The 144,179-nt window shown below is 43.4% G+C and overlaps 2 protein-coding genes across 7 annotated transcripts in view; both read left to right on the top strand.

The window, feature by feature from the left end:
- The first annotated feature begins 5,052 nt into the window (after positions 1–5,052).
- LOC147020086 (uncharacterized) lies at positions 5,053–107,181 on the top strand. Its single transcript, XM_085893776.1, has 31 exons — positions 5,053–5,537; positions 16,032–16,117; positions 16,353–16,882; positions 17,916–17,985; positions 26,796–26,910; positions 27,047–27,434; positions 28,486–28,563; positions 37,471–37,571; positions 37,931–38,048; positions 38,496–38,726; positions 38,881–38,934; positions 45,132–45,185; positions 45,521–45,574; positions 47,160–47,213; positions 57,000–57,053; positions 57,853–57,906; positions 65,781–65,834; positions 66,800–66,853; positions 67,933–67,977; positions 74,504–74,557; positions 74,650–74,703; positions 78,644–78,697; positions 84,524–84,595; positions 86,336–86,371; positions 86,517–86,561; positions 87,049–87,081; positions 87,220–87,366; positions 88,796–88,972; positions 89,568–89,658; positions 90,037–90,114; positions 106,588–107,181. The coding sequence occupies exons 2-31, from the start codon at positions 16,045–16,047 to the stop codon at positions 106,779–106,781; spliced, it is 3,216 nt and encodes a 1,071-aa protein (XP_085749902.1). The 5' UTR covers positions 5,053–5,537; positions 16,032–16,044; the 3' UTR covers positions 106,782–107,181.
- A 20,573-nt stretch (positions 107,182–127,754) lies between these two features.
- The window catches only part of LOC147020087 (uncharacterized), a 37,202-nt gene continuing 20,777 nt past the window's right edge, over positions 127,755–144,179 (top strand). The window contains exons 1-5 of one of the 6 annotated variants that reach the window (XM_085895112.1): positions 127,839–127,856; positions 128,152–128,528; positions 142,015–142,099; positions 142,235–142,323; positions 143,296–143,386. In XM_085895112.1, the coding sequence (XP_085751238.1) occupies positions 142,314–142,323; positions 143,296–143,386 (101 nt within the window). In that variant the 5' untranslated portion in view covers positions 127,839–127,856; positions 128,152–128,528; positions 142,015–142,099; positions 142,235–142,313. Of the gene's footprint in view, positions 127,857–128,151; positions 128,529–128,760; positions 128,780–142,014; positions 142,100–142,234; positions 142,324–143,295; positions 143,387–144,179 lie in introns of those variants that run through there. The other 5 variants (XM_085895113.1, XM_085895117.1, XM_085895116.1 and 2 more) reach the window with 5 other exon arrangements.

Raw genomic sequence — 144,179 nt, forward strand, 5'->3', positions numbered from 1 at the left:
TCACTGTTTCTCCAGTGTTATCCCACTACTGACACCAAAAATATAAGCCGATAGGAAAGGGTATCAAATGACACAGAACCCATCAAGTAAGTAAACGGGTTTGGATTTATTTAATATGGAATGAAGAAAAGGTGACTGCCTAGTATGGTGCACTGCAAAGTACACACAAAAAAAAATTCACATTTAGAAATGGCTGTTACAATCTAATCTTATATAATCTGCGGCAGTCTGTCTGTCCATCAGTTTGGGGAGGGGCTTCTACATTCAGGGAGGGGCTTCAAAATCAAATCCTTGTCATTTTGTTTGCTCTGAAGAGCTTCGTAAGGCTTGCACTTTCTTACACCGTCATGGCTTTATCTTAATTCTAATTCGATATCTGATTTAAAAAAATTTTCTAGTCGCGAAGATGGTGTAAGTTTTGAATGCAAAAAATGGGAAGAAAATTAGCGTTTTTAGACAAAAATACATTTTAAGTTAACAGAAGAAGAAGAAGAAGAAGAAGACATTTTAAGTTAAATCAAGGCCTGTAATACAAAGTCCATTCAGACTCCCTCACAGTTTTATCTTCACTCTAATTTACCATCTGATTTCATTTTTTTGTAGCCATTAAGACGGTTCAAGTTTCAGTTTCAGCAAAAGATGAGAAAATTGGACAAATATTGGTGTTTACACAAAAACATGCATTCTTACAGCCGTTTTGAATGTATCTGGTCAGACATGATGTGGGGAGGGGAGGGAGAGGGGGGAAAGGGGAAAAGGGGGGGTGGAGCAAGGAGGGAGGGGTTAGTAGCAGAGCAAGGGTAGGGGGAGTAGTGAGAGGGAGAAAAGGAAGGGGGATTTTGAGGAGTGAGGGTATGGGAAGTAGAGGAGTGAGGGGAAAGGAAGTAAAAGAGTGAGAGTAGGTGGAGTAGTGAGAGGGGGAAAGGGAAGTAGACCTGTAAGACCCTTAATTATCTTGAACACCCTTAAGACCCTTGAAGACCCCTAAGAACCAGAAGACCCTTTAGACCCCAAAGCCCTGAAGACCCCAAAGACCATTAAGTCTCTTAATACCATTTAAGACCTTTGAGACCCCGAAGACCTTTAAGACTCTATGGATGCAAATTTCTTTAAAATTAACATAATGGGTTTAAGGGTGATAAAAACATATAAAATGTTGCCAATTAAACTTGATAATTAACTTTATAAAAAAGTAAATATTTTTTAGCATAGAGCACAATGTATTGCAATAATCCTTTAACGGGAAATGTACTCAAATGCGACATGATTATTACATCTATGTGCTTGAACATGTATCTAATTTTAATAATATATTTGCATTTTAAATGACCTTATATCTTTTGACTGTTATGGAAGGTTACCAGTCTGATAAGTAAAATACCCTTGTTTCCCAAAACAGATTGGACTTCCCACTAATCTTTACTCTACATTCAATAGAATAGAATCAACTATTTAGCTTATAAAGGGATTCATATATATATATATATATATATACATATACATATATCTTAGCCTGGTGTTGGCGTAGTGGTTATGGTAGCGGCTTGGGATCCAAAAGGTCCTGAGTTCAAGCCCCGTTGGCCACTTGAATAAATACACACCAGGAGGTTGACTCAGCCTGTCATCCTTTCGAGGTCGGCGAAGTGAGTACCAGTGTACTGGCCTCGATGTATGCCCCGGTTAGAATAGGTGTACCATATCCCTGTGTAGTAAAAGGCGACCAGGGTTGCGTCAGGAAGGGCATCCGGCGTAAAACCTATGCCGAATCATTATGCGGATCATAAGGGATGATCCGCTGTGGCGACCCCCTAATGGGAGCAGCCGAAAGAAGAAGATATATATATATATATATATATATATATATATATATATATATATATATATATATATATATATATATATATATATATATATATATATATATATATATATATATATATATATATATATATATATATATATATATATATATATATATATACTGGTGCTGAAAGACTGGCTGGAATCAGGTCTCGCTTCAATGGAATGTGTGTGAAGGTAATGTCCAGAACTCTTATCAACCTTCAGGTCATAAATATTCTCCAGCCCTTTGAATTTAAGCTGACCTCTGAATGGCTGCTGTGATAAGGCTATGAGTAATCTTTCCCCTGAACCCCCAAAATGTCAGCCTTGGTGTCATCATGTCTCGAGGATGACCAGACATCGTCTTACTGAATATTATATCAGAATTCAAAGTCTTCATGTACCGCAGAGTCAGAGGAAGAGCGTGTTGCTTGTTTGTGTCACCTCTGGTTCTCCATATGCGCATATGTTTTAGTTTTAAAAATGACTCAAATGTACAGGAGGAATTGAGAATGATTTGACAACTCCAAGGACCCATAAACCCCTTAATACCCTGAGGACTCGTTAGGACCCTTTAATACCCTTAAGACCCTCAAGACCCTTAAGACATTGAAGACCCTTTAAACCCCTTTAAGACCCTTTTGACTCATAAGACCTCAAAGATCCTTAAGACCCCTTACACCCTTCAGACAGATAAGACAGCTTGGACCCTTGACCATTTAGAGCAGTGTTAGGGTGGCGGCTTGGGATCCTTGGGTCCTGAGTTCAAGCCCCATCAGCTGCTGAATTCATACACCAGGGGGTTGACTCAGCCTGTCATCCTTCTGAGGTTGGCGAAATGGGTACCAGTTCCAGTGTGTGTACTGATAGAGGGGCACTGCATCAGTGACACAGTCACACTTCTAGAAATGATAGCTACCCCGGCAGCTTTGCTGCCATACGACTATCAGAGCAGTGTTTCTCAACCTTTTTTGTCCCACGCCCCACTTTGATTTTCAAAAAAATCGTACGCCCCACCATGATTAGAGACACTACAGTATATACTACATAAGGAATTCCCCTTGACGAAAAGCGAGACATAGTGACGTAACAGCGTTGAATTGATCAAGGGCACGCCTTACCGGCGGATTGGCTAACAAGGGAGCGGTGAAGCAGTTTTTATTTATGACGCTATGAGGCATCAGTCACAGCTTCAAACTTTTGAAAATTTAAAAGTGCAAAGCGATGAAAGCGATCATATATTGATTCATTAATTCTGAATCCTCATGCCCCGCCAAAATATTGCCACACCCCACCTTGAGATCACACTGATTTAGAGCTTTATACCACTTGGACCTTTTTAGACCCTTTTACATATTTGAGAATTTGACCCTTTCGACCCCTTTGGCACTAACTACAATTGGAATGTACCCTTTGGAGGTAGACCATCTTGAACCTTTTAAGCGCACACCACACAAACATCTATCGTCTTCTTACAAAACACAGACTATCCATTTTTCGGTAAGTACAGTAGTGCGCAAACTCGACCCACTCGGAGGTGGGTGGGTCGAGTGTTTTTTTATGTATTACTAGCATGGATCAGCTCGCAGAAAGCCTCTCCACATGTCATTACAGAGATTTTTGTCATAAATTTGCTGAGTTGTCATAATTTACACCAATCATAACACAAACATTTATTTTGTACAAATTGTTTTGTAACATTGATTTTTTTTTTTTGTAATTAAAAAAAGGTCCAAGTGGTCTAAAACTCTTTAACATTAAAAAAAATGCCAGGAAATTGCTTTAATTGCCATTGCTTTTGGAATTGCATACTACTACGTCAATGACAGAAAATATTGTATTCTTTGCTGTTAAGTTAAAACATCGATAAATAAAGATTGCATTGTGATGTTTCTTATTGTTGTTTTGTTTATCACCCAATTTTATGGTTTATGTTGCATCGTGCTAGGATGGATGTGGTTGCCACACCCTTGTCAACACAGGGCCACCTGCAGAATGATTTGGATCACCTGAACTGCACAGACAAGACCTCCTTGGCTTATTTTGTGAACAATTGTCTTGCACAAGAGGAATTCGCGATTTCAAAATAGAAAGTTTCTGCAGCCACAAGGAGCTCCAGGTACTTCCACCACCTTTCTTGAGAATGTTGATGCACACCCTCTATAGTTTGGAAGAGAGTAAATAAATGCCTGCACAAAGTTTTCTGGAACCCAACGTAGGTATTTGGAGCAGAATTGAAATTGCTTTCATCTCAGGTCAGATTGAATCAGAATGGTGATGAATGAGGTGCAACCACAGTTATATCGATCAGTGAGTGAAGAATGGTTGTTTTTCAATTCTTCTGGAGGTCGGTGGGATGTATTATGTCTTCGCTGTGCTAAGACGTAAATGTGTGCAGAAATGCCGTGTAGAGATGTCTTTGCAGAGATAGAAAGGAACTTTTTGTGCACTTTACAGTGCAATCTCGCACCAATGTGCCTCTGGTTGGCAAACAGGTTCTGCACCGAGACTCACTGGAGCTCTCTATGCGCACGCGTTAGTGGTGGCCATGTGCCAGCCTCAAGTTTGCTGTGACATTTCACACTTCGTGGAAAATTCACGTGAACCTGACTTGTATAATGAGTTGTGCCTGGAAAGGTTTCTCTTCGACTTGACTCCACGACTTCCCTACCAACCTGCACCCACATTTGCAACCCCGCACTCACCCCCCTCCCCTTCCAACTCCAATCACCCCCCATTTTTTGCTGGATCAGAAACTCATGAACTGGCAAATTCTGTGATTGTATTCATTCGCTGAAGTCACAATCTTTTATTATTGCCTTCTGTCTTCATCTCTACTCCACCGATTCACCTTCATTAGTGGGCAGGTGACGAGCTCAGAGGAGATCACGTGCCTCCCTTTTGATCTGTCCAGTCTGCGTTTGATTCCCAAGCCGACTGCAAAATGTCGCCCTGGTGTGCCACAGGCAGGGTATTTCATCAGGTTTTCTTTTTCCCATAGTGAGCGTGAAGTCGGCTGTCCCTTCTGCCAGCATTTGCTTGTGAAGCCTGCCATAGTATGCTTTTGGAAGAGTAGACCATTATGTGCTAGTACCAATTGGCCAAATTCCAAATTTCTCAGTTGATCTCCGGTAGCACCTACCAACCAGCAGAAGCAATTAGCAATAATTATTGGAATGTACGATTTCAGCCATTGTCAGTCACCTGAACTGACCAACATTCACAATCCTTTAATTACTGAGGATCGAGACAATGTAAATGTTTATACCTCAAATACAATGTTTGTAAACAAAGGGACCAACTGAAGTTACTTGGTTGTGATTACTGTTGTCCCATGCTTTTTAACACGCTTTGGTATTCCCAACAAATGGGTGCAGTGCGATCAAGGAGGGGAAGAGAAAGGACCACAGAGCGGTTGCAACTTGTGCTTGACAAAGTGTTTGGGTGAACAAGAGAAATAGATTTGTCTCTTCACTCTCTTGGTCCTTAACTTCGTTTCAATCTCCACCTCTACCATTATCTTACCTTCACCTACAATCTGTCCTCTTTTGCTCTTCATCCTTTGGCTTGATATTTTTTCTTTTCCCCCCTTTAAACCCCCTCCCCCCCTTACTGTCCCAAACAAGACGCACCCTCCCAGCTTTTCCTCCCACCATCACTTTTCCACCATCGTTGGCTGGACCGCCTGAGTACCTGTGAGTACGTCTTCCACCTCATTTGACCAAATTAGGAGGTTAAACTGGAACTGTAGTTCGCTTGTGTTTAACTCATTTCGATGTTAATATATTAACGTGTTTGTGTTGTTTTGTTGAGAAAATGTGGTGTCTCCATGAAATGTGAGGATTTAACAAGCCTTTTGATTTTACAAAAGCTTCCCTGAATGTGTGAGGATAGAGTACGAGCATTTATTAATTTGCTTATTTATTTATTTATGTATTTATTTATTTATTTTTAAGCAACAAAAAAATGTCTATTATTTCTCCCTGAATTGGTCGAAAGCTTGTTGTGCAATGCTTGACATGAAAGTGTCAATAAGAGCGACTTGCACATTGGACACAGCTCAGATAAGGGACACCTCTATCTCAGGGATTTGCATTTTTCTTTTTATAATTTTATTTCTCTTTTAATTTCAGAAGCAATATGTTATTTCCATCCTTGTCATTTCATTGTCATCAATTTTAATACTGACATTTTAAGCTGACAATATGTTGGTACTAAACAGTTGCATGTAGAATGCAGATTAATGGAATATGTTGGTTGAAGAGGGTAAAGATTGGGGGTTTAAATTTTGTCGGGGTGATTTATCGGGTGAGTTTCTCGAGTTGTATTGTGTTGCCATGTAGGGTGGTGAGTTTAACGGGTTTAGTTACGGTTTAATTTTACGATCGAAGATTAGCGCAAATGTCCCCTATTTGTTGATATGTGAAGCACGTATCAGAATGGTGGTGGTGGTGGATGTTATGTTTTCACCCCTGTCTGTCTGTGAACAGGATATCTCAAAAAGTTGTGCACTGATTCGGATGAAATTTGTTGGAGAGCTTGGATATGTGACCCAAAGGAAATTATTAGATTTTGGTGAATATCCGGGTTCGAGAAGTTTTATTTTATTTTATGATTCTTCACCATTGAGAGATGGGGCCAAAAACGATATATAGCATGACATCTCAAATGGTTGTGGATGAATTTAGACAAAACTTTGTGGCCATGTTGGATGTGTGGCAAGGAAGAATTGATTCAATTTTGGTGAAGATCCGGATCTGGATACTCGAATTTTTAAAGTGATTCTTCACCATTGACGAAGAAAAAGAGACACGTATCATGGTGGAGAAGGAAAACACGTGTATCATTTGTGAAGTCAATACAAAAGGTTGAAATGCATTTTATGCTTTTAAAGGTGGAAGAAGTGTTTATATTTAATGTAGATTCAGTTTGGAGATATTGAGAGAAGAGGAGGGTTGGTGAAAAATGTAAAACCAGAAGTTGAATGAAATTCAAGTCGAAATGAGAATCGTTATGGATTGAAAAAATAGAATAAAATAAAAATTGGCTGCATTTATTTAAGCAAGGAGAGGAAATAGTATAGGATCCTGTTGAGGAGATAGAAGCAAGATTCCAAGCGAAGAGAGATAGAAAACGAGGAACACGGAGCCAAATAATTTTCACACTTTCTATCAGAGGATCTAGAGCATCGACGATGTCAGGCCTTGAAGAATATGAAATGAACAAAATGAACATCACAAACGAAGAACGAATTTACGTGAAATATTGCTCTTCATACAACAGCAACACCTGGACAACACGTACCAACATTAAAAACAAGCAGTCATAGACTGGTACTTGCGAAATCGTCAACTTGACCTCTGACCTTGTCTAATAAAAGCTGTCTCTTGAGAAGGTAGCGACGCAAACCAAAAGTTTCTACGATGATTCTGTACCAAACCATCAAAAATCGAATGTTTTGGATGTTTGACCTCACTGTGACCTTGATCTTTGACCGATTTGGACCAAAATCTAATCAGCACTAGCCATCACCCTCCTGAATCACGTGGTGTAATTTGACATTGGTAGCTCCTTCTGTTCTCGAGTTAGCGTGCCTACAAACAAACAAACAAACAGAAACGGAAGTCATCAATATACTTACGAAATCTTTAGATTTATACTTACGATTTATACTTTAGAATATACTTACGAAATCTTTAGATTTCGTAAGTAAAAAAACACGACGTAGTGAGACCTTTGGTGAAGTGGAAATGGAGAGCTCAGATTTTCATCACCACGTGCAGAAAACCCCGAACTGGAAGCGTTTCTCAATTACAGATGTTTCGCTCGACTTGCTGATTGTGCTTCAGATACCACACCTTGAAAATCACGTGTTGCGAGCTACTTCACTCAATGTTTTCCTTCTTTTTAAAGAAACACAATTATATGGTGATCTTCCACTGAAATTTTGTCCATTTTGTGTAAAGCTAACAGTTAATCCTGATATATCTGCATTCTGCAGGACGAAAAGTGGGCTCTTATCTTTATGGATGTGTAGTGACGAACACCTGATGTTAATAATGAGGAATACCTGTCAATGAGTTATCAACTAGATTTGATTGGTAAATGTGATGGATTTTATCGATTACAACACTTCTATTAGCTACTCGTGTATCGTTTACTTTGAGTTGTGATCACAAGTTTTTGAAGATTCTGATCAATGTGAATTAAATATTACTACATGACGAGCTTGGTTTCTTCTCACCCCAAAATAAGCTTTATTAATAACCGTCAGAGTTATAATCGTAGAAAACACAAGTGGAGGCTTTGACGAAATTGTTGATGCTCTTAACATCCACATACAGGGAGTCTCAGAAGTCTGGACCCAAAAGAAAAATTAAGATTGCACTTTTAAAGTTCAACATGTTGGTTTTTTTATATTGCAGGTCAATAAAATACCCTCATGGCTCATTATATCAAGAAAGAGAAGGTGGAACTTGTGTTGCTACATGTTTCCGAAAAAATCCAAAGGGAGGCATGTGAGTTATTCCATGAAAAACACCCTGAGAAGCCAAAGCCAAGTTATCAATTTGTCATAAATTGTTACAACGATTGAAAGTGACTGGACGCATTGCTGATAAACCTCGTACTGGTCACCCTCGCACCTCTACAGCTTGAACTAATTCTGAAAATGTTCTTGCAGTGGTTGTAAGAAGGCCAAAAAATCGTTGAGAAACATTATTCAAGAAGTGGGAGTTGGCCGTTCTTCTTTTGCAAGATTTATAAAATTAAACAAATACCACCCATGTAAGGTTACCTTGATTCAAACTCTTCATGGAGATGATGCCTACTGATGTATGGGATTTTATGGGTTGGTAATTCAGAGACTTGATGTGGAACCAACGCTATCTAATATCATCTTCAGTGATGAAGCCTCGTTCTATTTGACTGGGAGAGTCAACATCGTAATTGCCCATGTTGGAGTGATGAGAATCCTAATTAGACTGATGAAGCTCGTGTTCGATGTGATCTGAGAACCATGGTGTCGTGTGCTATTCAAGGTGACGTTCTGTTAGGCCCTCAAATTTATGAAGATAATGTTTCCTGGCAACCTTCCAATGTTACAAGAAGTTTCGGTTCTTTATTTGGATGGTATGCCTTTGATGTGATTGAGAAAAGTGTGGTTTCAACAGGACGGGGCACCGCCACATCATGCCACTACAGTCCGAAATGGGACTCCTGCCACGAGACTTTTTCTTATGGGGACACCTGAAATCCGTGGTTTAGAGCAGTGGTTCTCAACCTTTTGGAGCCGCGACCCTGCCAAAATTTTAAGTTGGGTTTCGCGACCCCCCCCTCCCCCCTCCCGACTCACACTTGAATCACACTGCAGTGATGTCACAGAGAGGAAAATCTGAGAGGAAAATGCGAACCTCCTCACGCAGTTCAAACAGTCTGGCTAAAACTTTCCCCCGTGATAGCCATCTGACCTCTGTGTGAATTAGTAGAGATTCGTGTTCCGATCCCATTTCCTGGCAGAGTGTGGCAAACAGCCTGGTATTCACCGGATGGGATTTGATGAAGTTCACCACTTTATTTGCTGTTTGGAGAACATTGTGGAGTTGTGGCTCGAGGTTCTTGCTGGCGAGGGCCTCTCTGTGAATAATGCAATGAGTGAATTTGACATGCGGCGCCACTTCCAAAACTTTAGCTTTCAGTCCCCTTCTTGTCCCCTGCATGGCGCCAGCTCCATCTGTACACACAGAGATGCAATTTTCCCAAATTAGCCCCTCCTCGCGCATTTTACTGTCCAGTTTGTTAAAAATGTCACGCCCAGTGCAAGTTCGTTCAAGTGTCGAGGAAAACAACATATCCTCGTACATTTTCCCCTCGTAGCTGTATCTTGCAAAAACAAGTAACTGTGCATCACTGGAAACATCCGTTGTTTCGTCAATTTGGAGGGAAAATCTTCCACTTTTCTTCACTCGGTCAATGAGCTGCTCTTTAATGTCGTTGGCCATTTCACCAATTTCCTCGCCATTGTGTCATTAGAGTCATTAGACAGTGGAATAGTCTCAAGTGTGCTCGCTATTTTTTCACCATGCATAGCTATGGTCATTGCAATAGCTGCTGGGTGGATCAGGCTCTCTGCAATAGTATGGGGCTTTTTGGATTGAGCAACCAGGTATGCCACTTCATATGAAGCTAACAGGGCTTTGACAGGGATTGTAGAGTGTTTACGTACAGTCGTCTTTTGGCTCTTATCTGAAGTTCCCCCTCCTTACGGCGAAAAGAATCTAATGGTTTGTCAATGTAGGATGGGTGTTTGGTTTGTAAATGTCTCTTCAATTTCACTGGTTTCAAGCTTTCGTGAGCAAGCACTTCTGAACACAGAACACACTGTGGATATTCCACTTCATTTTTGGCGAGGCATGTGAATCTGTACTGCAGAAAGTCAGTCTGATATTTCCGACGCTCGTTGGAGGCCAAATCTGCCACCGGCGCCTTACGTTTTTCAGTTGAACTTGTAAGAGTTGGCCCACCTTCACATGTGTCGTCTTGGTCCGAATCTTGAGCTGGCAGACGTTTTTTGACAAGCCACCGATCCATATTCAGCCACCTTGCAGTCGTTAGCTAGCGCCAACATTGACTTTCAGTCTCTCTCTCTCTCTCTCTCTCTCTCTCTCTCTCTCTCTCTCTCTCTCTCTCTCTCTCTCTCTCTCTCTCTCTCTCTCCACCTCTCTCTCTCTCTCCGCCTCTCTCTCTCCGCCTCTCTCTCTCCGCCTCTCTCTCTCCGCCTCTCTCTCTCCGCCTCTCTCTCTCTCTTTTTCCCCTCTCTCTCTCGGTCTCTCTCGCTCCGTCTCTCTCTCTCCGTCTCTCTCTCTCCGTCTCTCTCTCCCCGTCTCTCTCTCTCCGTCTCTCTCTCTGCGTCTCTCTCTCTCTCTCTCTCTCTCTCTCTCTCTCTCTCTCTCTCTCTCTCGTTCTCTCTCTCTCTCTCTCTCTCTCTCTATATCTCTCTCTCTCATATTTGTTTGTTTATTTGCTTTGACAACCTTTCCACGTCCCCCGAAAAAAAATCTCGCGACCCCCAGGTTGAGAACCATTGGTTTAGAGCACCAGACCAAGCAGTAGAGCAGAGCTACAGGAAAGCATTCAGTAGGAATGTGCTGACATCATCTGTCCTTAAGAAATGTTCATAGAAACGTACATGCAAGAATTGTTATGTGGATGTAACTTAATGGGAATCAATTTGAACATTTCACAAATTAAAAGTAAAATGTGTACTTTTATGCCTCCTCTGACGAAGTTATCGGAGGCATTGCATTTTCAGGTTGTCCGTCCATCCGTCCATCCATCCGTGTGTCTGATAGATTTTCGTAACCACAATAAGTTAAGAATGGCTGACGGGATCTACAGTAAGCCAAACTTTGTACAAGTATGTATAATAATCTAAAGATGAACCGATTCGATTATGAGGTCAAAGGTCAAATGTCAGAGGTCACATGAGGTAAAAACTCTGCTGTGCTAACCGTACTAACTTGTGAACCAGTGATGGGATTTTGACCAAACTTGGTCTAAGTATATATTACTAGCTGAAGTATCTGGTGTTGCCTGGGGAAATTCAATGAAACATGTATTTTAATATTTCCTCCATGACAAATTGGGGAATTTTGGCCTCATGATTACCTTCGCATTCTGCGAAAGGTTATGTTTTGGTGAGCGTGTATTTATTACCTTCGCATTCTGCGAAAGGTTATGTTTTGGTCGGCGTGTATTTATTTATTTATTTATTTATTTATTTGTAATCTTGTGATTCGTATAACTCAAAAAGTATTAAACCGAATTGCATGAAATTTGGTGGAATGATTGGTTATTAGCCAGGAAGCATTCCATTAGATTTTGGGATCGTTCGGGTCAAAGGTCAAGGTCAAGGTCACGAAAAGGTCAAAATCGTCTTTTTATGATAACACGGTCAATTTTTATTCAATTTGCATGCAACTAACGCCAAAATGTTCAGAATTCAACGCCTCATCTTGTGATATGCAATATGACACAATGACGCCCATACTATTGTTACCGGTTAGGGGTCAAAGGTCAGGGGGGTCACGACCTTGAAAAATATGCGGTTTTTGTCATAACGCGGTCAATTCTTGTCCGCTTTACATGAACCTAGCACCAAAATGTTCAGAATTTAATGCCCAATCTTGTGACACAATGATGTCATAACACATGTCACCGGTTGGGGTAAAATGTCGGGGGGGGGGGGGTCACGCCCTTGAAAAATATGCGGTTTTCAGCATAACTCAGTCAATTCTTCTTCGATTTGCATGAAACCAGCATCAAACGAGATTACCTTCTCTTGTTGAAACGTTGTATTCACCGAGCTTGCGAGTGAAGACTCGCCAAAACAACGTGAGTTGATTGTTGTTTAGTCCGTAGCCCCCGAAAGTCGGGGGGGGTCATGACATTATAGATATGTGGTTTGTGTCATAAGACCATTCACATGAAACATGTTGAAATCAGTTCAGTTCCCCACACTCATACCAAGAACAAAAAAAGTAGTGGCGGCGAAGGTATGCGCTCTGAGTGCCCGTTCTAGTTTTGTATGAATTACCAATCTTGGGTATTGCAAAATGCGCTTGGACTGCCTTCCCTTCTTTTGACTTCTTTTTGTTAATTTTATTTTTAAAATACAACAATTCACTGCAACCTCAACACACGATCTTCACAAAACATATTACTTGATCGCTCCTGGGAAAATCCCAGGCAGTGTAAGGAACATATTCACATGAGGCCTGAACATAGAGGTGTTATACAATAAACCTGGGTAAAGCAATCTTTTTAATAACAGGCACATGTGTCAACACTATAATAATTAAATTTGTGTTGTTGACAACAAATCACTACAACCTCAACATACGATCTTCACAACAAAACACATTACTCGATTTATCCTGGGGAAAAAAAAACGTAGGCAGTGTAAAGTTTTTATATAAGCACAATACCCAATCAAGGCTCAAAGGCCAATTATCTGATTTTAATTTTTTCTTAACTTTTACAATTTTTTTTTATCCATACATAGCCCTCGACCTTCCCCAGGATGGAAGAGGAGACCATGCAAAGTTTGGTTGCAATGATTATTGCAGGGTCCGAATGCATAACGAACAAACAAAACAAACACACAAATAAACTTTCTTCTTTATATATTAGAGGATGCAAAGATGAACTGATTCGATTTTGCCATCAAGTGATCAAACCTCTAACATCAGATGTCATGTCAGGTAAAAATGTGAGACTTGAGAGCAGCTGAAGGGATTTCAATCTAACTTCGTACAAGTATGTATCATGATGTAAAGATGAACTGATTCGATTTTTGCATCAAGAGGTCATAGGTCAGATGTCATGTCTGGTAAAAAACAAATGTTATCGAGGGAGGGATTTTAACTAAATGAAGTACATATACCATGATACATTTGTACAGATTAGGTATTGAGGTCAAATGGTCTTAAGGTTTAGGTCAACATTGGAGGAAGCAAAGACTTAATGTGGGCAGAGACGTATCGGTCGACATTGTGATTTCGAATTATGTCTTTTATTTCTTAGGGGTACAGACTTCTGTGACGCCCTGAATGTGTCAAAAACTTGCATAGCAATGTATATCTTGTTGAACAATTCAAATCCTGTTGTAATGTGTGAATAATGTTCCCTTTTTTTGCATTTCCTCTCCAGTTGTTTTTATCGCACTGATCTTAAAAGACCCCATGTGCCTGGGTATTTTTTTTTAAATATAGTTTATCCAGCCTCGATGATGATATTTTCCTTCCAATACCAACAAATGGTCAGCTAAAAGAGTGAAAACGTTTTTGTACCTGTGGTGCCCATTGAATATGTCTCCTTTGCTTCTGAACCCGTTTGTTAATGATATATTGGAGGAGTGGATGCATAGCATGAGACCGTCTGGTGGACGACATCTCAGCACCACTCCGACACACTCTCCCGCAATCTGACCCAGGGATGTTGCCCCGTGGTTTCCCTCCTATCATCAAAGATTGGGGGTCCCGAAGGCTTTGCCCCAATCCCGTCATCCGGTGAGCTGCCCTGCGAAGGGAAGCTGCACAGGAAGTACTCCCATGGAGTGGGTTTTCAGATTTTTTTGCGTTTTTGTGTTTTGCGGAATGAAGGGTTTTACGGTGGCCGGAGTGCAAATCCTGCCACCAACCTCCTAATAAAAAAGTAACCCAACTGCAGGAGGACGTCCGCAGACACAGTTGGGCACTAGATATGGATGGCCGTTGGCTCACAAGGAGCTCCTCCGCCCTTTGACAGGTTTTGTTTTTAATCCTGCTGGGTGTGCATATCCAAACACCCTCCTCACCAGGAAACCTGGTGGGGGAGACGGTTTCGTCGCCGACAACCCGACCATGGAACAGGTTAGTACAGGTTTACATGGTACCTGTAGCAGGTCACAGATCTAACCTGACCTGACAATAATCTGGACATGTTTCATGACCAGTTTCAGCATTACTTCAAGTTGAACAATGTTTGACTTGATTCATAGTCCTTTTTCTTCATCTGCAGAGGCATCAGTGAAGGAGCTTTCAATGAAGGTGTGTGACGAATTTATAGCCTCAGGAGTGACTGCACTCTCAACCTTAAGTTCAGTAAGATGCCTCTGGACCCATTTTGGCTGCAGTTCAACACTAGATGGTATTCATAGAATACATACCCCACGCTGTCTTGAGAAGGACTTGGTCTGAGCCAACTCTTTCGTCACCGAACCAACTCAAATCCACCTAGTTTTGACATAACTCGTCCACAACTTTTTAAGATATCATGATACAGTATGTATATGTATATATATATATATATATATATATATATATATATATATATATATATATATATATATATATATCGCTTTTTACCCTATCTCTCAATTTTATAAATTGGCCTATGTTGACATTTTCACCTCAAAAATAGTTGGTGGTTGAATTCAGTGAGGGGATATGAAAATTCTGTTCAAATTTCTCATCAATCGGATGAAAATTGACAATTTTATAAATTTCAGCTGATGTTGACCTTTTGGCTAATGTTGACCTCAAAAATAGTTAGTCGTTAAATTCAGTGACTTCATATGCAAATCCTCTTCAAATTTCTAGTCAATTGAATGAAAATTGAGGATTTTAGTAAATTGGCCTCTGTTGAACTTTGGCCTATGTTGACCTCAAGCGAGTGACTGCTATATCACATGGTCATGTAACATGTGGTAAAGTCCCAATTTCCTCCGCTGAACGGTTTTCGAGGTACGCTCTTTACAAAATGCAGACACGTACACCATACGTACGTGTGCTACCGATTGCTTAACCCCGCTTTTCGCTTCGCAAGCGCAGGGTAAAAAGAGCATGCAACCGTCTCTGATCGTGCCATTAATGTATTGCTTCAGTTTTTAACAACATAGCTTTTTGAAGTGAGCTTCTCAACATTGACATTTATCAAGAACACCAAGAGGTCATGTCTAAAGAGCCTGGACCAGGAACTTCGTGTTTCTCGTTCCAGCATGGAGCCAAGCATTAAGCATCTCTATTCCTCAAGACAGGTGCAAGTTTATCACTTGTGCCAAATGAAAGTTTGTTCCTTCATTTTCTCACTTGATTGCTTCTGGGAACAGTTCAAAATGAATTATTTGACTGTCCTGTGATCATTAATGACGTATTTGATGGAAGCTTTTTGAAAAGGATGAAGTTTATAACCTCCTTGATGGGCTGAATGGGAATGAGGATTTACTTTCATAATGAAACTTCAAATTAATTTTTATATAATTTATATCATTGTTTGAAATCTTTCGTAAACCACTGGAAATATCGAAATGATATTAAATGCACTACGTTAGTTATAATTTGCTCATCTAGGTGGGAAAAAAGTGATTTTTACTCTAACTTCCAATGATTATAGTGGGTGGTGAAAATATAATACATATTGATATGGAAAAATTTGGTTCGGTATGCTACGAGGATTGAGCAAACTCAAAATGTGCAATGAAATAAAATTTAAAAACACGGTTGATATGAGCACTGAGCGAAAGAGATAATGCGAGGAGACCACAATCAACACTGTTCAGTAGATGTGTTCGGTGTGGGGTTGTACTGGCTGGAAAGAGTGTTTGAGTATATCAGAGTAAATACCATAATATTCATTGTTTCCCTTCGCAGGTTTTGCATCAAAATGAGTGCGATGTTTGCACTCTTCTTCCTCCTCTTGGCTCGCACTTCTGTCTGGGCTCAGCAGGATGAGTCAGGTCTAGTTTCTCTTCCACCATATTGTCTCCATAAGTATGAAGGCCTGACACATGATTAAAGATGAATTATAATCAGCTTGCTTCTGAGTTTGAAATTGTATTGCAAATTGTATTGCACTTGTGATTTACCAATATGATTATCATTTATAAATTTCATAAACTCGGGTTATCTGTCACATTTGTGTCAACCAAGCCGATTGCACTCTGAATCAAAGTAACCCGTGTTCTCCAGCAGAAGAGATGTGCCGAGAGGTGGTGGTGGACATCGTGTTCGTCTTGGATGGATCACGCAGTGTCCTGGTGCACAACTTTGAGAAAGTGAAGGACTTTGTTAATGTACTCATTCGTGGTTTCCATGTGGGACCAAATATGACACATGTCGGAGTGGTGCAGTACAGCAGTAGAGTGCAGAATGAGGTTGTACTTGGAACACTGCACAGCAAGGAGGCTCTGCGTGATGCTGTGCAGTCCATTAAGCATTTGAGTGAGGGGACAGTGACTGGGGCAGCCATTCGATTCATGACGAATGTGGCATTCCGAAACGCTCGACCAGGCGTGCCACGTTTGGCACTGGTCCTCACTGATGGACGCTCAGCCGATGATGTTACTGCGCCAGCCAAAGCAGCACATGGACAGGGCATCACAATGTTCGCCATCGGCGTGACCGACAATGTGGATGAGGACGAATTGAAGATCATTGCGACAGATCCAGATTCCATACATCTTTACCATGTTGATGACTTTGATCTTCTCCAAAAGCTGCAGGTGAGCTGGAATCTTTGGACCATTGTGACTCTAAGGTCCACTTGGAAGTCATATCCATTGTATGACCAGAAAAAAAACTTCCCCATAGCTCCAACAGATTAACAACAAATTGATGATCCTCAATTTGAAAATATATATACTGTATATATTGTTGAGCCCTGCTATTTGCGGATTTGCTATTCGCGGACCCCGCGTATTTATAGCCGGGGTTTAGATGTATATATTTATATATTTATTTGCAATTTATAAAATGTAACCTACTTCGACATTCGCAGCACTGTGCTTCGTGTACTCACATTTTTTGCATTTTCGCAGGTTTTTGCGGGCATACTCGTGGGGTTTTTTTCATGGTTTTTCTGGTTTCGCAGGCATATTCACGTTTTTTTTTTTAACGTTTTTGTGGGCATATTTGCGGTTATTCACGGGATTTTTGATTTTCCATCATGAATCATGAACCGCTGGAAACCTATCCCCCCTTTTTCCATTGAAACAATGCCCGGACATTCGCGGTATTTTCCAGCAACATATCCCCCATCAATAGTGGGTTCTGACGTGTGTGTGTGTGTGTGTGTGTGTGTGTGTGTGTGTGTGTGTGTGTGTGTGTGTGTGTGTGTGTGTGTGTGTGTGTGTGTGTGTGTGTGTGTGTGTGTGTGTGTGTGTATAAATATCGAAGCAGGACTTTGAGCTTTAATGCAGCGGATCCATTGGTACAAAAGCTGAAACCATTTAATATCTAGTGTGACGGACATGGGTGGAGCACACACAATTATTTATTGTAATACTTCTCAAAGCAATAGAAAAATATATAATAGTCCACAGAATGATCACACAAACAATGATAACGTGTTACCAAAAGATCCTTTTTGGGTGTTTCACTTCATTTTACATCCTCATTGATATTTACAGACAGACATGTAATGTGTTTTTGAAATGCGGTGAAGTGATGGGTTGGCCCAGCTAGTTTTACACTAAAATACGTCATTTTAGTCAGTGCAGACGTTGCACATTGCTGAATATGCATATTTCTCCACAGGTGCAGGTGGGTCGTAAAATCTGCCGTGAGACCATTTGCGGACGTCGCATTGGGCAGCAGGATGCTCCAGGTGAGTATAGCTTGAGAGCAGGTTGCTTTCTGGCAAATTAGGCTGACCTGGAGGGATAAACTACTCTCTGACGTAATGGGGCCAAAGATGTGGTACCATTTGATGAGCAGTAGGTGATGTGTCGTGCATTGTCGGGGTAAATCCAATCAGATAAAATACAAAAATTAAACGAGAACAGCACATGGTAGAGCGCATACTTTGGCCAGGCTGAGCAGTTTACATTGTGTATCCCACTGATAGGCCGGATCTCCATCCAACCCTTCACCAAAATGTAATCAGCTTGTTTTTGTTCACCAAGTTTCGTCCGAATCTGTCCATAACTTTCTGAGATATCCTCACAGACAAACAGACAAGCAAACAAACCGTAGTGAATACACAACCTCTGTTCAATTTCGGTGGCGAAGGTAATCAGGAGAAGAAGACTCGCATAAAGGCATTCACACTCGTAAAACCCAGAACTGTAGTTGTGCGTTTCTAACCAGACAAAACATTACAACTTAATATTACAACTAGAACGGGCACTCAGTAGAGCGCATACCTTCGCCAAAGCTACATTTTGCCCCCCCCCCCAGAAACCGTTGATTGTGAGGGTATTTAATCCCATACCACATCTGCCATCTCATATGTGTTATGATGGCTTAAAAACATTAAATTTCCTGCTGTTTGACACTGATTCACGTACATTGTACAATTTCTGTATGAACTCCCCGACCTTTTTGGGTGTCGGTGTCAAGTCAATCTGATGATAACTGGTCACATGATAAGAAATTATTTTCTGGCATTTTAGGGGCATTTAGCACACACGAGTTTCTGTTTTTCTAAATAAGTTATTTATTGTGAACAAACAAACATTCATTGTACAAAAATTACGATTTTGACCTTTTCATGACCTCGACCTTGAACTTTGTACTCTTAATTTTGTAATTGGTATTAGAGTGTGGGGAACAGAACAGTCAACATTTTGGTGTTGGTTTCATGCAAATCGGATAAGAATTGACCGTGTTATGACTAAAACCGCACATTTTGCAATGTCGTGACCCCCCCTGACATTTGACTCCCAACCGCTAATAAGGGTTATTACGTCATTGTGTCATGTCACACATCACAAGATGGGGCATTGAATTCTGAACATTTTGGCATTAGTTGCATGCAAATTGGATACAAATTGACCACGCTATGGTAAAAAGACGATTTTGACCTTTTCATGACCTTGACCTTTGACCTTTGACCCGATCGCTCCCAAAATCTAATCAAATGGTCCTCGCATAATAACCAATCATCCCACCAAATTTGCTACTATTCAGTTCAATACTTTTGGAGTGATGCGAATAACAAACAAACAAACAAACAAACAAACAAACACATATTCACAAATAAATAAATAAATACACAGCGATCAAAAAATAACCTTCGCAACAAAGTTTGCGAAGGTAACTAATAGCCTGGCAAAATAATTGTTTTATTTTCACCCACACACACCCCCTCACACTTCATTTTTCTTTGTTCTGTTTCTCCTTCTTCCCCAGTTTTCCCTTCCATTTCTGTGATTGAGAATTTGTGGTTTTCTCCATCTTGTTCACTCTCTGTGTCATCCTTTCCAGACTCTTATTCTTCCCCATGTCCTTTATTCCTACACGTGTTCCTATATTCCTACACGTGTTCCTATATTCCTACACGTGTTCCTATATTCCTACACGTGTTCCTATATTCCTACACGTGTTCCTACATTCCTGCAAGTGTTCCTATATTTTGCCCCTCTACCTTGCTTTTGGTGTGTCCCCTCCCCTCTTTTGACTGTTCCTTTTGCTCTGTTATGTACTGGTCTGTTTTATGTTCTGGATCCTCTTTCACAAAATAAACCAAAAAATATGTCATAATATTCTAGATCCTTGACTCTATGCAAAATTTTTGTTTTGTTTCGTGTTACTATCAGCGTCGGGCACAGTTTCATTCCATGCTACAGTGGTGAGGAAAAGTTTATGAACCCTGTCGAATTTTCTGTATTTCTGCATAAATTTGACCTAAAATACGATAAGATCTTAATCTAATCCTAATAATAGATAAAGAGAATCTGAATAAACAAATATGCCTGGTGTTGGCTTAATGGTGAGGGTGGTGGGCTTAGGATCCTAGGATCCTGAGTTCAAATTCCACTCGGCTGTTGAATTAATACCAGGTGGGGTTGGCTGCCTGTCATCCTTCCTCGGTCGGCAAAATGAGTGCCAGATTGCTGGTATACTCTTGTTGGAGTGGCGGCCCGTCCAGGATTGTGCCCAATAGCCAAGGAGACTGTTTAAACAGCACCAACACTCTGCATAGAGTATGGTCCCGATGGATGGATGGATTAAACAAATAGCAACCAAAACAAAATCTACTTTTTCATTTATTCATTAAACAAAATAATTCAACATTGAATTTCTTTGTCCGAAAAAGTATGTGAACCTCGAGGTCTAGGTTAATCCGCTTAATTAAAGGGGTAATTGCAGTCAGGTGTTTCAATCAATGGGATGACAATCAGAAGTGACTTTGGGTGGCCCTGCCCTATATTATAAACATAAACTTTGTTTGTTGCCATCAGAGTCTGGTCTTCACCACACTGGTTTGTGAAAGCGTGTCATGCCCCGATCAAAAGAGATTTCTGAGAACCTCAGAAAAAGAGTTGTCGATGCTCATCGGTCTGGAAAGGGTTACAAAACGATTTTTAAAGATGTTGGGTAATTGGGTTCCACCAATCCACTGTCAGCCAGATAGTGTACAAATTGAGAAAATTCAACACCATTGTTACTCTTTCCAGGAGCAGTCATCCAAGGAAAATCACTCCAAGAGCAAGGCATACAATAATCCAGGAGGTCACAAGGCACCCCAGGGGTAATGTCTAAGGATCTGCAGGCCTCTCTTGCATTGTCTCGTGTCAGTGTTCATGAGTCCACCATTAGGAAAACACTGAAACATTTCCACCCATCTCAAGTTTTCCAAAGACCACCTGGATGATCCAGAAGGCTATTGGAAGAATGTTCTGTGGACAGTAGAGTCGAAAGTGGAACTTTTTGGTGTAAATAAAAAACGTTATGTTTGGCGAAAACCAAACACTGCCTTCCAACATAAGACTCTCATCCCAACTGTAAAGTATGGTGGTGGGAGGATCATCATGGTTTGGGGCTGCTTTGCTCCTCAGGACCCAGATGGCTTGCCATCATTGACAGAGCTATGCATTCCAAATTGTTCCAGAAAATTCTACAGGAGAATGTCAGGGTATCTGTCCATTAGCTGAAGCTCAATAGAAAGTGGGTCATGCAGCAAGACAGCGATCCTAAACACACAAGTAAATCTACAACAGAATGGCTGAAGCAGAAGAGATTTTGTATTTTGGAATGGCCAAGTCAAAGTCCACACCTTAACCCAATTGAAATGTTGTGGCAGAACCTGATACGAGCAGTTCATGCAAGACAGCCCACAAATATCGCTGAGTTGAAGCAGTTCTGTAAGTGGGAATGGGACAAAATTCCTCCAAGCTGATGTGCAGGACTGATCAAGAGTTACAGGAAGTGTTTGGTTGAAGTTGTTGCTGCTCAATGGGGTGCCACCAGTTACTGAATGAAAAGGTTCACAAAATTTTGCAGACAAAGAAATCGAATGCAGAATCATTTTGCTCAATAAATAAATGAAAAAGTTTATATTTTTTTTGTGTGTGCTATCTGTTTAATCAGATTCTCTTTGTCTATTATTAGGACTTAGATGATGATCTGATCACATTTTAGGTGAAATTTATGCAGAAATGCAGATAATTCTAAAGGGTTCACAAACTTTATCTCACCATTGTATATCTAGCTCCTGATCATGAACCTGTCCTTGCCTGTTCTCATTCCTTCCTCCTTGTTCTGACATAGCTCCTCACCCCTCACCCTGACGTGGATCATTGCTCTGACTTTGCTCCTTGTCCAATCTTTTTGTTATTTTGCCCCAAGTTTCCTCCTCCTCCTGTTCCTTTCCTACTTTTCGCAACAACCATGTTTCTTCCCATTATCTTCTATCTTCTCTTTCTCATTTTTCAACCCTGAAATATATTTCTCATCTTTACTATCTGTAATTCCTACTTTTTCCTTTTTTCCTATCCTCACAAGCACCCCTTTTGTTTTTTTACACACCATACTCTTCAGGTTAAAAGAACAATTGATGAAACTCACTTTCTCTAATTATAAATGAAGATCCAACTCTCTCCTCCAACTTTGTCATTTTGATTTTTATATCCTCTATGTCCGTCAAGCTAAATGTCAACATCCTTTCCCTACCATCAATGCAAGACAATATCTACAGTAACTGAGAGTTCATAAAACATCTTAACTAGCGTGGGGTCTATGAGTGGCAAACTTAATTGGTTGTGATGACGTAAAATGTCGTAATATTTTGTCCAAGTACTGCGAAACGGAAGGGTTTTGAAAATGCTGAAGAAGTGATTTGCATTCCACAGTGTTGAAGTACGTAATTAAATTGAGATAATATATAGATTTTAAACGTCGTAGAAAAAAAACATTCCCGAAGTTTACCGCTGTTGATGCAGCATCTTTCACGCCATATATTTTTTAAACATTTTACATTACAGTTCTTAATGCTTGTTGTTTGTGTCCTTTATGACTTCCTTAAAAACAGTCAGTTTCCTGTCTCGAATGATTTTCAATTTTGTTTGACTGCAATAATTGGAGCGTATTAAAGGCCAAAGTACTGATAAACTCCAGGTTCGTTTTCCGATCAATGTTCTGATTTGTGTTCAAAATATAACATTCAATTGAAATGAAGTTGCTCCTCCAAAATAAACTGACGTTTGTAGACAGAAGGACAGACAGACACACAGGAGACAGAAGTTAACCAATTGCTTAACCCTGCTTTTTGCTTCGGGTGCACAGGATAACAAGAGTTATGATTCCCTCTATTCCTCGCACCATCGTTGACGTGCAACACCTTACGAACCCCATTCGAGGTTCCTCACTCATTCTTAGCTCCATTCCCTTATTTACTTACACCTCTTCACTCTCAGCAGCTATAATCTTACCACCTGTTAATCATTTTGAATGATCGTTTACCATGCTTATGCCACTTAAATGTACTTGACATTTGAACTGTAATTGCACACGAAATGACCTGCACTCCCCTTTTCTCGATCCTGACTTGTATTAAATACTGCACACTCTGCTTCTCACACATCTATGGCCTATTGTATTTACTCAATGTAAACCCCTTTCCCATCGTTTTACGCACTCGTACCCAACCTAAGGAAGCAGAAACCACACACTATGCTCTTACAACTATTTATAATTTTCACATACCAAACCTGCTTGACTTCAGTTATGATCAACATGGCGTCACTCTGAAGTATCCAAGAATGTCTTACCTCATCCAAACTCACCAAACTATGCAGCTATCTATTGCGATAAGCCTATACAGCCCAAACAGTATCCCATACTCCAAACTTGTCTCTATTTATTTCTCGAAACAACAAATCAAAGAAAACAATTGAATATTGAAACAAGAAAAAGAGCAATCAGAGATTGCAAACCCTTGCCAGGACTTCTTTTGAGTAGTGTATTTTTGTAGGTTTTCAGGTAAATCCAATATGGCTGCCAAACCATGTGACTAATGCCATCATATGTGTGAACCTTTTGTTCCTCATGGACAGGCGGTCATACGTGTGAAGTTTCGCCTCAATCTGTTCAGCCACTTCAGAGAGAATTTTTGAAGGTTTTTTTTTAACAACATGGCTGCAGAATCACGTGACCGATGACATCCTGATTTTTTTTTCTTCTGTGGACCATTTTATCCCTAGATGACCCTCAAAAATTTTCATACTGATCAGACGTGGCGTTCTACATATGAAAATATGACGTCATTACGAGGGTAGCTATGATGTCATAAAATCACATTCATTCCACATGAGGCGTACTTGCTATTTGCCAAGTTTCAATTTTTTCCTTGGTGCGGTTTCAGAGATACAGAGGTCCAAAGTTTTTCCGTTTTTCGAATATGGCTGCCACACCACGTGACCTATGACGTCATAATTATCATTGAAACATTCCACATGAGTAGTCGCACCAATGGTGAAAATTTCGTCTCAATCTGACAAGTGGTTGCAGAGAGAAAATATAAAAGTTCCGTGCAGACAAATAAACGGACAGACACACACACAAACAAACAAGACAAACAAACAGACACACAAAGAAACAAACAGCCTTCTCCCAATCATCAGCAAGGTGATGGAATCCATCATCGCTTCAGACATGAAATCCTTCCTCTTCTCCAATGGCTTGATTTCCAATCATCAATTTGGTTTCAGACCAGGTCACTCTACCCTGGATATGCTGCTTGTGCTCTCCCATCAATGGATGGAGGTCCTCAATGCCAGACAGGAAATCCGAGCCGTATCCCTGGACATATCACGTGCTTTTGACACAGTCTGGCACCCTGCCCTACTCACCAAACTCTCTTCCCATGGTATTCAAGGCCATCTCCACTCATGGCTCGCAGACTTCCTCTCCTGTCGCAGTCAACGTGTGGCCCTAAATGGAGTTCTTTCATCCCCTCTTCCTGTGCAGGCTGGAGTTCCTCAAGGTAGCGTTCTGGGCCCTGTTCTTTTTCTGGTTTTCATCAATGATCTCTCGGACTCTCTGGAAAATCCTCTGTTTCTCTTTGCCGACGACTCCACCCTCTGCCGTACCATCTGCCATCCCTCAGACCGGCAAGCAGCAGCTTCTTCGCTCACTGCAGATCTGGATAAAATCACAAACTGGTCCAACACGTGGAACATGTCTTTCAATCCAGACAAATCTCACACTCTCACTATGTCTCTTCGAAAGGACGGTTTAGAAAACCCCCCCATCCACTTTCTCAACAATCCTCTGGAAGAAGTCTTTTCTTTCAAGCTTCTAGGTCTCACTATCTGCCATGACCTTTCCTGGGAAAGTCACATTTCCAACCTCGCCTCAAAAGCCAGTCGCCGACTGGGAATCCTCCGTCGTGCTAAGTCCTTCCTCGGCCCTCTTGTGCTCCTGACCACTTACAAAGCTTTTGTCCGTAGCCTGATGGAGTACTGCTCTCCCCTCTGGGCTGGTGCTCCTGCCTCCCACCTTTCTCGGCTTCACGCTGTCGAAACCAGGGCATTTAAGATCATCGGCATCTCCCGCAATGAAGCTGAATCTTTGGGCCTCTCACTCAATCACCGCAGGTTGGTCGGTGGTCTTTCTGTCTTCTACCGACTCCTCTCCAGCCTTGCCCCCCCCTGCTCTCTCTGCGATTTGTCTCCACCACATTTTCACAGGGCGCTCAAGGTCCGCCAACAACCCCCTTCTGGTAAAACTACCAAAATCAAAAATCACTGCTCATCTTCACTCTTTCATTCCTCTTTTTTCCCGCCTTTGGAATAAACTTCCTCACTCAATTCTTTCCCATTCTTCCCTCCAGGCTTTCAAAACAGCTGTTCACCACCACCTCTTATCTTCCCCCATCCAAATCCTCGATCTTTTCTACCCCCGATAATCCACCCAAGCCCACTTCCTTCATTTCTCCTACTTTCCTTCCTGAAAGTCCCTGAAATGTCCATCTTCTCTTCGCCATGTTCCCGGTCCCATCCCCATCCCTCTCCCTTCCACAGTTCACCTAATGTGTCTGTTCTCCACTGTTTTGTCCCTTCCACTCCCGCCCCTCTTGTCTCATGCCTCCTTGCTGTGAGTTGTGTGTTAGCTCCCATACGAGCCTCGACCAAGGTATACAAAAAAAAAAAAAAAAAAAAAAAGACGTCGTGCAGAGCACGATACTCACAAAATCCATTAAACAAATTTCACCTCAAAAATAATTGGTGGTTGAATTCAATGACCAAATATGCAACTTCTCTTCAAATATCAAGTGAATCGGATGAAATTTGACAATTTTAGAATTTCGGCTTATGTTGACCTTTTGGTCTCTGTTGACCTCAAAAATAATTGCTGGTTGAATTCATTGACACGAAATATAAATCCGCTTCAAATTTCAAGCCAATCGGATGAAAATTGAGGATTTTAGAAATCTCAACTAAGTTGTTGACCTTTGACATGTTGACATTGTGACCTCAAAAACAATAGGCCTCTTCCTTATGGCAAACTCTACCATGTGGTGAAGTTTCCTGAAGATCGGTTGAAAATTGTGACCTGTAGGTGACAAACTGTCAGACAGACAGACAGACAAACAGACAAACAGATAGACAGACAGACAGAATAACAAAATCGACTATAAACCAATATACTTTAAAAATCTTCAATTTTGCAAATAAACGAACCTAAATGCAATACTCTCTCCGAATCCTTCCGCGAGGGAAACAAGCACTTCTCTGTATTGTACATCTCAGGACCTTGTAAGCACAACTTGCCTAAGCTTGAACCCACAATGAAAGGAGAACCTTTATTTTCCTGAATTGTTCTCGCTGTCAGAGTCTGCTCATGAATGCCGTAGGATTCCTCGAGGCTGAAACTGCCATCCTCCCAAATGCAATGCTTGAGATGATCAGCTGACAGGTGCCATTCCTGATTCATTGTTGCTCATTGTGGAATTGTAAATTGCTTGGTGATGAGCTGGAGATTAAATTTTTTTTTTTTTTAAACTTGTCACTCGAATGTACTTGACATCTGATCTCTTGGAAATCCCAGTTGGTGAGATCAATGTGTGTGGGTGCTTTATGTCACTTCATTGAAAGCCGAGTAGATATACAGAATTACAAAGCGCATGTCCAAACGCACGGGTTTTGAATCGTTTGACATGGTGCCTGATGGGTCACGTGCGTTGTGTTGCAGGGTTTGATGTGCTCGGTTTGGTTACAAATCCAAATGTCCCGCTGGTGCCTGGCAGTTCTCAAGGCATCCAAGCATTCCGTCTTGGTCAAGAAATTCAGATGAGCAGGGAGGCAAGGTAAGTCCAACAGGTAGCAAGTGGACATGGCCATTAAGCACTAGAGGGTGAAAGTGCTGGAGACGTGTGTCTTGCTACATGTATGGCTAACTATGATGATCTCTGTTTCATCCCTACCCCATCCCTCACACAACAGGAAAGTTTTCGCCTATGGATTGCCAACTGAGTATGTGGTTGTTGCAATGTTTCACATGCTTGGTAACACACCAAGTATGACTTGGGATGTGTGGTCCTTTCAGTGGACTGGAAGCGGTCTGGTAGCAGGCTTGAGACTGAACGGTAGCAGTGGTCATCTCGAGGTATCTGTTGGTGGTTTGCAAATGCCTATTATTATAAGGCCTACACGACCACTATTTGATAATGCCTGGCACAAGCTTGTCCTACGAGTTACTGCAACAGAAATCCAAGTGTTTGTGGACTGTGTGGAGGCTGGGCGTACAACGCTGGGTGGTCCACCACTCCCACTGAGGCCGCTAGGACAGGTGTCTGTGGGTGGATCGTCTACACATCCAGGCTCCGTGAGGGTAAGACAGGCCTTGAGGCGGAGAGTTATTCACATCCCAATTTCCTGACTTTTTGTATGATTTTTTGCAAGAAAGTTAACATCCTCAAGTTAGTAGGACATGAAGGAGGAGAGCAAGCTGGTTTATGGTTAAAGCTCCTTGTTAAAGTTATGACATGCCTATTCGACACACCCGTGGTACTCACGCTGACTTCAGACTGGCTGAAGCCGAATGCAAGTCACATGGTGCCTCGAGTTGCGACGTGCCTCCCAGGGGACGTCCTCCAGAAATCGGAGCGTCCCAATGTTTGGCAGGACTTATGGGCACATGTGTGACTATTGCTTTGTCCTGGGGAGAGAAGGGCAGGGGGGATCCATCCCCATTGACACGGGTCCCACTCCCCTCCTTCAGAATTTCTCCACAGTACTTGTGATCCACCGCGCCTGCCATGGCCCTCTCAGGAGAGTCTGTTGCGGTCAGTGACAGGTATTCCGCTGACAACTTCAGACTCCTGACCATGGTTGGCTTCGCTGTGTGTGGATAACTGCTAAGTCATTGCATGCCCCATGCTGTTGGCTCAGCAATTTCAGTGAGTACCGTGCCCCAAACCCACTATGGGCAGATGGTCTTGCCCACCACGCCATTTGCACAGACTTGGTGGACTCGGTCTGGACGTTGAGTCAGCATTCGTTGCAGCAGGCCACATGTGAACCAATGGATGGTTTCGTGGTCCCAAACTGCAACGGACATCCACTCCGGTCATCCAGAGTTTCAGTCTGCTGCCTCTGCGCCGTAGTGGTCAACACCTGAAACGCACTCGGGTGTGGAGGAGGAGGAGAGGGGGAGGTCAACGGACCAGGGTCTTACAACCCTGGGAGAGGAGGTGTCAAGCTGGCGCTGACCTCTGCTCTCTTATGCTCCACATCACCGAATGCTAGGCTTTCCAACTGTTTTCATGAGTTTTCTGGAAAGGAATTTTTAAATTATTACTCCCTGCCACTCTATGAACCTTTTTTTCTGGACAATAGCAAATCTCTTCTAAAATGTTATTTTGTGTGTGTGTGTGGTGCAGGTGGACATGCAGCAAGTGCAGATTTACTGTGACCCCGATCGAGCAAAATCGGAGAATTGCTGTGAGCTTCCTGATAATGTGAGTCCTCCGTTAACCGTTTCAACTTCATCACCTGAATTGTATTTTTTCTTTCTTGTCTCGAGTGAAATCATAGAATTGGCCTCGTCTGCGGTGTACAGTTTATTTATATTTTCCCTTCTTATCTCACTCCAACTTGAATTGTATCGGCTAAATGCGACATGAAAAGAGTTTTTTTTTATCATCTCCTGTTGTTAAACTCTTAAACATTTTCCTATATAATCAACACTGTACCCTGAAAATTAAACTCCATCGGACTCTATTTTCGATGTGTTTTCTAGTTTCTACAGAATTCTACAAACCTTTGCAAGTTAATTAATAAGAATATTTGGTTACAAATCTTAAGTTCTCAACATCATTGGAATCTCCCGTGATGAAGCCGAAGCACAAGGTCTGTTGCTCTCACATCATGGCAGCTGGGTTGGTGGTCTCTCTGTTTTCTACCCTACATTCACCAACATTGCTCCTTCTGCTCTCTCATTATACTCTGATCCTCCCCAGTAATTCCAGGATGTACCCATTCTTCCAGGAACCACCTTCTGGTTAAACTTCCAAAATCCAGGCTAATTGCACACCTCAACTCTTTTATTCCCCACTTCTCCTGCCTATGAAAACATCTTCCAGAGACTGTTCTGTCTCACTCTTCCATCTGGAACTTCAGGCAAATTATGCACTGCCATCTGTATTCATCCCCAATTCTGGCATATGATCTTTATTACCCCATTAACCTTTCCTATTGGGTGGTCACGAGAGTACCCTTATTTTCACTTTTCCCGTCCTTCTGTATGTATGTTTGCATGTTTGTTTGTATGTAATGGACAGCTCTGGATGCCAGAGGAGTCGACCGATTTTGATGAAACTTGACAGGTAGGTTCATACCAGGATCTAGTTCTTTGTTTTTGAGCACCGTTGTTATGGACACCACCATTGCCTTGCAACGGGACTTTGAAATGTTTGAAATATCCAAACAATTAATTTTTTCGAAAATCAAAAATCGTCTTCAAGGCTTTTATGCGCTCTATAATCAACCTCTTTGTAAAAAATTTTCAGCCCGATCCGTCAAAAATTGTATGACTAGTATGCAATTATATCGCGACCACCCATGTCGCCAACCGGCTTGTCTGTATGTTTGTATGTAATGGGCAGCTCTGGAGGCCAGAGGAGTGAACCGATTTTGATGAAACCTGAAAGGTAGGTTCATACCACGATCTAGTTCTATGCTTTTGAGCACCGTTGCTATGGACACCACCGTTGCCTAACAACGGGACTTTAAAATTTTTGAAAAATCCTAAAAAAATTATTTTTTCGAAAATCAAAAATCTGCTTCCAGGCTTTTATGCGCACTATAATCAACCTCTTTGTCAAAAAATTTCAGCCCGCTCCATCAAAAACTGTATGACTAGTATGCAATTATGTAGCAACCACCCATGTCGCCTACCGGCCTGTTGGGTGGTCGCTAGAGTACCCTTATTTTCACTTTTTCCGTCTGTCTGTATGTATGTTTGCATGTTTGTATGTAATGGACAGCTCTGGAGGCCAGAGGACTCAACCGATTTTGATGAAACTTGACAGGTAGGTTCATACCAGGATCGAGTTGTATGCTTTTGAGCACCGTTGCTATGGACACCACCGTTGCCGAGCAACGGGACTTTGAATTTTTGGAAAAATCCTAAAAAAATTATTTTTTCGAAAATGAAAAATCGGCTTCCAGGCTTTTATGCGCACTATAATCAACCTCTTTCTCAAATATTTTCAGCCCAATCAGTCAAGAACTGTATGACTAGTATGAAATTATGTCACGACCACCCATGTCACCTACCGGCTTGTATGTTTGTTTGTATGTTTGTTGGGTGGTCGCTAGAGTACCCTTATTGGGTGGTCGCTAGAGTACCCTTATTTTCACTTTTTCCGTCTGTCTGTATGTATGTTTGTATGTAATGGACAGCTCTGGAGGCCAGAGGCGTCAACTGATTTTGATGAAACTTGACAGGTAGGTTCATACCAGGATCTAGTTGTATGCTTTTGAGCACCGTTGCTATGGGCACCACCGTTGCCTAGCAAATGGACTTTGAATTTTTTTGGAAATCCTAAAAAAAAAATTTTTTCGAGAAAATCAAAAATCGGCTTCCAGGCTTTTATGCGCACTATAATCAACCTCTTTGTCAAAAAATTTCAGCCCAATCTGTCAAAAGCTGTTTGACTAGTATGCAATTATGTAGCGACCACCCATGTCACCTACCGGCTTGTCTCATTCTGTATACTTGCTCGTTTCAATGTTTCCTCCCCTCCTCCCTCTCCTCTTTTCCTGTTTGGTCATTCCCTTATTGGTTGTGCCCAATTGTTGTTGTCAGCTCAACCTTGCTCTTACATGAGCCTTAACCTTGTTGAGAGAAAAAAATTATATCTAATACGTGTCATCGTGTCTTTGTTACGAAACCGAGCTGTGATTTCTCTAATCTTAAGCTGCTGTCACACCTGACGATTAAGCCAGCGTATGCCAATTTATGAAAAATTTGTCTAAAACGCTAGCACACGTCGAATACGTTATGGGTATGTTTTGTATACGTTAAGAGCACGCTGAAAAACACTGCCATACATCGTAGTATGCTGGCTTTAAACGTTGTACTTTTGGGTTGTCCTCAAATTTTTGTATGCTTGAAATTTTACAACGTATGCCGGCGTATGACTCACACATTCCGCTACACTGGCCATAAGTTGTAGGCACGTTATGGGGATCGTTGACACATGTCGACATACGTTACTTGTAAGTTACTCATAAGTCGAAACACGTCGAGGTAATGTTTAGCGTACCCGAAACTTATTTCTAACCTACGAGTAATGTTTTGTTAGCACGCTACACGAACGTTGTTCTCACTTCGCAAAACGTTACTTGAAAGTTCCTCATACGTCGAAACACGTCAAAGTAATGTTTAGGGTACCCGTGACTTATTTATAACCTCTGAGTAACGTGCTTGGAAATTATTTGTAAAGCATGTCCTACGCACAAATACGTATGTAGATGAATTTGACGTCTTCAGGACGACCACAGAACTCACTGAACGCGTTTCTAACTTACAGATACCGTATAATGGCGTATTGGCAGCGATTAAGGGAATTGGTATATGAAAAGGGGCTTCGCAGGAGGAACCCGTCTTTTTTTTAGACTTCGTGGTGAGTGAATGTCCATGTCATTCCAAGAGATGGAGGACACGGCAAGGCTGAGACGACAATACCTACCTGCCCTCCAACATCAACATGACCTCATCGAGTTGACACTGCACCAGTTGCATGCCAATAGAGCCGGGAGAAGAAGACGTGAACGGAGAAGGAACTGGGTCAGACCATGGTTCGGGAGGCGACGCCATTACGGCATATATGACCAGCTCATGGTGGAACTCCGGAACGAGGACCATGCATCCTTCATCAACTTCCTGCGAATGCCCCCAGCGATGTTCGACGAGCTGCTAGCCAGAGTGGGTCCAAGGATAACCAAGCAGTACACCTTCTACAGGGATCCGCTTGAGCCTGGCATGAGGCTGGCACTGAGCCTGCTGCTGTTGGTGCCGTGACTGCAGTGCTGTGGAAGCGATTTAACTCGTTCAATGAAAACGATTTCAATTGCCGAGCACCAGCGTCCAAAAACAATAGGCGAGTGACAGCCATTTATTAAAAGTGAAGTTGCAGCCTATGAATAGAAAACCTCACGTAATCGCCGGCGATAAGTGCAGCACGCTATGTATATGTTAGACTATCGTTGGGCATAGGTTGTGGACGCCTAAAACACGCTAATCAAGCGTTGGTATAACTTATCTATAAGTTATCGAAGCGTTGTGTTCATTACTAGTACATTATGCATTTGTCCAAGTCGTTTTGAATACTTTTAAAACTGAAACAAAAAAAAGTTCATCGTGGGAATGAGAAAAAAAAATTAGCCGAAAAGAACATCGAACAATGGTGCAAAGTAGTCTCCTATTCGTGGACGCAACGAGGATCCATCATCATCCACACCCTCCCCATCACGCACTACTACTACTACTACTACTGACACGCTGACCTAATACTACTACTACTGATACTACTGACATTGACATCTACTCAACATGGAGTCTGCAACACTGACGGGTTCCTTTTGTGAAGCCCATTTGTATATACCAATTCCCCTAAATGCTGCAAAATCGCCATTATACGGTAGATGTAAGTTAGAAACACGTTCATTAAGTTCTGTGGCCATCCGGAAGATGTCAATCAAATTCGTCTACTTCCGACAATGTGCGTTTGAGATACATTACACATAGGTTCAAAGCACGCTACTCATAGGTTCAAAGCACGCTACTCATAGGTTCAAAGCATGCTACTCATAGGTTAAAAATTAAGTTTCGGGTCTGCTAAACATTACCTCGATGTGTTTCGACTTATGAGTAACTTACAAGTAACGTGTGGCCGACGTGTGTAAACGATCGCGGAGCGTGCCGAGAACTTATGCCAGCGTATGGGAACTTGTGAGCCATACGTCGAGTACGTCGTAAAATTTTCAGCATGCTTGAAATTTCACGACGTACTTGACGTACCACGGAATATGACAGTGTACTTCATTGTTTTTCAGCGTGCTCCTAACGTATACACAACTTACCCATACGTATTCGACGTGTCCCAGCGTTTTACACACATTTTTCATAGGTCGGCATACGCTGGCTAAATCGTCAACGTGTCACTGCGATGTTGACACTTCCAATTCTCAGGTGATTATGATTTAAATCTGCGTGTGGCAGGTTTTTAACAGAGAACGCCACGAGTTCGTCGGCGATACGTGCAGCGCGCTATGACTAAGTTAAACTATCGTTGGGCATAGGTTGTGAATGCCGACAACAGGCTAAACATTCGTTGGTATAAGTTATCTATAACAAAACGAAACGTTCTGTGCCCGTTACTAATACGTTATGCATACGACCAACTCGTTATGAATACGACCAAAACTTAAAAAAAAAAACCTCAAAACTTCAGCGTACGCCAACGTTTTACATACATTTTTATACGTTGCCATTGCTGGCTAAAACGTGAAGGTGTGACAGCACCTTTAAGGCCGAAACTAGTATGTCTTTGCCAACCGAGGATGCAAATCCATAAATTCTGTCTTATGAAGCCAACTTGAAAAAAAATCAAAAAATATTTTTCCCTCCTTCCCTGTTAATGTTATATTTTCATTGACGTTGGTATTTATTTCTAGCAAGACGAGCCCTCACCAAAATGTTTTCTCATCATATCTGCTCTGTTCATTCCATCATTACCCCCGCCACCAAAGGTGAAGGAGGTTATGTTTTCACCCCTTTCTCTCTGTCTGTTTGCTGTTTGTCTTTTTGTTTGTGTACAGAATATCTCAAAGTTGTGGATGGATCCGGATGAAACTTGGTGGACAGGTTGGGTGTGTGACAAGGAAGAATTGATTCAATTTTGGTGAAGATCCGCGGATCTGGATACGAGAATTATTTAATTTTAAAATAATTTTAATTTTAATTTAATTAATTCTTCACCATTGAAAGATAGGACCAAAAACGATATCGTACTGTATAGCACGATATTTCAAAAGTGGAACGGGCCCGATATGTTTTCGTGGATCAGGCATAACGTGGCGGGGGTATGCGCTCTACCGAGTGCCCTTCTAGTTCTCTCTGGGGCAGTTTCCATCTGCCTGGAAGTTCGCCAACATCACTGCAACACAAAAACATGGTGAAAAAACGGATCCTCTTAACTCCAGGTCAATTAGCCTCCTGGAATCTATCATCGCAGTTGACATCAAATCCTTCCTTTTCTCCAATAGACTGATCAACGACATATTGTGAATGCAAGTGAAAGGGGAAACTGGATGTTGTGTCTGAATTATGATTCCCAATATAGAAGTTATTTTTTCTGGTTTATTTTGCTTCTTTTAATTGATATCTTAAATAGGCTTTCTCATTTGTCAATGGGATTGTGAGGTGTGGACTTATTTGGGTTTAAGTTCGTGTGGCAGTACAGCTGTCTGTTATAAGGTTGAAGGACTGTTTTAGCACAGGTTCTAATCATCTGCAAAGTGGGACAGAGGGTCTTATAAGGAGGTGGAGAGTTGGAGTCCAACACATTTATGTATTGGAGTGGTCATTGATGTACATTGGAAACAAACTTGACCCTTCTAACTGCTCTGTGGGACTCCATTCTCGAAGGAGAGGGTGGAGGAGGACGGTACGACAGAGAGAAACATTTTCTTTGTGTTAACATTATGAGATGTTTTTTTCATTTACTGAAAATCAGGGACACTGTGGTTTGAGTGTTCACTCTCAGTCTGGGAGGTGAGCAGTTTGATTCCGACCACGGCCAAATCATATCAAACACTGAAAATGGTGCGTGCTGCTTCCTCGCTTGACGCTCAGCATTTAGAGGATAGAGCTCTGACAAACCCCATGGGCTGGCATCTTTTAGTGGGTGGGGGAAAGTGGAGAGGAGAAAAGATATCTTCTTAATTGCCCCACTGACTGTGGAGTGAAAAACAACGTCACAAGTTGGCATCGTCAGCTCCCAGAGTGCATCGGGAAGTTCCTTCACTTCCCCCAAGGTCACCGGCTGTTTGTCCCAAGTCAAGCCTGCTGTTATCTAATGTCTCTGTCTTGTCTGCATCTATCAGCTCCTCCAGGAGCCTTAGAACCTGTAAAAATTAAAAACGGAAATGGAGAAAGGTCCATCTCACATTATGTTGCGTTGGCTGCATTGTTACGTTTAAATAATCTGTTTAATATTTCTGTTTTCTCTCGAATGGAAATGTTCATTTTGTTTATTTCTCTTCCATCCGCAGAAAGACATCGAGGTGAGCGTTTTCCTCATTTTCTCATTACGTTTAATTTTGTTCATTCATCAGGATTTGTCAATGGCAGTGTTGTGCAACCTTTACTGAAATTGTCTGAGCAAAAACAAGACAGAGACTTCAAGTGAAACGACTGTTCCTTCTCGGTAGCAGTGGCGATGCACCGCAGTCAGAGCCAGTTGAAAGATGCCACCACGATAAGTGGATGCTAAAAGAAGAAAACTTGCACCTAATTTTAAGAGTCATTATTATTGCATCAATATTCCTGATCGAGATAGTACAGCATGGATTTTAAAGATGTTTGAGCGGTGTTACTTTTGTAAAGGTTCAAATTGCCTGTTTGATGATTATTTGATGCTTCTGCAATATTTCTGAGTGGAAACGGGACATTTGTTGAATATTTCAATCGATGTGAGCTACAGACATGCTTACAAACTTCGCACAACAGCTTCCTCCCCCATGGAACAATTAACTAGTATTAACCATAACTAAGTAGCCTGGTGTTGGCTTAGTGGTTAAGGTGGCTGGTGTGGGACCTTAGGGTCCTGAGTTTGAGCCTGCCCACCGTTAAATTAACACCAGGTGGGGTTGATTCAGTCTGTCATCCTTCTGAGGTCAGTGAAATGAGTACCAGTGTATTGGGGTAATAAACGTTCGGAGCAACCTGCGTCGGAGCAGCGACCCGTCCAGCGCTGTTCTCCTTGCTATTGAAACTGCTTCGGCAGCCCTGTGCACCTTTACAGTGCGAAAGGAATGAATGGTATTATATTATTAACCATAACGAAGTAGAATAATAATTCTTACACAAAAGATAATATTTCATATCTCCTGCCTATTAATGTTGATTATCTGTCGAGTATAGATTGTTTATGCCTGGTGTTGGCTTCATGGTTAGGGTGGTGGGCTTGTGATCCGAGGATGCTGAGTTCAAATCTCCCTCGGCTGTTGAATCAATACCAGGTGGGGTTGACTCTATCTGTCATCCTTCTGAGATCAGCAAAAATGAGTGCCAGCATGCTGGTATCCTGTGTTGGAGTGGTGACCCGTCCAGGATTGTGCCCAAGAGCCAAGGAGACTGCTTAGGCAGCACCAACACTCTGCACAGAGTATGGTCCCGATGGATGGATGGATGGATGGATAGATTGTTTGTCTCATCAATCGTTTTTTTTAACTATTGATGCAATGGGCTGGCAGCAATGGTGTCGAGGTATGCACACTTGCCTCTGAGCTGTCTAGTCTAGGTTCAAATCTAGCCCAGCTACAAAATGTCATCCTGTTGTTTCGCAGGCAGGGAGATTCATCCACGTGTGTGCCATCTCTGTGATGGACATTAAACTGGGTGTCGCATCTGCCGGAATTAGTTGGTGGACTTAAAGATCCCACGGCGTCCTTCATGAAGAGTATCCCTGACACCATAAACGAAATACAAATACCTGCCCTGACTTCCTGTGTTGGAGTGGAAACCTGTCCAGGATTGTAAACCGAACCAAAGAAACTGATCCGGTAGAACGGAAAATTTGCATAGAGCTTGTGAAAGAATGAATGAATGAATTGAGGCAACCAAGTCATACTTGTAACTAAATACAAGGCCCTGCCAAAAACTATATTAACATCCTTTGATGTGATAAAATTATTTATTTTACCCAATGTGTATTGCAAGGATTTATTAGTTCTGTTTATTTTATGATACCCGTACGTTTAGAACATGCGGTTCACGTTTCTCGGCCCTTTTAACATGTGTCCAGTGTTATTAGATGTTCAGATTTTGGCCAAAATGTAAGACTTGTTGCACGATTTATTTTGCTGCCGTTTGCTTTTATGCACAATATCAATGTGCTTTTTCATTAGCCAGGTGTCCACACGACACGGAAGCGACCTGGAAGGCTGTCAACAATAACCTATAACCTCGGAACCAAACTTCACGCGTGTTCTTAGCTGATGAGACATGCAGGATAAAACAGCTGCAATCGTATGATCTCTCCAACCTCAAGCTGGGTTATCGACTGAAGCATGATGGGCAACTTCATGCCTCATATTGCATCATTTTTATGCATGTTTACATGAATCCACATCAGCATGACAGTGACAGATCGATGCTGGTGCGTTTTTCACCAATGATAGCAGCTCTTGTTATGGAGTTGTACAGTACCGGGATGAGTTCACTGGGTTCGGTTTGGTCTGGCATGTTCACATCACGTGACCATCATGATGCGACCCAGCAAGATGGCCTTTCTGATTTGTCTGCATAATATGACGGTGTTTCCCATCCAAAAGTGACAAAATAATGTAGATCAAGAGGTCACAAGAGCAATTAGACATTTGTTTTTGTTTTTTTTCATTCATATGATAATCAAACGACAAGATATCCATGATCATATAATCTAGGGGTTGTACTGATCGACATGATAAAGGTCCGAGTAATTTGACGCCGATTGTTGCTGCCCATACTGGGTGGGCAGCACCCTACTTCTTTATTTTTTTTAAATCTCCCCTGGCATCAACTTTGAGAAGCCTGTTGGTTGATCCATGCCATAGTCTATCAGAGAACTGGATGCAACTCACTCCCAGCATCCTGCTTCGGAAGACGTATTCCAGTTGTCTGCATCGAGGGCATGGCACAGGAGCAGTGATTCTCGATGTTTGTGGCCTCTTGGTGAGAGTAACAGGATAATTTTTCTACCACTACCGACTGCAATATAAAAATAGTCTACATAATTAAAGCTGGAGAAATTGTTCTTCGATGTATTATAATCCGAGGTATACTCTCGCTCACATCATCAGGTAATCTTCAAATTCATGCAGTATTCCAAATAGGGTATGTAATGGTTCTGCACTGAGGACGACAATTTAAACACATTGAAGAGGTAATAAGGATCTGTAGATAAAGGTGCTGGCACATTTTACTTTGCTGTGGTTGCATTTGGTTCTTCAGGTGGAATAATGAGATATTGGTAGTGAAGCACCTTTAAATTATCAAACTACATATCATAGTCACCGACCGAGTTAGTCTGAGCAGTTGTTCCGCTCCATCCTCGGTCGTGCACATGAATGAACAAATCTCAACATTGTTTTCAATATAAGTTCCATTATCACACCTCAGCTGACCTCGAACCCAAATTTTCCACCACAGTGCCCAGATTCCATGGAAGAGTTCCCCTGGCTTTTTCCAGCTGTGGAGGGTGTGGAGGTTGGGCCTGAGGAAGAGCGCGAGTTTTACTATACGGAGTTCGACAATGAAAACAATGGGGATATTCAGGGTGCTGTTGACGTAGATCCATCTTGTAGTTGTACACCTGGGGATGCTGGTTTTCCTGGACGTCCAGGCCAGGTGGTGAGTTTGGGAAAGTGATTATGAAAAAAATAACTTCCTCCATTTTCAACGTTGCCTTCATATTATTGTTAATTTTCTTTCACCTTGCAAAGCTTTAGTTATTTCGTAATTTTAAACTTGACTGCCTTTGCTTAACATTGTCTTTTTGCTGCAGGGACAAAAGGGTGAGGGAGGAGAAGATGGAGGTGAAGGAAGAGAAGGCCAAATGGTAACGTGAAGCATGTATTATTACAATAAGACCCAAAAGCTTTATCAAAAGCCTTTTGTTTGTTTGTTTTTTATTCATAGTCGAGGTTCTTGGAAGAGCTACAACACTGAACGAATCAGGACATAACAAGATGCAAAAAGATCAATCGAGATGCATACAAAAGGAAGAGTAGAGATAGCAAAGAATATTTTATAAACTGTCATCCTATCTTCCCTATCTATAACAGTAGAGATAGGGAGGAATATTTTATAAACTGTCATCCTATCTACCCTAACTATAACAGTTGAGATAGGGGAGAATATTTGATAAACTATCATCCTATCTACCCTATCTATAACAGTAGAGATAGCGGAGATTATTTTATAAACTATCATCCTATCTACCCTATCTATAACAGTAGAGATAGGGGGAGAATATTTTATAAACAGTCATCCTATCTACCCTATCTATAACAGAAGAGATAGTGGAGAATATTTTATAAACTATCATCCAATCTGCCCTATCTATAAAGGCCCTGTCACACCTTGACAATTTAGCCAGCGTATGCCGACTTATGAAAAATTTGTCTAAAATGCTGGCACACGTCGAATACGTTATGGGGAGGTTTGGTATACGTTAAGAACACACTGAAAAACACTGCCGTATGTCGTAGTACGCTGGCTTTCATTGTTGTACTTTGCGGTTGTCCTCAAATTTTAGCATGCTTGAAATTTTACGACGTATGCCAGCGTATGACTCACACGTTCCGCTACGCTGGCCATAAGTTGTAGGCATGTTATGCGATCGTTGACACATGTCGACACACGTTACTTGTAAGTTACTCATAAGTCGAAACACGTCGAGGTAATGGTTAGCGAACCCGAAACTTATTTATAACCAATGAGTAACGTGTTGTAGGCACGTTACATGATCGTTGCACACATGTCGAGGCACGTTATGCGATCGTTGACACACATCGAGGCACGTGACTTGTAAGTTACTCAGAAGTCGAAACACATCGAGGTAATGCTAAGCGTACCCAAAACTTATTTCTAACCTATGAGTAACGTGCTTTGAACCTATGTGTAACGGACCTCCAACGCATATTGATGTATGTAGACGTATTTTATTGATGTCTTCCGGACGACCACAGAACTTACTGAATGTGTTTCTAATTTACAGCTACCATATAATGGCATATTGGCAGCGTTTAAAAAACAACAACAATAACTTCCGATATTTCGTCACGTGCCGTTACGTCACGTCCGATTGCCTCTTCAGTTTGCTCATGTCTTATTCTTAGTTCCTCCTCTGTGAATATTTTCTGTTTGAGGATATTGTCACGTCGACGTCAAAACTTAAAAGCAAATGTCCGAATATATTTTAAAATTCGTAATAGACGAAAAAAAAAATACAACAAAAAAAAAAAACCAACAACTTCAGATATTTCGTCACATGCCTTCATTGAGCTAAGGAGAAAAAAAGAAAATGTTCCTTGGCGGAGAAAATAAGTTTTGGGTATGCTAAACATTACCTCGATTTGTTTCGACTTATGAGTAACTTACAAGGAACTTGTGTCGACGGGTGTCAACGATCGCATAACGTGCCTACAACTTATTCCCAGCGTAGCGGAACGTGTGAGCCATACGGCGAGTACGTCGTAAAATTTTCAGCATGCTTGAAATTTCACGACGTACGAGACGTACCACGAAATATGACAGCATACTTCATGTTTTTTCAGTGTGCTCTTAACCTATACACAACTTACCCATAACGTATTCGACGTGTGCCAGCTTGGTTCGGCAAATTTTTCATAGGTCGGCATACGCTGGCTAACTCGTCAAGGTGTGACTGCGTGGTTGACACTTCCAATTCTGAGGCAGTTTTGATTTAAATCGGCGTGCGGCAGGTTTTTAACAGGCTACGCCACAAGTTCGTCGGCGATACGTGCTGCGCGCTATGCCTAAGTTAAACTATCATTGGGCATAGGTTGTGAATACCGAAAAAAGGCTAAGCATTCGTTGGTATAAGTTATCTATAAGACAATGAAACGTTCTGTGCCCGTTACTAATATGTTATGCATACGACCAACACGTTATGAATACGACCAAAACTTTTTTAAAAACGTCAAAATTTCAGCGTACGCCAACGTTTTACACACATTTTTATACGTTGCCATTGCTGGCCAAATCGTCAAGGTGTGACAGCGCCTTAACAGTAGAGATAGTGGCGAATATTTTATAAACTGTAATCATATCTAACCTATCGATAACAGTGCAGAGAGGGGAGAATATTTTATAAACTGTCATCCTATCGACCCTATCTATAACTGTAGAGATAGTGGAGAATATTTTATAAACTGTAATCCTATCTAACCTATCTATAACAGTGGAGAGAGGGGAGAATATTTTATAAACTATCATCCTATCGACCCTATCTATAACTGTAGAGATAGTGGAGAATACTTTATAAACTATCATCCTATCTGCCCTATCGACAACAGAAGAGAAAGGGGAGAATATTTCATAAAATGTCATCCTATCTAACCTATCTATAACAGTAGAGATAGGGGAGAATATTTTATAAACTGTCATCCGATCTAACCTATCTATAAAAGTAGAGATAGTGGAGAATATTTTATAAACTGTCATCCTATCTAACCGAACTATATAAGTAGAGATTGTGCAGAATATTTTATAAACTGTCATACTATCGACCCTATCTATAACTGTAGAGATAGTGGAGAATACTTTATAAACTATCATCCTATCTGCCCTATCTATAACAGTAGAGATAGGGGAGAATATTTCATAAAGTGTCATCCTATCTATAACAGTAGAGATAGGGGAGAATATTTTATAAACTGTCATCCGATCTAACCTATCTATAAAAGTAGAGATAGTGGAGAATATTTTATAAACTGTCATCCTATCTACCCTATCTATAACTGTAGAGATAGTGGTGAATATTTAATAAACTATCATCTTTCTGCCCTATCTATAACAGTTGAGATAGGGGAGAATATTTTATAAATTGTCATCCTCTCTACCCTAACTATAACAGTTGAGATAGTGGAGAATATTTTATAAACTGTCATCCTATCTACCCTATCTATAACTGTAGAGATAGTGGTGAATATTTAATAAACTATCATCTTTCTGCCCTATCTATAACAGTTGAGATAGGGGAGAATATTTTATAAACTGTCATCCTCTCTACCCTAACTATAACAGTTGAGATAGGGGAGAATATTTTATAAACTGTCATCCTATCTACCCTATCTATAACAGTTGAGATAGCGGAGAATATTTTATAAACTGTCATCCTATCTACCCTATCTATAACTGTAGAGATAGTGGTGAATATTTAATAAACTATCATCTTTCTGCCCTATCTATAACAGTTGAGATAGGGGAGAATATTTTATAAACTGTCATCCTATCTACCCTATCTATAACAGTTGAGAGAGGGGAGAATATTTTATAAACCGTCATCCTATCTTCCCTATCTATAACAGTAGAGATAGGGGAGAATATTTCATAAAGTGTCATCCTATCTATAACAGTAGAGATAGGGGAGAATATTTTATAAACTGTCATCCTATCTTCCCTGTCTATAACAGTAGAGATAGGGGAGAATATTTTATAAACTGTCATCCTATCTACCCTAACTATAACAGTAGAGAGAGCGGAGAATATTTTATAAACTGTCATCCTCTCTACCCTAACTATAACAGTTGAGAGAGGGGAGAATATTTTATAAACCGTCATCCTATCTTCCCTATCTATAACAGTAGAGATAGGGGAGAATATTTCATAAAGTGTCATCCTATCTATAACAGTAGAGATAGGGGAGAATATTTTATAAACCGTCATCCTATCTTCCCTATCTATAACAGTAGAGATAGGGGAGAATATTTTATAAACTGTCATCCTATCTACCCTAACTATAACAGTAGAGAGAGCGGAGAATATTTTATAAACTGTCATCCTCTCTACCCTAACTATAACAGTAGAGATAGGGGAGAATATTTTATAAACTGTCATCCTATCTACCCTATCTATAACAGTTGAGATAACGGAGAATATTTTATAAACTGTCATCCTATCTACCCTATCTATAAGAGTGGAGAGAGGGGAGAATATTTTGTAAACTGTCATCCTATCTGCGCTATGTATAACAGTAGAGATTGTGGAGAATATTTTATAAACTGTCATCCTATCTGCCCTATCGATAACAGTAGAGATATTGGAGAATATTTTATAAACTGTCATCCTATCTACCCTTTCTATAACAGTCGAGATAATGGAGAATACTTTATAAACTGTCATCCTATCTAACCTATCTATAACAGTTGAGATAGGGGAGAATATTTTATAAACTGTCATCCCATCTACCCTACCTATAACAGCAGAGATCGTCGAGAATATTTTATAAACTGTCATTCTATCTACCCTATCTATAGCAGTCGAGATCGTGGAGAATATTTTATAAACTATCATCCTATCTGCCCTATCTGTAACAGTAGAGATAGGGGAGAATATTTTATAAACTGTCATCCTATCTACCCTATCTATAACAGTAGAGATAGCGGAGAATATTTTATAAACAGTCATCCTATCTGCCCTATCTATAACAGTAGAGATTGTGGAGAATATTTTATAAACAGTCATCCTATCTGCCCCATCTATAACAGCAGAGATTGTGGAGAATATTTGATAAACTGTCATCCTATCTCCCCTATCTATAACAGTAGAGATTGTGGAGAATATTTGATAAACTGTCATTCTATCTGCCCTATCTATAACAGTGGAGACAGTGGAGAATATTTTATGAACAGTCATCCTATCTACCCTATCTATAACAGTAGAGATTGTGGAGAATATTTTATAAACTGTCATCCTTGCTAGCCTTTCTATAACAGTGGAGAGAGGGGAGAATATTTTATAAACTATCATCCTATCTGCCCTATCTATAATAGTAGAGATAGTGGAGAATATTTTATAAACAGTCATCCTATCTGCCCTATCTATAACAGTAGAGACAGTGGAGAATATTTTATAAACAGTCATCCTATCTGCCCTATCTCTAACAGTAGAGATTGTGGAGAATATTTTATAAACTGTCATCCTTGCTCCCCTTTCTATAACAGTGGAGAGAGGGGAGAATATTTTGTAAACTGTCATCCTATCTACCCTATCTATAACAGTCGAGATTGTGGAGAATATTTTATAAACTGTCATTTTATCCACCCTATCTATAATAGTTGAGATAGTGGAGAATATTTTATAAACAGTCATCCTATCTGCACTATCTATAACAGTCGAGATTGTGGAGAATATTTTATAAACTATCATCCTATCTACCCTATCTATAACAGTAGAGATAGTGGAGAATATTTTATAAACTATCATCCTATCTTCCCTATCTATAACAGTAGAGATAGCGGAGAATATTTTATAAACTATCATGCTATCTACCCTATCTATAACAGTGGAGATAGCAGAGAATATTTTATAAACTGTCATCCTATTTACCCTATCTGTAACAGTTGAGATAAGGGAGAATATTTTATATACTGTCATCCTTTCTACCCAATCTATAACAGCAGAGATAGGGGAGATAGGATGACAGTTTATAGTTGTCCTGAGATTTGAACTCAGACTAGATAGTTCGGAGGGGAGTGTGCATCCCTCTCGCTCTCGGGTTTCCTGCCAACCACTCACCAGAACTAGGATCATGTCGCATAACAAGGTCTCAATAAAGAATCAGTATTATTTTACATCCCTTTTCTAATTAAAAGGAAACTCGGGGGTGGGGTTGGGGGAGATTTGAGTAACTATTTCTTTTTTATAAGCATTCCCAAACCATTGCATTCACTACCATTGCTACTGCGGGGGTTTACTTTGACTACCTGTCTGCTCAGGTGAAGCATTTGTCACCTCATGAGCTGAATATGCTGCTATCTGAATGGGTTTCTGGCTGTCGAGGGAAGTCCTAATCCTAATAGTCTCACAATGGTTCATAAGGTTCCAAGTTTGAGGATGCAGGAGAGGTCTCACCGAGTTTATCACTGGCCTTTCATGTTGAGTTCTCTTTTGTTTTCGTCATGGTCAACATCTCTTTTACATGCGAGTTCAGGCTGGAGATTCCATTGGAGGGTATTAAAAACATTCTGTTCATGATTGCTGTGATTATACAATTGTCTTCTTTCCTAGGCAGTTCAAGGACACCCTGGAATGACTGGTAAAACAGGAGAGGTCGGCGCAAAGGCAAGTTTGTTTTTCCAGAAATTCTGCTCCTTCTAAAGACTTCATTAAACATAAAGATCAATGCCAATGTTGTGGAATGGATGGTTTCTATAGTTTCTGAAAATATCTGCTCTTGCTACGAGAAGCAGGTATATATGGCGTGATGTCAACTATAATTATAGGTGATTGCTATTGATACATTTTTCAATGAACATGCCATTTACCAGAATTGTTTAGTTCATCTGATAATATTTCAGCATTTAGACACATGCAGGCTCATGTATATCCACTGCACAGTTGCACTTATATGAGGTGAAGGTCTGTGGGATACTGACACACATTATGTGCTTGTGCAGGGTGAGATTGGCGACCCAGGCGAAAATGGCAATCGTGGCCTCCCAGGTCCCCGGGTAAGGTCAGACAGGTCAGAGTGCGGTTTGAACATCACATTGAGGAAATTTCATTCTGTGGATGCGTATTTGTGTTCTCACTGAAGGATCACTGATGGCTTTTGATCCGTGGGGTTACATTGTGATAAACTGCTGGCCCATTACATTCACATCATCTTTTACACTCAGGTGACATTATAATTACAAGACAAGAATGTACAAGGAAGTTTAACGCATGAGACCATTTGGCCAAGCATATATCTGTGGTACATCAACAAGTACACTTTAATCCATTGTCCGAGTTTATCGAATCAGTATGATGCCTGAAGAGAATACCATTTTACCTTTGCCTTCACTGCCCCTTAAGACTCGTAATGAATAATTTATGGTGATGTAAGATGGTGCTGAGCTCAGTGTGTGTGCACATCACAGTTTTCCAACTAGAGCTGCACTTGGTAAAGTGCATACCTCCGCTCGGCCAAACAGTTTACGTTTTGTATCCCACTGAAAGGCCGGATCTGCATTCCGACCTGAACCAAAATCTAATCGGCTTGTTCTTGTCACCTACCCAACTCATCCACCTAGTTTTGTCATCCGTCCATAACTTTTTGAGATATCATGCTGTATGTCGTTTTTGGTCCTTTCTCTCAATGGTGCAGAATCACTTAAAAAAATTAAAAAAATTCTATGATCTGGATCTAGATTTTCACGAAAATCGAATCAATTCGTTGATGTCACACACCCAACCGGTGCACCAAGTCTTTTTGAGATATCCTGCTCACAGACAAAGAAACAAACAGACAAGCAGACAGAGGTGAAAACATAACCTCCGTCCACCTTCGGTAGTTGAGGTAATAAGTGAATGATGGCATGTGCTGTTGATGTCCCATCAAAAACAATGGATGTTCCAGGATTTCATGGCCATGTCCCAGCGAGACATGAAAATATTAAGGAAGCTTCACCTCTTGCTACCAAGCTGCACACATGTCATGGACAACACCTGTCTTAAGGGCCCATCATCTTGATTTATTTTTGTTATAAACTGTCATCTCTAATATACAAGCAGGTTTTATTGCTATGCTGAAATGAAATTTTTAAGACCATCAACCAAGAAGGAACTTTGAGAATTTTTTTGTTATTAAAAAGGTTGAGGAAAATAGTTATTTTGAGAAATATAAAGACAGTGCTCCTCAAGTGAGTGTTACCTTTAATGTCAGCTTGATACTTGACCAGGCCCTTGGCAGTTCTTTGCATTATTGTCTTGCCCAGTTCACAAACCCCTTGTATTATGGATAAGAATAACTCTCAATTGCAGTTCCTCATGTATGTTTTGATATCGTCTGCTTTCAATCCTTCCCTTAGCTTGTACAAACTTCTTTTTGTTACCAGTTTTATGCTTCTCCAGAATTGTATATTTTACCATTCTTGTCTCTAACTCAAGAAGATAGAACGACTGGTATCTTTGTTTAGAGCTGGTTTTTATGTACAACATAAGAAGATGAGCATGACTTAGAACAACTGCAAGAGAAGTAAAAATATCCAAAGCTGTTCCATGAGAGATGTCTTAGGTTTTTTTTCTCAACTTATATTATCCCCGCTTTTGCAGGGAGAGATTGGAACTCCAGGACCCTCAGGAAAGGAGGGGTTTTCAGGACTTAAGGTAAGGCTTTCCACGATCTCACTCGAATTTAAGAGACTAGTGCATGCCCGTAGGTTCGTGCCAGTATGTGCAGCTTCGTTCCTTCGCTCTCGTAAATGACGACTGGATTGGGGCATTGTTTCAATGAGATCGGACCAGTCGTATCATAAATGGCCATAACTTGGGAAACACCTGGGAAACATACTCAGTAGGGTGGTCCTTACTGGTACAGCGAAACCAAAAAGAGGACTTTCTCAAGGTGCTTTTTCCTAAAATGGTTCGTATTAACAAGAAAAGTATTGGTACCAAATATGGTTCATGTACGGCTTTATTAACCACTGTCACACAGCGTGTGAAAAATAGTGTTCCAGTCTCTGAATCCATGAATAATAGCATTGTGGCTGTTCGACAGTTAAATGCAAAATGAAACAAGAATCCTTCCTGTTGAGTTGCTGCACTCCTAAAAATATTGCTTCTGCAGTGAAGAGGTTTATATACTGAAACGCAAAAGAAACTTACCACCTTTTAAACCTTCAAATATCAACAATAACACTGTGTGTAGTAAATGTGTGAACTTATATGTGGACAATAGTGTCCTCACTGTCAGACAAAACGGTCACAGATGGTCACTTGAACCTTCAATGGTCACTTCATAGCACAGCTGTTGAACAGCTGTTTTGACTGTCAGTGATTAGCCAAGGGGTATGGGATGATTTTAATGAGCTGCACGTGATGTCTTGATATTGGCTTTAAAAAGGCCAGTGCAAAATGGGCATTTCAATCAACATGCCACGATTGTCAAGGGATCAACGGCAGTGTGCCTTGGGCAAACTGCAAGGCGGATTGAGCTACCGTGAGGTGGCACGTCGCCTTGGCTCTTCACACCAGACGATATCGGCCCTGGTGGACAGAGACGCCCTCCACAACTCTGCAGATGACAGACCTCGATCAGGGAGGCCAAGAGTCACCACTGCAAGGCAGGACAGGCAGATGGTCCTAAGTTAGATGGCTTCAGACATTGAGGACTGAGTGGGACAGAATCCAGCAGCAATCCATCCAAAGACTGGTAGGCAGTATGCGCCGACGATGCACTGCCTGTATCCAAAACAATGGTGGCCACACACGGTATTGAAAGGGGACTGACATTGCACCCTGTGTTGTTCTGTACTGTAGAACAAACTTATGAGATGGTGTATGTTGGTCAAAAACTTGACATGTCATCAATAAAATGGAAATATTTGAATTAGCAATTGATGGTATGTTTTATTTTGAACTGTTACAATTTTATTACATTTCAAACAAGTGGTAAGTTTCTTTTGCGTTTCAGAATATTAACCTCAAAAAGATCACCAAGCTGAGATATAAACCCACAATTCTGTACAGTTCAGTCACAGTTTGACGTCATGGCACAAAACAACAGGGGTCGTGTGACAGTGGTAAAATCTGTCGAAATCAAATGAAACTTCACTCAATTTTTTTTCTTCCCAAGTGGAACCAAAAAATAAAAAAGCACATTTGAAAAGTTGAAGTTTGTATTTTAGGACCACCCTAATACTCAGGTCCCCAGCGTCAAGTGTGATGTCATATCAAAAGAAGAATTGACACCCCCTCTCTCTCGCCCCCCCTCTCTCACCCCCTCTCTCTCCCCCTCTCTTGCCCCCCTCTCTCCCCCTAGTCTCACCCCTCTTCTCTCCCCCTCCTCTCTTGCCCCTCTCTCTCGCCCCCACGATCACCACCCTCTCCCACCCCCTCCTCTCTCCACCTATCTTGAATTGTGACGCCTCCTCTCTCTCACCCCTCTCTCACCCCCTCTCTTGCCCCCTCTCTCCCCCTCTCTCCCCTCTCCCCTCCCCCCTCTCTTGCCCCCCTCTCTCCCCCTAGTCTCACCCCTCCTCTCTCCCCCTCTCTCTTCCCTCTCTCTCGCCCCAACCATCACCTCCCCTCTCCCGTCCCCCTCTCTCTCGCCCCCACTATCACCCGCTCTCCCACCCCCTCTCTCGCCCCTCCTCTCTCCCCCTCTTTTGAATTGTGACGCCCCCTCTCTCTCACCCCCTCTCTCCCTCCTCTCTTGAATTGTGACACCCCCTCTCTCACCCCCTCTCACGCCCCCTTTCTTGCCCCCCCTCTCTCCCCCTCCTGTCTCACTTCTCTCTCTGTAAATGTATTCACAAATGTCTACAAGCACAACAATTAATTCAAACCTTGGGAAAAAAACAGCTTTCAAACCCTTGGGAAACACTTGGGAAACACCTGAAACGGATGAAGCACGATATCAAACCTTGAAAAGGCACATACTTAGGTCCCCAGCGTCGATTGTGACATCATACCAAACGAAGAAGAAGAAGAATTGTGACGTCAATCGTGCAAAAAAAACCACACAAACAAAATAATAAATAAACATTAATTGTGACGTCATTTGTGACGTCATAGCACCGTGTCCTGTCATTGGTTGACAGACGTTATTGGTCATTATTGGTTGACAGACAATATATAGGTCGTTATTGGTTGACAGATATTGGTCATTGTATCACGTTATTCTTTTTATTACTGCCAATTATTGTGCTATTATTATTATTATTAATATGCTGTTATCATTATTCTGAGATATATTTTGTAATGTCCGGAGGGCAGTAGGACTCGGATAGTCGTGAGGGTTGTTGAACTCTGTTTATTGCCCGTCCGAATGCACACTACTGCAGACTACAAACACGCCTCAAGCGGCGCAAACACCTATAAGCCTTGCAGACACGTGACCACCAACACCACACCTCCACGCCCCCACAACGCTCCCCGCATTGTGCCCTGCCCACGTACGCCACTACACCACATCTTTGGCAAAAAATGGCATGATGAGGTGGAACGACACTTCAGCTGCGATATATACACCTTTCCAACACTAAAAAAAAAGCAATAAAATAGCGTAACTTGGGAACCGCTCGTCCGATTAATATCAAATCTTGAAAACGCACATCCGCTGGTCCCCGGCAATATTCCTGGCAAGTTTCAATCAGATCGGACCCGCGGTCGTCGAGAAACGGCTGTCGCAGACAGACACACACACAGATTGCTGGAATTATAGATAGATGCTGTTATCATTATTCTGAGATATCTTTGGGAAAAAATGGCATGATATGGTGGAACGACACTTCAGCTGCGATATATATATATATATATATATATATATATATATATATATATATATATATATATATATATATATATATATATATATATATATATATATATATATATATATATATATATATATATATATATATACCTTTCCAACACTGAAAAAAGCAATACGCCCGCTCCTTTCTCTGTAAATGTATTCACAAATGTCTACCAAGCACAACAATGAATTCAAACCTTGGGAAAAAACAGCTTTCACACCCTTGGGAAACAGCTGTTTCCCTTGGGAAAATTCAAACCTTGGGATTAATTAATAATTTGAACAATTAATTCAAACCTTGGAAAAAAACAGCTTTCAAACCTTGGGAAACACTTGGGAAACAGCTGAAACGGATGAAGCACGATATCAAACATTGAAAAGACACATACTTCGGTCCCCAGCGTCGATTGTGACGTCATACCAAACGAAGAAGAAGAAGAATTGTGACGTCACTCCTGCAAGAAAACACACAAACAAAAAAATTAATAAACAATTGTGACGTCATTTGCGACGTCATAGCATGGTGTCCTGTCATTGGTTGACAGATGTTATTGGTCATTATTGGTTGACAGACAATATATAGGTCATTATTGGTTGACAGACATTGGTCATCGTATCACGTTATTCTTTTTATTACTGCCAATTATTGTGCTATTATTATTATTATGCTGTTATCATTATTCTGAGATATCTTTGGCAAAAAATGGCATGATAATGTGGAACGACACTTCAGCTGCGATATATACACCTTTCCAACACTAAAAAAAAAGCAACAAAATGGCCGTAACTTGGGAACCGCTCGTCCGATTAATATCAAACCTTGAAAAGGCACATCCGTGGGTCCCCGGCAATATTCCTGGCAAGTTTCAATCAGATCGGACCGGCTGTCGCAGACACACACACACACACACACTCACAGGGATTGCTGCAATTATAGATAGATGCTGTTATCATTATTCTGAGATATCTTTGGGAAAAAATGGCATGATAACGTGGAACGACACTTCAGCTGCGTTATATATACACCTTTCCAACACTGAAAAAAGCAATACGCCCACCCGTCTCTCACCCCTCTCTCTGTAAATGTTTTCACAAATGTCGACCAAGCACAACAATTAATTCAAACTTGGGAAAAAACAGCTTTCACACCCTTGGGAAACAGCTGTTTCCCTTGGGAAAATTCAAACCTTGGGATTAATTAATAATATGAACAATTAATTCAAACCTTGAGAAAAAACAGTTTTCAAACCTTGAGAAACACTTGGGAAACAGCTGAAATGGATGAGGAACGATATCAAACCTTGAAAAGGCACATACTCAGGTCCCCAGCATCGATTGTGACGTCATACCAAACGAAGAAGAAGAAGAAGAATTGTGACGTCAATCGTGCAAAAAAAAACACACGAACAAAAAAATAAACTAATTGTGATGTCATTTGTGATGTCATAGCACCGTGTCCTGTCATTGGTTGACAGACGTTATTGGTCATTATTGGTTGACAGACAATATATAGGTCGTTATTGGTTGAGAGACATTGGTCATCTTATCACGTTATTCTTTTTATTACTGCCAATTATTGCGCTATTATTATTATTATTATGAATATGCTGTTATCATTATTCTGAGAGATCTTTGGGGAAAAATGGCATGATAAGGTGGAACGACACTTCAGCTGCGATATATACATCTTTCCAACACTGAAAAAAAGCAATAAAATGGCCGTAACTTGGGAACCGCTCATCCGTTTAATATCAAACCTTGAAAAGGCACATCCGCGGGTCCCCGGCAATATTCCTGGCAAGTTTCAATCCGATCGGACCGGCGGTCGTCGAGAAACGGCGGTCGCAGCCAGACGACACAGACACACATTGCTGGAATTATAGATAGATAACACCTTTACTGTGATGGAGGCAGTAATGGTGAATAAAATCATTCTGGAAGTTATCAATGGCAATTTTCAAAATCTTTCTTTAGGACAGATTGAGGAACATTTTAAAACGATTTTTGATTGTGGTATTATAATAATAACAAGGAAAAAAGACATAAAATGTCATAGCCCCCTTTGTTTTCGTAATTTTGCTGGATGGAGTTAAAGGGCTAGCCCATATTTATGTAAAACTAAAATGGCCACCAGTCCACCAGTCGGTCATCTTTGATCAGATCACAAAATAAAGTGAGGTGCACGTGTATGCCATCATGTGTTATGCTTGTGCAAAGTTTGAACAAAATCAGTTCATACATGTCCGAGATATAGTTGCGGACGCACGCACGCACGGACATGAAATTCCAGTCCAACGTTTCAGACTAAGTCCAATGGGGGCTAATAATATTAATAACTGGACAGTTCATAGAACACATTATCCTACACTGTGTTGAGAAACAAGGACATCGGGCGGGGTCTATGAGCAGCAAATTTGATTGGTCATGATGACGTAAAATGCCATAATATTTTGTTCACAGACATGAACTAATTGCTTAACCCTGCTTTTTCCTTCGCATGCACTGGGTAATGATATCACTATCCTACCACAAGTCCATATTGCCTCTTTCCTCTTCTCACCATCTCCCTCACATCTTTCTACTGCACTCCCGCACCCCCTCCATTTCTGCTCTCCTTTCCACTCCTCCCTCCCCTTTCTCCTCTCCTCACATACATGTCCATTGTCCATCCTGATATTTTTGCTCCCTCCCCCCTCCCCACCTCCTTTTGCATTCTCAATCACATCCCTCCCCCAATCATATCTTATCCCAACTTCCTTTCCATTATATTCTCACTTCTCCACTCCCATCTTCTTCACTACCCTCCACCTCCCCTTTCCTTCTCTCCCCGTACTTCCAGAAGGACACCTCAAAAGCATTCATATTCTTGTAGAAACTAGAACAGCACTCAATGTTCTCTGTACAACTAACATGGCCACCAGTCTACCAGTCAGCCATCTTTGATCAGATCACAAAATAAAGTGGAGTGCAAGTGTATGCCATTGTGTACTGTGCTTGTGCCAGTGATGTACCAAACTATGCCCCCCCACTCCCCCCCCCCAAAATGGGTATTTGCTATCTTCTACCAAACTATACCTGGTGTTGGCTTCATGGTTAGGGTGGTGGGCTTTGGATCCTAGGGCCCTGAGTTCAAATCCCGCTCAGCTGTTGAATTAATACCAGGTGGGGTTAACTCGGCCTGTCATCCTTCCGAAGTCGGCAAAATGAGTGCCAGCATGCTGGTATACTGTCAGAGTGGCGACCGATCCATGATTGTGCCCAATAGCTAAGGAGACTGCTCAAGCAGCACCAACGATCTGCAAAGTGTATGGTCCCAATATCCTCCTCCTCCTCCTTCCAAACTAAACACACAGTCTCACCTCACACATTCATTCTGAACAAAAATACCATCGTTACCTGAAAACACTGCTATTTTGGCCCACATACCTTTATCATCCATGCACCTTATTATGTCACATAGTTTCCTTGGCATGGGTGAAGAACATCATAAATTTAATTCTTCACTCACATCCAGTCATACATCAGATATATGAAATTTCAGATTTTTCAGATAAAGATTTCAATTCAACCAATTATTGCTGGAATACCACTTCACTGATGACATCATCATTGTTACCTTATATACCCAATGGGGAGTTGATGACACATGACAAGTTTCAATTTTTTTCGTTGAGTGCTTTCAGAGAAAATGATGTCAATTTATTTTTTCCTTTAATCAAATATGGCTGGCATACCATGTTACCAATGATGTCATAAATTTAATTATTCACTCACACGGGTCGTCGATCAAATAAATAAAGTTTCAGATTTTTTGGATAAGGATCTCGATTCAACAAATTATGGCTGGAATACCACTTCACTGATTACGATATCATTATCACCCTATATAACTCATGAGGAGCTGATGACATATGCCAAGTTTCAATTTTTTTCGTTGAGCGGTTTTGGAGAAAATGATGTCCATTTTCCTTTAATCCAATATGGCTGCCACACCAGGTGACCTATGTTAGCAATAAAATATTCTTCATGGGGAGTCAATCCAAAGTTTAAAGTTTCACATTGATTGGAGAAGCGGTTGCAGAGAAAACCATTTTTAAAGCGAAAATATCTGGACGCACACACACACGCGTACACACACACACACACACACACACACACACACACACACACACACACACACACACACACACACACACACACACACACACACACACACACGGGCTTGGCAATAGTCTCTCATTCCCTTTGGGGCGAGACTAATAACAATATATATCCTTTGAGTCAGGGCCGGATTTAGGCATGGGCAAGCTGGGCAGTTGCCCAGGGACCTCCACAACCAGGGGGCCTCCACATATTTCATGAAAAAAAAATGGAAGGAAAAATGTATTTGTGAGTGCCTGAATGGTAGTTGGTAGTTAGTGGAAGAGATATAAGAGATTCATCTATAACAGATATCTGATATTCATCTTATCTCATTCTCTATTTTATATAGAAGTTAAGATTCTTTGTTCTTGAAAAATATACTTTATGGATGACTGTAAATATGTCTTGTCACCTTTTTAGTATTCTAAGGTAGGGTGGGCCTCCACTACTGAAGGTTGCCCAGGGGCTACCACATGTCTAAATCCGGCACTGCTTTGAGTATACTGATGAAGGTTATGTACGTAATAGCAGGGTCATGATAAATATGTAACAGCAGTGTCATGATCCATTTTTTGCTCACCTGGACTTTAGCCAGGTGAGCTTGTGTGATCGAGCAGTGTCCGTGAGTGAATGAGTGAGTGCATCAGTCAGTCCGTAAACACTTCAGTAATTATCGCTTGAGCCAAACACACCATTTTGATGAAACTTGGCCACAAGCTTCATATCTGATGCCAAACGAAGGTGTATTGACCGCATCAAAATCTGCGCTCATTCAGGGGTCTACACCCCCATCCCCCTAAGATGGGTATTTGCTATGTTCTCCCAAACTAAACACACAATTTTGATGAAACTTGACCACAACCTTCATCACCAGTGATGTTCCAAAGTAAAGTTTATTGACTGCATCAAAATCTGCGCTCATTAATGGGGTCTACGGAGTGGTGGGAGCGGGGGGGGGGGGTTAACCCCCAAAATAGATATTTGCAGTCTCCTCTGAAACTACACACACAATTTTGATGAAACATGACCACAAACTTCATCTCCTGTAATGAACCAAACTATATCGACAGTATCAAAATCTGCACTCATTAAGGGGGTCCACAGGGTGGGGATTGACCCACCAAAATAGGTATTTGTTCTCTTCACCAAAACTACACACACGATTTTGATGAAACTTGACCACAACCTACATCACCTGTAATGTATCAAAGTTTCTCGACCACATCAAACTTTGCACTCATTAAGGGGGTTTATGAGAGGGGGTGGGTTTGATCCCCAAAATAGGTATTTGCTGTCCTCTCCGAAACTACACACACAATTTTGATTGATGAAACTTGACCTCAACATTCTTCACCCATGATGTGTCAAGGTGTATTGAATGCATCAAAATCTGCACTCATTAAGGGAGTTTATGGTTGGGGGGGGGTGAAGGGTTTCTGACCCCAAACGTAGGTATTTGCTCTCTTCTCCAAAACTACACACACAATTTTGATGAAACTTGACCACAACGTTCTTCACAGTGATGTACCAAAGTATATTGACTGCATCAAATCTTCACTCATTCAGGGAGTTACAGCGTGGGTTGGGGGGGAGGGGAGGGTTTCTGACCCCCCCCTCCCAAAATAGGTATTTGCTCTCTTCTACAAACTACACACAGGATTTTGATGAAGCTTGACCACAACCTTCATCACCCTTGATGCACCAAAGTTTGTTCACAGCATTAAAAAAATTCAGCGTCTGAGAGGGTCTGCGATGGGGGGGGGGGGTTGGGGGGGGGGGTTGAGTGACTTGCTCCTGATCCAAGTGAGTTTCAGGACAGGCGGTCCTATTTTTAACTCTTGTGCTCATCATCTTCGAGAGAAACGTCTCAAACCCCCATAATCCTATTCACATGGTTCTTGCTGAAGGTGAAACAGAAGAACACATCAAAAAGAGTTCATATCCTTGAAGAAAGAGGAAAACCCCTTGGAGAAAAAACCGCTTACATCATACATAGCAGGGTTAAACCAAAAAAGGAAGACATTTTACTCAAACAAAATTGTATACTTTCCCCAAATATGGGAAGATAAGTTTGTTTTTGAGACCTATTCATTCTCCCTTACGTAACCATTCAAACGCCTCGCATTCATGTGTACCTCACACCTGTGTACCTTTCCTGGTCACCTCTTTATGATTGTGTCACCTCTGTAGTTGTTTTATCAAAGCATTTACCAATCCTTGTTACTTTTCTGACAAGATGCTTTGGTTCCTTCAGGGGGAGGAGGGGGGGGGGTATGAGGTTATTTATGAGGTTTCAGCAAAAAAAAAAAAAGTGAAATAAATCCCACAAGATGCAGAGATCACATAGCGACGATAAGATCACAGCTGTGTGTACTTCATATTTTCTTCCTCTTAACCTCAAGTTCCCTCCCATGAAGAAGGGGTGCAGGGAAGGGGAATCTTTAATTGACATTGATGAGGAAGTAACATTCATGTTGCTTGCTTTGCTTCAGGGAAAGATCGGTGTCACAGGCACAAATGGAGAAACTGGACCAAAAGGAGATAAGGTATGATGGCATTTTATGTTATTCTCTTTTCCAGTGTAAGAACACATACTGAGTATTCTACAGTTGATCTATATGATCAACTGCTGAGTATTCCACACCATTCGATGATCCACCTTGTCATGGTGGTGTGAGCCCTTTCCTGGATCCACATCTGCACTCCATGGCTCTGCCTGGTGCTGCTTCTCTCGATCTTATGCACTTCACCTCTCTTCACCACTCATTTATTTTATTCTATTTGCACTTCCTGTGCACCCCCTGGGAAGTTTGGAGGGGGCATGGGGAAGGTTGAAACAGAAAGGCCAAAGGGGGGACATGATGTGGAGAGATGGGCACGCTCACTGGCTGAGGCTTTGGGGGTTGGCAAGCACTCTCAAGCACACTATTTCGACAATACACCACAACAAGGTGTAGGGAAAATTGGATAAAAACACAATTTTCAACACAATGATGGAATGACAACAGAAAGACATGATGGATGTGGTCCAGAAAATCTAGTTTTGATGAACTGAAAGGAGGAACACACATGAGCGAACGTCCAACCTGATCACACCCAGGACCGGAAGTCCCAATTTGTTCTTTTTTTATTTTTCTTGTAGTTGCTGTAACTGGAGCTTTAAGGATAACTTTTATCTGTAACTATAAAATATTTTAATCTCATGGATTTCATTTTGTTACGTTAACGTCATCAGAGCATGATAAAAGTTTGTCATGCCCATGTTATTAATGACCAGTAAAAGTGCACATGTGCTTTTCTTAGAGTGGGAGGAAGATGCTTTTCATGATATTTCTATTTCCACAGGGAAACGAGGGAAAACCTGGAGAGATTGGAATCCATGGATTTGAAGGTGCAAAGGTATAAACCAACCTCACGATTCACGAATACATTCCAAACTTTCACCCAATATACTTTGTGATGAGCCCTAAACTTTATGTTTGTACAATCACCTTTACTTGTGAAACCAAGAATCACAAGCATTGTCCTTCATTCACTCCCATCTCCAACCTCTTTCTGTTGAGCTTCACTTCTCTACCTCAACCCCAGCCTCTCCTCGCAGTGGAAGGAGAGGTCCCACATACTTCCTTCCTAACTCCGGGCTTCCTCCCAAGATCACTTCCCCAACAACTCCTCTTGCTGCGGAAATGTTTCTTGCCTCATGACATTGAGAATACTTGACTGTGGTTAATGAGAATTATAAGAGTTTTAAAAATTAGGGTTTGGGTTCTACATTGTCATAATTTCCTCCATTCCTCCTTGTTTTGAAGTTAATTTTGGAATGATTCAATTGATATTCATAAAAATTTGGGCATGGTACCTTTATATTCTTTACATCTAACATAATCGTGTAATATCTGATAATGTGTATTTATATTGTTGATTAAAAAAAACAAAAAAAACCATGTAATCGCTTAATAATTAGCAATGCTGACAGAACACATCTGTGGTATTGTCATTGTCCTTATTACAGCTGTATCATGTTGAATAACAAGAAATATAAAGCAACGCAGGGATAAGAAAAGGCTGTACTACTCATCTTGCCTATGTTTAAATCCACTCCATCCATCGACATCATTCCATCCCCAACACCTGATGTTGGCTTCGTTGTTCGGGTGGCTGGCTTGGGATCTTAAGGTCCTGAGTTCGAGTCCCGTTGGCCACTAAATTAACACTAGGTGGGGATGACTCAGCCTGTCATCCTTCTGAGGTTGGTGAAATGAGTACCATTGTACTGGTAGAGAGGCACAGCATCAGTGGAACAGTCATGCTTCCAAGAAATGATAGCTACCCGTCAGTCAAACTGCCATATACAAGAACAGAACAGAGTCCATCCCCACAATATCATGCAACACTTGTTATGCATCCCAGATATAGCTAAGATCTGCCAGCCTATTTGCTCTATACTGAACCCTCTATTATGCAGCTATATTATTTATATAATTAAGTTACCAGGTCTGAACACTGGATTCAAAATATCACCTACCAACCGCAGACTTCCATACAATCAATGCCATCACTGCTTCCTTTGATTTATAGACTTTGCCTCTCGTCATGGTTGCAAATGCTATCTTTGCCTTCATTCCTCTGTCTCGCACTGTGCCGGTTGCTTAAGTTATTTTTTTTTGGACAATTCTTCCTCAGTCTATCTCCTAACATATCCTTTGTGAAATCTCTCCATTTGAAAAAAAAAAACTGTCCTGGCTGCCAATGCTTCATTTCTTACACCTCCAAGAAAATATTGTTACGTTTGAGGGGGGGGGGGGTATGCATTCAAATGGTAATTAGGATGCTTAATTAGGTATGCCATGCTGTTCGAGTTTACCAGGATCTCAATGTAATAAGTAGCAATTCAGTGGTGATAAGTTGTCTAGTAAATGTTCATTTCTTCAAGGGGGAAATGATAATTGTCACGTAATTAGATAGGGACACGGGATAGGGTAAGTGTGTCTGCGTAAACCCCTTTTAGTAGTCCCTGGAGGCTGGCCGTGATGTCACAGGACAGGGCTGCGGATGGCTCCGCCCCGTGATCACGATTGGCGGAAGGCGACGGCGGTGGGCCAATAAACGGCTCGATTGGAAGTGACGAGGACGGGAGGATAAAAAGGTTCTGTTCGGGGTCGAAAAGGAAGAGGAAGAAGATCGGGACAAAAAGATCGTGTTTTTTTGGTGTGGAGGCTGTTGCGCGGGAAGCGTACTTGTTGTTGTGCTGATTCGATCGTGTTCTTCATCGTGTCTTGGAGCCTTGCTGAGCCTCGTGCCTCACCTTGGTTGGCTCTGGGGTTCTGCTGACTCGGACTACGGGGTCGAACGGCGGGCGGACCTGCCTCCCTCTCCTGCTCGCAATTTGGCGCCAGAACTGGTTCCCTGGCGGCTGTGAGCGGACTTGGGCCAGGACCAGGAGGTCGACAGCACCACGGTTTCTCCTGCCCCCCCCCCTGACGAGAGCAAGGCCAGCTCGTCCGACGCTGATCCAGGGACAGTTGCGTCCACACCACGGTCCAGCCTGACCACCAGAAGTAGCTACGTTGTGTGTGTGTGTGTGTGTGTGTGTGTGTGTGTGTGTGTGTGTGTGTGTGTGTGTGTGTGTGTGTGTGTGTGTGTGTGTGTGTGTGTGTGTGTGTGTGTGTGTGTGTGTGTGTGTGTGTGTGTGTGTGTGTGTGTGTGTGTGTGTACTTGGCGCCTTAGAGGGTTTGAGAATTGTATATTCATTGGAATTGTCTGTGTTTTCCCCATGCCCGATCCCACACCATCCCGTCGAATCGCCCCGGATCCCTCTTCTTGCCGAGTCTTGTTATTTCTGGTTAATAATAAAAACAAAATAAACATCATCAACTCAGTGAAAAGTGACTCGTGCCACCTTCCTCGTCCCGTTTGCGGTAGAGCGATTAGAACCGCCATGTTTGGGTTATAAATAAATAAACCGCCTCCATCGTTTCGGCTCATTCTACGTTGGCGGGACTGTTCAAGTCCCGTGGACGTCACATTGGTGTCAGGGTGTTGGATGTTCGAACCCCTCTAAATTATATTTGGTATCGGGAGAATATACCAAGATTAAAATCTCGCCACGAATTGGAATATAAAATTACTACAGAAAAGCGCGCGAGCGCGGGAAAATTTTGGCGGGATTTTTCAATTTAAAATTAATTGGCGGCAAACGGGACTTCTGCATCATGGCGGATGTGCAGATGTTTGAGGAGGAAGGCCACGTGTCTGGCAGCGAGTCGGGGGAAGAAGGGAGAGACGGGGGTAGGGTTGGAACCTCCCCCATTCCGAGCGTGGACCGTGCTTCATCGCCCGTAACGGGGCCGGCAGCGCCGGAAACCGGCGCGATGTCGATCTGGACAATGTTGGAACGTTTAATGAGTGCAATTACAGCACAGGGGGCAAAAATGACGGCACAGGGGGCACAAATGGAAAATCAATTCGTGACACAGAGGGCAGACATGACGGCAGAGTGGGCAGAAATGGCGGATCGATTGGGGGTAATGGGGGAACTGTTGGGTGCACGGATTGATTTAATGAGGGATGAATTGGGGGAAAAGATGGAGAAAATGAAAACTGAGATGCAGGAGTGTGTGGATGTTAAATTGGGAGAAATACAAAGTAAATTCGAGGATAGATTGGAGGAAACAAAGGTAGAAATTACATTGGAGGGGGAAAATATACTAAAAAAATTGGTAGATAAAGTTGATGCAACGAACATTGGGGTTGATAAAGTGGATGAAAGCCTGGAACGTCATCGTGCCTGTGTGGATGCTCGTATGCAGCTGCAGGTTGAAGAGTGGGGAGAGCTGAGGAAGCAAGGGATGAATTTGGCGGAGGAGGTAAAAGGATTGGAGGCTCGTTTGGACGAACAAGATAAAATTATGAGCCAAGATGAAGTCTTGGATAAAGGCCTGGTAGAGCCATCTTTTGTAAGTAGAGTGTCCGGGTTGGTTGAGGAGCAGCTACAAACTCGTGACGGAGCCTTGGAGGAGGTTGTGCGGGCCCAGAAGATCCTGCGGGAAGAGGTGAATCGGTCCATTCAACGTTTGGAACAGGAGGCAAAATTGACCCATGAGACCCTCACCACAAAACATCTTTGGCCACAGTGGGCTCCGAAATTGGATACGCAGCCACAAGGGTGTTTGATCCCTGGGCTGGATTCGGACAAGGGAGAAACTGAGAAGCGGGCCACCGTAAAAGTGATCCCCCTGGTAAATTTCGACGGGTCAGGGAGCGTTGAAGCTTTTCTGACGCAATTTGAGTGCATTTCCCGATTAAACGGGTGGAATGAGCAGGAACGTACAGGGAATTTGGTGGCAACGTTGCGGGGGACCAGCCACAGATGTGTTAAACGTGATCGCGGAGGGGATGTTGACCAACTCCCACATTTGCGAGGCGTTGAGCCGTCGGTTTGGGTTCGCGGCAAACTGTGATCTGGTGCGGGCCCAGCTCCAGCACTGCAGATTAAAGCCGGGTGAGACAGTGCAGGAGCTGGTACAGGACATTTACCAATCAGTCAGGATCGCGTATCGGGACCTTACAGTGGAGGCATGGGACAGACTGGCACTAGAGAAATTTTTAGCTGCTCTTCCTGACCCTGAGGTCCGAGCGCTAGTGGAGTTACAGGATCCACCCACCGTTCACCGAGCGGCCGAGTGCACGGCCAGGCTGGCCTCGTGGAGTCGGCCGGGTCGGGTTCCAGAGAGGCCATCGGTGACGATCCGACAGGCGGAGATCCAGGATCAGGGAGGGGGGCTGGGAGAAATTGGCATTACCCAAATGTTTCAGGAAATTTGCCAGAAACTGTTAAGTTTGATAAGGGGTAATTCGGTAGTTGGTGTGCCAAAGCGGCGGGGTCCAGCCCAGCCAATAGAGCAATTCGATTATGGCCGAGGGGGTCCGGAACCGGAAGAGACATTTCACCGATACTCATGGGGGCCTTTTATGGGGAGTTGTTTCCGTTGCGGGCGAAGATGACACATGCAACGATATTGCCGGTACCCGGCGATGGAGGGACCCTCCAATAGACTTTTAGACTCGGAGAGGGTGAATCCTCCTGCTGAACCGCCAGGTCTATCCGAGATGCCCTTTTATAGGTCGGGTCCGGAGATCACTGTCGGGGGTCGGGGAGACTAGATTGGGCTGAGCATATACGGCCATGCTCGGCTGCTGAGATTGTGGCAAAGTGCCCTCCTTTGGTGGAAAAAAATGAATTGTGGGAAAATTGGCATGGGTTTGTAAGTTCTGCTGGGTTTTAGAGTGACAATCGGGACAGTGGGTAATTGGAAACAAAGCGGGCACGAGTGGCTGTCCAATGGCTGGTGCGTGGATCGGGTGAGAAGTGCTGTGTGAGTTGTTTTAAGTTAAGAAGTGAAATGTATGGTGCACACATTGATTTTTTTTATTGGACATGGTGTGGTAACAGGGAAGGTCATGGTCGGTGAAGTGTTAGAAATGCAGGTGTCACATGTAAGGCTGATGGGGTGGGGGAGTCATGTGGGTTTTGTGGGTGGGGATGATGTGCTTGTCCACAGGGATTGCTGAAGCTCACGGTGAGCGTGAATTGCGACCCCCTTCAAGGAGATTCACCACCTGGTGGCTAATGGTGACAGTGTCTGGAGGCAACTGGGAGAGGGTCTGGTTGGGCGACCAAGGCGGGTAGGACCTTGGCGACCCAGGAAGGCCAGAGGAGCCAGTGAGACCCCTTCCAGTGTGTTGTACGGGATTCGAGCTGATGGCTACCAGGGGGGAGGGAATCAAAGGGAGCGGGGCGGAGAAACGTCCGGGTTGGACTAAAGCTTACCTGTGGGCATGGTTGCACCTGAGATGCCCCCATCATCTTGTGGTAACCCACCCCACGGCCACGACGGGATTCAGCCTGCATGATTAAAATGAGGACCATGACCTAGAAATGTGATGATGACCATGGTGTGAGTGTTGTGAAGATGTATGAGTCCCACTCGATCCCACACAACTTGACATGTGCAGCAAGGGCATGATGTCCGCATAATTTTGGGGCAAGCAAATTTGAAAATTGGCCCCCCAGGTAACGCTGGGTCTATTAGCATCCACTGGGGGAGGCGGTCAAGTGTAAATATCCTGTGAATAGTGTCGTTAAGGCTTAGAGTAGGAATGTAAAGTATGTGTTGTGTTTTTGTGGAACCTTTTGTTTCCCCTCCCCAGATCACTGGAAGAGTGTTGGGCAAGAGCGATGATCCAGAAGATGGAGTGCAACTTCGCTCAGTGCTCTCATGTGATAAAATAAAATAAAAAAAACAAAAAAAAAACGAATGATTGTTTAGGCGAGGATAAGGCCATAAGGGGGTAGTACATTAAGCAGGATAGGGAAGTTAGCTGCGACTCGCTGCCCATTGCCCCTCCTACTTTATTTTGTTAGGTTAATTAGGTGTGAGTCAGTAAGTGTTAAGGCTGGTACGGTAGCGCCTGTGATATACCTTGCAGGAGCTGCGGTACCAGAGGAGGGGGCAGTGTTACGTTTGAGGGGGGGGTATGCATTCAAAGGGTAATTAGGATGCTTAATTAGGTATGCCATGCTGTTCGAGTTTACCAGGATCTCGATGTAATAAGTAGCAATTCAGTGGTGATAAGTTGTCTAGTAAATGTTCATTTCTTCAAGGGGGAAATGATAATTGTCACGTAATTAGATAGGGCCAAGGGATAGGGTGTGTGTCTGCGTAAACCCCTTTTAGTAGTCCCTGGAGGCTTGCCGTGACGTCACAGGACAGTGCAGCGGATGGCTCCGCCCCGTGATCACGATTGGCGGAAGGCGACGGCGGTGGGCCAATAAAACGGCTCGATTGGAAGTGACGAGGACGGGAGGATAAAAAGGTCTGTTCGGGGTCGAAAAGGAAGAGGAAGAAGATCGGGACAAAAAGATCGTGTTTTTTTGGTCTGGAGGCTGTTGCGCGGGAAGCGTACTTGTTGTTGTGCTGATTCGATCGTGTTCTTCATCGTGTCTTGGAGCCTTGCTGAGCCTCGTGCCTCAGCTTGGTTGGCTCTGGGGTTCTGCTGACTCGGAGTACGGGGTCGAACGGCGGGCGGACCTGCCTCCCTCTCCTGCTCGCAATTTGGCGCCAGAACTGGTTCCCTGGCGGCTGTGAGCGGACTTGGGCCAGGACCAGGAGGTCGACAGCACCACGGTTTCTCCTGCCCCCCCCCCCCTGACGAGAGCAAGGCCAGCTCGTCCGACGCTGATCCAGGGACAGTTGCGTCCACACCACGGTCCAGCCTGACCACCAGAAGTAGCTACGTTTTGTGTGTGTGTGTGTGTGTGTGTGTGTGTGTGTGTGTACTTGGCGCCTTAGAGGGTTTGAGAATTGTATATTCATTGGAATTGTTTGTGTTTTTCCCCACGCCCGATCCCACACCATCCCGTCGAATCGCCCCGGATCCCTCTTCTTGCCGAGTCTTGTTATTTCTGGTTAGTAATAAAAACAATTAAACATCATCAACTCAGTGAAAAGTGACTCGTGCCACCTTCCTCGTCCCGTTTGCGGTAGAGCGATTAGAACCGCCATGTTTGGGTTATGGATAAATAAACCGCCTCCATCGTTTTGGCTCATTCTACGTTGCCGGGACTGTTCAAGTCCCGTGGACGTCACAATATAATTGCCATTTTCTTCTCTGTTCCCCGAAAATATCCTATATTTTGTGTACCTATCTTCTGCTATTCTTCCAGTCTAGTTACTTTGCCCCCAAGCTTTGTCATGTGCCAAATTTAGATGTGAACTCTTTTACCAAAATAGTTTCTATGAATTGCAAAAGCAACGGACGCAGAAATGGCCCTTGTAAAACTTCAACTCCTTCTCCCTTTGTTTCCTGTTCCTGAGTCATTTTATAATTGACCTTGATAACCTGTCTTCCAGACCACTACTAGAACTTTCTTGAGGGCGAATAAAAATCGAGACACAGCAAATCCATTAGATACATATACAGTCATTGGTTACCTCTTTTAAAATTATACCAATCCACAATTAACCTTTTTTTTATGCTCACACAGCTCACGACTAAAATCAATCTTATATAAATTTAAAAATGAAAGAACCCTTGTCCCGACTATCTTTTCTCAGGGGAAGGAGCGGGAAAAGGGCTTTTTATTTCAGATATCGTGCATTTAATGCTCCTATGGTTTCCTCATTGTTGAGCCAAGTTATATTTATGAACAGAGATGGAGAGCAAATGACTTACCCCATTAATGAACTATTAATTAACTTTTTTGCTTGTAGGGCAACAGAGGGATTCCTGGACCAAGAGGCCATATCGGCAGTCCAGGCAAAAAGGTAAGCCTTAAGTGAAGAAGTTCTGAGGTTCAGGATGTTTAAGATTTTTTTTTTCCAAATGAGGTGGGATTCAAATGTTACCCTGTCGTTGTCTGTGTGTGTCCGGCCATGGATCTGCCACTGGGGCTTTGTGCGGCTATAGACCCCTCTCCATTTTTTTTCACCCCAAAATCAGAATCCCAAGTTTTATGAAATTGCTACAATAATTCCACCCCTTTCTCTCGAGAAGTAATGAATCTGAAGAGCCACTTCTTCAACTTATGACATCACCTCATGTCAAACTTGGGTGTGAGGGAGGAAACCTATAGGGAGCAAAACAGACACAACCTGAATCTTTTCTAACAGTGACTGTTTCACAATTTTAGTTTGTCTTTAATAAGCATCTTTTTAAAATTCCAGAAATGAATGGAGTGGGAACAGGCAGATTTGTCTGTTTCCTTAAAAAAATCAAAAAATAGAAACTCTTTTGGCAAGAAGTTTGCATAACAGGGTATATCGAGCATGTGACAAACCGCATTTAGATACCAATGCGTGTTTATTAACTTTTAAAAATCACGATCAGCCATTGGTTTCAAAAGAGGCAATTGCATGCATTGGAGATGGAATCCAAGGACAGGTTTTCAAAATCAACACAAGTCGCAATATATGTTAGCAGATCTCCCGAGCTGCCACCTTCCCCTGATTTCTTTCTATTTAATTTTCTAAATGCATTTTAAAAGTTCAGAGCTCCTTTGCTTTAATAATAATGACCACGATGGATATTGAAGAGAATGACATGGTCAGTTTCATAAACTTATGCAATGAGAGAACACAAGAACTCCATTGCATCAAGCTTTCTCCTTGAGGGTATAGTATGGTTGTAGTACTTCTTTAATCTGCTTGAGCATGTAATGCTATGGTTTTGTTCTTGTGCAACGTATGTGCTGTTATTCACCTGTTCTCTTTCCTGTTTTTGCTTATTATAGGGTTTGGATGGAGATCCAGGCTCTCTCGGCTCACCGGGAGCTAAAGGGCAAATGGTGAGCATTTCCTTCATGGCGTGTTTGCCTGATGAAATCTCAACCATCAAGGATATATTCAACACCATTCGGACACTCCATCAACACTCGCCAACTTCCCAACTTGACTTAAAAACAAGCATCTTGCTAAATATGTTCTGACCTTGGTCACCATATCACCTGCATCTTTAATGCTGCTCAAACATAGTCCTTAAAATTGTTGTCTTACAATCAAAGGATGTGATGGTTTGAAGGAGTGGCTTCGAATTCTTGAGTTTGAGTCAAAGATAGCACATGCTATCTCCCATTGATACCAATTTAAGGTGACACCATCAAAACGAACAAATTTTGTTTTTTCAACATCTCAAACCAATTTATATCATTTTGTGAAGACTGAAAAGATTTCTGTTCAAAAACACAAAACATAATTTAAACTACATCTACCTCCATACAGATGTTATAAACAGACAAACAGCCATTTTTCCCTGCTGAGCAGGGTTAGCTTTTCTTGAGGAAATGTTTTATGGCCGGATGCCCTTCCTGACGCCAACCCTGGTCGCCTCTTATGACACACAGGGATATGGTACACCTATTCTAACCAGGGGCAGACACCGGGACCAGGACACTGGTACTCATTTCGCCGACCTCGGAAGGATGACAGGCTGACTCAACCCCCTAGTGTTAATTCAGCAGCCAACGGGGCTTGAACTCAAGACCTTCGGATCCCAAGTCAGCCACCCTAACCACTAAGTCAACACGAGGCTCCAAACAGATGTTATCATTGACTAAATTGATTGAGGATGATTTGTTGCTGAACCGGTACGCTGGACAAACTCCTAATTCCTGCCTTAATATCCAGCTATTAAAAGCCACTGTATCAGTGACATGTCAGCTCCCCCATAAATTATGCGATTTGGAATCCAGGAGCCGAATATGGATAAATGAATGATTGAATGATGGTTTACTGCTGTTTTTACCAATTATAGGTTCAGTTGTCTTTGGAAAAAAAAGCATTTCCTCACTTGATTTTCCTGTTGTGTATGTATGAACCCTATGAAAGGGGAACGTAAGTAATGCTTATGGCGTTTGTCTTCCTCCAGGGCTTAGCAGGACCTGCTGGTTCAGTAGGTGGACATGGTGACATGGTGAGGGTGATATTTGAATACAATAACATCTATTAACAAAACAATACTGTCAGTGCTAATTGTGACTTTGTAGCTCTAACTGCTGATCGTGAGTGAGAGACACTATTGGGTTTCTAAGTCACTGTCTAAGGAACCAGTTTGATTCATAGCCAAGGAAATACAGATTCGGAATACGGTAATTCTGTCCATCGGGCGTTGTGCGGTCTCTACCCAGCACCACAAGGCATGTACCGCTGTCCCCCAAACGTTATGATAGAACAACTTTTGTGATGCACCCACATCTGGGATTGCTCTGAGAGTCACTGTTCGTGAAACGATCTGCAGGCCCGAGCAGGCCAGAGCAGTCCTGCTGATCATCTGTGTTTCTAAGTTGCAGTGTAACGTGAAAAATGGTGGTTTTTTGTTTTGTTTTCCTGAAATGGAAATGGAAGAAAACCACAATGAAAACTAGAGATATCTGCGAAAGCAATTGGCAAGGATAAGCCTCCCTGGACTTGATTTGCCTTAGGAGGCTTACCTTACCCTTAGCGTTTACCCACAACTTACCCTGGGCCTGCGATCCAATGATGGCCATATTTTTTTCGGACCATGATATGACCTTACCCGTCAACATGGAGGGAAAGCGTGTAAATTACGAAAACGTATCCCTATTTTAAGTCGAACCAAACTAGAAGGGTACTCAGTAGAGCACATACCTCGCCACGTAATGCCTGATCCATGAGAACATATCGGGCCCCTTACATTTTTGAAATATCATGCCATCCAGTACTATATCGTTTTTGGTCCTATCTCTCAATGGTGAAGAATCACTTTAACAATTAAATAATTCTCGTATCCAGATCCGGATTGGGATCTTCACCAAAATCGAATCAATTCGTCCTTGCGACACACCACCAAGTTTCGGCCCACCTGTCCACCAAGTTTCGGCCGAATCCGTCCAAAACTTTTTGAGATATTGTGCTATACATATGTTTTGCACCATCTCTCAATGGTGAAGAATCACTTGAAAATTTTAAAAATTATTGTATCCGAAACCGGATCTTCACCAAAATCTCATCAATTCGTCCTTATCACAAACCCAACATGTCCACCAAGTTTCATCCAAATCCGTCTACAACTTTTTGAGATATTGTGATATACATATCGTTTTTGGCCCTATCTCTCAATTGTGAAGAATTATTCACTTGAAAATTATTCACTTGAAAATAATTATCACTTGAAAAATTATTGTAGCCGAATTCGGATCCGGATCTTCACCAAAATCGAACCAGTTCATCCTTGTCACACACTGAACCTGTCCACAAAATTTTATCCGGATCCGTCCACAACTTTTTGAGATATTCTGTACACAAACAGACAGACAGACTGACAGACAGACAGAAAGGGGTGAAAACATAACCTCCTTCACCTTCTGTGGTGGAGGTAAAAACTCAACATCATGAAAATCAGAGGAAAATTATTCAAGTTATGATCAAAAATGTGTTTTTTGTGAATTAAGTCACTATCCTAAAAAACGTAGGCCAAGGAGACGAAACAAATATCAGGTGCATAACATCAGTGCAGGTACACCATTATTATGTAAGAACATCTTGGAAGGCCAAGCAATCTTTGAGATTCCGCATTGGCAAAATTGAACAACGACAAAAAAGGCTTTTTTTTTTCAGACCACCATTTGACCTTGACCTTTAACCCAGAGGGTATGATGTAAATTATTCATAAATGTGCCCTGCTCTAGGCTACCACGAGAGGGTAATATCATTCCGATCAGCCAAACTTTAGCCAAGTTTGATGAAAAATGTTGAGATGTCTATAATTGGGTTATGACCTTAAAAATTCAGTTAAGGTCAAAAACGATTTTGTGAACCCCGCGTACTTTGTATTCCCATTATTGATGCAAAATTTCATTCCAAAAGTCCCCGCTGGCTCTGAGAGACAGCTCAGGAATTAGGAGTGCAGGAAAATAAATAAATCTAAATGATGGTTTAGTCCTCCAGGGGTTCGAAGAAACTCTGAGGTGCCATTAAAAATTGGGGGAACTAAATGTAGAAACAAACCCTACAACAGCTTTGAGCCTCTCCCTATACTTCTTAATAAATGTAATGATCCACCCTCTAGCACAATATTTGTGGCATTGAATGTGAGACCACTTTTCGCCCCCCTCCCCCTTGTGAGATCAGATTTACCCCTTCCTTTTGCACAGTGGGTAAGAGGAGGTAAAATGTAATAAATTGACACAGGTTATGTTATGTATCACATTTGTTTGCTCTCTCTTCTCTACCCTAACACGGGAAAGAATGAAAATAAAAGAATGAGTCAAATCTCCGAATAAAAGCAGAATAGAACTGGAATGACACTCGATGGAGCGCACACCTCCGCTAGGCTGAACAGTTTACATTTTGTATCCCATTGATAGGCCGGATCTGCATCAGGACCTGAGCCAAAATCGAATCGGCTTGTTATCGTCACCAACCCAACTCATCCACCAAGATTTGTTAAAACTCGTCCACAACTTTAAAAAATATCATGATATCTATATATATATATATATATATATATATATATATATATATATATATATATATATATATATATATATATCATTTTTGTCCCCATCTCTCCAAGGTGAAGAATCATTGAAGAAATTTAAAAACTCTCGCACCCACATCCGGATCTGGATCCTCACCAAAATTGAAATGGTTCATCCTTGTCACACAACCAACCTATCCATCAAAATTTCATCCGAATCCATCCATAACTTCTTGAGATGTCATACTGTACTTTTATATCGTTTTTGGCCTTATCGCTCAATGGTGAAGAACCACTTTAAATATTCCACTGCCCAGGTCTTCAGCAAAGTCTAATCACTTCGTCCTTCTCACACCCAGTCTGTCCACCAAATTTCGTCCGAATCCGTCCACAAATTTTTGAGATATCCTGCTCACAGACAGACAGACAGACAGACAGGTGTGAAAACATAACCTCAGTCCACCTCCAGTGGCAGAGGTAGTAATTGAGTAAAAACACGATTTCGATTCAGCACACAATTAGCTATTGCTCTGCTGCACTTTCAGTATTATTAGTATAATGTGAATCGATACATGAAAACCATTTGGTACCTGTTAAACCCCCCATACACCACACCTAACTCTCCCCATCCATAGTGAGATGATGAAACTGATCACATGTACCTTCCCCCTCTCCCCCCTCCCCCCACAATGCGAATTCTCAACTTTACTGTCGGGGTGGTTTGGCAATACTTGTTAAACTGGCCGTGCAGAGTGAGGTCCTGATAGTTATATCACTTTTATTCAGAGTAAAATGCATTATGTTTTATAGTTGACTTCTAAAGCAAATGATGAATGTTTACAAGGAATAAGAATAAACTTTGATAGAGAAGGAGACCATTTGGCCCATCATACCTGTGCTACACCAACACCAGATTGAATAAACCCATCAAGCTTTTGACTTAATTTCACTGGGGAAAGGAGGATGGTGTTATATACAGGGTGAATAAATAAATGATAATGTTTAAACACTTTAAAGTGCTGTATTCTATAGATTCCATGATTTATTTGTATGAAAATTTATTTGTGGGAAAAATAAAAATCACATTTCCAAATATCCATTACTTGTGTAGCAACTTTGGGTTTATGCCCACTCAAACTGTTGGCGATGAAACATCTCAGTGTTTATACGTCATTCCCATTCACCCTGTACATGCGAATAAATTAATATTTAAACTAAAAGTTTTTTTTAATTATTACACTGGGGAACAAAGTTTTTGTTGCATTGATACCAGCACTTGATCTTACCTAATTTGAGTGTGCTGAATTCAAATCTGAAGTTAGATTCTTTTGCAATCCACCATTATCAACATTTATTTGGTAAGTTACAATTTGTATGAAAAGCAAATTTATATTAAACATATATTTTGCAATTCAACATTTTCAACATTTATTTGGTAAGTTACAATTTGTATTAAAAGCAAATTTAAATTAAATATATTTCGACATAAAGATGATAGGTGATTCAGAACAATTGATAAGGATGGAATGCAAAGTTCAAATAGGTCCGCTTCAGGCAAGAATTTGCGCTTGTAGCTCTTGCGTTTGTGGACTTCCACATGGCAATCTCGTTTGATGCTCCAGCAGTAGTCTGCCATCATATTTTTGTCCCATCGCCCTTGGTAGCGCTCTTCCATCGTCATGAGGTCCAGATGGAAGCACTCTCCCTGTCCCTCACTTACAGCCCCAAGGTTCTCAGGGAATTGATCAAGGTGACTATTCAGGAAATGGAGCTTGACACTCATGTTGCACCCAAGATCGTGAAAAGCCAACAGCATTCTCGTAACCAGAAACTCATAGTTATCTGCCTTTTTGTTACCAAGAAAGTTTTGTGTAACTGCGACGAAAGACAGCCACGCTGTCTTCTCCTTGTCATTCATCTTCCTTACAAATTCCTCATCACGTAAAGGGCACGAATTTGAGGTCCATCGAACACACCTGCTTTGATCTTCTCGAAAGACAAAGCAGGAAAAGCAGAAACGATATGTTGAAAACATTTACCATCAGTACTCAATGCCTTCACAAACTGTTTCATCAAGCCAAGCTTGATATGGAGTGGGGGAAAAACGATCTTCTCTCGGCTGACGATTGGGTCATTCACAATGTTTGGCATGCCTGCTTCCAGAGTTTCACGGATGGGCCACTCCTTCTGGATCCAGTGTTTCTCTCGAGCTCGGCTGTCCCACATGCAGAGATGGCATGAAAACCTTGTGAAGCCTTTCTGTTGACCAAGGAAAACGTTGACCATTTTCAGGTCCACACAAATGATCCAGTTGTGCTCGTGATATTTGAGTAAGTCAATGACCATTTTTATGTCATTATGTTCTTCTCGCAAATGCACTGAGTGACCAACTGGAACCGCTCCATAAACATTGCCATTGTGCAAGAGAATACACTTGAGGCTGCGCTTAGAGGTATCCGGAAATATTCGCCATTCTGTTGGATTATACGCAGTAACACCCAATTGCCTGAGAAGACCTGGGATATCGTGGCAGTAAACAAACTGCTTGTCTTCTGAGAAAAAGGCGACAAAGATCTGGTCTCGCTTTCGGAAATATGAAACATTTGCAGAGTGGTCAAGTAGATTTTTTTTCTTGCAGCCTGGAAGCTAATACCTCAGCTGCTTTCTTGGAGAGCCACAAATCATGCATTAAGTCATTCAATTCTGGTTGGCTAAACTGCTGAGAGGCTGATGACTGTTTGGTATCAGATGAGGAGGCTTCGGATTCTGAAACCATTTCTTGAAGCCCGTCATCACGACCCTCGTGCTCTTGCTGATCATGTTCACTGCCTTCATCTTCAGATAAGACAAAACCATTAAAGACTGGAACTGGGAGTTCCTCAGAGAGCGGAGTAGGTCGAATTTCTGAGGGAATACAGGGATAGGAGATCTTTTGCCAGTTTTTCTTGCCGACACCCTTTGTGTTGACCAGGCAAAAATATCAGTCAGTTACGTGGTCCTTGGGTTCTCGCCAAACCATGGGAACTCCAAAAGGCAGACCCTTTCGTTTTCCTTTTGTCCAGTCACGAAGCATTTCCTCACAATTATGACATGCAATATGAGGAGCCCATTTCTTGTCTTGGTCGCCAAGGGGAACATCAAAATAGGCTTTATAGGCACGCCTTACAAACGATGTTATCTTGCGCTTTTCACAAAGTAGTGTGTAGCAGCCACATACATAACAGAATGCATCAGGATTATTTATACATTTATGTCTTATTGAAGAAGCCATGATCAGACCTGAAACAAAGAAAAACATAAAGTTAAAGAATCTATATCAATAAAGATAAAGAAAATTGATGTCAAATAAATCGTGAGCAAATCGTTAGCAGCAAAACGAATACGGTCTATAGTTATTTAGCAGTTTAGGCATCGTATATTTCCACTAAAGTCCGAAATCGCACCCCGAGTTCTCAAGTTATCCCTAGTGCAAATAGCAACGGGTGTCCTTTTTTGTGAAAATCACAAGTTTCAAATTGCATGAAAACGAGAGCATGTAGAGGAAAACCGATTTCAGATTTGAAATCAGCGTTAAAAAAATACATAGAATTAGTTGAAAAATCTCATGCAACAGATAATAATCAAAAATTTGTTCCCCAGTGTTATAATTGCTCTAAAAATAATTGGGGGAGACGATGGCAGTTGTAGGGTGACCACCTCTGTGGTACCTAATAAAATACATTCTGAAAGTCCAAATACACTACATCCATCACTCTTCCTTCATCCACCCAATCAGAAACTGCTTCATAGAACACCAATAAATTTGTTAAACATGATCTCCCTCCAGTATTGTTACTTTGTGTTCAATGTTTTTATGTTTTTTAAAGAGGCAATATGGCTTGTTGCCAGCACAAATGTCGCCCTTAAAAAGGACACGTTTTTGTTGTAAAAGAGGGAAAGGTGAGTCATGGACTTGGTGGGGACTGACGATCATATGTTGATAGACTGTGCTTGCATACAGGGTGTTCGAGGTGACCCCGGTGTCCGGGGACAGGATGGTACACCTGGACCTGATGTAAGTGAAATAACAAAACTCCTCTTGGTTTGTTTTATTTTATTATGCCATTGACAATGTTGAAGGCATTCCTGTAATCTTCCTTGTTGTAGGGTGAACAGGGTGATATGGGAGAGACGGGGACAGTTGGAACTCCTGGCCCAAAGGTACATATATGGTCTTGCATTACACAAACCTTCATGTGAATGTTTGCTGGTATCCCAACAGGAACCTACACACACTGATGTAGACTGTAGTGACTTTGTAATTGTGAGAGCATAAAGAAAGTTTTTGCATTTGCTTGCTCTTTAATAGTTCTAATGAGTTTTCGTTTTGACAGCGAGCGATAGCCTACCAGCCCCGACCCACTTTTGGTAGCAAGGGATAGCCTATCATCCTATAAAATTGCATTGCTACTCCTGCATGTTGGGCATACTGTATATCTGTTGGTCATTGTTAGGGTGTATGTAGATATTGGAAGTGGTGCATTTCTTGCATATGTGATCTTTCCACGATATCAGACGTGCACCAAAACACCAGATGTCATAAAATTGCCAAAAGAGCCATAACTCAGAAAAACGTCGTTCAATACCAACATCATTTGGTAGCAGAGTGACAAAAATAAGATTGCCAATATGTGAAGATACTAAAAGTTGTCAAACAGGGGAAAATAATTTTAGGATGAATTTTGCACTAGTTTTCATCGGTAATTCAAAGGTAAACATGCCATGAACCTATTTTATCACATGTTTAGTGGCAAACAATGGCCAATGTTTACTTTATCATCTGCTCAGTCAGTAATCGGTCATTCTCACATAGTTGTAGCGCTCTTACATCCCCTCCAAATCTGCATTTGATTTGTACAAGATCATGTTGTTGCATCTGTCACTGTCACATCTACAAGTGTTGGAGCACACCAAATCTTCTCTGCGGCATTTGCTTCTCATCGTGTAAGTATTCTTAGGTGAGGACAAATGTGAGCATGTCTTCTGGAGCAGGTGGGTGGAATCATGTTGGGAAAAGATGCCCCATGTTAAATGACAATAACATGATGACCTCCATGGTGTATTGCCCTGATGAGCCCCATGGGTTTGTGGTGTATTGGTTGATCCATAACAGTGTTTCTGTTGAAATTGTCTCCAGCTGTCTCGTATTATTTTCCCACATACCATGGTTAATGATCCAGGTACTCTCGATTTATTTATTCTTGTATTAACATCACAGAGGAGATAGAGTCCAAAACCAAGACTGGTGCCCTGCTTGTAAACTACGAGAGAGTGAAGTAATAAGCATTTAAATGCCATACCTATTACTCTCGAGCGTTTCCTGAACTACCAAGACTTTAAAAGATGCCAGAATACATCTGATGTCTGAACTCTACTCTGGTACTGAGAGTGCTGTGAAGTGTGGTGGTACCATCTCTGACTTATTTCCAGTTGTTACTGGAGTTCGTCAGGGGTGTGTACTGGCCTCCACACTTTTCAGCACTTGTATGGACTGGATTCTAGGGAGGATGTCGGAGAGATCAAGTTGCGGTGCATCGTTTGGGAATGTCAAGATCTCGGACCTTGATTTTGCAGATGATGCAGTCATCTTTGCGGAGACTTTAGATATCCTTTTGAGGGCCCTCGAGGTGCTGAATGAGGAGTCGGAGCCGCTGGGATTACGGGTTTATTGGGTCAAAACTAAGATCCAGGCTTTCGGTGACATCTTGGATGGTGCTGTCCTGTCTGTGTCTGTTTGTGGTGAGGATGTTGAGGTCGTGGAGAGATTCACTTACCTTGGCAGTGATATTCATGTCTCTGCTGGCTGTGAGTCAGAGGTCAATAGACGTCTGGGTCAGGCCTGGGGAGTCATGGATTCACTGGATCATGGGGTTTGGCACTGCCGGTACCTGTGCGGGAGGACGAAAGTCCGAGTCTTCAGGTCCTTGGTACTTCCAGTCTTGCTCTATGTATGCGAGACTTGGACTCTGACCAAGGATCTGAGACGGAGACTTAATTCCTTTGGTACCAGGTCTCTTCGGAGAATCCTTGGCTATCATTGGTCGGATTTTGTGTCCAACGAGCGGTTGCTGAGAGAGACTCGGATGAGATTTGTTACCTGCATAGTCCGTGAGCGTCAGTTGCGGCTGTCTGGACATGTGGCTCGTTTTCCTGATGCTGATCCTGCTCACCAGATTCTCTCAGCGAGGGAGTCTCGTGAGTGGAGGAGGCCAGTGGGCCGACCACGTGCCTCATGGTTGCAGCAGGTTGACCATCATCTCAAGGAGAAGGGGATGGGCCTGGCATCTGCCTTGGGGATGGCCAGACGGAGGCCCCTGGAGTACCGGCGGAAAATGGACGCAGCGACGCGCTGTTCTGGCACATGCTCCTATACCTGACCTGAGAATACATCAATAAAGTACCACATCAGAAGATAGATGGATGAAATCTCAAAAAAAAAAAAAAACTAAACAAGGTAAGAATAACACCACATTATGATGCCACAATATGACACCACAATCCTCTTCTGGATGATTACCATCACGACATATTTTGATGTTGTTCCATCACAATCCCAAAACAAAAATAAAATGTCAAAATATATTGTGATGGTAATCCATATGAGGATTGTGGTGTCATATTGTGGCAACGTAATGTGGTGTCATTCTTCATTGTTCTTCTTCATCCATCACAATCCCACGACAAAAGTAAAATGTCGAATTAATTAACCCATTGGTGGTTGGAGTGGCCAAAGGCAAAGTTTGGCACCCAGTCTTGTTCCACATCTGCATAACTGACCTCTCCAATGCTCTCGAGAACTCCCTCTTCCCTATTGCAGATGACTCCACATTACATCACACAGTACACCCATCACACTGATGGCCATTTTGTTATGTGTTCTACCTCTTCCACGAGCCTCAACTTTGCATACAAAAATAGAAAATCTCTCCCTTATCACTCTAATCTCACCCCTATCATTCTGGAAGATCATCAAACAAACCCACATATCCATTTTAAATTTCCATGTTCAGTCACTGTAAGATGTTCAGTCTCTTGAACTTCGAGGCCTCACCATCAGCCGCGACATCCCCTAGATTGATCATAGAGCAATGCTGTCTTCCGAAGAAAACGACAGACTAGGCGCCCTCTGTTGTATCAAGTCTTTCCTTTAAAAATGCACACTATCCACAGTCTATTAGGTCTTTGGTGATAGCTCAAATGGAGTACTGCTCTCCCCAATGGGATAGTGCCCAGCATCACTTCTTTCTCTCTTGGATTCTGTGGAATCTAAAGCTCTCAACATTATCGCCATCTCCTACAATATTGCTGAATCACAAGGCTTGTTGCTTTCATATCGCAGTCGTGTGTTTTTTGTTTTTATTTAACCATCTTTCCTCTTGTCCTGCTTTCTCTCCTTTCTCATCCCTACTCCTTTTCTCCAGCCAAGATTTTTTTCCTACTCCTCTTCCAGTAACCTCCTCCTGGGTATCTTGCAAAATCCAGGCTTACCACCGCATTCCTTTTGCACTCTTTTCACAAATGTGTTTGTGGAACCGCTTTCTTGAAACTATTGAATCCCACTCTTTCCTCCACGGCTTCAAGGAAGCGGTGCACCACCAGCAGCTCAAGTGGTACACCGTCATCTCCCCCATCCCAACCCAAGATCCTTTCTACCCCCATTAACCCTCATTAACTCAACCCTTTTACCGTTCATGCAGGCGACTGTTTTCACTCTCCTATTTTCCTGTTCGTTCATGATATGTTCCTTCCATATTGCTGTTCCTTCCTTCTGTTAACCACTATCTACTGACAATATGTTTTATTTTTCCCTCTCGGCTCACTCTTTCACGAACCAATCATTTACTGTGTATACAATTTTTTATTTTGAAAAAATAAAAATAAAAAGTTGGAACATAGGAAGCTCTGCCACTATTGTTAGCACATTTGCTTTATTGTGTTACTCTTTATTTAGCTTTATTTATTTATTTATTTTTGCTACGAAAGTAAAACGAGCCGGAGAGTTTGTACTGAACGATGGCAACAAATAAATGCAAATGTTTGTCCGATGATTGTCCAATCTCACTTTCAGCTTTTCTCATTGATGTGTTTTCTACACCTGCAGGGCGAGAAAGGGCACAAGAGTCTCCAAGGAGCAGAAGGAGTCCAGGGGAAAGAGGTTTGTATTACAATCACTACTATTGTATTTTTGGGAGAATGTGAGGTTCACTGTGAAAAAATGAGGAAATAAGCAATAACACAGAACCATGGATTATCGGGTTAAATAATATACAGTACTGTATTCAAATTTTATAAAATCTTCATACAAGTTGGGTCACTTTCAGGTTATTTCGAATTTAGTAAAATGTCAAGAATATTGTTGTTTCCAGCTATAGCAAATGTATGCCTGGTGTTGGCTTAAAGGTTAGGGTGGTGGGCTTGGGATCTTCGGATCCTGAGTTCAAATCCCACTCGGCTGTTGAATTAATACCAGGTGGGGTTGACTCTATCTGTCATCCTTCCGAGGTCGGCAAAATGAGTGCCAGCATGCCTTGGTATCCTGTGTGGGAGTGGCGACCCGTCCAGGATTGTGTCCAATAGCCAAGGAGACGGCTTCGGCAGCACCAACGCTCTGCACAGAGTATGGTCCCAATGGATGGATGGATGGATAGCAAATATTTACTTTGGAGTACAACATGGCAATGATGGGCCAAATGGCCTCATTTCCTTCCTTATATTCATACAGGATTGTGTGACCACTCATTTCACTCAGTGTCGTCTCACAGAGACGGTGGACCCTTTGTTTATTAATTTCCAATCCACATATGGAATACATTTGAATTCAATAGGTTCAGTTCTTGAAAAAGCATAAACCTTCGAATGCTGTTGAAGGGAAGGGCAAAAGGGGGGGGGGCACAGATCAAGCTTCGCCTCTCTCCCCACTGAGGGTGGCACCTTAAGTAAAACACTCAATCAATCAAAGTGCCATTATTTCATGTGTTTTTTATTTACATCAATTTGATTAATAATTGAAATTTTTCATTGTGATGTTGACTTTCTGTTTGTGAAAATAATTCAGTACAGCTAATTTTGGGGGAAATGGCATGATGAAAAGTGAATCTACTGACTAGTTTCACCCTTTTTGGGGCTCATCATGGCAACACATCGCTCTTCCATACACTTAGTGACTTTTAAGCCTTACAACTTTTCCTGGTTAATGATGCATCTCAAACTGTGATTGGTGAGGACACTAGATGTGTACCTGTGATTGGAACCGACTAGACCCCAGAGAGCCACAAAAAGGATGAAACTAGATGGTAGCTTCGCTTTTCATCTGCTTGATGACAATATTTGTTCTTCCTCTTCATCCAGCCCCATCTTGGCTTCTCCCCCATCCTGCACCTTCCCACTTGCCCCCACCCCACCCCCTTGCATATTATTTCCCGGTTCAACACCTCCCAGTTTCCCCCGCCCCACTACCTCTCCTTTCCACTTTCCTGCACTCTGCCAGCAGGTCCTCCTCCCTTGTTCTGAACTGTGTATACCTCAAACATCCAAGGCCTCCACTCCAACCTGACATCTCTTAATCCAGGCTGCTTCCGACAAACTGGCCATCATCTGTTTAACAGAATCCTTTCTCCCACAGCATCTCCCTGACTCCTCAGTGGCTTTCTCTGGCTATTGCCTCCAACAAATTGATCGAATTGAACCCCATACTGGCGACAGTCACACTTTAAATCAAGGACTTCATTTCTCACTCTCCGTGTACTGCTCTTACACCTCCCAACACCCAGGAGTACATCTGGCTGCGACTTCCCCTCCGCTCCCACGTCATGTTTATATGCGTGTTGTACTGTCCTCTAAACAGTGATGACTCATTTTACATCTCTCTCAGACAACACGGACCGATTTTTAATCACGCAACCCAACTCTCTCTTCCTCATATGTGGTGATTTCAATTGTCACCAGGCCAATTGACTGGGCATTGCTACCTCTCTCACCAGCCATGGCACTTCAGCAAAGGACATCTGTGACTCCACAGGACTGACTCAATCTGTGAACTTTCCCACCAGAATTTCTGTCAATTGCAGATCCTCTCTTCTGGATTTGGTGATAACCAACTTCTCTGTCAATGTATCGTGCTCTTCCTCTGCTCCAAATGGTTCAACTGATCATGTTCTTGTGAAAGTCAACATCTCTCTAGTTATTCTCAGGAACAGCAGGTGAGTCTGGCCGTTCACTGAGGCAAACTGGCAGGGACTGCAAGCAGCCATTGCACTTCAGGACTGGTCTCCTACATCTACCACCCATGATCTTAAGTTAGCTTTGGAATTCTTCCACAAAATCCTGTTCTCCCTCATGCACAGATTCATCTCATCTTGTCTTCAGTTATCACACCCATCCTCCCACCCATGGTACACTGAATTATGTGGTGAGGCTGTTGCTTTGAAACAACTTGCGTTCTCTTCCTTGAAGGCAAATCTGACTGAAGGCAATTTCAGATCATTCCAAAGAGCCCATAGCCGGTGAGTGCCCACCCTTAGGAGAGCCAGAAAACATCTGTCTAATCTCAAGACTGAACTTTCAAAATTGTCTCCCTCCACTAAAACCTGGTGGCACCTTGTCAAGTCTGCCTCTCCTAATACTACACCTCCATCCCTTCCTTCACTGTAAATGGTACCACGGCCGACTGAGCTTGTGAGGAGGCCAAATACCTCAATTCTGTGTTTGCTTCCAAATATTGTGTCCCCAACCTCTCATTCTCTGTCCCTACTCTTCCCAGTAGTATCCAACTGCTGTTGGACTCTGTCTTTTGCTCCTGAGAATAACCTTTTGGAAACACTCATCTCTGAATCTGCAACAGCATCAGCTCACTTATCCATAAAACCTGCCCTGCTGCTCTTGCACATCCTCTCTATGGCCTATTCACCCTATCATTTGCCATTGGTTATATTCCATCTGCTTCGGAAACAGGCAACATCTCCACATTACATAAAAGGTGCAAAGACTGATCCCCTGAACTACAGACCTATCAGCCGTTTCCTATCATCAGCAAGGCAATGGAATCATTCCTTTTCCATCTCAAATCATCAATTCAGATTCAGACCAAGTCATTCTACTATGGACATGCACTCCTATCCCAAAAATGGATGGAAGCCCTCATTGTCAGACATGAGATTAGATCAGAGCCATATCTTGAGCATTCGATAAATTCTGGCATCCTGCCTTGCTCCCCAAACTCTCTGCTTATGGCATATCGGCCAACTACACTCTTTGGTTACTGACTTCCTCTATTCTCGATGCCAACATGTGGCTCTCAATGGAATCCTTTTATTTGCTCTCTCTGTCAAGGCTGGAGTGCCCCAAGGCAGTGTTCTAGGCCTCATCACATTCTGAATCTTCATCAATGATCTCTCTGACTCTCTGGAAAATCGTTTTTATATCTTTGCTGATGACTCCACCCTCTGACATTCTCATTCTCATTCTCATTCTCATTCTCTCTCTCTCATTCTCTCTCTCTCATTCTCTCTCTCTCTCATTCTCTCTCTCTCATTCTCTCTCTCTCATTCTCTCTCTCTCTCATTCTCTCTCTCATTCTCTCTCTCGATATTTCTTGGGCAAACCACATTTCAAAGTTGGCCTCTAAAGCTTGTCACTGACTCTATCATGTAAAAACATTCTTTGGCACACCTGAACTCTGATTCATGTGCAAGATTTTCGTCCACGGATTTACGGAATGTTGCTCTCTCCTCTGGGCTGCTGCTCCTGCCTTAAGGCCCTGTCATACCTTGACGATTTAGCCAGCGTATGCTGACGTATGAAAAATTTGTCTAAAACGCTGGCACACGTCGAATACGTTATGGGTAAGTTTGGTATACATCGTAGTATGCTGGCATACGTCGTAGCATGCTGGCATACGTCATAGTACGCTGAGCTGCCGACAAATTTTAACATGCTTGAAATTTTTCGACGTATGCCAGCGTATGACTCACATGTTCCGCATACGCTGGCATAAGTTGTAGGCACGTTATGCGATCGTTGACACACGTCGACACACGTTACTTGTAAGTTACTCATAAGTCGAAACACGTCGAGGCAATGTTTAGCGTCAGTGTTCCAGACTCCATGGTTTTTTTTTTTTTGGTTTTTTTTTGTTCTTCGGCATGACGGTGATGTTGACACTTCGATTTATAGTGTGGTTATAATATAATATCGTGAATAGGCTGCCGGTCAACGACTTAAATCGTAACCGCACTAGAAATCGAAGTGTCAACATCACCGTCATGCCGAAGAATAAAAAAAATCATGGAGTCTGGAACACTGACGGGTTCCTCCTGTGTGAACCCCATTTTACATACCAATTCCCCTAAACGCTGCCAATACGGCATTATACGGTAGCTGTAAGTTAGTAACACGTTCAGAAAGTGCTGTGGTCGTCTGGAAGACGTCAAATACATATACATACGTCAATGTGCGTTGGAGATACGTTACACATAGGTTCAAAGCACGTTACTCATAGGTTAGAAATAAGTTTCGGGTAAGCTGAACATTACCTCGACCTGTTTCGACTTATGAATAACTTACAAGTAACGTGTGTCGACGTGTGTCAACGATCGTGTAACGTGCATACAACTTATGCCAGCGTATGCGGAATGTGTGCGTCATACGCTGGCATACGTCGAAAAATTTTCAACATGCTGAAAATTTCTCGACGTACTACGACATATGTCAGCGTGCTTCAGCGTGCTCTTAACGTATACAAAACTTACCCATAACTTATTCGACGTGTGCCAGCGTATTCGGCAAATTTTTCATACGTCGGCATACGCTGGCTAAAACGTCAAGGTGTGACAGCGGCTTGACACTTCGATGTCTAGTGCGGTTATGATTTGAATCGTCGAGCCACAGCCTTTTAATAGGCTACGCCATGTGATCGTCGGCGATACGCTGCCACGCTATGCATAAGTTAGACTATCGTTGGGCATAGGTTATGAACGCAAACAACATGCTCAGCATTCGTTGGTATACGTTATCTATATGTTATCGAAACGTTCTGTGTACGTTACTAATAAGTTATGCATACGTCCAACTCGTTATGAATACGTCCAAAACTGGAAAAAAAAACATCAATAGTTCAGCGTACGCCAGCGTTTTACATACATTTTGATACCTTGCCCATACGCTGGCTAAAACGTCAAGGTGTGACAGGGCCTTTACACCTTGATCAGCTTGATGCAATGGAAACCAAGACCTTCAAGATCATTGAAATCTCCCACAATGAAGCTGAGTCTGTGGGCCAACCACTGCCCCATCACAGACAGGTCAGTAGTCTTTCTGTCTTCTTCCACTTCCTTTCTGGTCTTGTGCCCTCTGCCCTCTCTGTGCTTTGTCAACTGCTGCCAGACCCTCACCCCTTCCATCCTCCCCCAGACATCTGTTCACCTTTTCCATCTCAAATCATCAATTCAGATTCAGACCAAGTCACTCAACTATGAACATGCTCTCCTTTCCCAAAAATGGTTGGAAGCCCTCATTCACACAAATCATCCCCCACACAGGACTATGATATTTCTTAACCTCATTAAGCCACCTCAACCCCAGCCCCCCCCCACCCACCCACAAGATTTCCAGTTTTCCCATTCTTGAGAGTTTGCATCTGTATTCATCTTGTCCACCCCAGCATTCTCCTCTATCCTTCGTTGTTACCCGCACCCCTTCTTTGTCTGTCTCCACTTTATTTTGCCCCTCGGCCCTGCTGTTGGTGACCCTCCCTTCTCTTTCTGTTGTTCCTTTTGTGCCATTGCATCCTGGTCTGTTCTGTGTTCTAGCTCTTCCTTGTCAAGTTTCAAACATCCAAGGAATCCTTTCATTTGTGCTCTCTGTCAAGGCTGGAGTGCCGCAGCCTTGACTTTGTATACAAAAACGTCGTTTCATAACCCTCTCATTTCAGAATTAACAGGTTCAGTGAAAGCTTTGTTTCAACTTCGTTTCATGAAATGTTTAGGGAATTGAAGGACAGAAAGGAGAACCAGCTCGTCCGGGCCGGCCTGGTGATTATGGATTTCCTGGGTTACCTGTAAGTTTTTCTATCTGGTTCTTTACACTAGCTTTAGATTTAATTTGTCGAATTTGTTTTTGTGTTTTTATTGTATGACATTTTTAGCATACTTTTGCCTTGTACCTATTATCTTCTGTCTGGATCTAACTGTGCAGAAAGTAAATTGATGCAGGGAATTACAGTGATTGTTCCTGAGATGGCCTTGACAGTTCTTTGTGTGGTGCCAAGTGAAAACAATCCCTAGACCTAACGCTTGGGGCATTATTCATTGTTTCAATGCCAGGATTAAATGTTTCATTTACAATTTTGAGAGAAAGATAGATAGGGGGTGGGGGTGGAAGCACTAACTACCTTTATACCTGAACAATGAGGACTGAAGCAATTGTGATTGTGTTGAGATCAGCTGAGTAAACAAGTGTCACTTGCCATTCTAGACATTCCAGGGATATGGAAGACATGTCTTACTCTAGACCAAAGTAAGACATGTCAATGCAGCCTAAACAAGTCTAGACATTCCATGTGGTAGAGTCCACAGGATGGGTGTGGGATGAGATGCCATATTGATCTGAAAGGTGGTGCCCAAATCTCTGACTAGCTGATCTTCCTGTAAAAGAGCATCCTCATATAGCAACAAGGGAGATCAGTCCAGCAGTGAAAAGAGCCATGGGGAAAGACACAGCAAGTGGATAAATGCCATCTGTGGCAAGTCCAAAGCAGGCTGTGGTTGGACAAGTGAATGAGTCGACCATCGTCAGCCAGAGCAATATACAGGTGTAGCTAGGCCTCGAACCCCACAAAAACTGGGCCCCATGACTTGAGTGGTGTTTCCACTGTGCCATTGCTCAAGTGTCGCCCCACGTTCCAGTTGTCAGGGAAGAGAGATGTCGCTACATTTTATAAGAGAGACTCTAAATTATGTCATTTTCTTTACCTAATGTCAAGACAGCCGAAGTGAATTTGAATTTAAGCCAAAGATAGCCAGTTTGGTCCAACTGGGGAAAGTATTAATATATAAACGACACTTTTAATGCTAACTTTAATTTGTGTTCATATATTTGTCTGCGCAGAGGTTTTGGGCAACATTGAATTATCTTTGTGGTTAATTCTTTCATCGAATTCAAGGGTATAAAATATGAGATGGCCTCTATGACCTTATCATTCATGGTAATTGTAAAGCTATTATAGTTACAGTATGTGAGGAGTCATTAACTAAATTACTTTATTATTTTTTTTTAATTGTTATATTTGCCCTTACCTCTGTGCATGCCCCAGTGAAATCCTTGAGCTCATGTACAGGGTGGCCTGAAAGTCGCTTTACCCCTCCCCAGTAAAGCATTCATTCATAAACTGCTTTATTATACAATAATTATTGTGCAATACTTACAAGAATGAATCAATCTTTGTGTCTGTATGACAGAGCGAATACAGATACAATGACTGATTAATTATGACTGGTAAAGAGACTTTCAGGCCACACTGTAGACTCTGTCGAGTAAGTTTCTGGTCATAATTTCAAGGGCTCCTCTCTCAGCTATACCTTGTGATTGGATTGCAGTGAGAATTCCTTTTGAACCATTGGAACTCCAGTCGCTAATTCCTTTGGGATAGTCATTTGCACCTTTGGGATTGTGCTGAGACGCCCGCTCGCGACACCATCCATCCTGTTGCATTGGATTTTGCAATCGAAATATTGAACGAGATCATCTGGCTCATCAAACTTGTCAGTTTCATACATTTGTTTTATATTTTTATTTACAGGGAGATATTGGAGAACCAGGATATGCAGGAGAAAAGGTAATGAAAAAAAATGCACAACTTAATTTTGGTTTATCATCAATTTGCAATTCTACAAATTGACATAACTATTAATTTTTATCTGCCCTTTTATAACTTTTAAAATCCATGTGGAGAGGTGTTCATCCATAACCTTGTGTTTCAGGGTAATATTGGAGTGGATGGCTTGCCTGGCAGAATTGGTTTAAGGGTAAGTCATCTTAAACTTGTCTCGGTTAAGCACGTGACCTGATCCATTCATGACAGATGCAGTTGGCAGGGTTCAGGCCCCACACGACCTCCCGCAGGAGGAAAGTATGGTATATCAAAGCAGAATGACCTCACAGCACCAATCATGTAGTTAAATACCGATAAACTGCGTTGTTATTGCACACACAAGCAAACGGAACCATATAATGGCCCAACGGAGAATCGAGAGGTTTATGCAAATATTTAAGATACAGGTTCAGCAAAGAGTCGCCTTTGCTTTAATTGTTTGTTAAGTTGCCATGGCATAAAAGCAGTTGCAAATGTCATTCTTGAATTACTGTTGCATTGACTTGTAAGCAGTAAGGTGTCCAGACATCAGGGATTGTTTAGGACAATTGTTCATAGTGTCATGAAACAGGTTCTTTGAAACGAGTGTATTTGAAAGCACTTTTGGTGAGCAATGAGGTGACACTACTTTATGTTCACAGGGAAGTAAAGGTGAGAAAGGGCCTCCTGGGGAGGTGAGTTTCACTCCATTTGTCAGTGTATTGGAGCTTTATCCAATAATTTCTGTAATTCTGCGTACCGCTTGCTATAAATTTAAAACGATTTGTAAACTCCAAACGGATATTCTACATTCCTTTACCTTCACTTTGCAGGATGGGGATGAAGGTCCTTCTAGCCCGACGGGCCATCCTGGTCACCAAGGGCAGCCCGGAGAGACTGGAGTCAAAGGCAAAGTGGGAGATAAAGGTGTACTGGGTGGGCCTGGGAGACGAGGTGTCCATGGACTGCCAGGTCCACAGGTAAGTCCTTTCTTCTCCAAAAATCAATTGGTACGGGTGCATGTAAAAAAAAAAAGAGAGTTGGTGTCAAAGCCACCCAATGCTCGCCCGTTTATACATTTATCGTTTTTAAAAGACTAGTCTAATCAAATTTTTATAAAGCATTGCAGTGAAGTCTGATCCAAATAATTTTAAAGCAATATATGTATTTGTATATTGTAATCAGTAAAAAATAGTGTGGTTGATAAAAATATTAGAAAGGAAATAACTTGCACCAAAAACTTTAACATTTTCACGCTCACGCTCTCTGTTCTTCGAACAGGTGAGCTGAAAAGAAAAAGTGGACGTTTTGTCTGATCTCGTGGCACTGGAAGTTTGGATGATTTTGAGAATATTGAAACAGACAGCAGGGTTGTAAAGACTATCCAAAAATCTAAATCCATTGGGACCATACTCTGTAAAGAGCGTTGGTGCTGCTGAAGCAGTCTCCTAGGCTATTGGGCACAATCCTAGACGGGTCGCCACTCCAACGTAGGATACTCAAATGGCTCAATCATCCCAGCAAGCTGGGACTCATTTTGCCGACCTCAGAAGGAGGACAGGCTGAGACAACCCCACCTGGTATTAATTCAACAGCCAAGCAGGATTTGAACTCAGGACCCTCAGATTCCAAGCCCACCATCCCAACCATTAAGCCAAATCCGGGCATTTAAAGACTATGGCCGATTGTAATCACAACAGATGAAAATGAAAAGTTAACAATTTAGATGATTTTTGGCCATCACAATTTGATTTTAAAGGTACTCAAAGTTTTTGTTGAAAATGTCTTTAATTCCACCTCAGAGCACCAACAATGTATTGACCTTCTAGTAACATTGGGCAAATCCATGTTTCCTTCTGAACCAATGGCTCATGAAACCATCGGTAACCATGTTCACATCCTTGGATTTGTTCATCGTCTGCTAATCTACTTGTAATTCATTATATAAGTAAATTGATTTCTATGACTATTTTTGGCCTGCATGCAATGTTATGTACAGTACAAGTTCCTCTGTGATATATAGGCACTTGGTGCCCCACTAACTGTGACTGGTGAGGCCAGATTGTATTTGGCTCTCACAAGTGCCATGTGCCACATGGACACATTGTGTTACATTCCCCAATCACAAACAGGAAGCACCATTGGCATGCATGCAACACAACACATAAAAGAGCTTTTGCAGCTCCTGAGCTGATTACATGGTTATCAAACAACCCTGTCCTTGTCTGCCTCCCATAAACTTTACTTACCTTCATTCCTCTGCCCATCCTTTTCCCCTCACCTATAGAATAACCTCTGTTTGTCAGTGATATAGCATTCACCCTTCCAGTGATCTTTAAAGATGACAGGTCACTGCCACAGATATTGTGTGGCGAGGTTGATTATCCCACAATGCGACCATGTGTGCAGGGTCGGACACTATCCGCTGCCCACGTGCTTGAAGTCTGCCGCACTGTGGTCCTGGAACATATGTCTCGATCCAGCAGCACACTGCGCCGTAAGTGTGCCAGTGCATGTGCTGATGGTCTCAACCCTGCCTTCGGCTTGCCTGGCCCCAAGGGTGAGCAAGGCCTCCCAGGAGAGTTGGTGAGAGCATCCACAGCATCGTCTGTAATTTTCACTTTGCCTCCGACTCAAGAAGAAAATGAGTTTTCACCAGCCATTTACAAAACAAACCATCAATGTTGTTATTACTTGACTCTCATGATCTTGAGACCCGTGTACAAGGAAACTTAAGACGCAGAAAGAGGCATTTTGGCTCGTTGTGCATGTGCTATATCAACATCACATTCACCTTGTCTATAAATTTAACGATGCTTGGTGATGCTGAAATTGGCAGTGGTACCACCTTGTCTGAAAATAGAAATGAGTTTCACAGTTCTTGCTTGTTAATGACCTTCAGGGAGATGGTAATCTACCCTGGATGAATGGTCTCCAAATGATTCCAGCCTACACATTCAAGTTGATTCTTAATGCCTTCAAGACAATCTAGAATGAGCAGTCAAATTATACCTTCAATAAAAATCAGTGCTGCCAAAAAATCCATCTCAACAAATCGAAAAAAAGGGAGCTATTTAATCATTAATGTAAAAATACAGTGAATCAAAGAGCCATCAAAAAATTGTTTGTGGTAATTTGGAACCTGATCTGGCTTTCATTTAGTTTGGGATTTTATTTACAGGGACCTCCAGGACAAACTGGCATGGCAGGTGAGGATGGTCTGATGGGTCCTCCTGGAGAAGTTGGAGACAAAAGTGAAGCTGGACCAAAAGGTGAGGTTTGCAACATTGCATGCAAACTCCATACCATGTTAATCACAGGAGCTTAGGTGTTCCCTGACTTATCCCTTGATGATTGCATATTTCATGTCTCCTACCATCACATGAATCACCAGCTGCTTTTGTATTTCTATTTGAATATGTATTTATTATTGAGGAACCTAAGAAATATTATGAAAGGCCACCCACCAGGATAGTCATGAGGAAGTAAATCCCAGGTTGAGGATACGATTTCACTGCATACATCATCTGAGCGGCTGTATAAGCATGCGAGGTGGAAAGATGGATTGTTCTCTCATGGTAGACGTCTTTGTACAAGATCCTTAAATTGTGTAAACATAAAGTTCATTTCTCCACAATCTTGATGCACAGGTATAGCCGGAGATGACGGGGATCCAGGATCCACTGGAACCTCTCTGCAAGGGCCAAATGGACGACCTGGCATAAAGGGTGAGATGCACTTGATCAAATGGTCACTAAGGTACTTTCCTGATGTTTCAAGAAGTGAAGCTGATGCGTTCCCTCACAGTAAACGAATAAAATACGTATGATGGTATAAAATCCACAGATGGGTAGCACAGGTACATTTTACTATGTCACAGGAGACAGGAAGCCAAACAATAGCCCTCATTGTACAGACAGACAGTTATATAGATGTTTTAATTACCTCTACCACCAAAGGTGGAGGAGGATATGTTCTCACCCTTGGTCTGTTTGTCTATTTCACTGTGTGCAGGAAATCTCAAAAAGGTTATTGATGGATTCGGATGAAATTTGGTGTACAGGTTGGGTGTATGACACGGACGAATTGATTAGATTTTGGTGAAGATCCGGATCCAGTTACAAGAATTTTCAAAGTGATTTTTCACCATTGAGAGATGGGGCCGAAAACGATATCTAGCACAATATCTCAAAAAGTTGTGGACGGATTCGGACGAAACTTGGTGGACAGGTTTGGTGTATGACAAGGAAGAATTGATTAGACTTTGGTGAAGATCCGGATCTGGATACAAGAATTTAAAAAAATTTTCAAGTGATTCTTCACCAATGAGGGATGGGGAAAATAACAATATATGGCATGATATTTCAAAAAGTTGTGGATGAGTTATTGTTTTTGCCTTCTTTGGTCTTTTTGCAAAGGGAGAGGGAGAGAGGTGGTGGTGGAAAGGGAAACTGGGTGGGGGTTACTTCTGAATTCTGCGAGAAAAAAAAAGCAGAAACTTCTGCTTCTGCATTTGTTTATTTTTAACTAGCAAATATCCCCCGTTGCTTCGCTGATGGGAATACGAAGAGAAAAGGGGGGGGAATTGGGCATAGAGAGACAGAGGTGTGGGGTAGAGAGAGAGAGAGAGAGAGAGGGAGGAGTGTGGAGTGATGAGGCAGTGAGGAAGGAGGGGGGAGCAACGAGGGGTGAGATAAGAGAAAGCAGCATGTGCGGAGGGAAGGAAGTGTGAGGGGAAGGGAAGACAGCATGAGAGGAGGGTCTATCTGAATATAACCACCGTCATCCGGACATAAACACCGTCTGGACACATCAGGAGATAACCACCATCCGGACGTAACCATTGTTTCAACATAACCACCGAGGCTGACAAAGACACAGAATAAATTGCTGAAATATAAATCTGGAAATCATTAAAATGCCCAAATTGTACGTCTTCTTCTTCTTTACTTATTTCACCAGTCCAACACAATAAAGGCTGAAGTGTGGTGGAATTACTCGAACCTCCAGCGGAGTCTAATGTCACTCCAGTAACTCCAGTGCGAGTTGAACCATTTATTCACGTGTGCCTGGGAAAGAAAACAAATGTGCAAAGATACACCAAGATTTGTATGTCCCTGCGTACCTCCTCCTCTCAGAGTTCTATTCACAAGCCTAGATTTTTTTTTTTAAGCAAAATTATTTGCATAGAAAGGGGGAAAGAGGGGGCATGGGTTGGACAAAGAACAGCACATGTTATCTTAGCAAAACTACTAATTACTCATTGTTCCTCAGTCTCTTAATTAGCAGAACACCATATATGGTTTGCGTGTGGGAATGGAAACACCGGTCACAATGTGCAAGCATGGGAATTCATCTCCCACTCAGTTGTGGTCTGATTGCAAGTAAGCAGTTTGAGTCACAGGATAATGGGTTCCCTCATCCTTAAGGCAGTATATGTTGAAATTGTGCAGGCAAATATGTGGACTGCTTCCTCTGTTCAAGGACGTGATGCAAAAAAAACCCACTTTAATTTGCCTTCACTCTGGGTTAGATAATTTACCCATGATCCTTCTTTGTGAACAACTCCATATATGGTGACAAAACGACTTTCGTTAATGACAATGCTTTGCAATTGACTTTATACATTTACAAACATTTAAAAGCATAAGTATGTTGTTGGCCATTAGTTTAAGTAGCAATAAGAATACGGAGCTGCATCAATTGTGTCCTCATGGACCTTAAATGAATGTCCATGAGGCTCATATTTGTAATTACACAAGCTTCAAGCAAATAAAATAATACTCGTACATTGGTATAATTAATACTGAATCACAGATACATACTCATAAAATGAATGTAATAATCATGTTTCTAATGAGCTTTCAAATCAATCATTGTCTATCAGATAGGTTTTCGCTAATATATTGGGTGGTAGCGAGACTACCGTTATTCTCAGGTTTTCCGTCTGTCTGTATGTATGTAATGGACAGTTCTGGAGGCCAGAGGAGTCAAACGATTTTGATGAAACTTGACTGGTAGATTCATACCAGGATCTAGTTGTATGCTTTTGAGCACCGTTGCTATGGACACCACCGTTGCCTAGCAACGGGACTTTGAAATTTTTGAAAAAATCCGAAAAATATTTATATTTTTTTTTTTCGAAAATCAAAAATCGGCTTCCGCACTTTTATGCGCACCATAATCAACCTCTTTGTCAAAAATTTTCATCCAGATCCATCAAAAACTGTATGACTAGCATGCAATTATATAGCGATCACCCATGTCGCCGACCGGCTTGTATATTATATGGGCTAAACAGCCTTTATTTGCAAAGTTAAATCAATCATCAGGCTTAATTGGGCCACAGCCAAACAAAAAAAACACCATACAGCTAATAGTTTAAAAGAATTTTTCCACCACACTCCCCCCTGTTGTTCTTAAAAATAAAAGTTAAAAGGACAAAATGGCACAATTAACCCGATCAACAATTTAACTCAGACTCCATAGGTTTGAATGAGCATATCTACTTCCGGTCATCAGCCTTCAAGCGCAAATTACTGAGTTCTGCCCCCCCCCCTCCACGTGTTAAAGTCCATTAACTAAGCACCACACGGTTGCCATCGTACTCTTGCTTGCCGATCCACATCTGCAGGCAGGTGAACAGTGAAGTGAGGACTGAGTCACCGGCTCAGATAGAGTACTTGTGCACTTCAGTGCTGAGCTGGGTGCCGGGCCACGATCCCCTACTGCATGCAGCTCCCGATGCCTGGATATATACAATACCTCTGGAGGGGAGAGTGGTGGCAATGTCATACCTCATGACGACAAAATGTTTTTTCTTTTTTTTCTGTACCCCACTAACTCAGTGTTATGGATTGATACACACATGAATGGTGGTTGGTGGTGGAATCAAACATTGTGAATGGTAGCAGCCTGGGAGTTAGGAAGCTCATAGCATTGCTTCAATGAGGAAGAAAAGGCGGCCATAAGCATCTCCTATTGGGAGTCCAACACCGCATAGCAGACCTTCTCCCCGAAGTCTCCCACAGTTTCATGTTCCATTGTGTTGAACGAGTAACTAGGATCTTGGTGTGGGACACAGCATAGAATGGCATCAAGTGTGAGATGCCGTTGTTGGAGTCATCACAACACACACAGGATGGCCACATGCAGGGTGGCCCAGGCATATAGGAGTAGAATGGCTGGGATGGCCATACACTTGGCTGGAGTGTCAAAAGTCTCAAATGTGGACACTGTACGTGGAGCAACATCACCGGCGACACGCGCTCCACACACTCCCGAGCCGTCATCCAGAATCGGTGCAGCAAGTTTCACCATTACTTTGTCCATGTGCTGGCGCATGAAGAGGTAACAGAATGGAAAGGCAGGAAAGTTTTCACTCTTGACAGGAAGTGAAACTGAGATCAAGGGCAGTGAGACTGATAGTTGCATTAAGGATGACATTTGCCCATAGTCACAGACAAGCTCATTACAATATCATAATCATCATCATCATCATCATCGTTTTGGATCATCATCATCAATGGCTGCTTTCCAGGCTGCATGATCCCATGCTTGCCCTCTCCTTAGGCCTTTCACTCTAAGATCATCTCTCAGCAACATATCCCATGTTTTCCTTGGACGGCCTCTATCTCTCTTTCCATTCACACTCATATTTATACACCTCCTCACACAACTACCCAACCACATCTTTTCCACATGTCAATAGCCCATGCATTTTCAAATCACAATGTTACACAGGTCATTAAATTCCTTATTTGGATCTGGATCCTCATAAGGGAATACTGTTTGAATAAGCATCAGAGTGTTGGTGGCTTTTCTCTTGACACAGTAGCCAATCAGTGAAGGCAATGTTGTTGTGGTGCACTTGAAAAGTATTAACAACACCACAAATAATATGACAGCCTCTTTTGAGACAATAACTGACAATACTGCTGAGGGTTTTACTAAAATGAACGCAGAAGTAATTGCTACACGGAAAGTAGCCATGCAGAATCGGATCGCCCTTGATGTTTTTTTGGCCGCTGGGGGGGGGGGACATGTGCCATTGTGGGATCTGAATGTTGCACATATATCCCCGATAATTCAGAACAAATAGATAATCTAGCTGCCAAAATTAAGGCAGCAAATAAAAAAAATACCATGATTACAATGCAGGATGGGATTTTGGGTCTTGGTAAAAGGGATTTTTTGGGAACTGGTGGGAAACACTTTTGCACTGGATCTTTATTGGACTGATATTATTTGTGGTATTGACAATACTTTTCAAGTGTGCCACAACAACATTGCCTTCGCTGATTGGCTACTGTTTTAAGAGAAAAGCCACCAACCGTGTGATGTTTATTAAAACAGTATTCCCTTATGAGGATCCAGATCCAAATAAGGAATTGAATGACCTGTGTGACATTGACATTTGAAAATCTATGGGTTATTGTAATGAGCTTGTCTGTGACTATGGACAAATGTCATCCTTGATGCACCTATCAGTTTCACTGCCCTTGATCTCAGTTTCGCTTCCTGTCAAGAGTGAAAACCTTCCTGCCTTTCCGTTCTGTTACCTCTTCATGTGCCAGCACATGGACATAGTAATGGTGATGGACACATGGACACAAACTTGCTGCACTGATTCTGGATGACGGCTCAGGAGTGTGCAGAGTGGGTGTCACTAGTGATGATGCTCCGTGTTCAGTGTCCACGTTTGAGTATTATCAATACCACAAATGTCGACTGTCAACGAGCGCGCATGCTTGTTCCCGCCAATGCTGGAATGTTAACCAATGGACCTGACTTTAGCAAGTACTTCCACAAGGCCGAATGAACTCTGACATGAAACGCACATGGCCCAGGCAGTGCGATTTCAGGCACAACAGTAAAAGTTCCTTTTGAAGAAACCCATTAAAACACACACGATCAACCTCAGATGTTCCACGAGACATCGGATCCCGGTCCGTATCGCACTCTGCGCTTCTTCCCTTGCACAATTGGCATTATCATCCATTTCTTTTTAAAATAATATTGTACTACGAATCGCTTTCCCAGCTAAGAGTCAAACACATCGCAATTCCAACACAAGCACTTCGCGGAGCGTGTATGTAATTAATTTTACATGGTGCACATGATAACTCGCGAACTCCTCCAAAGTTAAATCAATCTTTAGGCTTAATTGGGCCACAGCCAAACAAAAAAAAAACATAAAGCTAATATTTGAAAAGAAATTTTCCACCACAGAAGCGATTACTATGATAATTCCAAACAGTTTTTGATGTGCGCTCAATATGCGCTCTATCAAATGGTCATGCAACGTGGGGTAAAGTTTCATTTTCCTCCGTTGAACGGTTTTCAATGTACGCCTTTAACAAAGTACAGACATGTACGTACATACGTGACCGATTGCTTACCTCACTTTTCGCCTCATGAGCTAATAACCAATTGCTTCAGAAAGTTTCTAATAGAAAAGAAAATGCGATCAGTCGTACATTGCTGAGGTTAAAAGTTAAAATCTACTGTACCCCTCTACCTCTATCCTGGCCGTACCAAGGTAATGTGTTACCCGAGTAGTAATTCTTGACATCATATGTTCCAGGCATACCTGACTATTAAAGCATCAGTTAAATTTGTTTTTCACATTTAAAGGTAATGGGTGGTCTTCCACAAAGCCTGTTAAACCACTGGGTGAGTAGCTGCCTGTTCCAAGTTCTGTACAAAGTTCTGCATGGATAAAGTACATGAAAAGGAGAACCACAAAGGCTTACCTATCAACAGAGTACTTTGAAAGAGGAATTAAAGTGGGTAATTAGCGAAGTTCAATTCAAAAATATATCGTTATGCCCAGGGTTCGAAGTTCGCCACAAAGGGAAGCACTCCAGTTCCTCCAGAACTCCCGGTCCTGAAGCCACCAACCGCATATAACTCCATGGCCCGGTGGGTTGTTAAGCAACCACGAATGCCGATTGGCACTGCTAATCCTGGCAGGGTGTCATTACTTCGTGTGGGTACCGTACTTTTGGATGGCCACACCAAGCGAGTTTCGTTCACTTTACACACACACCCAGATTACTGCCGAGCAATAAAGTGCGCATGCACTGGCTAAATAGAGCAAATCATGTGCTGTAGAACTTCCCAGCTAATGCTACACTCGGACTACACTCACAAGAATAAGCAAGTTTATTTCCAGCAAGGGCGAGGAAAGGTATGTGGGCAATAGGCAAGGGATTTAATAAAAAAGAAAATACGTGTAGCAGGGAAAGTAAGGTTTGGTGAGGTGCGGAAAAAGAAATGCAATTGTTTACAAACGCAAGAGAGACAGTGCTGAGTTAACCTGACTGTTAAACTTCTACAATCTTGTCTATTCTAACATGACAGGCATCATCAGAATCATTCCCCATGGAAGTGAGAGAGAGAGAGAGAGAGAGAGAGAGAGAGAGAGAGAGAGAGAGAGAGAGAGAGAGAGAGAGAGAGAGAGAGAGATATATAGAGATATAGAGATATATATATATATAGAGATATATATATATAGAGATATATATATATATAGAGATATATATATATATATATATATATATATATATATGGTTTTCACCTCTCGATTACCAGGTGAGGTCAATGGACCAACACAAACCCAGTTGAAGAAAACTGAGGGTGTCTACGGTGCATTGTCGGAGGGGAGGTGCAGTAAGGGGCATGATGATTTTCAGGTGAAGTGCAGAGAGGAATGTGTAAAGATGCGGATCAAGGAGGGTTAGAAATAAAGCAAAGAAAGTGTGAGAAGATTCTTAACCGGAGTCCTACCTACAAATTTTTCAACCTAATCTTACCAACTGGGGTCTTTTTGAACTCCAACTCAAAAACCACTCAATTTCCCGAAATCTGCCAAAGTTTCACATCAACGACGAAACATGGTGTTTTATTGATGACGTCAACAAACAAGAAAAACAAAAATAAATACAAAATTAACCTGCCAACTGGAGACTTTTATGAGCCCAACTCAGAAGCACTAAATTTCACTCAATCTGCTGAAGTTTCACATCAATGAGAAAACATAATTATTTTGATTGGACAATGTTTTGGTGATAATGTAAACAAACATAAGCATTAAAAAAAATAAAAATTGGACTTGCTCGATACAAATACCATATGAAGTAATCATATATGCAAAAAATTGAACGAAAGTAACTGGGGTCTCTTTGGACCCCAGAAAGGATTTGCTTCTAACTCTGTGCAACAAGGTGGGACCGTAAAACATCATATATATTTGTTACGGTCACATATAGTAAACAAACTAATATAGAAATAACACGTCAAAATATATGTCTGGGGTCCAAAAACACCCCTGTGTCAGACTCGGGTTAACAAAGAAGTGTAAGGAGGTCTGTAAGTGCACTGTCTAAAACTGCACCCGGTTTGTCTGGCATCTGTCTCTGCTTGTTCCACACTCCACTCCGTGGGCTCTGTTCTGGTCTGTTCCACTTGATCCACCCGCTGCCTCAAGCTCTGTTGTTCACCGCACCGCGACCCCACGAACACACAGCCAGAGAACCAAGCGAACTGAATGTGCATAATGCAAAGCCCTTTATAATCTCCTGGTGGAGGTGGTGCTTGGGAGCAGATCAGGCAGAGCGATGGGTGTTTGCCAGCACCCTCGGTGATATATGGACAATTACATCAGCGTGAGCTCTGCCCTTTGAAACTTTGAAACAAACCACTAAGCAGCTTGTAGAGTACTCGCCAACTGGCTAAAGCACTCAAGCAAGCACTCTAATGAAACAGTTGATAAGGAACGGCTTGCTTGGCAAGTGATTAGTTATCGGTTAAAGCACACCACTCGGAGATGCCCGGAATGTCAAGCAATGTCCGAATTGGACAAATACACTTTTTTATCAGTTGGAACTGCTACTGAAGTCAATTCTGCATTTTAAAACTTCAAATTTAGCTCAGGTGAAGATTCAAGAGGTTATCGTACGTGCGGAAATGAAATAAAGCCACAGACACTGGTGTCTCCAGGCATTTATAAGCAATTTGAAGGTATGAAAATGAGGCATTCGATGATATGAGTGGGGAAAGTGAAAAAAACATTTTTGAGGGCTTCATCGTTAAGAAACTGTTGCAGCCTATTCCAAGTCAAGGCATTGTTGAGCAGGCCAAAAATGGTAAATTAAGACCCCAGCGAGGGAGAGGAAGCTGACCAAGGAAGATGCCTTGATAAAGAATAATTAAATAAGGCTGCTAATTATCTTCAAAAGGGGAGTTTAAATTAACCCAAACACCCAATTTTCATTCCTGCACTTCCTTGGCGTTTTCTTAGAATGCATGCAAAGTTTTTGGCTGTGAGGTTGTGTGGTTTTGGAGTTACGGAGGACACACACACACACACACACACACACACACACACACACACACACACACACACACACACACACACACACACACACACACACACACACACACACACACACACAGCAACCACCGGATCTTTAACATCCACAAATGCTCGCAGATGGAACAACTAGCTTAACATCCTCTCCAAATGGACGGCCAACTCTATGAAAACAACGATGTAAAGGTGAAGAACAAATGGACCTGGAATGACTTTGTTGTTGCATGAAAGATACAAGATGTTGCTGAGCTGCCAATGAGGGAAGCACATCCAGAATAAGAAAACATTACAGAATGAAGGTCAGACCGCTCTTGCAGACAAGGCAATATTTGATTGGTGACTGAGACAATGCAGATGGATACATTACAGTCGACTATTTTTGGCAAAGCCTTTCACAAAGCAACTCTGAGTATATCCGAGCTGTGCCACCGACCATGACCACCACTGCCACCTCAAAAATAATGATCTATTTTCAATTACTGTCAGCCTCTTAATATTAGCCTAAAACCTCTATCATGTCCCCAACAATGTAAACAGAGCTATCTTTAATCTCTAACTCTTCCCCCTCTGTCCACCACCCCAAAAATATCGTGCATGTTCCATGGCATTCAGAGATATACTACGTGGTATATCTGCACTGCCCCACCCCCTCCAAAAATATTGCACATATCACCTGGATTCAAACTGCAGTGCCTGTTTGCTCAAAACAGCACTTAATGAACTGGCCATAACAGATGAAGCGTTTTAATTAAATTATCAACAATAGCTAAAAGGTTGTAATTTTTTTTAAGATAACAGTTACATTCAGAGAAGTTTTATTTGTTCTTCACAATGTGATTGACAACCAAATATGATTGTTACAATGGAACTTGTCATAAGTGTTCCATTATAACAGGACTCTGCAGTATTTACCATAAAACAAGGCAAGTATTCAGTAACCAACACATGCCAGTCAATGCAAGGACATATATTGAGTCGCCAAAATAGGTGACCATTATTGTCAGTAATTCTGTCTGTTTGTTTGGATGTTTGTTCGTTTATCATCAGCATTTATCATTTATCAGTTTATCATCAGTAGTAAACGTGGGCGGATTTTGACCAAACTCGGGTGGTAGGTACATCTTATGACCTCGTGCTTTGAAAATTGTGATGGTTGCTAGGGACGCTTTGGTTCCCAAGCAACAACTGAAAAACCTTCAAAATGGGTACCATTCACGCAAAATCAATTCCAAAAGCCATTATCCCACGTAGGGTTATGAAATTTGGCATGAATGATCTACAGGTGATGCTCTGTCAAATATATTCCGGTGTTTGTGTTATATGGAATACTTAACCCGCAGCGCCCCCTCCAATTAGGGTATGCGTGAAAATTGAAGGCCCCCTAGCGACCAGGTGAGTGCATCGATAAGAATAAAACTTTTCAGGTTCATGGTACTCAATGAGTACTACAATTTTGCCTCAGGACATATTGACCGAGTTCGCTTTGGTCAGGGGTCAAAGGTCAATTCGTGCAAAAATCGATAATATGCGAGAGCTGGAGGTGTCTTCGCGCCAAATGCTACTCCTCCTAGGGTTATGGTCGGATGGTCATGAAAATTCACACTAATCATCTGCAATAGATTGTGCACAACCTATCAAGCCGGATTTTCGATTTAGATCTTTGTTTACCCACAGCACCCCCTCGAACTTTGGGGATTTCCGATTTCAAACCACATTTTCGGTACTTTTCATTCAAATGGATACCAAGTAGTTATCAGTAGATGGACCTGCATGAGATTTGATATGCATAATCTTAAGGTGATTCCCTATCCGCTATATGACATCCATTTTGATCTATATCTTATAGTTTTCATGCTTGGCGACCCATCGTCGCGTACCGGCTTGTTGTTGTTGTTGTTCTTCTTCTCCTTCTTCTTCTCATGTGGTGCCTGCCTGTGAGTGGCATCATTGGCTGAGGGCACAGCGATGCAGCTGACACAATGCCCTCTGTAGGTTAGGCCACAAATTTGGATATTCTGTTTGGCTTTAATGAATGACATTGTATGCCTGCTGCAAGTTCTTGACCTGATAAATTAGTTAGTAATTAACTGTGAGAGGGCAAATATGTTTGATTATGCAGTTTTGGACCATACATAATTTGATGATTAGTAAATGGTTGAATGTCAATCAATCGATCAATTAATTTTTTTTAATATCACTTTTCATTTTCAATAAAATCTCAGCACTTTACAAATAAGACAAGTAGTAAAAGTAAAGATTAGTCAATTTTAAATGACACTAAAAGTGGTAGAAATTAATTAAAAACAAAAATTAAAATATCGGACTTTATAAGGGATGTTAAAACTTTGATGAGGCAGTGTGGATTTTAAAAGGCAGAGAATTCCAGTCTCAGAGGATAACTGAAGAATGTTCGATCACCAAAGGTCTTCATCTTGGTGGAAGGAACAACGAGGAAATTTCTGGGCCTGGATTGTACTTCATGCAATGGTGTAAGATATAGATGGGAACCAATTAATGTCCAGCCTTAAAGGTTACTAGCAGAGTACCCACCCCATGGGCGATCTTGTTCCAAGCATACAGCACGTTCTTCTGATGCATACCTTTATTTGGGTGGTGTATGGGCAACTGACAGCTGTGTTTAGGCAAAAGAAACATGAAGCAAAAACATACCTACTGCTTATAATTCAAAACACCTCACTGCACTGAAAAACCTAGACAGGAATATTGTACTGTAAATGGTGGAGACTTGTAATATACCCACCCTCCTCCCCCACCTGGAGGCATATTCACATACACATTCACACGATACACATTCACATGGATAATTTGCATCTCTCCTCCTCCCTCCAAGACCACCAGCAAAGACAAAAACACCCCGATACATTAATTGAGGTCTTGCTGATCCTATGTAGCAAGTCTGGATGGAATCAGCCCACAACTGTGGGAGGAGTAGCATGACAAACACACAAACACACAAATACCGGTCCATGAATTATAGTGAGGTTAAAGGAAGAAAGGGGGAAGTGATTGTGAATTTACCGTTCCATCTTTATTTACTTTTAACATTGTTCTTAACAAACGGGAACAACGCAGGCATGATAGGCTGAATGGCCTTCTCATGTACCAAAGTTCCTTGTGTATATTTGTATAACATTGTTAAGAATGGGAAGAAATGGGGAGGGAAGGACAGAGAGTTGGGGTGAGGGTATATAGAGTTGGAAGAGGGAGATTGAGATGTTGGGAAGGGGGAGGTGGGAGGGATGGACGGGGTTGGAAGGGGGATTGAGTACTTGGGGGTTTGGGGCAGTTGAGGACTTGAAGAAGAAAGGGAGAGGGGATGACAGAGTTGGCTTGGGGGAGGGAGGGCAGAGAGGAGACAGAGTTAAGATTGAGGGGTTTGAGGCTTTTGAGGGTGGGGGTAGTTGAGGACATGGGGTTTGGGACAGGGTTTGAGGATTTGAAGAAATGGGGAGGGGAGCACAGAGTTTGGGTGTGGTGGCAGTGGGGTTAAGGACATGGGATTGTGTGTGGGTGTGGGGGGGTGCGGGGGGGCAGGGTTAGGGACCTAAAGTTACATTTTACATTATGCAGAATTTCCATGGGTCCGTGATAGTCCCGTTGTGTCTTTTTCATTCATTGGGTCTTTTGGGTCCTCGGGGTCTTTTGGATGCGATGGTTTTTTTGTGGTCCCTGGGTATTTTTTGTCTTCGGGTCATTTGATTTTCCCCTGGGTCTTTTGGGTCCTCAGGGGAGGGGGGGATGTTGGGGTAAGAGGATACGTGCACCTTTGGGGTTTTCCTTCCCTTTGGTGCACGCATGTTGTTTATGGTGCCAAACCCAGCGTGTTCTCTAACGACTGCAGTCCAGGGTCATGAACAAATGTACAGGTCAGCTACCACTCAAATGTATCTTTGTCAGTCAGTGTCTGATTTCTGAGTGACGTTACAATCACCACATCAACAGCAAAACGTTTTTGAAACTTGTATTTCAAATAATAGACACAAAGTCAAAGGAGAAAATTCACCATTACATACAATGTCCAACTCCGATTCCCACATTGAGTTATTTCCGCTACCCAGTGTCCCAGTCCTGCCAGCACAACTTACGTGTGTTCGCCTCGTCCTTCGGCGCTGTCAATCCTTCGATTCCCATCGTGGTGTCCTCTCGTACGATGGCCCGTCCACAAGGATGAGTTAAAGAGCTCAAAGGAATTCTTTCCCGATACACAATCTTAATGAGTTTTAATCAACCTGATTATAATCATCTCCATGCATTAACAACCGCTTTGGACATTAACATCTCATTCACTCAGAGTTAAATCAAGCACAGGGTTGATTGAAACTTGCAGCTCGTCACATATCACCCGTCTCCCCACACCTCCCTCTCGCGGGTTTATATAGTAACAAGGAAAAATCCCGTGCATTCCAGCAAATTGCAATCCTAGTCCAGAGTGGAAATTTTGTCTGAGAACATTCCAGAAGCTACACAAATCTCACCATGCAGTTTACAGTACAACACTGCCATCTCAAGTCAAAATTAGCTCATTCCATCAAGGTGTATATATTGTTGTGGTTGACGAAATTCACAAACCACCATTCAGGTCCCTTAGGTGAGATATCTCGGTAAGTATATGTGTAGTTAGGCCCAAACCCGTTGTCTAGAGGGAATAAATGTCATTCATGCGGGCTGCGACTCTTCAGGATAGCCGTTTTTCTTTTACTATCTTTATTTTGGACCAGCCGCCATTATTACCACCACCAACCACGTCTCAACAGCCATCACACAACAACCACCAACCACAACGCCGCTTCACAACAACAACCACCAACCACAACGCCGCTTCACAACAACAACCACCAACCACAACGCCGCTTCACAACAACAACCACCAACCACAACGCCGCTTCACAACAACAACCACCAACCACAACGCCGCTTCACCACAACCGCCACGACCTTTACCGTCACAACTCGCCACCATCGCATCCACACCATCCCACGCCACTTGTGGGCGCCGATGCTGGACTCGTGCAGGGCGCGCACCGAGCAGCGTGTTCAGAGACATCACAGACTTTCCGAAGAAAAACGGATCAAAAACGACTCACGCCCACTTTTGTTCCGTCCAATCGGTGAGCGAGGGGCGATTTGGCCCCGCCTCCAGGGCGTTGGAGGGCGGTCGCTATATGCAAATTCATGGATCAAAAAGCATTCACGCCCACTTTTCCTCGGGCCAATGGGGAGCCAGTTAGAGAGGTGAAGGGTCGGAGGCAAAGGGTCAAGGGTGAAAGAGTGAAGCCACGGGGCTTATATAAACGGCTGCGTTCGTCAGTTCAGTTGGTAGTGGTGCGGAGTTCAAGAGAGTCGTCGGTGGAGCTGGAAAGAAGTGGGAGAAGTCAAGAGTGAAGAGTTGGGACGAGCCAAGAGAGGAGACGGAGAGGGCGAGTAGACGGAGCTGTGGAGAGGTGACGGCGGCGAAGGCAGACGAGGGGGTGCTCGTGTCGGTGCCGGGAGCTGCACAGGGAGAGGCCAGCAATGCGCCCGAGGTCGAGGAGGAGACGCTCGCCGCGGGACCCGAGACAGGGTGATATCCTCCTTCCCCCGAGCATCAGCAACCCCCTCCCGTTTCCCCCCGCGCTGAGATAGTGCGACAAAGGGGGCCCCTTTTCCCACCCCCTACCAGACACGGTTCGCGAGGCCCGCGGAGTTGAGGCACCACCGCCACTTCGCGTCTCATCATCAGACGGGTAGGCCCGACCCGGTCTCGGCCCCAGGCCCGCCTCATCCTTGAGGGTGGTTCTCTTTTCTTTTGCTTTGGGAATATGTGTTGTCGGCGCCGTCTGTGAAGTAAAATTGTATAAGTGTTGCCGTGTGCCCGGTAGTCGGTTAGATCTGCATTGTTGCATTTGCTTTTTGTGTAATATTGCATTGTCTTCTTCTTTTACATGTGCTTTTGGTGGAATTGTATATGTGTGCTTTCCGTTCATCGCGAAATAAATGTGCTTCATGTTGAACTGTTTTCCCGCTTCGCTTCGTCTTTTCCTCTATTGAATCTCCATCTTGCTTCACGTAAAGGGTTGGTCGTGGGCTAAAACGCCCGATAATTAATCGAACCGTCGAGGCCGACGAATAACACCGCTCGGTTATCCCGATAGTACGGAACGGGTCGCTTAAAGTGGCCCGTGTCCGAAGTCGACCTGCGGCGAGGTGCGATCGCCCGGTCTACCCTCCGTGTGGGTACTTAGGTAGGTCGAATTTGGTGAGCAACCCTATCCCACGCGGGGGCCGATTGGCACGATCGTGGTGAGACCGAAAGGTCCACCCGTGACTAGTTCCCGGTGTTAGTCCGAGAGGGTCACGACTGGATTGTCCGTCCGGTGGGCGACGTGCCATGATTCGAGTTGCGTGGCCGTTCGCACGCCGGCGGGCGCGAATCTGCAACAATATATTACCATTTACTTAAGTGTTAAACAAAACTTGTAACATGTAACCTCAATTTTAATCGTTCATCTACGAATGCATAAAATTACCGCAACATCTAGCTTTTAACTGAGGGGGGGTTTTTTGGGTCCTCTGGGCACTTTAGGTTAAGTATTTCAGGTTACAATCGTGGGTAACGTCAGGTCAGCTGTCCAACCAATGGGCGAAGAGCAGATATACATGCATAAACTTGTTCCATGAAATATAGATTAACAGAATTTTAAAATTTCCAAAAGTTGATGTATTGGAAAACAGTGTTGTGTCTTGAGAATTGGAGAGATGTGCATTTTGGATTACAGAGAGCTTTATACTAAAATGTATACAAAATAGTGGGATTGTGACACCCACTGCTGGTCCCCAGTCCCCAGTTTCCTATGTTTCCTGTTGTTTTACTGTGTCCCTGGAATACCCATTACTTTCCACTTCATTTAGTGTGTTGACCTTTCATCCTCTGTTGTTAAGCTCTTCAATGAGCCTCGACAGCTGTACATTAAAATAAACAGTGCATTCCCCCACCCTCCCTTCTGTCCCCTTCTTTTAAATTTTCATTTCCCCAATTTTTCCACCGAAAAAGACTCTGCGTCTGTTGTCTGGTATCCATCCATCCAATCCTTCACGAGTGGTGTCCATAGTCTTCTCATGCTTTCTGCCATACCAACCCATGTTCTCTTTAACTCTCACTGATCTTCCTCCCATTTCCTTTCTGGCACTTATTCAGTAATGTGCAATATTTTTGATTCTCTGTCCTCCTCCTGATCCTCCGTCACAATGTGTCACAATGAGATATTATAGTATCACTGCGGTATATTTTGTCATTGTACTTTAGTAACTATAAAGTACCTCACTGAATTTTTACACTGAATTCCCGTTTCTACCAATAACACACTCTCTAAAAAAATTGCTCATTTGAGTTGAGACATCTACGATTAAATTTTGATTAAAAATCAAATCACGATGTCAACTTGGTTCTTTTAAACTACATGATTTGTACATTTGGTGACGTTAGCAAAGATGGTCACCTTTTTGCATATACTTATATACTGCACTACGATACTACAGTTAATGTATTGTCGCTGCAGTCAACTGTCTATTACAGTAACTATAAAAATTGTACACCACAGTTGAACTATAGTTGATTACACATTACTACAATTAACTGTAGTTAATATAGTTACTCTTATCTTAAGACTGTGTAGCTCTTGCCTTGGGAGGGCATATTTCAGGATACAGAAATAAATAAATAATTTAACCTCACACACCATCCCCTAAACCGCATGTGTATACTATGCATATGCTCCCTTACCACAAGTGCTTACAAGCGATCGTGCATATGTTTTGTATTCATTAGGTCTCCCAGGACTTCCAGGCCAAGTGAGAGATGGTCAGCCAGGCCAGCCTGGGCCAAGAGGGCACCCTGGTATTCCTGGCATACGGGGTCGACCGGGTCACACCGGGCCGTTGGGTGGCTGCGCAGCCATAGACTGTGACCTACCTACTCCTCCTCCCACTCTTGGTGACATTGAAGATAACCAATTTGACTAATCTCATCACGTGTTTCCACCAATGTGACCCCTCTCACTGCCGATGTTCAAAGTTTTTCCATCTCTTCACTCATGCTTGTGTTTAAAAGGCACCCAATGTGTACAAAACCACCATCACATGTCCCATTCTTCAACCATTAACTGATGTACAATTGTAAAATGTTAAAACTCGAAATAAACTATCACTACAAAATGGAGTAGTGGTTTCATGTCAACCTTGACGTGCATGACTTCTTCTCGTGGAAATGGCTGCTGTTGGCTCTGCCAATGTTTCTCAACAGTTAAATTAATTTCTGATGAGAGAAAGAAAGCAACATCTCACGCCTGCTTTCCATTTTGGGGAATCGGCCCGACCGCTCACCATGAGCTCGGCCTGGAAGAGGCCATTTGGTCCATCATGTCTGTGCTTTACACACATCCCATTAATCTTATCTATCAAATTACTTTTCCATTTACGAACCCCATTCTTAATGAACTTAATCTAACTTAACTTCACATCGACTTTCCTTTTAAGGAAGGAACATTTGCCAAGTCAGTTGCACAGAATGGCCTTCTATATTTGAGAGTAATATCCACAATAGCCAGCTTTACATAATTGCCTAGAAAACCATGTGTTGAGGTATTGGGAACCCACTGACAGTCCTGCCAGTTTTATAATTTTTTTATTGGGTTTGATCCTGTCGGAGATGTTTGAGTTAATCTCGCAACCAACTGAGCTATTCTTCTGCTTTTGTAGTTACAGTGGCCTGCAAAAGTATTCACCCCCCTCCATAGTTTTCACATTTTGATACCACCTGAGCTTATTTCATGATGCTTTCAAATCAAACTTAATATGTAGTCTTCATAAACTACTCTAAAGTGAAAAAGCTAAAAAAAATGCAGATAAAATGTGAATAAGTTCGATTAACAAAGAAAATCAGATGATTGTCAGTTGCATAAGTAGTCAGCCACTTTGTCTAATTAATCTTACATCAGTTCAGGAACAAATTATTTGTTTGAAAGGTTACAAAATAATGTAAGAGGTTTCACCTGTCTGTAATCAGTGGTTAAACTTAAAAAGTTAAGCTCCCCCACTTATCTAAGGAGTTTTAAGGTGCAACTCACTTGGTCAACCAACAAGGCAAACATGAAGACCAAGGAGTTTTCCAAAGAAGTCAGACAAAGTGGTGGAGAAGCACCTTTCAGGAGAGGGCTATAAGAAGATTTCAAAGTCACTCATTATCCCTTTGAGCATGGTGAAATCATCATTAAGATGTGGAAGACATATACCACCCAGGCTCTATCCAGATCAGGTCACCCATCGAAATTCAGCAGCTGGACAAGTAGGAAACTGGTTTGAGATGTCACTGTAAATCTAACAGACTTTGAAGGATCTGCAAAGCTCTGTGTCCGAGATGGGAGTCAGTGTTGATCAATCAACAATATCCTGTTCCCTCTTTAGATAAGTGGGGGAGTTATGGATCATCCATCGATCCATCCATTGGGACCATACTCTGTGCAGAGCGTTTGTGCTGCCTATGCAGTCTCCAAGGCAATTGGGCACAACCCTGGTTTGCCACTCCGACACAGGATACCAGCCAGCTGGTACTCATTTTGCCGACCTCGGAAGGATGACAGGCAGCGTCAACTCCATCTGGTATTAATTCAACAGCTGAGCTGGATTTGAACTCAGGATCCTAGGATCCCTAGCCCACCACCCCTAACCATTAAGCCAACACCAGGCTTGAGCTATGGACAGGTGGCAAAAAAGAATCCATTCCTGAAATAGACACATCTTCATGCTTGAAAAAAGCATCATAATGAAACTACAGGCATGTGGAGAAAAGTTTCATCATCAGAGGAGACAAAAATTGAACTTTCGGGTCTTAATGCAAAGCGTTACGTCTGGCACAAACCTAACGCTGCACATCACCCAGTCAATACTATCCCTACTGTCAAGCGTGGTGGTGACAGCATCATGTTTTGGGGCTGCTTTTCATCAGCAGGGACTGGTTTGTCAGGACAGAAGGGACAACGGAAGGTGCAAAGTACAGGACAATCCTTGAAGAAAACCTGCTTGAGTCGGCCACAAATCTGAAACTGGATCGATTATGCCTGGTGTTGGCTTAATGGTTAGAGTGGTGGGCTTGGGATCCTCAGGTCCTGAGTTCAAATCCTGCTTCCCCATTGAATTGATACCAGGTGGAGTTGACTCAGCCTGTCATCCTTCAGAGGTTGGCAAAATGAATACCAGCTTTCTGGTATCCTGTGTCGGAGTGGCGTCCTGTCCAGGATTGTACCCAATAGCCCAGGAGACTGCTTGGGCAGCATCAACACTCTGCACAGAGTATGGTCCCAATGGATGGATGGTGGGAGATTTACATTTCAGCAGGACAATGATCCGAAAAACAAAGATAAAGCCACACTGGAGTGGCTGATTAAGAAGAAAATAAATGCTCTTGTGTGACCCTGTCAAAGTCCTGATTTTATTTATTTACTTATTTCTACACATTGTCGAGGTTTGTATGAGAGCTAACTCACAACGCACAACAAGGGGGGGGGGGCAGGAGACAACAGGGGTGGGAGAGGTAAGGACAAAACAGTGAGAAACAAAGACATTAGATCTGTGGAAGGGAGAGGGATGGGGGCGGGGAATACGGGGTATACAAGATGAACAAGACAGGGACTTTCAGGAAGGAAAGCAGGGAATTTGAAGGAGGTGGGTTTGGGGTGGATTATCGGGGGTAGTAAAGATCGAGGTTTTGGATGGGAGACGATAAGAGGTGGTGGTGAATAGCTGTTTTGAAGGCCTGGAGGGAAGAATGGGATTGAAGAGAGAATTGGAGTTTATTCCAAAGGCAGGAAAAAAAGAGGAATAAAATTGTGAAGGTGAGCAGTGATTCGTGATTTTGGTAGTTTTACAAGAAGTGGGTTGCTGGCAGACCTTGAGCGCCCTGCGGAAATATGGTGGGGACAAATCTCAGACAGAGCAGGGGGTGTGGGGGGGGTGGGGTGCGAGACCAAAGAGGAGATGTTAGAAGACAGAAAGACCACTGACCTGCCTGTGGTGAGAGAGTGAGAGGCCCAAAGACTCAGCCTCACCATGAGAGATACCAATAATCCGAAATGCCTTGGTTTCCACAGCGTGAAGTTGAGAAAGGTGAGAGGCAGGAGCACCAGCCCAGAGGGGAGAGCAGTACTCCATCGGGCTGTGGACAAAAGCTTTGTATGTGGTGAGGAGCTCAGGTGGGCCGAGGAAGGACTTTGCACGACGGAGGATTCCCAGTCGGAGACTGGCTTTGAAGACCAGGTTGGAAATTTATCTTTCCCAGGAAAGATCATGGCAGATGGTGAGACCCAGAAGCTTGAATGACAGGACTTCTTCCAGAGGGGTGGGAGTGGGGGGTTCCAAACAGTCTTTTCGGAGAGACATTGTGAGAGTGTGAGATTTGTCAAGATTGAAAGACATGTTCCACGTGTTGGACCAGTTTGTGATTTTATCCAGATCTGCAGAGAGCAAAGAAACTGCTGCTTGCCAGTCTGAGGAATGACAGATGGTACGGCAGAGGGTGCAGTCATCAGCAAAGAGATGAAGAGCATTTTCTAGAGGGTCGGAGAGATCATTGATGGAAACCAGAAAAAAAACAGGGCCCAGAACACTGCCTTGAGGAACTCCAGCCTGGACAGGAAGAGGGGGTGAGAAAACTCCATTTCGGGCCACAAGTTGGCTGTGACAGGAGAGGAAGTTTGTGAACCATGAGTGGAGAAGGCCTTGGATACTATAGGAAGAGAGTTTGGTGAGCAGGGCAGGGTGCCAGACTATGTCAAAATACGCTATATGTTGAGGGATATGGCTCTGATTTCATGTCTGGCATTGAGTACCTCCATCCATTGTTGGGAGAGCAGAAGCAGCATATCCAGGGTAGAGTGACCTGGTCTGAAACCAAATTGATGATCAGAAATCAAGCCATTGGAGAAGAGGAAGGGTTTAATGTCTGAAGCGATGATGGATTCCATAACCTTGCTGATGATTGGGAGAAGAATGATTGGTCTGTAGTTGCAGGGATCTGTTTTTGCGCCTTTTTTATGTAGGGTAGTAATGTTTGCTGATTTCCGAGCAGATGGCAGATGACCTTGAGCAAATGAGAGGGTGAATAGAATGGAGAGAGGGTGAGCAAGAGCAGAGGTACAGGTTTTTAGGACACGTGGGCTGATGCTGTCTGGACCGGTTGCAGAATCTGAGTCGAGGTTTGACAGCAAGCTCTCTCCACTTTGTCAGAAGAAAAGGACACAGAGTCCAGGGACAGTTGGGTGCGACTGGGTAAGGTGGGTACAGAAAACGATGGGTTTCAGATGCAAGATTTAGATGCAACACCAAGTTTAGGCATTCAGCCTTTTTGTGTGCAGTATCAGCAGTGCAGCCGTTTGAGGTAAGGGAGGGGATGGAGGGGGAACACACACAACAGAAACAGATTTGATTCGACGCCACTCGGATTTGGAGGAGGGAGAGAGGTTTGAGAGTTCAGACGTGAGATTAGGAAGATGTTGTTTTCTGGCTCTCCTGAAGGTAGATTCCAACTTGTTCCGAGCTTAATGGAAAGTACTGAGATTACCATAAGTTGGGCTTACTTTCCACGAGGCAAAGGCAAGTTGTTTCAGGACAACTGCATCGCCACAAGCCTCAGTGAACCATGGGCGGAAGGAAGGGTAAGACAACTGAAGATGAGAGGGGATAAATCTGTGCATGAGGGAGAGCAAGTTTCTTTGAAAGACTTGAACCCAATTGAACATTTATGGTGAGACTTGAAGATTCCAGTCCATTGACGATCCTCATCAAACTTGGCAGAACGAGAGCAATTTTCACATGAAGAATGGGCAAAGTTTTCACCATCTCACTGCGAAAAGCTGGTAGAGACCTCCCCATAAAGACTCACAGCAGTCATTGCTGTTAAAGGTGCTTCTACCAAGTACTGACGCAAAGGGGCTGAAGACTTTCACAACCAGTGAATTTTGATTTCTGCATGTTTTTTGCAGGTATTCCTGATATGTAACCTCCTTCAACTCCAACAGTGTTTAGTTTGATCTCTTCCGTTATGAATAAAAAAGTTCATTTGGAAAAATTGTTTCTACATAATTCATAATTCATCTCAATGGGGCATTATTGGTAGGAGGTGAATACTTTTACAGGCCACTATGTTTAACCACGCCCGTAGCCAGGGCTCAGTATTAAGGGGGGCATATGAACTGGATGGGGGGGCACAATTTTGATAACCCGGTATACTAATGTATTCATGCAGCATTGACACATCTATACTGAGGTTGCCGTCGCATACTAACCAAATTGATCTCAGCAAGATTTAATATGTTCTGATGTTTTTGGCCTAAAATTATTCGAATGCAGGAGAGCCACAACAAACTGGCACATTCACAATGCAAATATTCAATGATTAGACTGGCACATTCACAATGCAGATATTCAATGATTTCTGGGGAATTGGCACCAATTCAGGTGCACTTATACAAGGTGTTGTGAAGAATTGGCATTAGAAAATTAATATACCAGAGATACAATGACTAAACGGGGGAGGTTGGCACCGGAATCAGTGCACTTTGAAATAATATACAGTCGGCTATGACCTGCGATCATCACGTGAAACTATCAACAGCAAATACGACCAGCCTGAAGATACCACAAGGTCCGCATTTAAAGCAGTCAATTACACAGAGGTAAGGTTATGCACAAAGCACTAGATATGGGATATGCAAAGCACCAAACACAACATTTAACTTAAACATCAGAAGTACAAAGCAGCCGACCATGGCAGGTGCTGACCACAACCACACTGCAACCACAACCACACACGCATCACCAGCAGTCACACACACAATCTGAACTCCTTGTATAGTGTTTATACCGCTGTACTCGCTGTCAGAAGAGCTGCAGGCGACGTGTCTCGGTGTGGAATCTTCTGAGGACATTCTCCTTCCATTCATTCAGGCATTTACGTGTGAGGTCTCTCTCGAAGGCCAGCTGTACCAGTCGTGCCTTGCGTGCATGGCGCATGGACCGTCGATGGTCAGTGAAGACATTCCTCAATGTTGAGAATGAGTTTTCACACATGGCAGTGGACGCACCAAATGTTAGTCCAAGTCTCATAGCAGTCACTACACTTGGCATGGCCTCCAGCGTTTTGTGGTATGTTGAGAGGAGTTTTTGTGTTGTCAATCTCTCGTTTGGCTGCTTTTCTGTCTGTGAGTGAATAAACTGCTTTGCAACCACACACTCTGTTTCACTGATGGTTGACTTTGTTAATGTCATGATGTGCTGGAGCAAGTGGGGATCCAAAAACGTGCCATTTTCAGGATTCAAGGCAGCGAGTGAACGGGCGAGTTGTGTGTTGCGCTCACTGAAGAGCCGAGCGATCTCGCCAAGCACAGTGTCAATTGCGCTGTAAAAAACCCTCTGCAGTTCCGTCTTGTCATTGTCGTTGTTTTGTCCTGTTGTCTCCAAAACTACAAACTGTTCCAAGTTCTTATGCATTGTGCGTCTCCGTTTTGGTGGTGCAGGTGTAGAAGTGTGAGCATCGTTGACCTTGTTCCACAGATCAGTGAACTCATCCTCAGAGCGGAGTTTCTTCACGCACTCTGTAACACTCGCCACCAGTTCCAACCCCGTTAGCAAGTCCATGTCCTCTGCCTGCAAGAGTCTGTTCGGGCCATCTCACAACATCAGCAGTTTTTGTACAAAGATAGCAATGAACATGAAGGCAGGCCCAGAAACTTCCTGCAAAAGCCCAATAGCCTCCATCCTCATCTCTGCCCCGTAGGCGCGCTCTGCATCAATCTCCGACAGCAAGGATGTGATATCCTTAAAAGATCCTATGATCACAGACACGGTGGCAAAATGTCCCGTTCACCTTTGATCAAGAAGTCGTTTTAACCGTTCACCTTTATACTGTGCAGCAACAGTGGGCTTTCTGAAGAATTTGTACAGGCAACAACAAACCTCGAGGAAATCAGTGACAGCTTTCTCTGCTGCCAGTGCGTGGATAACTACCAGATGGAGTTGGTGATTTAAGCAGTGCACATAGGGGATTTCTCTTTCCAATATCTCTTACAACAACTTTTGCACCCCACCGTGCTTCCCAGCCATTACTGAAGCCCCGTCGTACACCTGACTTAATATTTTTGACGTGTCAAGTCCTGTTTTTATCAGCTCTGCAATTATTAGGTCTGTCAATGTTTTTGCATCTCCAGCGTCGGCTGTAGCTATTGTGAGTAGACGCTCTGTTGCTTCATTTGATGCCGATACAAAGCGAATGATGATTGATATGTTCTCACATTCAGTGGGGTCCCTCGTCCCATCCACCTTGATGGTAAACCACGATGTGCCTACTTCTTCCACGATGGCATCCGTCACAACATTACTCAATGTGCAGATCAGTTCATTCTGCATTTCCGGACTAGTATAGCTTGCGTTTCGTGGGATATGCTGTATAATTCCGGCAAGCTTGGTGTCTTTTTTGAGTGTGTAGTTTAAAAGCGAGAGGAAGAGCCCACTGTGCCCGTCTGACATATCCTCAAAATTATCAAGGCTCCCTCTAAAAGGTATCTGATTTTCGGCGAGAAATCCCACAACATCTATAAGAGCAGACACATAGTACCGGTTTCTATTTAGCTGGTCAGCATTGAGGAGTGTGGAAATCTCCTCACCACAATCGATGTGCCTCTCATTCTCCTTCCCCCTCAAAACAAGTTAAATGTTCCTTTGAAGTTGTGTGTTTGTGAAACCCCCTGTCTTTCTCCACGGCATGTTTCCAATTCCGGTAGCCTCGCACTGTGAAAGTAGAGTCCACTGGGCCACGTGCGGTGTTAAACTTCCTACATGGATAGCAGAATGCTGCATCTGTCTGCACACTGTATTCCAGCCATTCATTAGTCTGGTACCACGAGGACACAAACGAGTGACTCTTGTTCTGCAACAGATGGCCAGGGTACCGCTGTAGAACAACTCGATTCGGTCTCTCACTTCCAAGATCATCGGGAAGCGGCTTGACGGTCACAGCCGATCCCGAGGCCGCCGCCGAGCGTGGAAACTCGGCTGTCTGCGCTGGGGCTACAGCCGCAGGGCTGACGTTGCTGGTTTGGCCAGGTTGGCCAGCTTCTGTCGGTATTTCATCGACATGATCGTCTTTTCCTCCTCCTCCTCCCACAACATGTCTTTCATCATCTTCTTCATTTTCGTCGCTTGCATGTTTTTCCTTTTCTGAGCCATTTTCGTATTTCCATCATCCACGTCTTTTTCTCCTGCTGCGAGCTCGTGCTCTGTGATTCGTCCCTCGTGACTCGCGTCACTAATCTCGCGTCTCGCGAGATTTGACGGTTGACGGTTTTATTTATTAAATGATCCATCCATCAAAAACAGGTTTTATCTGCATCATTTCAAATGTAAACACGATTACAAACACACATATTTTTAATTTTTATTATAAAATTACTTTTGTAAGATGGAGGGTTGACGGGTTGTGAAGGTCACGTGGTGCACGTGCACTTCATCTTTAATAATGTAAATTTATGTCTTTTCCTTAATCATATTATCATATTATGACGATATTACATTTATACCTAACTTACAACCAATCAGGTAACCTGTTCAATCGGGTCTCCATATCGAATATGCTGATTGGCTATTCCTTAAAACTAAATGATCCACGATAGATAAAACCACCGTGTTCGGACACCGTGTCAAATATGCGGACACCGTGTTCGATTTCTTGTACGATCACGTCTTTCGACTCGCGGAATATGTCCTCTAACTCCATGGACCACTGGAAGCGTTCTCCACTTTTCAGGAGCTTCCGGAATGGCTGCATTCGTTCGGCCATACTAAAGGCGTATGCCACGTGGTTGACAAGCCCGAACCACGATCTGACGTCGGTGATGTTACGCGGTTGTGGGAAATCGTGGATTGCTTCCAGGTAGCGGCTGCACGGTCGCACGTCGGTCATGGTGATGGTGAAGCCCGCTAAGTCCACCGTGGGTGCGCTGAAGACAAACTTCTCCGGGTTGAGGATGATTCCATTCCGGCCGCATATATCCGCATATTGGACCGCCTGGAAGTAGCTCCCCTCAATCGTGTCTGACCATAGTTGTGGTGAATTGAAGGTCGTGACGTGTGATCACATGTTGCCCGGCTCGAGCACAGAAGAGATAAAGCTGCGGTTCGGCTCGGTCGGGGGGATTGTCCCAGGGGCATTGTCGTTTTATGTCGGCGGCTCACTTGGTGCTCATTGAATGGTGAGAATACTGATTGATATATAATACTGATTTATTTTGCGGTGATTAGTTGCGCGTGTGTACCTTACTGCTTATGTACTCCTTGCTGCATCTGTATTTCCTGGTGTGCCCATAGAAGCGGCTTCAATCAAATGGAATAAAGCCTATACTCTGAAGGTTCTTCTCTGGTCCTCATTTCAATTTATTCCATTTGGTTTTCTCGGCTCTCTCAACCAACGATGGACAAGATCTACAAACCAGAGAGGTTCGACGCAGACCCGAACGCGACTGACTCAGAAATGATATGGTCGCATTGGTTCCGTTCCTTCTCACACTATCTGACCATCATCGAAGAGGGAGCTGACGAATTGGCCGCCCTCATGAACCATGTCTCGCCCAGCGTAGACAGGCTCTTCTCGGAGTGCGACACTTACGAAGCAGCGATCGACGTGCTGCAGGCGCTCTACGTGAAGCGCGAGAACGAGGTATACATACGACATCTTCTCAACACACGCAAGCAAGCAGCCGGGGAGACAATCGATCAGTTCCTGCAAGCTCTGAATCAGCTGGGAAAAGACTGCAGCTTCCGGGCCGTAAGCGCCGAGGAACACCGAAAGGAAGCGACCCGGGAGGCATTTATCCAAAGACTTAGATCAGCCCACATACGGCAACGCTTACTAGAGAAAGCGCAACCCACTCTTGAAAAGGTAGTCGATCAGGCTCGAGCGATGGATACGGCACAGCAGCAATCTGAGTCATTTGGGACACCGATGCTGCTAATGAATGCTGCTACGGTGGGAACTCAAGGAACCCCACTGACACAGACACAGCCAGACACAGGGGATGAAGAAACACCCGAGGAGCCGGATACCCAGGCCATGTCAAACTCCTCAGCAACTGCTCCGGTTGGTAAATGTTTCTTTTGTGGGTACAAAAGACACCTCCGCCACAAATGCCCCGCCAGAGATGCCACATGCATGAACTGTGACAAGAAAGGGCATTATGCCAGGGTATGTAAATCTACTCTAAGGAGAAATAAACCCACTTCTGCGGCTCTCTACTCGCAAAAGAAACTAACTGCAGCCTCCCCGGGGAATCTATCCAAGGCTATCATCAACGGACGAATTAACGGGCATATGGCTGAGGCACTGATTGATACCGGAAGCTCTGAAAGTTTCGTCAATAGCTCGCTAGTGAAGGGCAGGAAATGGAAAATCCACCCGACAGACAATACGGTATGCATGGCCGCCACATCACTACAGTCCCGCGTACGAGGGTACTGCAATGTTGAATTGGACGTAAAAGGGTACACGCATCGGGATGTAAGGGTACTGGTGCTTCGTGATTTGTGCGCAGACGTAATTCTGGGTCATAATGTCCTCAAGCAGCACACGAGCGTCGAAATACCCTTTGGAGGAAGCAAACCTCGTCTAATTTTAAATGCCTTGACTACCGCAGAGGTAACGTCCCCCCAGCTGTTTGCTAACTTGTCGCCGGCCTGCAAACCGATAGCGATCAAATCGCGGCGATATACCACTGCTGACATGAATTTCATCACTTCAGAAACCAAGCGATTACTGGAAGAAGGAATTATAGAACCGAGCGATTCGCCATGGCGCGCACAGGTGTTGGTGACCGGCAGCCAGAACCATAAGAAACGAATGGTTGTCGATTATTCCCAAACGGTCAATCGCTTCACCCAACTCGACGCCTACCCCCTGCCGCGCATAGACGAGATGGTCGAACGCGTGGCCAATTATAAGATATTCAGCACCATCGACTTGCGAAGCGCCTATCACCAAATTCCCATCCGAGAGGAAGACAAACCTTACACCGCATTCCAGGCAGGTAGGCGCCTCTTCCAATTCAGGAGGATACCATTCGGCGTCACGAATGGAGTAGCTTGCTTCCAACGGGTTATGGACGACATCATCTCAGATGAAAACCTCAAAGGCACTTTTGTTTACGTGGACAATGTCACAGTGTGCGGTAGGGATCAGGGGGAACATGACATGAATCTGGACAGATTCTTGAGCATTGCTAGAAAATATAATCTGACTCTCAACTACAAGAAATGCGTATTCTCGGCAAGGTCAATTGACCTTCTCGGCTACACGATAGCCGACGGCACGATTAAGCCTGATCCTGAACGATTGCGCCCACTTCGTGAGCTACCCCCACCTCAGGACCTGCAGACAATGTGCCGGGTGATCGGCATGTTCGCTTACTATGCGAGATGGATTTCGCAATACTCCGAGAAAATACATCCCCTAGTGCATTGCAAAAACTTTCCACCAGATGCCGCTGTTGTAATAGCTTTCCACAACCTCAAAGACGATATCAGTAATTCCGTGGTATTATCGATCGATAGCTCGGTGCCCTTCGTGGTGGAGACAGATGCTTCAGATCACACGATAGCTGCTACGCTTAATCAGTCTGGGCGACCCGTCGCGTTCTTCTCGAGAACTCTCTCTGGAAGCGAGCAGAGACACTCGGCAATAGAGAAGGAGGCGTACGCCATCGTCGAAGCGCTGCGTAAATGGAGACATTATTTACTGGGAAACCACTTCACGCTCGTTACGGACCAACGATCCGTGGCATTCATGTTTGATGGGAAAAATAACGGGAAAATTAAGAATGAAAAAATTATGAGAAGGCGGATAGACCTAGCCTGCTACAGTTACGACATTGTTTACCGGCCCGGGAGGGAAAACCCTGCTGCAGACACCTTCTCGCGGGTCTACTGCTCGGCGGTAATCAGTCGGGCTTTGCAAGACCTCCATGTGTCTCTGTGCCACCCGGGGGTAACCAGAATGGCACATTTCATACGCAGACAGAACCTGCCCTATTCTATTGAAGATATTAAACAAATGAATGCTTCATGCCCTGTTTGTGCTGAACTAAAACCCAGATTCTATGGTTCGGCTTCTGGCAGATTGATCAAGGCCACTTCTCCCTTCGAGAGACTAAACATTGACTTCAAAGGGCCCCTGCCGACCGAGACAGACAACAGATACATATTCACTGTTGTTGATGAGTATTCAAGGTTCCCTTTCGCGTTTCCGTGCTCGGATATGACCTCGGGCACTGTCGCGAAATGTCTGTCTGACCTCTTCGCTATGTTTGGGAAACCTTCGTACATACATTCAGACAGGGGGCCGTGTTTCATGTCGGCCGGGCTAAAACAATTCCTATTAGAGCACGGCATAGCAACTAGTCGAACGACGGGTTACAACCCACAGGGTAATGGTCAGGTGGAACGGTATAACGGAGTCATTTGGAAAGCCGTAACTCTGGCATTGAAATCAAGAGGACTGGGCCCCGAGCGGTGGGAGGTTACCCTTCCCGACGCTCTGAATTCCATACGCTCTTTGCTCTGCACGTCCACCAATGCAACTCCTCACGAACGAATGTTTACTCACCAACGACGTTATGTTGATGGCCAATCGGTGCCCAACTGGCTGACCCATCCCGGAACCGTGTTCATGAAACGCCCGGTACGACAAAGCAAGTATGAACCCATGGTGGAAGAGGTCGAACTCATCGATACTAATCCTGAGTATGCTCATGTCAGGCTCCCGGATGGCAGGGAGACCACTGTGTCGGTCCGCCATTTGGCTCCCTCAGGCACTCCTCCCGCAGGTACACCACCATCTGGCACACCTCCCTCTGACATCCCCTCCCCAGGTGTCCCCCCCCAGGGACTCCACCCGAGAAGGGTGACGACGGAGCTACCGTGTTCCACCCGAAAGCGATCGGGGAGTCATCTCCGGCACGAGTCGAGGCTCACCAAGAGGATCGGAAGCCTCCCTCAAGTGAAACCGCCATCTACTCCCGGAGAGGCCGACGAATAATACCCCCTCGCCGACTCAATCTGTTAAGGGGATTATCGGCATCCTCGATGCTCATGCTCCTATATATCACATAATATATCGATGCTCATTTCCATGCTCCTACAACTCAAAATAATCCTCACTGCTTGGCATGTACGCTTCTGTAGCTTAGATAGTTCGCATTGCTTGAAATGTATACTCCTGTAGCGCTGAAGTAATCATGGTGCGTTAGCTGGGCCTCTAGTTACATTTTAAAGATGGGGAGAATGTGGTGAATTGAAGGTCGTGATGTGTGATCACATGCTGCCCGGCTCGAGCACAGAAGAGATAAAGCTGCGGTTCGGCTCGGTCGCGGGGATTGTCCCAGGGGCATTGTCGTTTTATGTCGGCGGCTCACTTGGTGCTCATTGAATGGTGAGAATACTGATTGATATATAATACTGATTTATTTTGCGGTGATTAGTTGCGCGTGTGTACCTTACTGCTTATGTACTCCATACTGCGTCTGTATTTCCTGGTGTGCCCATAGAAGCGGCTTCAACCAAATGGAATAAAGCCTATACTCTGAAGGTTCTTCTCTCGTCCTCATTTCAATAGTAGCGTGTCATCTACGCACTTGGTCTTGTTACCAATGTCCGCGACGATCACATCGTATCGTCGTGAGTAACCGTCCCCCGATGCCATATACCCTTGTGGGGCAGATAGGTACCGGTAGCGCCCCCATGGAGTGATGAAGGTCGTCTTGTGGCGGTCGTCCTCGTGTAGGCGGACGCTATGGTAACCGTTCCATGCGTCGAATACTGTCTTGCGCTTCCCGTTAGGTACGCGTCTCGCCTGGTGGAATGGGGATTCTCGCCTGGTGGATTGGGTGTGGTGGGTCTCGCGGAACGCATGCTTGTTCAAGGCCTGAAAGTCGACGGTGCGTCGCGGCTTGCCATTCTTTTTCGCGCAAATTACCATGCGGTGACACCATGTCACCGGCGTGCTCACGGGTACTTCCTCCAACACGCCGAGCCGAACATCCTGGTCGAGGCCTGCTTTTACCTCATCTTGCCAATGTATGGCCACGGAGATGGGAGTGTGATGGGCAACCGGTGTCGCGTTCTCACTGAGCATAAGACGTAGTGGCGGGCCGGTCATTCTCGGTAGTGGCTGGTGTGGGCATGTGTTGAATGTGCTCTGAGCATACATCCTGAGTAAATGTGACTGTAGTGTCTCTCTGTTGGCCTCGGTCGCTGGCATGGGGAGTGCGGTCGGCTTGGTCGGCGGCTCCATGCGTCGCGGGCAGTCGCACAATTCCGAGGTCGTCAGATTCACCTCTCCGAGTGTCGGCAATCTGTCCGAGATCATTCCCAGGTCCATGCAGGCCGCGCGGGAGAGGAATATGCGGTCTGAAGAGTCCGTCACGTACGCGATTTGGCGCGTCTCCAATCTCCGAGCGTCGTCACTGTTACCGGCGAATCTGACTACCACGGCTCCGAGGATACGAATTCCTTTGTTGTTTGCGGCCTTCATGGTCATGAATACAGGTCTGAGGTCCTCGGTACTCAGGCCCATTTGTTGGACGACTTTAATGCCGATCAGGCAGCTCTGGCACCCCGTGTCTGCCATAGCGGGTAGGGTTACCGCGTGGGTGTGTTTCAGGAGGTTAAAAACCAGCGCTTTGTAATCCTCGCGCTTGTTGGTGAGAGTGAGGTTGACGTATGGCTGCGGGTCGGATATGCGTTTCATCCACTTATCGCACATATCATCATACAGGTGGTGAGCGAGGGGAAGCGCGCGCATTTCGTCCTCTGTGCTGGCCATGGTGACCGTGCATAGCTCGACGAAGGCTGCCGTCTGCTCGTCGTACATCCCGTCGGTCTCCTTAGATGGGGGTCTTGCCGATCGGCCACCCAGGCACGCCTTGTCGAGGTGATTCTGGCGGTCACACTTCCGGCACTTTCTACCATATCCGGGGCACTCGGCGCGTCTGGCGCGCCATCGAGGCGTTTTGCCGTGGCCCACCTCGCCGCAGTAGATGCATACTCCTTCGGGCTTGGCCTTCCGTTTTTCCGGCCTGGCTCCTACTCTGGCGCGGACGTCCTGTTGCTTTCCCCGCCGATACGAACTACTGATCGCGTCCGTGCTCTGAGTGTCAAGCAGGCGCGATGCCGAGCGTTTTCCAGACTCTTTGGCCTCGATATACTCTATCATGTCCTTTAATGGCATGTCCTGGTTCTTCTCACCGAGTAGGTCAAGTTGTATTGCTTGGTCCGCGATGCCACGGGCAACCACATTGCGCAATATCTCTTCCGTGAAGTCGTTGACCTGATTGCACCCCGCCTTGGTGCACTTCATTTCATACTTGCACGTGTCCGCCTGCCCCTTGATGCGGGCGTGGAACGACCTGACGGGCTCCTCGTGTCCCTGCCGCATGTTAGACAGGGCCACTCGAGCTACCATCGTGTTCTCCGTCCGGACGGCGAGCGCCTTCATGGCGGCGAGGACGTCTTCTTCATCGCTGCCCACGAGGCTCCTACCCGCCGCGCGAGTGAGGTCCTTTCTCAGCTCCTCCTCACAGCACTCCAGTAGCTGCGCGACTATGTCGGGTCCGACAAGCTTAGTACCTGTTTTGTATTCGCCCCAGCGGGTTATGAAGTACGACCAGGCCTCGCCCGTTCCGGCCAGTGCTATGGAGGGACGCTTGAGTTTCTCCATCTTGGCATTCGAGCTCGCCGCCCTGGGGGCGGCGACGTGCACAGTGGCGTGTATACTCAACATGGCCGCCACCACTGCCGCCTCTGCGTGTGTAGCCATATAGTCACAACCCTCGATCGGGCACTCTGCTTCCACCGGCGCCATAGGAACAGTTATTCTGGAGTAAACGTTCTACTTTCGGTGATGCACACGTGTGTACAGTGTCGTGGGGGCGAAGATTGGGTACAGTACCCGAGAAATCCAAAATCACTGTCGACGTTCTCGTGGTCCGTTTTCACCCAGTCGTGTCCTCCTCAGCACCGACGATCTTTACTCGACAGCATCAAGTTGTTTGATTATAAATAAGAACAGAGTTCAATTTGTTCGACCACTTTATTAGCGTGGAACGACAATAATCAAACAAGTATTGAACAGGTTGAAAAGCCCACAACATTCCTGTCTCCGGCCCAGGCTGCGCATGCGCACTGGCACAGGGGACCGTCGATATGTAGAAGTACCGTAAAGTACAATGTTCTCTAGTTGGTGCTTGCGTTATTATCTTTTATCTTGTGGGCTTGGACTGTATTGTCTTGCCAATTGCTTTTGGAGATGAGCTGGGAAGCGCACACTTATCTCTTTACTGTTATTCAAAGAAGGATATTATTAAAGAACAGTTTATCCAAGAAGGCCTTATTATTCACCACACTGAACATCTGGAATAAGGGTTTTAGTTCACACAGGTGAACTCTTAAAAGGCAAGGTCACAGTGGGCGCTCGTCCTTAAACACTAAGTTGTTCACAGGGTGCAACAGGGCATAAATGGGTAGCGTACAAGTGGGGGGGGGCACCAGATGCGCCATGGGGGGGCATTGCACCCAAATACCCCCCCCCTTAGCGACGGGCCTGTGTTTAACCAGATGCGCTAACACAATGGTTAGAGTATCTGCTCCGAGTCTGATAGGTCGGAGGTTCAAACCATCGCCGAGTCATTCCAAAACCTTTTAAAAGGGTAACCGTTGCTTCCTTGCTTGACGCTCAATGTTGAAAAGGATAACAGCATGGACAAATAACCATAGGTTAACACTCATCGTGCTGGTTTGATGGGCTACATGGTCTCCTCCTGTGTTGAAGTTCCTTGTTTGGGAACATATTGTTATGGCTGTGGAAATTCACAAACCACCATCCAGGTCCCATAGGTGAGATATCTCTTAAGTACATGTGTAGTTAGCCCCAAACCCGTTGTTTAGAGGAAATTATGTGATTCATTCGGGCTGCGACGCTTTGAGTCAGTCGTTTTCTTTTTCTATCTTTTATTTAAAACAAAAACCAACGAGGATCCTCGGTGGGCTTTTCCCGCCTGTTTTTCGCGCCATTCTTCTCCGCGCTTGGTGTGAGGGAGGAGAAGCGGGGTGGGGCAGCTGGCACCCAATTGGTGGATGCGCGGTGTGACGCGACCAGGGATGAGGAACGCCCCTCTTCGAGACCTTTCTCGAAGCGCCTCGAAGGGGGGTGGAGCAAAGAACGGGGCAGAGCAACGGGGCCTAGCCCCACGATATAAAAAGGGATGGCTCTGCGAAGGGGTTGTTGTTGTTCATTCCGGCCTGTTGATCTCTCGGAGCCCTTGATCCTGAAGCGCCTTGGACCTTTTGGACAAACGACGGTGTGGGGGAGAGAGAGAGAGAGAGAGAGAGAGAGAGAGAGAGAGAGAGAGAGAGAGAGAGAGAGAGAGAGAGAGAGAGAGAGAGAGAGAGAGAGAGAGAGAGAGAGAGAGAGAGAGAGAGAGATATATATATATATATATATATCCTGCCCGAGGGTTCGCCGGAGTCGGTGTGGTCCCGAGACCCCGCTGGTGGGACGGAGCGTCCGCCATTTCCTCTCCCTCTCGACCCCGAGTGTCGACGATTTCTTTCCCCCCCCCGTCCGCACCGAGAGAGAGCGCTGAGAACCCCGTTCATTCCCCAAAACCCCGGTCCGTGGCGTCGAACGGCGACACGTGCCGGAGCGAAGCACGAGCTCGCCGACAACGCCGGAGGAGCGGGAGCTGAGGGCGCGGAGAAGGACTCGGTGCGCGCACAGGGAAGTGACAACTTCTATTTCTTTTCGGGGGTTTTTTTTTGTATGGAACTTGTGGCGCCGTGTCTTGTGAAGTAAAACTGTATAAGTGTTGCCGTGTGTCCGCGTAGTCGGTTGTAGCTCTGCGTCGTCGTTGCTTTTATTGTTTTCTTCTTGCATATGCTTTATGTGCATTTCTGATTCTGTTTGGCTGTATATGTGTGCTTTGTGTCTGTGTCTGTGTGAATAAAGTGCTTGTGTGAACTTGTTCCCCGTTTCGCTGCGTCCTTCCCTTTGTTGAATCTCCATCTTGCTTCATGTAAAGGGTTCGTAGTGGGCTTAATACGCCCGATAATTAATCGGAACCGTCGAGGCCGATGATAACACCGCTCGGTTATCCCGATAGCATGGAATGGATCGCTTAAGCGGCCCGTGTCCGGAGTCGACCAGCGGCGAGGTGCGATCGCCCGGTTTACCATCCGCGTGGGTACTTAGGTAGGTCGAGTTTGGCGAACAACCCTATCCCACGCGGGTGGCCGATTGGCACGATCGTGGTGAGGCCGAAAGGCCCACCCATGACTGGCTCCCGGCGTTAGTCCGAGAGGGTCATGACAGAATTGTCCGTCCGGTTGGCGACGTGCCGCGATTCGAGTCATGTGGCCGATCGCACGCCGGCGGGCGCGAATTCGCAACAATATATTATTATTGCTAGCAGAGTACCCTCCCTCTGGGCGATCTTTTTCCAAACATGCAACACCTTCTTCTGACACATACACCTGTATTTGGGCAGTGTATAGGCAACTGAGAGCTCTATGTCAGCAAAAAAAACAAAAACATGAAGTTATGTGCATGAAGCAAAAACATACCCACTGCATATAATTCAAAACAACACCTCACTGCACCGGAAAACGTGGGGACAGGAATACTGCACTGTAAATAGTGGAGACTTGTAATACCCTCCCCCACCTGGAGGTGGCACTACACGATACACATTTACATAGAGAATTTGCATCCCTCCCCCTTCCAGCCAAAACCACCAGCAAAGATAAAAAGACCCCTACACGTTAATTTGGATCATACTGATCTGATGTTGCAAGTCTGGATGGAATTTGCCCACAACTGTAGGAGTAGTAGCTCGACAAACAAACACCGGTCCGTGAATTATAGTGAGGATGAGGGAAGAAAGGGGGAAAGTGATTGTGAATTTAACGGGTTTTTTTTGCACGCACGCACGGACACACATCGTCCCCACAGGTGTTAGCCGCCGACAAGGCAGTTCTTTTGACAACGTCATCACTACGTCATCAGAAAAAGGATGGGTTAATGAAGGAGTAAAAACTGATGTACAACGAACGAGTGAGGAACGAGTCAGTCAGGTGGGGTGACAGAGTTGGCTTGGGGGAGAGAGCCGGGAGGGCAGAGAGGGGACAAAGGTGGGATAGAGCGGTTTAAGGCTTTTGAGGAGGTGGGGGTAGTTGAGGACATTGGGTTGGGAGGAGGTTTGAGGATTTTAAGAAATGGGGAGGGAGCACAGAGTTTGGGTGTGGTGGGTGTGCAGAGAGGTCAGAGTTGGGAGAGGGCTTAAGGACATGGGATTGTGTGTGGGTGTGGGGGGTAGTGGGGAGGGTTAGGGACCTGAAGTCACATTTTACATGATGTAGAATTTCCATGGGTCCGTGATAGTGCCGGTGTCTTTTGGGTCCGTCAGGTCTTTTGGGTCCTCTCGGTATTTTGGATTATCTAAATATTTTCGGTCCTTGGGTCTTTTGGATGCCCGAGGTCTTTTGGGTCTTTTGTGTCCTCGGGTCATTTGTATCCCCTGGGTATTTTGGGTCCTCGAGGTCTTTTGGGTCCTCTGAATCTTTTGGGTCTTTGGGGTCCACAGAGTCTTTTGTGTCCTTGGGGTCCTTTTGGTATTTTAGGTCTTCTCAGCATTTTGGTTCCTCGGGGTCTTTTGGGTCTTCAGGGTATTTTCTGTTTTTTGTGTCTTTTTGGTCTTCGGGGTCTTTTAGGCATTTAAAGGTCTTTGGGGTCTTTTTGGTCTTTAACGTTTTCAGGGTCTTTTGGGTATTTTGGGTCTTCAGGGTCTTTGGGGTCCTCTGGGCACTGCAGGTGTGTGGCACTGCCAATCAGTCCAACCACTTCAAAAATGAGAGCAGGATCCAGCAACAATTTGATGAAAGGCCATGAACAAGTCCGTATGGAATCAATAGATTGTTGCATTCCTCGGGGGAGTGCTTTGGCAAGATAGCTTCAAGATATGCTCACTGACCTCGAAGCTGTCAGGCTGGGGTTCAAATCTAGACCCAGCTAATAACTGTCATATTGGCGGTCGCAGGCAGGGCGATGTGTCTCGTACCCCAGACGGTGGTGAGGACAGACAGCTCCTATCAGCACTGATTGTTGGTGCTGGTGGACTTTAAAAATCCGATGATGGTGTCTCATCCGCGAAGGCTATGTGAGTTGTTTGTCGTACCCTGAACAAGTTACAAGTTCCTGCCATGACTGACTGTTCGGAAGACAAACCATCGAGCACAACCTTTACCCAAGATGTGATTCCGTCACACCGACGCTCTGTCAGAACAATAGAGGGGTGATGGGGTGATTCATAGAGAGAGGGGTGATGGGATTGGATGGGATGAGAACCTAGTGGTCAATCACCTTGAGAATCCAAGGTCATTGGCTTTATTACCCCCCTGTTTGAGCCAAGAATATTGAAAATGTTGTTGTAAAGTAAAGTAAAGTGGGCATGTTGGGAAGTCTAGCTTTGCAGCTCTTAAAGTGCAAGTCTTTTAGAATTCAGGTAAACAGTTTGAATTTGAAGAAAACATCTCAAACTTTATGCAGTTCATCTATTATACTTTGCTTAATAGATCCAGTTTTAGACTTCCATCATGATAGACCAAACATCATCACTAGATCAGATGGTGATGCGTCGTGTGACACCTCCTTAACCTTATCCTTAACATCATCACAGGTACCTGCAGCGATCGATGGTTGTCAATATATAGTTACAGGACTTGGGGATCGAACACACCTGGTCCATGCAGACCATCATCGATTGTCCAACCATGAGAAGCATGGCCTTCCGTGCCTCCAATCGATGGGGCGTGTCATTGTGTCGTCATTGTGCCATAGTGTTGACGACATTGCAGGTGCGGAGATTTATGTGCTCCTTGGTCGGATGCACCAGCGAGCAGAGCTTCTCCTGTCGATGTTCCTTATGTCGCATTCAGCCGCTTCCTGATATCCGTGTAGGTGTGAACACTAAGGTGTGCAGGTGTGTTTAGGCGTGAACACTAAGGTGTGTGTTGGTGTTTCGGTGTGAACACGTGTGTGTAGGTGTGTTTAGGTGTGTGTTTAGTTGTGAACATTAAGGTGTGTTTAGGTGTGTGTTGGTGTGTTTAGGTGTGCGTGTAAAAAAATAAAAAAAACTCCAACTATTTCTGTACGTAATAAATATATGGATCACAAGTAAAGACGAGCACCTTTCGAGACCATTACGCTTGTTTTCCGAACTGAGTCTCATCTTTCTTTCCTGTTTTGAAGGTGAACGACGCACGGACACACATCGTCCCCACAGGTGTTAGCCGCCGACAAGGCAGTTCTTTTGACAACGTCATCACTACGTCATCAGAAAAAGGATGGGTTAATGAGGGAGTAAAAACTGATGTACAACGAACGAGTGAGGAACGAGTCAGGCTTGAGGAAAGGACGTTCGGTGCGGCGACGCAAAAAGCACTGCACGAGGACGTCTTGGGGACCACGTGATCTTGCTCCTTGCGGAGCTCCGCGACCTCCGCACGTGCGCTCTTCACTCCGACCAAAAGCCGGCTGTCTCGTCGCTCGCTCGAGTTGCTGTTAGCCAAAGGTCACGCCGTGATTTGCCGCCGACGAGCCTCGGATTCCGTGAACCCGCTCTCTCGGTAAGTGTTTTTAATATGATAAACGAGTGAAGCGCAGGACGAAATCAAACCCTCCCTCCCCCCGTGCTTTTAATTTCGTGCGAGCGAGGCGATCTGGAAGGTTCTGTACGTGGAACGAACCGCCATGTGTATTGACTTGTATAGCCAAAGCACGTCTGCACGATGTTCGTGTACAGTGTGTGTGATGCATCCTGAGGGCTCGTGAACGGGTGGACAATGATAACGATTACCTGTGCAGATGGATCATGGAGGTCGTGTTTGTACCTTGTAAAGATAATTGTGATCATGGAGGTCATGTTTATACCTTGTAAGGATGATTATGATCATGAAGGTCGTGTTTGTACCTTGTAACGATGATCATGATCATGTAGGTCGTGTTTTACCTTGTAACGATGATCATGATCATGTAGGTCGTGTTTTACCTTGTAAGGATGATTATGATCATGAAGGTCGTGTTTTACCTTGTAACGATGATCATATAGGTCATGCTTGTCACTTTTAAGGATGATTATGATCATCATCCTGGTCGTGATTGTAACTTGTAACGATGATCAGATCATGTACATGGTTTTTGTACCTTGTAACGATGATCCTGATGATGCAGGTCATGTTTATACCTTGTAAGGATGATTATGATCATGTCGGTGGTGTTTGTACCTTGTAACGATGATCATGATCATGTAGATCGTGTTAGTACCTTGTAGCGATGATCATGATCATGTAGATCGTGTTTATACCTTGTAAGGATGATCATGATCATGTAGGTTGTGTTTGTACCTTGTAACGATGATCATGATCATGTAGGTCGTGTTTGTACCTTGTAACGATGATCATGATCATGTAGGTCGTGTTTGTACCTTGTAACTATGATAATGTTGGTCGCGTTTGTACCTTGTAATGATGATCATGATCATGTAGGTCATGTTTGTACCTTGTAACGATGATCATGATCATATAGGTCGTGTTTGTACCTTGTAACGATGATTATGATCATCATCTGGGTCGTGATTGTAACTTGTAACGATGATCATATAATGTAGATAGTTTTTTCTACCTTGTAACGATGATGATGATCATATCGCTCATGCTTGTAACGATGATGATGATCATATAGTTCGTGCTTGTAACTTGTAAGCATGATGATGATCATGTAGGTCGTGTTTGTACCTTGTAACGATGATCATGATCATGTAGATCGTGTTTATACCTTGTAAGGATGATCATGATCATGTAGGTCGTGTTTGTACCTTGTAACGATGATCATGTAGATCGTGTTTATACCTTGTAACGATGATCATGATCATGTAGGTCGTGTTTGTACTTTGTAACGATGATCATGATCATGTAGGTCATGTTTGTACCTTGTAACTATGATAATATTGGTCGCGTTTGTACCTTGTAATGATGATCATGATCATGTAGGTCATGTTTGTACCTTGTAACGATGATCATGATCATATAGGTCGTGTTTGTACCTTGTAACGATGATTATGATCATCATCTGGGTCATGATTGTAACTTGTAACGATGATCATATAATGTAGATAGTTTTTCTACCTTGTAACGATGATGATGATCATATCGCTCATGCTTGTAACGATGATGATGATCATATAGTTCGTGCTTGTAACTTGTAAGCATGATGATGATCATGTAGGTCGTGTTTGTACCTTGTAACTATGATGGTGATCATGTAGGTCGTGTTTGAACCTTGTAAGCATGATGATGATCATGTAGGTCGTGTTTGTACCTTGTAACTATGATGGTGATCATGTAGGTCGTGTTTGAACCTTGTAACTATGATGGTGATCATGTAGGTCGTGTTTGTACCTTGTAACGATGATCATGATCATATAGGTCGTGCTTGTCACTTGTAAGGATGATCATGATCATGTAGGTTGTCTTTGTACGTTGTAACGATGATGATGATCATGTAGGTCGTGTTTGTACCTTGTAACGATGATCATGATCATATAGGTCATGCTTGTCACTTGTAAGGATGATTATGATCATCATTCTGGTCGTGATTGTAACTTGTAACGATGATCAGATCATGTAGATAGTTTTTGTACCTTGTAACGATGATCATGATGATGCAGGTCATGTTTATACCTTGTAACGATGATTATGATCATGTTGGTTGTGTTTATACCTTGTAAGGATGATTATGATCATGTCGGTGGTGTTTGTACCTTGTAACGATGATCATGATCATGTAGGTCGTGCTTGTCACTTGTAAGGATGATTATGATCATCATCTGGGTCGTGATTGTAACTTGTAACGATGATCAGATCATGTAGATAGTTTTTGTACCTTATAATGATGATGATGATTATATCGCTCATGCTTGTAACTTATAAGGATGATGATGATCATATCGGTCATGCTTGTAACTTGTAAGGATGATGATGATCATGTAGGTCATGTTTGTACCTTGTAAGGATGATCATGATCATGAAGGTCGTGTTTGTACTTCATAAGGATGATTATGATCATGTCAGTCATGTTTGTACCTTGTAACGATGATCATGATGATGCAGGTCGTGTTTATACCTTGTAAGGATGATTATGATCATGTAGGTCGTGTTTATACTTCCTAAGGATGATGATGATAATCATATAGGTCGTGCTTGTAACTTGTAAGGATGATGATGATGATCATATCGCTTGTGCTTGTAAGGATGATGATGATGATCATGTAGGTCGTGTTTGTACCTTGTAAGGATGATCATGATCATGAAGGTCGTGTTTATACTTCATAAGGATGATTATGATCATGTCAGTCATGTTTGTACCTTGTAACGATGATCATGATGATGCAGGTCGTGTTTATACCTTGTAAGGATGATTATGATCATGTAGGTCGTGTTTATACTTCCTAAGGATGATTATGATAATCATATAGGTCGTGCTTGTAACTTGTAAGGATGATGATGATGATGATCATATCGCTTGTGCTTGTAAGGATGATGATGATGATCATGTAGGTCGTGTTTGTACCTTGTAACGATGAGCATGATCATGTCGGTCGTATTTTTACTTTGTAACGATGATCATGATTATATAGGTCATGTTTGTTCCTTGTAAGGATGATCATGATCATGTCGGTCATGTTTGTACCTTGTAACGATGATCATGGTCATGTTTGTACCTTGTAACGATGATCATGATCATGTCGGTCGTGTTTGTACCTTGTAACGATGATTATGGTCATCAACTGGGTCGTGATTGTCACTTGTAACGATGATCAGGATCATCAACTGGGTCGTGATTGTCACTTGTAACGATGATCAGATCATGTAGATAGTTTTTGTACCTTGTAACGATGATGATGATGATCATATCGCTCGTGCTTGTAACTGCAAAGGATGATGATGATTATCATATAGGTCGTGCTTGTAACTTGTAAGGATGATGATGATGATCATATAGGTTGTGCTTGTAACTGTTAAGGATGATGATTATCATATAGGTCATGCTTACAGATTGTAAGGTTGATGATCATATAGGTTGTGCTTGTAACTGGTAATGATGATGATTATGATCATTTTGGTCATGCTTGTACCTTGTAAGGATTATCATGATCATATAGGTTGTGCCTGTAACTTGGTGTTGGTATAATGCCTGGTGTTTGCATAATGGTTAGGGTAGTGGGCTTGGGATCCTAAGGTCCTGAGTTCAAATCCCGCTCAGCTGTTGAATTAACACCCGGTGGGGTTGACTCTGCCTGTCATCCTTCCGAGGTCGGCAAAATGAGTGCCAGCATGCTGGTATACTGTGTCGGAGTGGCGACCCGTCCAGGATTGTTCCCAATAGCCAAGGAGACTGCTTCGGCGGCACCAACGCTCTGCACAGAGTATGGTCCTTATGGATGGATGTAACTTGAAAAATGATGATGATCATATAGGTCGTGCTTACACATTGTAAGAATGATTATCCTCTAGGTCGTGGTTACACATTATAAGGATGATGATCATATAGGTTGTGCTTACACATTGTGAGGATGATGATCATATAGGTAAATGGTAAGGATGATGATGATGATGATCATCATTTCGGTTGTGTTTGTAACTTGTTAGGATGATGATGATCATATCGGTCATTCCTGTAAGGATGATTATATCGGTCGTGCTTGTAACTTGTAAGGATGATGATCATCATATAGGTTGTGCTTGTAACTATCCATACCTCGGCATCAGGGTGGGGGGGGAGCGGGGGATGCATCGTACTGGCCAAATGATGCATCTCAGCACGAAGGTACATTCATATCACATATTCATTTGGCCAGATGTTACCTTGTTCTCAACTGTGAGCCACCTCGGCTGGGGCAAAATAAAAGCCTTATGGAATGAGTGAGAACATGAATTTTGCTGTATGTTGAAATTTTCTGTCTGTACAATCTAACGATGTATTTATTATGTGGGAAATACAAATTCGACTTTGAACCCACCTTGACGTGAAATCTTTACACCTTTTGTGTGTTCTGGCAACCTGTCAATCACCAATGAGTAATCTCCTCTTGATACAAGATGCTGTTGTCCACTGAGCGATGCCAGTGCAGAAAGCCATTCTCCAGTCATTGTGCAGTGAAGATGACTCTTGATCAGTTTGACCCTGCTGAATGATTGCTCAGCTGTAACTGAATAAATTGGTCGTGTCCCGACAATGTGATATAGTCTGTAAGAATGGCATAGGCACACTCCAATGTGTTCTTGTGATTATGAATTTGAAGATGCTTTGTGAATTTCTTGTCAGGACTATCGGTATCACTCCATTGTCGGTCCTGTGTTGAAAAGTTTTTGTATCCAGCCAGGAGTTGGTCCACTTTAGCTCCGATGAAGGGTAAGACCCGAAACGGCTTCATTTCTATTCGTGGTGGATCCATTCCCATTTAAGGTGGTTTATTTATTACCAGCAGGGACTTGTGGAACATCTGTTCATTGTAAAATGTGACTAAGTCTCAACTCTCACTTCCCTGCAACCCAAACCCCAAGTCATCAACCCTCCCTCCTAAATGCCAAGTCCTCAACCTCCAGCTCCCAACTCCAAGTCCTCAGCCTTTATCCCTCCAATCCGAAGGCGTCGATCCATTCCCTACTCCTCGCCCCCAACCTCCTGCATAACCTCTGCGGTAAAAGTCCTGCTTAAGAGCATAGTCATTTGTGTTGTGTATAGACAACAGACAGCTGCAGAATGCCTGTGATGCCTATCGGCTCAAAATCCTTTTGTCGCTTTGGTCATGCTACACTGAAGGGAAAACTTGTAGGGAGGGCATGGCGATTGTGAACATGACAGCTCGAACGATATCTTTGATTTTTGCATATAGCAGTGAGCACCAACATGGCGGCGGTATGATTTTTCACGTTGAAATTGTGGGTGGCGTCGGGTGAACTGCACCATCAATGGGTGGAACAGAATGCTACACACACACAGACGGACGGGCGGACTGACAAGTGGATTATTATATAGATTTGTTTTCGCATGAAGGCTTAACTGCTCATGTGTGTCTGCGAGTATTAAAGTGTAAATTCTGCAACAGTTTTATTCTATAGCTTGATAAAACTTGTACAACAAGAAACATCAACTCTGTTCATGAATCTTTTTTTTTTTTTTTTGTATACCTTGGTCGAGGCTCGTATGAGAGCTAACACACAACTCACAGCAAAGAGGCATGAGACAAGAGGGGCGGGAGTGGAAGGGACAAAACAGTGGGGAACAGACACATTAGGTGAACTGTGGAAGGGAGAGGGATGGGGATGGGACGGGGAACATGGCGAAGAGAAGATGGACATTTCAGGGACTTTCAGGAAGGGAAGCAGGAGAAATGAAGGAAGTGGGCTTGGGTGGATTATCGGGGGTAGAAAAGATCGGGGATTTGGATGGGGGAAGATAAGAGGTGGTGGTGAACAGCTGTTTTGAAAGCCTGGAGGGAAGAATGGGAAAGAATAGAGTGAGGAAGTTTATTCCAAAGGCGGGAAAAAAGAGGAATGAAAGAGTGAAGATGAGCAGTGATTCGTGATTTTGGTAGTTTTACCAGAAGGGGGTTGTTGGCGGACCTTGAGTGCCCTGTGGAAATGTGGTGGGGACAAATCGCAGAGAGAGCAGGGGGGGCAAGGCTGGAGAGGAGTCGGTAGAAGACAGAAAGACCACCGACCAACCTGCGGTGATTTAGTGAGAGGCCCAAAGACTCAGCTTCATTGCGGGAGATGCCGATGATCTTAAATGCCCTGGTTTCGACAGCGTGAAGCCGAGAAAGGTGGGAGGCAGGAGCACCAGCCCAGAGGGGAGAGCAGTACTCCATCAGGCTACGGACAAAAAGCTTTGTAAGTGGTCAGGAGCTCAAGAGGGCCGAGGAAGGACTTAGCACGACGGAGGATTCCCAGTCGGCAAACTGGCTTTTGAGGCGAGGTTGGAAATGTGACTTTCCCAGGAAAGGTCATGGCAGATAGTGAGACCTAGAAGCTTGAAAGAAAAGACTTCTTCCAGAGGAAAGTTTTACCAGAAGGGGGTTGTTGGCGGACCTTGAGCGCCCTGTGGAAATGTGGTGGGGACAAATCGCAGAGAGAGCAGGGGGGGCAAGGCTGGAGAGGAGTCGGTAGAAGACAGAAAGACCACCGACCAACCTGTGGTGATTGAGTGAGAGGCCCAAAGACTCAGCTTCATTGCGGGAGATGCCGATGATCTTAAACTCTGAACTCACCGTTGCCTTGCTTCTTCAGGAATAAATCTGCCAAACTACTCTATCCTCAGTTCTTTGGTGGGTGATTTGTTTCGACAACCTGCATGATCATTGTTGAGCGTGCGTGCAGTCCATGCCTACATTGTATGCTTCATTTTCTGTTTGACATATCAGGTCATGTCATCAAAATGGAGATGTGCATGTGTAATTTGTTTGATGCTTTATATTGACAAAATACCGAAACTTTTTTAGCTTTAGATGACACATGATGGATTTATTTTATGCCGCCGGTGGCGTTGTTTTCGGGTTGTCTGCCCATCCGTACATATGTCTGTGCTGATTTTCTCAGTTTTCTCTGCAACCGCTTATCTGTTTGACACAATTTTTCACGAGAGGTGTGACTACTCATGTGGAATGTTTTTTTTTTTAATGATAATCTTGATGTCATAGGTCACCTGTAGGTGATGGTCAGGTCAGGTCAGGTTAGATCTGTGACCTGCTACAGGTACCATGTTAACCTGTAGTAACCTGTTCCATGGTCGGGTTGTCGGCGACTAAACAGTCTCCCCCACCAGGTTTTCTGGTGAGGAGGGTGTATGGATATGGAAACCCAGCAGGATTAAAAACAAAACCTGTCAAAGGGCGGAGGAGCTCCTTGTGAGCCAACGGCCATCCATATCTAGTGCCCAACTGTGTCTGCGGACGTCCTCCTGCAGTTGGGTTACTTTTTTATTAGGAGGTTGGTGACAGGAATTGCACTCCGGCCACCGTAAAACACTTCATTCCGCAAAACACAAAAACGCAAAAAAAATCTGAAAACCCACTCCGTGAGAGTACCTCCTGTGCAGCTTCCCTTCGCAGGGCAGCTCACCGGATGACGGGATTGGGGCAAAGCCTTCGGGAACCACAATCTTTGATAGGAGGGAAACCATGGGGTAACATCCCTGGGTCAGATTCCGGGAGAGTGTGTCGGAGTGGTGCTGAGGTGTCGTCCACCAGACGGCGGTCTCCTTGGGTTAACCTGAGGCGGTCCCTTTGGGTGGGTGCCTGGAATGTCCTATCCCTAAGAGAGGATGATCACCTGTCTCTTATCATCTGAGCTCAAGTGTTTGGACATTGGGATTGCAGCTCTCTCTGAGGTTCGGAGACCGGATTGCGGTGAGATCATGGTGGGTGGTTACACCTACTATTGGTCTGGTCGCTCTGATGGTTACCATACCCAAGGAGTTGCTGTAGCTGTTTCCAATAAGCTGACCCCAATGATAATTGAGATAACACCGGTCAACGAGCCTATTATGAGATTAAGGATTCGTCACTCCTTAGCTGTCATTTCCCTGGTCTCTGTTTATGCTCTGACTGAGGCGAGTGATCTCACCGTGAAGGACACATTCTACGCCACGCTCGAGTCCGTGGTTGATCAGTGCCCCAGATGAGATACACTTCTAGTCTTGGGGGATTTCAATGCATCGACTGGAACTGATAGGGATGGTTATGAGGTGTGTGTTGGTCCCCATTGGTCAGGAACTATGAACCAGAATAGCACTAAGTTCCTTGACTTTGCAAGAAGTCATGGACTTAGGGTGGCTGGTTCATGGTTTCAGCGCCCACAAGCTCATCGCTGGACTTGGTATTCCAACGCTGGCGGTGTGGCAAAGGAGATTGACCATGTCCTCATTGACGGTCGTTGGAGGATGATCCAGAACTGCAGGGTCTCCCGGAGTGCTCAGTTCCTCAATACTGACCACAGCCTTGTGGTAGCAACTTTAAAGCTGCACCTCAAATCCTGGAGAATGGTACCATCACAGCCTAAGCTGGATGTTGGCAAGCTCAGGGATGAGAGAGTAGCTGAGGAGTTTGCGAACAGGCTGAGTGGACACTTGGGGGGTCTGGGTGCTTTGGGGGGGGGGGTCCTGAAGAGTTGTGGAGTGCCTTCAAGACCACCGTCCTTGATGTTGCCGGTGGATGTCTTGGAACTCACCGCAGGGCAAAGAAGAATTTTGTCTCTCAAGGGACACTGGATACCATTGACCAGAGTCGCAGGGCCAGGCTGAATGGCAGAGCTGAGCTGTTCAGGGAGCTGAGGCGTAAAACAGTACGTGCACTGAGGGTGGACAAGGAGGCCTATGTGCGAGGAATCTGTGAGGGGGTAGAGCATCACCTGTGGACAGGTGATTCTCGTCCCGCTTTCAGGGGAATTTGCGCATTGCGTTCATCCAAGTCCATCCTTCGGAGCACTGCAGTTGGAGCAGAGAGTGGTTGGCTCTTGACAGAGGAGTCTGAAGTGAAGGCCCGCTGGGCTGGTTACTTTGAGCAGTTGTACCAGGCTGATCCCCCAGCTGTTGAGTTGGACGTCAAGGGTGTTGCAATCCCTGTTGCTGACCCTCGAATCAACTGTGGTCCACCTTCGCTTGTGGAAACACAGCCTGTGGTGAACCAGTTGAAATGGGGCAGAGCTCCAGGGATCTGTGGCATCCATGCTGAACTTCTCAAGGCTGGTGGAAATGCTGCACTCGTGTCGTTGCATGCAGTTTTGTGCTCTGCCTGGAACACAGGCATCATCCAAACTGATTGGAAGAGGGGCCTTGTTGTTCCTCTCTAGAAAGGGAAGGGTGATCGCCAAGACTGCAACAACTACCGAGGGGTGACGCTGCTCTCAGTGCCGGGCAAGGTCTTTGCTCGGATAATTATTGATAGGGTTCGCCACCATCTACTTGAGCACCAGCATCCAGAGCAGTCAGGCTTTACACCAAAGAGGTCAACGATTGATCGTATCCTTGCTCTTCGTGTCCTCACCGAATGCAGACGAGAGTTTCGGCAGGGGCTGCTTGCAGCCTATGTTGATCTCTGTAAAGCGTTCGATTCAGTGAATCGGGATGTCCTCTGGAGCATTCTTGGTCTTCGTGGGGTGCCACCAAAACTGGTCGATCTGATGTGTGAACTCTACTCTGGTACTGAGAGTGCTGTGAAGTGTGGTGGTACCATCTCTGACTTATTTCCAGTTGTTACTGGAGTTCGTCAGGGGTGTGTACTTGCCCCCACACTTTTCAGCACTTGTATGGACTGGATTTTAGGGAGGATGTCGGAGAGATCAAGTTGCGGTGCATCGTTTGGCAATGTCAAGATCTCGGACCTTGATTTTGCAGATGATGCAGTCATCTTTGGGGAGACTTTAGATATCCTTTTGGGGGCCCTCGGGGTGCTGAATGAGGAGTCTGAGCCGCTGGGATTATGGGTTTCTTGGGTCAAAACTAAGATCCAGGCTATCGGTGACATCTTGGATGCTGCTGTCCTGTTTGTGGTGAGGATGTTGAGGTCGTGGAGAGATTCACTTACCTTGGCAGTGATATTCATGTCTCTGCTGGCTGTGAGTCAGAGGTCAATCGACGTCTGGGTCGGGCCTGGGGAGTCATGGATTCACTGGATCATGGGGTGTGACGCTGCCGGTACCTGTGCGGGAGGACGAAAGTCCGAGTCTTCAGGTCCTTGGTACTTCTATTCTCGCTTTATGGATGCGAGACTTGGACTCTGACCAAGGATCTGAGATGGAGACTTAATTCCTTTGGTACCATGTCTCTTCGGAGAATCCTTGGCTATCGCTGGTCGGATTTTGTGTCCAACGAGCGGTTGCTGAGAGAGACTCGGATGAGATTTGTTACCTGCATAGTCCGTGAGCGTCAGCTGCAGCTGTATGGACATGTGGCTCGGTTTCCTGACGCTGATCCTGCTCACCAGATTCTCTCAGCGAGGGAGTCTCATGAGTGGAGGAGGCCAGTGGGCCGACCACGTGCCTCGTGGTTGCAGCAGGTTGACCATCATCTCAAGGAGATGGGGATGGGCCTGGCATCCGCCTGGGGGATGGCCAGACGGAGGCCCCTGGAGTACTGGCGGAAAGTGGACGCAGTGACGCGCTGTTCTGGCACATGCTCCCATACCTGACCTGATATGTCACGTGTTGTGGCAACCATGTTGGATAAAAGGAAAAAAACTTTGGACCTCTGTATCTCTGAAACCGAGACTTTTTTTTTGATGATGTCGTAGGTGGCTTCATTTGACGTCATATTTGCATTTCAAACAGTTTATCCGATCAGTATGAAAATTTTTGAGGTTCATCGTGGGATAAATTTTAATTGGGGGAAAAAATTGATGTTGCCAATCCTTATGGTTCAGCAGCCATATTATTTTTAACATAAAACTTTCAAAAATCTTCTCCGAAATGGCTGAACAGATTGAGGTGAAACTTTACAGATGTGATCGCCTATCCATGAGGAACAAAATGTTCTCCAACTTTGATGTCATTGGTCACATGGTTTGGCAGCCATATTGGATTTCCCCTCAAAAATGTATAAACCATCTTCTCCAGAATGGCTTGAAAATCGAGGCGAAACTTCACCCACATGTTGCACAATCCTTGGGGATACCAGAATGTTCACAAATAATTAAGAGGTCACATGGTCTGGCAGCCATATTGGATTGAATGAAAATCTTTGACAAATTCTTTCTCTTGAACCGCTTCATCAATCAACGTGAAACCTCTCAATTATAATCTCGTAGTCATGGGGAATATGTTTTCCACTTCAACCTGATTGGATGCATGGTCTGACAGCCAGAATTATTTAATATTTTGAATCTGGGTTCAGGGATGTTGTAATGGCAGTCACTTTGTTGTGATGTTATCATTGCAGATGTCGAACGATTTATCCGGTCAGCATGAAACATTTTTTGAGGGTCATCTAGGGCTCAATTGTATGGGGGTGGAGGGGGAATTGATGATGTCATCGGTCACATGCTTTGGCAGCCATAATGTTTTTAACATAAAAATCTTCTCCGAAATGGCTGAACAGATCGAGGCGAAACTTTACAGGTATGATCGCCGATTCATGAGGAACAAAATGTTCTGCACCTATGATGTCTTAGGTCACATGTTTTGGCAGTTGAGTTTTGAAGAATAAACATTTTAAAAATATTATTCTCAAGAAAGGCTTGATAGATCGAGATGAAACTTCATCCATATGTTCCCCAAGCCTTGGGAATACCAATGTGTTCACAAATAATTAACAGGTCACATGTTCTGGCAGCCATATTGGTTTGAATGAAAATCTTTGTTTTAAAAACAAAAAAAAACAAAAAAAAACCTTTCTCTTGAACCTTTACATCAATCAATGTGAAACGACTCAGTTATGATGTAGTTGTCATGTGGGATATATATTTTTAATTTCAACCTGATTGGACGCATGGTCTGGTAGCCAGAATGATTTAACGTTTTGAATCTTGGTTCAGGGATTTAAATCAAACTTGTTACAAGGATATATAATGATGTAATAATGGGGGCGGAGGCATATCTGGTGACGTCGTGACATCGAAGAGTGCCCTTCTAGTTTTAATTATTTGGTCGTGATTGTAGTCACAAAATTACATGTTCATTAAAACTTCAACATTTATGAACATTTCTTCCTCATTCATTTGTAAACATTTCTTCCTTATTCACTTGGAATGTATCTTTCAATCCTTACAAATCTCACACTCTCACTATCTCTCTCTCTGAAAAGATCGTGTGGCATGTTTGTATTAATAATGATGCTTGTAGGGGTGATGATAATAGACAATAATATTGATGATATGGATCATGCTTGTGTAGATGATGATGATATGGATCATGCTTGTCTGGATGATATTGATGATGATATTTATTTATGATATGGATGATGATATGGATAATGCTTGTATGGATGATTATTATGATATGGGTGATGATACAGCTTGTGCTTGAATGGATGATTGAGAATGTTCGTGCTTGTGTGGATATTGAGGATTCTATGTCTCGTATATCTACAAATAATTATATGGCTCATGCTTGTGCAGATAATTATGATATTGCTCATTCTTGTATGTTTATGTATAATGTTTGCATGTGCACATTCACATAATGGTTTTGGTGGCCAGCATTCGATCAGGTGGAACTTTGTACCCACTAATGGGTACAACTATTTACCTGTCCAAAATGCGTTGATGCAGTTGACATCGGGGTGGTACCATGTTGATGGGGCAAATCTGTGTGTGCAGTACAATACTGAGAGAACTGTGATGTTGCATCAACTTCCTTGTATTTTCATTTCTCTCGAATAAAAGGTTCAAACTCAACCTTTTAACTGCCCTTGTACATGTTATGTACAAATAGTGGTATTGCTTACCAACCTCCTCTGCCATCTTCCGCTCCCCCCCCCCTCCAATTTCCTCCCCACCCCATCGTAGTTCCCCTTGCATCCCTCTCCCACCCACCATGCTGATTCTTCCTCATCCCCATGCTCAATCACACCATTTGAAAGCCTTTATCCCTGAGCAGGGGTCAGCTTCTTGCGGGGTCCAATCATGGTACCCTTTCTTGTGGCAATGTTTTTACGACTGGATGCCCTTCCTGACGCCAACCCTTTAGTCGCCTTCGACCCTGCAAGGACAATTACCAGTATATTGGTGTTCATTTCACCGACCTTCGGAAGGATGACAGGCTGAGTCAACCCCCCTGATGCTAACTCAGCGGCCAGTGGGGCTCAAACTCAGGACCCCAAGCCACCGCCTTAACCACTGAGCCACACCAGGCTCATCCGCATTCCCATGCTCAAAACTCCCAATTTCTTCTGCCTACCATTATTTTTTTTTTTCCACGAATCCAACCCCACCTTGTTCATAGCTACATCTGTGTATGTGATATGTAGATGACCCTTTTTGTTTCTCTTGATTGGCCAATGATTAAGTGAATTGGAAACCAAATGGAACTTCGTAATAAAACAATGTTGCTGTATTTTTAACAGGTGTCTACCATGTGAGCCACATGTTGGACATTTCGGTCGTTCTTTGTCATGGATTGAAGGCTCTCAAGGTGATGGAGTGCATTATGTGAGTGCAAAATGCAGGTTTGCTTTGGAAATGTAAACACATTCTGTGTGTGCATGAATACTTGCTTTTTCAAGGAAACAATTATTTTTATTCTGATGAGGTGTTTTCATTTAGCTTTCATTAATCCTCTCGTAGGTCTTGAAACACTGGAGGGAGAATGAGATTGAACAGACTGAAGAAGTTGGTTTCACATACCGAGAGAAAAGATGGATAAATGAGTGGAGGTGAGCAGTGAGTCTGGATTTTGGGAGATTGACCAGAACAGCATTACTGTCATACCATGTGCATCTGCAGAAACCTTTGGGAGGGAGAGAAGGAGGCTGAGCTTGGAGCTGGCAGAGAGTGCAAGACCAGAATGGAGGAGAGATCATCGACATGTTTGTGGTGTGAAAGAGATAGGCTCAGAGGAAGACACTCTGCTTCATTGCAGGAGATATCAATAATGTTGAAGACCTTGGTTTCCATGACCTCAAGCTGAGTGAGGTGTTGGGCAGGGGCTCCAGCCCAGAGAGGAGAGCAGTAATTCATCCAGCTGTGGATGGAGGCTTTGTAGAGAGATAAACGTTCGGGTGTGCCAAGGAAAGACATTGCACGACAGAGGATTCCCAGTCGTGGCTTTGGAGGCCAACTTAGAAATGTGAATTACCCAAGACAGATCATGACTGATAGTGAGGCCTCAAAGTATGACTGAGAAACTGAACTTCAACATTATTGTTAAGGAAGGAGATGGGAGGTTTTTCTAGTATGACCCATAATCGACCCTACCACCAGGTGGCACTCTGCCATGCACACTTACACAGAGAGCACTGGGCTCCTCCTCCCACCCTGAACCCCTGGGAGTCTGTTTATTTATTATTTTTTATCACTTGAAACCTTCCTATGCAATCTTTCTCCCCCCCCCCCCCCTCCTCTCGGGTGCCATGACTAGTTTTCAACTCATTCTGTCTTGTGGTTCAGGAGTGCATTGCAATGAAACAAACAAACAAACACTTCTCAAATTAAAACATGATTTACTTTATATTTATTTATTATTAATTCATTCATTCATTCATGTGTACATGTTTTTTTCCCTCTGTGTCTCATAATCATGTTTATTGTTCCTGAATCCTCTAACTGCATTGACTCGTCTTCATCCCAAGTGAACATTTATTTTAAGCATGTCCATGAGCTTTGGGCCACACATGTGCCTTTAACAGGTGTTGACTTATGGAAAGGCATCACAAGACCAGCAAATACAGAAATGTCTGCGCGAAGGTCAGCTTTCAGGTACTGCACTGCCAACTCAAGGTTAGAAACCCTCCCTTGTTGCAATTTCATCGCACACTCCCACTAAAGCCGACGACTCGTGGTTAAAATACAATAATTAAATACACTGGTAAACATGGAGAATCTTCAATTTTATTTATAACCATCTAACGATCATAGTGAAGCTGGTGTACAAATCACAGGCAGGATGGACATTTATAGCCATCAGTGCACTGGAGTACCGGCAGAAAGTGGACGCAGCGACGTGCTGCTCTGGCGCATGCTCCCATACCTGACCTGACCTGATAATGCTGGCAGACAGGATGGTGAGTTTAACGTCCGTCCGAAGAACGGTACACACATTGATGCCTCGCCCTGCATGTGAAACACCGGGATAACCGTTTATAGCAAGGCCGAGATTCTTACCCCGGTTGGACAGTTCAGAAGGATTGCACATACCTCGAGGCTATCCTGCCAGGCACTCACGAGAGTAATTCATATACTACTGTATAAAACTCACATGATTGGTGAAAAGTACTTGAATATGAAATGATTTGCTTTTTACGCTGCAATAGCTGGCATTTTGTTGTTCTCTGATATTAAATCAGATCACACACTATCCTGAATACAGAGCGTTGGTTCCGCTGAAACGGTTCATTGGCCGGGGGGGTTACAATCCTGGATGGAATTGGAAATCTCGGGGCAGGAATTTGCAGGTGACAGCTCACCAACTATTCATGAAGGATACTATGGGATCTTTAACATCCACAACTAATGCCGAAAGACTGGTCACACAGTTTAACATCCATCCGAGAGACAGCACACACATCGATGA

The sequence above is a fragment of the Eptatretus burgeri genome, chromosome 9 (genome assembly GCF_056783735.1).
Source record: "Eptatretus burgeri isolate ZD-2024b chromosome 9, Ebu_testis_v1, whole genome shotgun sequence".
NCBI lineage: Eukaryota > Metazoa > Chordata > Myxini > Myxiniformes > Myxinidae > Eptatretus > Eptatretus burgeri.

Coding starts and splice junctions, on each gene's coding strand:
- LOC147020086 (XM_085893776.1), top strand. CDS start 16,045: ATGAGTGCGATGTTTGCACTCTTCTTCCTCCTCTTGGCTCGCACTTCT. Junction 57,907..65,780: donor ATGGATTTGAAGGTGCAAAG/GTATAAACCAAC, acceptor TTTTGCTTGTAG/GGCAACAGAGGGATTCCTGG. Junction 89,659..90,036: donor AAGTGAAGCTGGACCAAAAG/GTGAGGTTTGCA, acceptor CTTGATGCACAG/GTATAGCCGGAGATGACGGG.